At 55.2% G+C, this 130,800-nt stretch overlaps 1 protein-coding gene across 4 annotated transcripts; it reads right to left on the bottom strand.

Annotated features, from left to right (window-relative positions):
• Positions 1-2,841: 2,841 nt before the first annotated feature.
• On the bottom strand, positions 2,842-114,028 carry PRKCZ (protein kinase C zeta). Of its 4 annotated transcripts, XM_014863111.3 has the most exons (18): positions 113,674-114,028; positions 109,524-109,645; positions 108,157-108,246; positions 106,686-106,736; positions 40,295-40,380; positions 33,087-33,218; positions 31,721-31,799; positions 30,265-30,317; positions 26,904-27,092; positions 23,506-23,603; positions 14,188-14,274; positions 12,168-12,303; positions 11,814-11,901; positions 10,302-10,421; positions 9,566-9,645; positions 9,051-9,140; positions 3,451-3,566; positions 2,842-3,307 (listed from the first exon to the last, which is right to left on the bottom strand). In XM_014863111.3, the coding sequence occupies exons 1-18, from the start codon at positions 113,742-113,744 to the stop codon at positions 3,220-3,222; spliced, it is 1,776 nt and encodes a 591-aa protein (XP_014718597.1). In that variant the 5' UTR covers positions 113,745-114,028; the 3' UTR covers positions 2,842-3,219. The 4 variants fall into 4 exon arrangements, with proteins under 4 accessions (XP_014718597.1, XP_070367405.1, XP_014718598.1 ...); XM_070511304.1 differs by lacking the exons at positions 106,686-106,736; positions 108,157-108,246; positions 109,524-109,645; positions 113,674-114,028 and adding an exon at positions 92,493-92,997; XM_014863112.3 differs by lacking the exons at positions 106,686-106,736; positions 108,157-108,246; positions 109,524-109,645; positions 113,674-114,028 and adding an exon at positions 92,139-92,481.
• Between the last annotated feature and the right edge of the window lie 16,772 nt (positions 114,029-130,800).

A 130,800-nucleotide genomic window follows, 5' to 3' on the forward strand; every position in this document is an offset into this window, starting at 1 on the left:
GACACGTGGACGGGCTCAGGCAGCGCATTTTCCTAAGTACACGGGCTTGGCTCACATTTCACAGCTGTGTTTTAATTCCCCACATGAGCTGGTTCCTTAGGCAGCTGCAGGTTACAACCAGGGGCACAGATACTGTCACGGGTCTGGCCAGAGTCTGCCCCGGCACCTCATCACTGATGGGTGTGAGCGTCAGAGCAGCTTCTCCCCAAACAGGGAATTTAAGGGGAGGGAACGGCCCAGCGCCATCGGCAGCGGGCAGGCCAGTCCGCCAAAGCAGCCCGAGCCAGCCACGTTTGCTCAGGCTTCCGGTCTGCATGGAAAATGGGGGAAATGGTCAGCCCCAGATTCTGGAAGAGCTGGACTTTGGTGCCAACTCATGCCTCGTACCCAGTCTCCCTCACGGCCACGGGGGCCGCAGGGCCCTGGCGCGGAGGGAGGAGCGTGATGTGCAAACCAAGATTAACTTCCAGAGGGTGATGCTTGCCTTTTCAAAAGGGCTTCACACAAGCCCTGAAAAGACACGGAGGGACCTTCCCTGCAAATGACGAGGTGCAAGACACCAGTCGGAAAAGGCTGTGTCCTGTGTGAGTCCAGCGACGAGATGCCAGAAAAGGCAAAACCACGGAGGCAGTGAAAAGACCCCGGGGGGGGAAGGGCGAGTAGGGCAGTGGGACTGGTCTGTAGGGGCTATAATGGCAGATACGTGTCATCACACATTTCGTCCAGACCTGGAGAATGGCCAACACCAGGACGGGAACGTGGACTCGGTGACGACGGTGTCAGTGCACGTTCCCAGCTAGAATGGAAGCAGCCTCTGTGGGGTGTGGACAGCTGGGGGGCGCTGCGTGTGGGGTGCGGGGGACACATGGGAACTCCTCTTGGTTTTGCTGTGAACCAGAAACTTCTCCAAATAAGTCTATTTAAAAAAAATACCTGCAAAACCCTCTGCTTCCTGGAAGCACCTACTTTTAACGAAAATAACAACAGTAAGCGTTTTCATTCAAGTCTTTAATGTGCAAGAATACGAACGACCTTGGCCGTTGAGGGTGAGACTCATCCACAGAAGGAAAGCCGGCCGGCGACGGGCTCTGCTCGTTCATTGTACAAAACCACGCGGCTGTATTTACTGCTTTACAATCGCGGCGTCCGCAGTTTCCATGAACTATGTCAACAGGACACACACTGGATCGTGACCGGAGCCGTTTGCAAATGTTGGGGTTTCTGTTTCCAAACCCGACTTCAACACATCCTCCACCTTCTTTAATTGATAAAACAAGTGACTGGATATACGAAACTCCCCCTCGCCACCAGCACACCACACATTCACGTTTGTACACGAGCAGCCAGGACGCTGTTTGGCAACACTGAAAGAAATGCCTGAAATGTGAACAAACTGTGGCCCCATGCTGCCTGAACAGAGGCGTTCTCTCTGTGCCCAGCGCAGCAAATACTGACCCCTGTCAGGGGAAAGGGGGGCTTCTCGGAGGCCGTCTGTTCCCCCTTCCTGGGCGCCCTGGGGGTCTCTCCCTCCCCAGGCAACGTCAACTCGCCCCAGCGTGCTGCCCACCAGGCACGAGTGACCGCACACCCCTCAGACCGGGGCTCTGCTACTGGGTGTCGCCACTGGGTTGGGACATGCCTGAGACCCAGCGTGGCCCTGGACCCTGCTCTGCGGCTCTGACTCTGGTCTTTGGAGGCAAGTCTGCCAGATTACCACAGGGAGCTGGTTGGGATAGGTCTCCACATTACATAAAAGCTGCTCTGCCACCCAGGGGCCAAGCTCGGCGGGGGGAGGGGGGCGGCCCAGGGCGGGGCTGGGACTGCGTTGGGGCCTGGTGGGCGCCAACATGGCGCTGAACCCTGAGAAACCCAGCGTGAGCCCTGGGAAGCGGGGGCCACGCTTGTCCACCGACTTACAGCAAGGCGGGCCTGGCCACGGCAGCTCCTTCGTCTCCACTCCTCTTCCCATAATCTGCCCCTAACCAGCACCACACGGGGTGGGGGCAGGGGCAAGCCTGGCCCGTCACAGAGCACAGAGGGGTGGTGGCAAAGTAGCCACGCACGCACGAGGGACGCTGGGGACCCCTCCCGCGCTTGGCCTGGGCTCCTGCCACCTCTAACGTGTTAGGGACCTGAAAAGACCCAAGTGATTCTTCTCTTTCTAGAAAACCTTCAGTTTGGTTTTTCAAGCTGTCCCTTCACCTAAGAAGGAGGGTGACCGAGTGACACGTGCCACCTACACGGACTTTCGGAAGTAGGAGCCGTGCTGTGTCGGGAGGACGCAGGGCGTGTGTGGCTGTTCCAGATTTATTAACTTTAAGGCTCGGGCCCATCATATATAGAGCTTTTTAAATTTTCTAATTCTGAGCATTGTTATTCCTGATAAAAATATTTTCCAAAAATCTCATACATAACACAAGACATCATGTAGGCACTGCTTAGTGTTTTCAGAAATATATTTTGTGCAGATTTAGTTTTCAATTTTTTTTGGTCTCCTGGTGCTCTGGGTGAGCCACGTTTGAGAACCTCGGTAATCCAATTTTCCTCATCGCAGTCCAGTGCACCGGCCAGGACCCGGCTTCAGCGTTAGACTACAGCGGCTACGTACATGCTCAGTATGAAAATACTTGTTAAATATTAACAACAGGAACTTACCGGGATTTAGAAAATGTTGCGAATTTGTAAAAATTCTTCGTTGCAGTGCATCCCTGCAGGCACTTAGTCCCCCGGCCCCAGCCTAGCCTCCGCACACACAACACCGCTCGCGCCTCCTCCTCACGTGTGGGTCGTGCCTGCGACGCTGCGCAGGTGCCACACGGAAAAAAGGCATCAAAGGGAAGCTTCAACATCATCGGTACGTTTTATTCCTCGGGGCATTACAGGCTAACTCTCCTGGTGGAGCAGGTGAGTTCTGTTTCTGTGGAAAGTGTGCACCTTCGAAATCATGGGACAGTTTCTCCCTCGGACACGGTCACCGCGGGTCCTCCGCGACGCAGGCACAAGAAGCGAATTCCTCCAGCACGGAGCGGCTGCGCGGGCCCAGACGCGAGACTGTTCTGCTCCGAGAAGCACCCCGGACGCCTCCCTCCGCGGTCTCGGCAGCAAGCGCCCCTCCCTGGCGGCACCCGGAGCCTTGCGCCCAGCCTGGCATGCATACGCTGTGGTTAAGGATAGAGTTAGGGGTCATTCACAGACGTGTCCACGACAGAGACGACGGCCTCACACGGACTCCTCGGTGGAGAGCAGTAACGGGTTGATGTACTCGAAACCTTCAAACTCAGACTGGTCGATCCTCTTTATGACGTCCCTGTGCGCACAGGCAGAGAGCACAGCTGCTGGGTTGGCCCCTCATGTAAGACTCCCCCCCACCAAACCCACCACAGACGGCGGACAGATGCCCCTCTGGCAGCAGGACGGCGTCCTGACCCTCGGCCCCCCGGCAGGTCTTACTCGTCGTCCGGGGTCAGCTGCACGGGCTCGCTGGTGAACTGTGTGTCGAAGTTGTCCAGGCCGTAGTCGTCGGTGATCTGCGGCTGGAATGGCGGGAGGGCCTGCTTCTTCTCCAGCTTGGAAGACAACACGAGAAGCCAGGTCAGCAATGTGCCTCGTCTACCGGATCAAGCATTTTGCATGGACTTAAATCACAGAATGGAACAGGAAGAAACAGCATTTACGATGCCTCATCTGAATGCTGACTGTTTTTTTCCCTTGAAACACAAAGTCTAGGAGAAACTAAAGTTAGAAAAATCCTATTTGAGCTGAAAAATGCTGGCAGCGCAGGCTGTGCAGGCCTGGTACCTGGATGGGGCATGAGGCCCGAACTCCCTCACAGGAGCCCCATGTGGGCTGGGGTCTGCGGCCCCGCCCTTCAACCAAGTGAAGCCAGTTTTGAGTTTTCCTTCTTTCTTACGTCTTAGAACCCCAATCACACAGGAGCTGGGACTTGGCAGGGACACAGGTACCCCCCGCTGGCGCTCAGTGACTCCCTGTCCCCCCGGGGCCCTCCTCCCACTAAAGTCGTGATTGACCGTTCTGACTACTTCTAACCCCAGGGGATGCCCAGAGGTGATACGTGGGCTCCTCAGGATCTGGGTCCGGCTGCCGACTTGCCCTTCACACACACGTGTGGCCCAAGAGGGCGGCGAGCCAAGCGCCCGGGGTGGGCAACACTCAGCACACACAGGTGAGGACAGTGAGGGCCTGCTCGCTCAGTTACACACTCACACGCTCACACACTCAGTTCCACACACTCTCTCTCCCTCATGCCCTCACCAGGTGTGTGCTGCGCACCTGTGCCGGGCCAGGCATGTTCCTAAGAGCTGAGACGGAGCCGTAAGTGAGAGACACTGGTCCCCGCCTCCTGGAGCTGTCACGTCGGGTCCGCTCCCTCCCACGTGGCCACATGCCAGGCCTGGGAGCAGCCGGCTCTGCAGGCCAGACCCCTCAGCTCTCAGGGCCAGAGCAGCGTCGCTCACACGACAGACTGCCCAGGCCTTTCGGAATGCATCGCTGTGAGCAGGCAGGGCCCCGGGAGCGGGACGGGCCGCAGCCGGGCGGCATTGTGGGGACACAGGCATTCCCGTCCTTCATTACCTTCCTCTGCAGTTACCTGTATTCCTTCGTCAGTACAAAATATTTTCTGATAAAGAGTGGACAAAGGGCATTTCTTAAACCATTTTCCCTGCCTTAGGTCTTGGGACGCTTTAAAGAGATTTAAATAACAAGAGTCAGAACAGACCCGGAAGTGGGGCAGCTGGGTGCCCACCCGGGGTCCTAAGCCCACCTACCACCCCAGGCCTGTCCTCTGCTCTGAGGGCCCGAGGTGGCCTCAGCCTCCCTCGGAGAGTGTCCCATGTGCACGTCACCTCCTCTTTCCTCAAAGGCAGCAAACAGGGACGGTGCCACCCTGGAGTGACGTGCCCATGCAGGCCACCACTTAGCCCTGCTCCGTGTGGCCAGAGAGGATGCCGGAAGGGAGCCGAGGAGGAATTTGTCATGGCGGCCAGGGGAACCCCAGGTCTGAGGTGATGGCCTGAAGGAGGTGAGGAAGTGGAGCACAGCCGTGCAAAGGCCCTGAGGCAACAGCATGCTCGATCTGTCAGGGACCATTAAGGGGCTCAGTGAAGTCTGAGTGGAGGGGGCAGGAGGTCACTGGACAGAGGAGGCTGCCACTGGCAGAGGCCAGGCAGGAAACCGGCAACTGGCCAAGATGTGGTTGGCTTGGACCAAGATGGCAGCAGTGGGGGTGGGGAGAAGGCCCAGACCCTGGAGAGTGAGTCCCCGAGGACTGAGTGGGGTCAAGGGGGACTGCAGGGTCTGCAGGGTCTGCAGCCTGAGTGAGGGGGCTGCTGGTGCTGTGTGCTGGGGTGGGAGGGGCCATGGAGTCAGTGGGATACGGCGCACCCTGGTGTCTGATTTGGTCACACTAGATGGCCAAGTGGAAACGTCTGGGAGCTGATTCATGGCACTGATGGGGAGCAGATCACTGTCCGCACGGCCATGGTCACCTCTGCTACCACAGTGTGGAGGACGGAGGGCGGCCCCAGGTGGGGGGACATCAGAACGGCCACCACGCAGCCAGAAGACAGCACTGGCTCTCACACACAGAGACGGCCGGTTTCACCATCAGCCACAAGCTTCTCACCCCCCTCAGCTCCTGGGAACCCCGCCCCACAAACAAGCAGGGGGCCCAGAGGCGCGGGCTACATGGGTGTCGCTGTGGGGTGCTCCCGGCGGTCACCCTACACCCATGGGAGGCACGGAGCCCGGAGCCATGAACATGCACCCTGAACCCTCTGGAAGCCTGGTCAGGGGGTCTGCAGCCTGGACTTCAAGGCCCAGCGGCGCCCACGCCCTTGAGGCCTGAGGAGGCGCGTGCTTGACGGCCCCACCCACAGGCGGACACCCAAGCAACCTCCCTGGGGAGGGCAGTCTGGGTGGACTGGGGGGGAACAGGGAGGACCGGGGAGCAGGTCTGGAGTTGTGACCCCATCCAGGTCTACCCTCAGAGACCGGGGACAGGCACCCAATCCCCACGCCTCCACCCCCGCTGGTCTCCACCACCTTCCTTGCCACTCTGGAAACACCCCAGTGAAGGAAGCATCCTGAATGCACACACAAACCCCGGGGCCAAGGGCCCCCCGCTCCTGCGACACCAGCACGCCGGCCGAGGGACAGCCTGGAGCTGCGTCCCCTGCAGACGGAGGACTGGGGCTCTGGGCAGCGGAGAGCAGCCTGTGGGCCCTCAAAAGGGACTAGGCACAGCCCCCGTGGGAAACCATTGGGCAGCTGACCCGCAATTCCACTCCTCAGTGTCTGCCCGAGAGCGAGGAAAATAGCGTCTACACGGAGACCTGGACACGTGTGTGCACAGAGACCTGGACACGCGTGTGCAGAGACCTGGACACATGTGTTTAGAGATCTGGACATGCGTGTGCACACAGAGACCTGGACACGCGTGCTCAGAGACCTGGACACGCGTGTTCACTGCTCACGACAGCCAAGAGGTGGGAACAACCCAGCCTCCATCGACGATGTGTGTATGAGCAAAGTGCGGTGGGTCCTCAGCCATGAAAGGGAATGGAGTTATGACACACGCTACGACACAGGTGAAGCTTGACAACATGATGCTACGTGAAGGAAGCCGGACACGAAAGGCCACACGGTGTCTGACTCCATTTCTATGAAATGTCCGGAGTGGGCAGATCCACAGACAGAACACACATCAGTGGTTGCCAGGGGCTGGGGGAGGGGGAGTGGAGAGCAACTGCTCACAGGGACGGGGTCTCCTTTTGGGGTGATGAAAATGTTCTACGATTGACTGTGGTGACGGTTCCCAACTCTGCGAATGCACTAAAAACCTCTGAATCGTACACTTTGAATGGGGTGAGCGTCTGGCTTGTGAATCACGTCTGCATAAAGCTGCTAAAAAATAAATAAAACTTTAGAAACAATTTAAAACGAAAGCCAAGAGGAGCCTGAGGGGTGCGGAGGAGCAGAGAGGTGGGGGAGCCCTCGGGGGGAGGAGCGGCCACCCGCCTTCTGAAGCTGGAGGCAGCCCTGGGCCCACCCTGGCCCCCGCACCGCCGCCTGGGTGCCTCGCTGCTCTGCACGGCAGACCCCCCAGCGTGTGCGCAGCGTGCACTCCAAGAGCAGGGAGGGCGGTGGGCGAGCATCGTTTTGTTGCTTTGTTGTGATTTGAGGCAGCGGTAAGCCCACCACCCGTCCTGCTGAAGACAACTAGAGAAATCCGGACAGAACATGGGAACTTCTTCCTAAAGCCCCAGAGCTCACGGGGTGCTGAGCGAACCCCAGGAGCAGGGCCAGAAGGAGCTGGTAGTTGGCAGCGAGTCCTGTGCGGGCCTCGCAGACCAGGGACAAAAGTCAGACGCTAGACTTGCCAGGGACGGGACCTCCCCCAAGCGGGGCCAGGACCCCCAGGGCAGCAGCCAGGAATATGGGGAAGAGGAAGCCAGCCGGCCCCCTGCAGCCTGGCCTTGGCTCTTCTGGGGCAATTCTGGAGTGCCACGACCCAGGTTTGTGGAGGAGAACGTGGGCCTCAAATGATTTATACGCTACATCCAGCAGCCGATGAGAGGGCACCAGGCCTGTGAGGAGCTGGGATGTGCCAAGAACAGACCTACATAGACCATCTAGAGACCGATGTGAGACCCCCAGACGGGGGCTGCCCAGAGTCGCCCGTCAAGTCAATCTTATTCTCTGCACTTGCCAAGAGAAAGTGGAACATTCCAGCAAAGAGCCAGGCGCTACATAAAATGCCATTGTAAGCTGGCAAAATGACCACCTCGAAACCCGAAAACTGAGAAATGTATCACTAGATCCTAAACCTCTGATGGCTCAATGCAAAAGCTCGGGGCAAGGCCAGCTGGTGTCACATGGCCCACTGTTTATTCCGAGACGTTCCAGACCCAGGAGAAGGTCAGATAGCAGGAAAACGACAGTCTGGGAGCTGCCTCGGGGCGAGGTGTGCTGGCCAGCATACGGTGAGCGAGGGACCCGCCGGGGCCTTTGGATCGCCAGCTGTGGCTCAGCCGGAGGGCAGAGGCCCAGCTTGTCTGGACAACACGAAGTGGGCACGGCAGGAAGAACTGGGGCCAAGGAGAGGGGGTTCCAGGAGGCGGCCAGCGCAATTGTGCCGCCCTGTGGGGACCTGTCAGGGCAGAGGGCCCTGGCCCCATTTCGTCTGACTGCTGCTCCCCCTCCTCCATCTCCCCGTCCCCCTCATGGAAAACAACACCCCCTCCAGTGCCCCTCAGGCGCTGCACTGATGGCTCCCCTCGCCCCACCAGGGTCCTGGGCACCGGGGACGCCTGGCTGCCCCTGCCCCTCCTCCTGGGGCCCCACAGATGCACAGACGGAAGCCCCCGGATGCACAGTGACAGTGACTGGAGGGAGTGGCCTGCCTGCAACGCTCAGGGGTGGGGCGCCCCGGGGCCTGGAGCCTGGCTTTCCTCTGCTCTAGGGCAAGCTAAAGTTCAACCTTTACTCAATAGCTATCTAATCTTTTTTTCCTCAAAAAAGCATATTTTAAAGGTTATGCTTCAGTAATTCTGTAACAATTTATGTATTTTGAAACAAATTAGTTTCGCTTTCCTTTTACACCAGGAAACCCAGTGCTAGAGTTGAAAGTGCTTGAACACTGCACTGTTGGCTGCGCCCCGAGACGGGATGGAGAACTGCGGCTTCTGGAAAACCAACCATGAAACCAAAGAAAATGCCCTCTCTGGGCCAGCCCCCACCTGTGGATTCCGCAGTCAGCCGGGCGGCTGGCCACAGATGGAGGACGTCCCTCCCCCACGGGACCCCTGCCTCCCGCTGGGCCGGGGAACGCCCAGCAAGCCTTCTCCCAGGAGCGCCAAGAAGCACCACCCGCGGGGGCTTGTCACGGCCCCTGCTCTCCTTGTTCTCAATCAAACGTCAGTTTCCAGCTCAGCCCCGGGGCCCTGAGGGCAGTGCCTGCCACACCTCCTGCCGCGGACCGCGAGGCCCGTCTACCACGGGGAGGGGTTGCCAGGTTGTGAGATGTTTACCAGGTCCCAGTCTATGCTGCGGAAGAATGCGTGCGACTTGATGTCAGAAAATCCAGTCTGTGGCCGGCAGCCGAGCCTCTCTTTGGGGTCCTAGGGGTCAGAGTTCAAATAAGGACAGGTCAGCTCAGAGCAGAGCAGCCCCGATTCGCAGCCCTGCTCAACTGGGAATCAGCCTGCCCACCCTCGTGACTCACGGTGCTTGAACAACCACCTCTGGAGGGTCCTAGCCACCAGGGGAAGATGAGACATTCCCTTGGTTAAAAATCTCGCCCATGTTAGCGCCTCACTAAATTCCTCTTTGGTGTAACTTCTCGTCGTTCTGTCTTAAGTGTTAGTAACAACTGGTGATTCATAGGACAGAGCTCAAATAACTGAGCAGAGCCACACCCACACCAAGACGTCCTGGAGCAGACACTCAATGACCGTTGCAGTGGTCGAGCCTCGGCCCCGTGACAGAGGAGCTTGGGCCCAGGCAGCCACAGACAGCATGTCTGTCATGGCGGCCATGAGCGTACCTTGTTTAAAAATCCTTTCAAGACGTGGGAGGCTTTGACGGAGAGGAATCGGGGGATCCGGATGGGCTTCTCCAGGATCACTGCAACAATGGGGTCCCCGTGAGAAGCCGTGCTCCCTGCCACAGCCCAGGGCCGTCCGCCCGGCTCCCGGAAGCCTTTCCCAGCAGGGGCATGGGGGGTGTTCTCGGTGTCCTGGAGACCCCTTCCCACCCCAGCAGGGTGCCTGGCCTGCAGAGCGCCTCTGACCCCGCTCTGTGCCCTGGGCACACATGGTCATGTGCATTCAGGATCACACATGAACCAACAGCGGCCCCGCTGGCCCTGTGTCCCCAGGTACACAGGCACCTCTGCACACGGCTGCCAGAGGGCAGCATGGGGACAGCCCCGATCCTGGCCCAGCACCCCAGGGGCAGTTAATTCTGGCCCAGGGCAAGTGCTCCTTGCTTCTAGATGGCAAGCATCCCTAATGACAGCTGGAACGGGAGCAGCACTCTGTGAGCACGGTCCCCACCCACCCAGGCTGACAGGGCGCACACCGGCCGCGGCAGGAGGGAGTCTGGGCTAAATCAGGACGGATTCTTTCTCCCAGTGATGTCAAAGAGCGGTTTCCCCATCCCACGGCCATCGCCCCTTCCACGACCCAGTGTCTGCCTCCCGAGGGCAGGTCTGTGAGACCTAGTCTGTGGGGGACGGACGGACGGCAGAATCCTCGGTTGGTGCCATGCATCCCACGCACCTTGGAAAAGGTAGTCCTCGGTGTTCATGTCGGGGTTGTCGGTGATGATGTCGAAGGGGGAGCGGCCGGCCATCATCTCAAACATGAGGACGCCCAGCGCCCACCAGTCCACGCTGAACCCTGGAGGGAGAGCACGGGCTGGTCACGACGGCTGGTCAGCATGTGCACCGGCCTCAGGACAAGCGTGTCTCTGGGTCGTCAGGACACGTCCAGTCATGGGAGGCGGCAGAAGCGCAGGCGAGACAGTCTGCATTTCTCTGAGCAGCGCTGAGGTTGGGTGTGCCCAGCTCCGCCCAGCGGCCTGGCCTCCCCTCTGTCCAGTCCTGCGGCTGCCTGTCTTTCTCATAACTAGTTGCAAAGCTGTTTTCACATCACGGCCATTAACCTTCCACCTGGCACTGCACACGTTTTCAAGATTGTCACCTGGCATTTAATTCTGCTCATGGCACCTTCGACCACACGGACACGTAAAATTGAGCAAATCTGTTGGGCCACCGTCCTTTCTCATTTCTTCTTTTATTTACCTAAGCTTGAAAAACCCCTTTCTCTAAGATTGCAAAAACACTTTCCTACATTTTTTTTCTACGTTCGTTGTTTCGGTTTAACGTTCAAATCTAGTTATTCTGTCTGGAATGAACTCCAGAGCACAGTGGAACAGGGGACCTCACTTCGGTTTTGCCGCGGAGGCCGCTGCCCCTGAGGTCTCCACCACACACAGATCCCAGTCATGGGCTGGGTTCTAGACCCTTTCCTGGTCCTCTGACCTGCTGTCTGTCCTCCTCCTCTGGCTACTAAGCGCCTTCACCAACAGCAGCCTCCCTGGTGTCCAGTCGTCCGAGGGGCAGGCTGCCTGTCCCCCACTTTAACGGCAAATGAAATGTTTAGGAACATTTGATGGCGTGTTGGTATGCTTCACTGCATACGCTAGGACACAAAAATGCCTGGGGGTGCACACGCATGCAAACACATGCACACACGCTATTATCCCGTTTTCATTTCACACACAGAGAGAGAAGAGGGCAGGAGACACTCCAGTGTCTGCAGGGGCTGCAGAAGGTTCTGGTCGGCATGGTTTATGGCCTCGTTTCTCCACGGCCGCTGGGTGGCACCCAGACCCCCGGGTTGGTCTTTGCTGCACATATTTTCCTCTTTCCCAAGCCCTTAGGGTCATCGTTAAGAGGAGTCCCATCCACCATCCCCAACCAGGGGACACTCGAGGGGACACATGGGACAGCAGATGGGGCTGGGGGCTGAGGCCGCATGGTGACAGGGGCCTGGGGACAAAGTAAGGGGGTGTGTTTTAGGTGTAATTTGGTCAATAGCCGCCCCCCTTCTGGTGGCTGGGCCAGGGTTGGTCTGGGGTCGGCCCCAGGCAGCCCCACTTCCCTTGCTCTCTGCTCTGTGACTGTGACCCCACGGACAGAGAGTGTGCGGGGGCTGGGGTTGCCTTTGTGCATGCTGCCTCCTGTGCGCGGGCAGGTGCCCTGCCTGCCCGGCGACCGGTGTCCTCACCGTACTCCTCTCCCCGCAGGATTTCTGGTGCGATGTAGTTTGGGGTTCCGCAGAAAGTGCTTGTCGTGTCACCAGGGCCCAGGCCTTCCTGTGGGGACAAAGTCAGTTACCAGGAGGGAAGAAAACCTCCAGATAGGACCCCATCGGTACAACGAGCTGCCTCAGAGAAAACCAACTTCGGACAGATAAAGTGGGAGGCACTGGGCCTGGTCACCCCGGAGTTGTGGTGGCCAGTCAGTCAGCATCTCTGCCTGACACCAAGTGGGGTCTCGACCTTCAGAAGGTCGAGGTGCTAGGCTGACCGTGACCCAGGAAGGCAGGCAGGAGCATTGCTTGGGGACCGGGGCTGCTCGCCTTGCACATGCCGTAGTCCGTCAACTTGATGTGGCCGTCGGCATCCAGGAGGACATTGTCCAGTTTCAGGTCCCGGTAGATAATCCCTCTCTCATGTAAGAAGTTGAGAGCGATACAAATCTCAGCAGCATAGAATCTGGGGGGAGACGGACATCCTGTCATCAACAGACAGAACCCAACAAGGAGCCTGGATGAGGGGCCCATGCAAATAGCGTAAAGTGGAGGGGACCACCACTGCCCCAACTGCTCCCCAACCAGGTGACCCTGTGTCCTCTCGCTCACGAGTCCACAGGGCCAACAAGACGGTGAAAGATGCTGACATCCTGGTTGTTAGGGGAACCGCAAATCAAAACCACAATGAGATACTATCTCACAGCCAGTAGGATGGCCGCTATCCAAAAACCAAACAGAAAATAACAAGTGTTGGCAAAGATGTGGAGAAACTGGAACCCCGTGTACTGTTGTAAATGTAAATGACAATGTCAAACGCTGCGGCCACTGTGGAAGACAATGTGGAGGTCCCTCAAAAAATTACAGATAGTATCACCACGTGATCCAGCAATTTCACTTCTGGGTACACACCCAAAAGAATTGGAATCAGGGAGTCGAATAGATATTTGTACACCCATGTTCACAGCAGCATTATGCATAAAGGCTAAAAGGTGGAAATAACCCAAATATCCACCGTCAGATGAATGGATAAACAAAGTGTGGTCTATAAGTACAATGGAATATTACTCAGACTTATAAAGCAAGGAAATTCTGACGCCTGCGACAACAAGGATGGGCCTTGAGGACATTATGCTCAGTGAAATAAGCCAGTCACAAAAGGACAAACACTGTGTGATCCCAATCATAGGAGGTCCCTAAAGGAGTGAAAGCCATAGAGACAGAAAGTGGAATGCTGGGTGCCGGGGCTGGGGGCGGGGAGGAGAGTTTAATGGGGACAGAGTTTCACTTGGGGAAGACGAGAAAGTTCTGGAGACGACGGTGGTGATGGTTGCACAACAGTGTGAATGTGTTTAATGCCACTGAGCCGTGCACTTAAAGGTGGTTCAGCTGGTGAATTTTAGGTTATGTATATTTTTGACCACAGTTTAAAAGAAAAAGTGATTGTGTGGGGGAGTGCACTATTCTTTTTGTTTGTTCTGTTTTTTGCTGAGGAAGATTTGCCCTGAGCTAACATCCACTGCCAATCTTCCTCTTTTTGTATGTGGGCCACCACAGCACAGCCACTGACAGGTGAGTGGTGTAGGTCTGTGCCCAGCAACCGAGCCCAGGCTGCTGAAGCAGAGCGCGCTGAACTTAACCACTAGGCCATGGGGCTGGCCTGGGAGTGCACTATTCTTGATTTATTATCTGCCTTTCCCCAAAAAGGATCTAAGGTGACTCACAAAACTGCATGGAATTTTTTTAAGTGAGGAAATGAGGAAAAGGGAAAATGATGGGAAACAGGAAGAACGGATGGAAACAGACACCCATGCGCCCGGGCTGCAGGGGGCACTGGGCGACGGCCAGAGGAAAGGAAGGGGTGGGTGGTCCTAAGCATCATTTAAAGAGAAACGGTGATTATTTTTATCCTTGTGCCAAGCAGACCCCTGCTGTGTATCCAAGTGAAACAGAACTGGAGGTGCCGGCTGCGACATCCCCTGAGGCACATTTATCGTTGGAACTTGTCCCCCACTTTGGAAACGGGTAAAAGGGCAGACCAGGACAGTGTACACACACACCCCTCCCACAAAACACCTGCTTCCCCCAGATAAGTCCTGACTCTGCTCCTGGAGGGTCTGGATCCCCGGGCTGGGTCTGAGCCTCAGACGAGCCTCAGAGACGCAGGAGACCCTCCCAGATTCTACGACTCCTGAGCGGCTGTGGAATGTCACACCGCAGGGGAAAGCAGTGACCTCTGCCATCTCCCCGAGATTTCATCTCTTTCCCTCCAGCTCACGGCTGACCTCCCTCGGAAGGTCCCCATGCCCGCCCCCTCCTCCTGGGCCCACGCCCGCCCGCCCATGCCCACCTGGCGTGCTCCTCCGGAAGCTTCCTCTGTCTCTGCATGTGGAACATGAGGTCCCCGCCGTTGACGTACTCTATGACCAGGAACAACCTGAGCGAGAGAGAGAGGGTGATGGAGGCGGCAGTGACACGGCGGCCAGTGCGATCTCGTGCCAGACACTCAACACAAAGAAGCCCTTGGGGCTGAGAGCCTTCCAGGAGCCTCCGTCTCCTGGGAAAACCGCACCGTTCCCGCTGCCGGCCTGTCTCTTTTCACTAGCATGTCAACCTGCCTCCCGAGAGGCCAGAGAAAGGAGGCTGCCTGGGGTTGCCTGACCCGCTCCAGGGGTCAGCAGGGAAAGCAGCCCAGACTGAAAAGGGAGGCCGAGGCCACGGCAGAGCTCTGTGCCCAGGTCATCAAGGTGTCATCACAGGGGACGCCTGGAGACCGCGCCTGTCAGCAGACGCGGCTCAGTTCTGACCCCAATGTAGTCAATCTCGGAAGAGAAAAAACAAAAAACTTTCACTCATTCATTCATTTCATCCAACACAGTTATTTGCTCTCCTAACAGTGCCAGGCCTGCCTCAGGGTAAAAAAGGTAAAAAGGAGGCAGGGGCGGTGGCCAGAGGCCCACTGGGGGTGGGGAGGGTGCTGTGTGTCTAGGTGGCCAGGGAGCAGAGGCCGGGATGGCACGTGGGATCAGGGGGAGAGCAAAGAGCTGCAGGACCACCCCGAGGCCAAGGGGACCAGCTTGGCCCATCAGAGAAAAGGCCAGAAGAGCAGGTGGCAGGTGCACGGGCCAGGTAGTGGGGACGACAACATCCGGTCAATGATCGCTTCAGCCACTGAGTCTGAACAGACCCCAGGGAGGGGAGAGTGGGTGGCCTTGAGGATTGAAGGGGGTGCCCTGTTGCCAGGTGAGCACAGGTGGCTTGGGCTGGGGTCGGGCAGAAGGAAGGGGCCGAGGCAGAGCTGATGAGAGTGTGGTGGGCTGGGTGCCAGGGAAGAAAGCAGTGGGTGGGGCTCCAGGTGGGTTCCAGCGTGGGGATGAGGCGGAGCCGCAGGTGGGAGGTGGGGGATCGGGAGCGCTGATCTGGCCACAGTGAGTCTGAGATGCCAGCTGCCCCTTCATGAAGAGCAGTCGAGGGGGCTGCTGGGGCCTTGGCCAGGGCCGGCCCAGTCCTGTGATTTAAAGCACCGGATCGCGTGAAGTCATCTGGACGCACACAGGGCCTTTCCGGTCTCCAAACAACTTACCACGTGGTTTCTTTCCTGATAAGATCTTTCTTGCATTTAATAAGAGTCCATTTTCAAAATTAAATTCACATACAAAATTGCAGAAATTTGAGGGCAGCTTGTGGATTTTTAGGTCAACGGCTCCTCTGGGGCGTTTTCGGCTCAGCAGCGGCTTGTGCCAGAGGGAGTCGGGAGTAAAGGGGGAGGGGGAGCAAATCTGATGGCTTTCTGGCTTTCCCGGGCTCTCCCGGCACGCTGAGTCTGCACCGCGATGCAGGAACCATGTGCCCGTCCTCCTGCGTCCCTGGAGCACCCAGCATTAGCCCGGCGAGGACAGAGCTCAACGTGCACAGAGCAAGTGAAGGAGCCGCAAATCTTCTCAAGTTCTGATCACATATTTAGGCTAGAAACAACTCCTAAGTGTGTAAATATGCAGAAGTGGAAACAAAAGCAAACAGAACCCCAGGTGAGCAGTCACAGATCACCACTCCCCGTCCGACAGCAGGGGCGTGGTCCTGAAGAAACACCCAGCGCTATCGGGGCTGGGGCTGTTCATTCTTTTGTGTTTATTCTGTTCCCCTGCCCCCAAAGGATATGCTTGGACAGGCTCCAGTAACGCTGACCTCGCCATGGGATTCACCTGTTTTTGCAAAGTTTCCCTGGCCCACAGAACCTGAGAGCAAGGCCTGGGAGCAGACTTTCTCCTTAGCACAAGGGACTTCATCACACCACTCCCCCAAATCGTGCTCCACCCCTCAGGGAATAAAACCCCAGCACCCACACATCAGTCCAGAGGGAAAACCGATAGCATGAGACACAGTGTCCTGAGACCAGGAGGCGATACTATCAACCAGGGGCTGGCCACATCTGGCCCACCACTTGTGTTTGTAAATAAAGTTTTATCGGACCACAGCCATGTGTCTGTCTTTCTGTATTGTCTATTACTGCTTTCCACCATGATGAGTAGTTGCAACAGAGACCATGTGACCCTCCAAGGCAAAAATATTTACTACCTGGCCCTTTGAGAAAAAGTTTGCCATCCCCAGCATAAACAGTAACAATGTGAACAATAGCTTTTACAGCTCTTGCTAAATGTCAAGCGCTACTCTAAGCACATCTGTGTGTTAACATTTAAACTGATAACCATGAGGTAAGTTCTAGCATTTTCTCTGTTGTTACAAATGGGGAAATTGAGGCACAAGGAGGTTAAACGACTTTTCCAGGATCACACAGTTATTGTCTAGTAAGATCTGACATCAGACAACTTGGGTGAATCCAGAACCCACTCTTGGAAACCCCACTTTCAGTTCCTGGCCTCACATCACTGCAGGTGGCCAGCCCCCAATGGAGCTGTCCCAGGAGGAAGGAGCAGAAGAAAAGGAGTCGGCCCAGAAGACGCTCAGCAAACAGAGGAAAGGAAAAAAGGAACAAGATAAGCACCCAGACACAAGATGATGGGTGACAAGAAAGGGAGGCTGAGTCCTAAGGGCACAATTTGAGGATAGAAGCACCACTGTTACCAAGTGAAAACAGAAATCAGAAACAGCAACAGGATAGACATGGTCAAAAATCAAATTCCTGACCAAGAAGAACACTTAAGGCAACCAGTGAGCACAGATGGACCAAAGATCAAAGTTCTGAGAAAGATGCTAATAGAGAAGGAAGGTGACAAAGCTGGGCCACTAGAAGGGGTTTTCTATTGCCCAAAAAACTCTCCCACCAGAGGGGGAATGAACAGACTGGGCTCCAATTTCCCCATAGAGGATAAACGCCAGAACACACCCACAAAGGACCTGAGAGCGTTTGTGGGCAGGTGCGACCTGGCTGAGCTGGGGTTCAAGTGCAAAGGCAAGGCAGGTGTTCTCAAACATGAAAGGATGTGTGGAATGAAACCCCACCCCCTTCCTGGACTTGGAGACCCTGCCTGACAATGACACTGAGCAAAGAAGGGGAGACCAGAATAGCGAAGCAGCTACAGGATTAGGGTGAGCGTGTTGCCACTGAGAAAATGTGAAAACAATAACAAACAAAAATTGGAAGCTACCCTCCAAACAGCCCAGGCCCCGGTAGTCTCACAGGGAATCCTGCTAGGAGATGATTCCAGTGCTATTTAGAATGGTGCAGAGCATAAAAAATAAGGACAATTAAAAAATCCAATAGAGATTGTGCAAGGGGAACTATAGGTCAATCAAATATCAATATGAATATCAATGAAAAAATCCTAAATAAAATATTAGTAAATTGAATTCAAAAGCACATTAACAGAACAATACACTAAGACCAGGGACAGTTTTCCCCAGGAATTCAAGGATAGTTTGACACTAGGAAATACATTATGGTGATACCATTCATCAGTTAAGAGGCTCCAAGGAGTAAAACTCATAACAATAACCCTCATAAATCGTGAGAAGATCTTTGAAAAAGCTCAATGTTCTTTCCTGATAGTAAAGTAGAAACAGATGTAAACTTCTTTAAGATAAATGATAACTGTCTGACAGTTACTGGTCCCCCTTCTCTCAGCCTGTCTATAACCTCCTCGCACTGCTGGGTCTGGGAGCCCGCGAGCTGCGTCTCCCAGGCCGCTTCACCAGCAGAAGGCCCTGGAGGAGAACAGATGACGGGCCCAGGAACCAGGAGGGCGGTTCCTGTTCCCAACAGCTCAGGCAGGGGCAGCCCCTCCTGGGCCTCCGGCCCTGGCAGAAGGGGCACCTCTTCTGTGGAGCCGGAACCAAGTGCAGTGGCTGCAGGAGGGGGCCCTGATCTCTGCCCCCTCCCTCCCCTCTTCCTCTCCCCACGGCCCTCCAGCCTGTCGTGGTCGCAAATGCTGATGCCGTCTGTCTGAGACGCGTAGAGTGATTTGGTTCTGCTTTCCCAAGGCCCAGCTGGCCCGCAGCGGCCAGCATTGCCCCCACAGCGCAAACACCAGAAGCATTCCCATGGGGTCAGGAGGAAGTCTGCCCACCACCACCTGTCACCCCGAAGGAGGGAGTTACCGGCCAATGTCTGCAGACAGAGAAAGAAGTGAACAGAGGCGTCGGAATTGGAAAGGAGGGGTAGTGTTACTCCTCTTCGTGGATGTTATCACAGCACCTCCGAATGCGCAAGAAACCACCTGAAAATCACTAAAGAAAGAATCCATGAGGTACAAAGTTAACACGGAGAAACCACGTCGCTTGCCGCTGGACGCTACAGCAGAAGAAAAGAGCTCTTTAAATAGAAACAGAAGAGATACACACTCAGGACAAAAATTAAGCAAGGAAGTGAAAAATCTGCATGAAGAAAACTTTAAAATCTCCGGAAAGAGGCTGTGAACAGATGAAAAGGAAAACCACGCGCCTGAGCAGGAGAGCCAACAGCACAAGGATGTCCGTTTCCCTCAGGTAATTCCTGAACTTAACAAATCCCCACAAGAATGCCAGTTTCTTTTTCTTTCTGGAGCAAGACGGGTTGATTCTAGTCCATATGGAAAAGTTAACAGCGAAGAGGAGGAGGAAGCAAAACGAGGGGTGACAGGCTGGGGCGCGGCGGCTGAGCAGACGCGGTGCTTCCTTCTCTGCACTTCCCTGCGTTGTGCGCGGTCCTTTAAAAGAAGCTGTTCTTTTATGTGGTTTCTAACATCATTTAATAGTTGCCAAAAACACAATTTCAGGTCTGGTCCCAACAGTTCCTTTGAGAAAAGGAGCCCTGGGGTTCGTCGGGGTGCCCCCGCCCAGCCCGAGCGAGGCCTGTCCTGGGGAGGGACACAGCGGGACAGGCCTCCTGGGCTGGAGGGAGCGGCGGCACCACGGCCTCAGCTCCACGCAGTCACCCATGCGTCGCGCACCGAGGTCACCACGTCCTCAAGGGATGGTCCGAGGACGGTGGCCTGTGCAGAGCATGGCCGGCACCCACGTACTTCTGTTCCCGAGCACACGGCAACAACACGCCCCACCCCAGACTTGTCCTGGTCTAAAGGCAGCCAGTCGCCTCCAGATCAGGGAGAAACAACGAGTCGCCTTCACTCAGGTGTGCGTGTGGTCCCCAGTGGCAGGACTCAGCACCCAGGCTCTGGGTGGAGGCTGCACCCCGAGGGGCCCTCACCGTTCAGGACTCGGGATGGTTCACCAACGGCTGTGCACAGTGTTTCCACACAACACAGTCTGCTCACACCTGACGTAAAAATAAAACAAAACCCCTGACCCCTCCAAAATGCCCTGGGTGAGTCTCAATCAGTTCTGATGGAAGAATCCTGTCCCCCGTGTTGCCCTTGCTGCCGGCAGTCCACTGGCCTGCGTGGGCCTGCTCCGGGAGCCCGAGGGGTCGAGGTTGCATTTTCACCATTTTAGGCGATCCAGAGGAAAAGTGGGCAAAAGCCGGGGTTCTGAGCCGTCACCATTCATCAGGAGAACAAAGGCTGAAATGACTGTACCCCACGCCCTGCTCTGCCACGTGTCACTCAACGTCTGCTCTTTCTATTCTGGGTTTAAATTATGACGATAACAAATTCATTGCATTCTGAAAGCGCAGTGACTCATGTTCCCACAGAGGAAGGAACTGCCCTCTCACGGTCTCAGGATGACTCCTGCCGAGTTCACGCCCTTTCACCCCATCCTTGCACCACAGTCACGCGTGGGTCGCGTTGGGGCCCCCTCTATTGCCAGAAGCCCCTCGAGAACCTGCTTTTCCTCCGACCCGCCACGAGGCTGTTTGCTGATGACTCGACCCAGCCCCGCTCTGCCCACCTGGACTGTCAGCCGTCACCACCAGCACGTGGCCCGACCTCTCTTGCTGGCTCTGGCTCCCCTGGCCTCCATATCCACAGCTGCTCGCTGACCCCAGACCTTTACTTCCACCCCCAGGTTGTTCAGTCAGTCCTGCCACGCCCTCCCTGGCATCAGGAGACACGCACCAGCCTCATCTGCTCTGAGGCCCTGTCGCATCTCACAACTCCAGTCCTCGCGGGCGTCCTGGCGGCTCTGCTCGGCACACACCGGCCGGGTTGGGGAGGACTTCGGGGGCAGTGCCCACATGCAAGCCTGGCTGGGAGCTGCGGGTTCTTCTCCCCTCAGGGGCTCAGACAATGCTACAGGTTATCTGTTCAAAAGCACAGCGCCAACAGGAAGGAAGGCCTGCAGCTCAGGTTTATGCCCTTTACCAGGAGCGGCCTCGCTGTAAACACTGATATCTTCACTTACTAATCCCCACAGCAACCTATGGGGTGGGTATTCCTGCTGTTCCCTGTTCCCAGAAGAGGAAACCGGGGCACAGAGAGGTTACCCTGTGCAAGGTCGCACAGCCAGTAAGAGGAGGGGCCAGAATTTGAACCCAAGCCCCCGTCTCTGAGCCCCTGCAGCGCCACTGTCAGGGAAAACTGTGAAAGGCTTTGAAACAGACCAAAATGAGGACTGGTGTCTGTGGGAAACCGCGTGCTGTGGGGCACGTGCCCTCTCAGTCCTCTGTTTCTATGGGGCCTTTCATTGTCTTGGAGCAACTTTCCAACTCTGTAAATTACACACAACTGAGAGTGTGCGAACTGTGCCTGCATACAGATGTGCAAATGAGGTCTGTCTGGTGGAGGACGCCCAACTCCCCCCCCCCAACCTGAAACCGTCTGCACCCACAGGTAGCCCTCCCTTAGGTCCCTGATCACCCAAATGTGTGCAGGAATTTGCACTCTCCTTTGAACCGGTTGTAACACCTTCCCGGACCCTCGTTGATCAGTGAGTCTCATAAACTCTGACACACGTTCACTTCATATTTGTAACAAAGACAGGACTGTACCTTAAAATCCTTTAACACCACGACTGCCTACGAGGTGCCAGGTATTAACCAAACGCTCGATACCCAGCACAGCCCACTCTAAGGGGTTCACACCCAATTGGGGAGACAGGCATGTACAAAATGTGGGGTTAAAGCAGGCACCTAAAAACAGCCTGGAAAAGACACCCTATCCTGAGCAAGCAAGTTTAGGTGCTTCCAGAGGTCACGGACCGATTCTGTAAAAATCAGAGGCAAAAGAGCTAGACGTGCACAGTAATTACTCCTGACACGCAGCCTCCAGAATGTCGCGTGTTGAACACCGTCTTCTGGACGTCAGTGTGAAAAATAGGACAGTAAGTGGTCACTGTGATCAAGTGTGAGCAAGTGATCAGGTGTGAGTCATGGAGCTCACACAGGATGAGTTTTTTTTTCAAAGTTCTAACAACGCACCTGGGAACGTGTGATGTGGAAAAGATTCCCAGGGACGTGCATGCAGAAAGTGCCGTGCTTCAGGCCATGGAGATGGAAATGAAGTTGAAACAGATGAGCCTTTTGCATCCACATCCCTCTAAGTTTACATGGTAAAATTACCCAAAACAAAACAAAACTCTTTTTTGCAGTCCGTTTAGGAAGTACAGGGAGTGGGGCCGGCTGCCCTTCCCTGGGCGTGTTTCGTCATTCCACGAGGCTGTGGTCAGTGCTACACAGAGGCACAGAGAAAGCGCACTGGGACACAACAAAAAGAACCTTAGACTGCTGGGCCTTTCCGGAGGGCTCTGAGCAGGAGGAGAGGAGGCGAGGAAGGGCAGGCCCCATGAGGCAGCCCAGCAAGGACGGCGCGAGCAGAGGGACACAGGTAGAGCATGGTCACAGCGACCTCGTGCACCTGCCGAGGAGCCTGGGCTGTATCCCGGCAGCAGCTGGGAAACAGATCAGAGGAGACGTGAAGCAGGAGAAAGACACCAGATCTATGTTTTCAACCTGGCTTAGTTCCAACATGGGGGAACGGACAGCCTGGGGAGCACCAGGGGCCAGACGCCCTGGGGAGGCTGTGGCTGGGGTTCAGGTGGGACAGAAAGGGAGGAATCTGAGACGTATTTAGTAAGGCAGCTAAGCTCACCACTATCCCACCAATGCTGAGACCTGTTTAGGAGGCGGAATCAGTGAGATTCGGGGTGGGGACAACTGCAGATGTCCCAGCCTGGACGACGGAGAAGATGGGAATGCCATTAACCACATGGCACACAGCAAGCTAAGCAGCTTTGGGGAGAGGTCAGTTGATCCCAGGTGCTGTGGACACACAGGTGGCCAGCCAGCACAGGTGGGAACAGGGGACCAAAGTTCAGGAGAGGACTGAGGGTGGATGCAGACGTCTCTGAGCCGCTGGTCTATTTACAGCTAAAGCACGAAGCAGGAAGGGTTAACGTAGCAGAACCGAGGCTGCTGTCCTTGAGAAGGCCTGCTCGCAAGGTGCCCCTTAGCCAGAGGCTGGGCCCTTGAATGGTAGGCCATCCTCTATGCTGATATAAAGCTTTCCCTAATGGATAAGAGTGGCTCACTGTGCTTAAACCATTCGTGGTTTCTGCTGAACACCCGCTTATTTTCTGGGAGTCTGGAATTTTGGTATGTGCCTAGTAGAGGGTGTCTATGTGACCAGCCCCCAGTAGAAACCCTGAGTGGTCACAACTCCTTGCTTGAGGAATTAAGTGTGTCCATCTGACTCCACAGGGAGAGGATTCTCGGAAACTTGCTCCTGCTTTCCTCCTGACTTCGCCCCCTGCACCTTCTCCTTTGCCAGTTCCGCTCTATATCCTTTCACAGCAATAAATCTCAGCCATGAGCGTGACTATGTGCTGACTCCTGTAAGTCCTCCTGGTACATCATCCAACCTGGGGCCGGTCCTGAGGACCCTGACACAGAACATATTCTAAACAGAGTATACATTGAAGATCCTAGACCAGTAGTCTTCAAACTTTTTTAAAGCAGTAGAATTCCAATATATAGAAAGCTTATAAGTGAAGCTGTTAGTGTTAATTTATTCCACTCGTCAGTAAGATCCATAAGCACAGAAACACACCTCCCGTTCACAGTGGCACCCTGACACCTGGCCCCATGCCTGCACTCAGTGGGATGCTTTCAATAAAGATTTTGTAAATAGAATTAAATAATTTAGGTTCAGAAGTGTGAAATTTACTTAATATGACACCAGCCAACGAGAACAACAAAGCTAATGTGATGAACCAAAAAAACCACACCCCATACTTGCAATTGGGAGAACCCTACAGACAACAGAGAAGCCTCATGCCAGCTCCGCTTCCACGCAAATCAGAAATCAACAGAATCTCAGGAACACCCTCCTCTTCTTACCGACTCGTCGTCTGGAAGCAGGAGTGTAAGCCAACCAGGAAGGGGTTGCTGGATGCTTGCTCAAACACGTGCTTCTCTGTCTGCACCCAGTCGATGTCCTGAAACAGAAACCAGGAGTGGTAACGAGGCTGCTGAACGTCCCTCACAGGCATCCTGGAGAAGGAGAGGCAAGAGAGGAATGTCTCTCACCTCCACTTGTGGAAAGACAATGCAGAGAACAGAAAAGAAAAATGCCATTAAGAAATATATCTCCACCACCACCATCTATTATCATCCTCCATTATCATCATCATTATCAGCACATCTCACCATCATCGCCATCATCCATTATCATCATCACCACCGTCTCCGTCACCATCACCATCATCCATTACCATCATCACCACCGTCTCCGTCACCATCACCATCATCCATTATCATCATCACCACCGTCTCCGTCACCATCACCATCATCCATTATCATCATCACCACCATCTCCGTCACCATCACCATCATCCATTATCACGTGCCACCTTCACCATCATCACCACCATCTTCATCACCACCATCACCATCTTCATCACCACCATCCATTACCACCCCCAGCACCATTATCCAACATCTGTCATCATCATTTATCACCATCTGCCACCACCATCAAAGCCACCATTGCCAGCTGTGTGTGGCCTCTGGGCTACAGGCTATCCGTGCACTGCCTCATGTGTTCCCCATGGCAGCCTTGGGAGGTTGGCATTATTATCTCCACTTAAGACATGAGGAAACGGAGGATGGAGGGCTAAGCAGATTCCTCTCTGTCCCACACCCGTCTCCCAAGCACCAGCTCCTCCCACCAGCTGCCTCCGTCCAGTTCACGCGAGAGCTTGGGGAAAAGCTGCAAAGTCAAGTCAAGTTTAGGGTCATGACGATTCCCTATCTTTGGTTCCACTCCAACCCCAGAAAGCAGAGCTGGATGAGGTTCCCAAAACTTCCAAGGTTAAACCCCTCATCCTAGGGTCAGGAAGGTGGGAGGGAAAGGGCTATGTCCAAAGCAGGGCTGCCTTCCGCTGAAGGTTTGTGGAGACAAATGAGCGGACTCTCAGTGGGCTTCCCTTTAGTGGGCCAGAGACCGGCCAGTTCCTGCTCCTTGGGCTCGTCCTGAGCCCCCGCTCTTCTCTCCCCTCTCTCCCAGGAGACCCTTGAGTGGAATGGCCTCAACCCCATCTGTCCCTGCGAAGGATCCCCAGCCCCACCTCTCCCCAAGCTCCAGACCTGCTCATGCCATGGCTGCTCAGCATCTCCACTTGGGCCTTGCACACTGCAAAGCAGGCCTCCCCCAGCACTCTCGACCAGCCCCGCCATCTGCTCGCCAAAGGTACCCGGGCGTTCAGGCTGAAACCCCTGGGGGGTCGCTGAGAGTGCTCCCCCCACCCCCCGAGATCCAGGCACCAGGGCTTCCACTGGCTGCGGCTGCCTCCTTCCTACTGATAGATTCTGAGCCTGTTTTAACAAAGCGCTGCAGACGGGGGCTACAAACATCACACATTTATTCTCCCACTGTTCTGAGATCGGAAGTGTGAAATCAGGGTGTCGGCAGGGCCTCCATCCCTCCGAAGGCCCTGGGGGGGGGGTCCTTCCCGCCTCTCCCAGCTTCTGCGCCCCAGGAGCTCCTCGGCTCACCTCCCTGCCTCCATCTTCTCCTCAACTCCTCTGTGTGTTGGTCTTTTCCTCTGTCTGTCTCAGATCTTTCTCTAAAAAGACACTTGTCACTGGATTCAGGGCCCACCCAGATAACCCAGGATCTCCCCAGGATTCTTAACTACATTCTGCAAAGACCCCGTTTCCAAGTGAGTTCGTGTTCACAGGGTCCGGGGATGAGGGTGTGGACATCCTTCTGCTGGCCGCCACCAGCCCCCTGCAGTGCCCGTGGCACTATGTCCACGGCCCAGATGTGTGGCCACGGGACACCTGCATCTCTCACAGACATGCGCACAGACACCCACAGAGACCACCTAAAAGTCCCCATGCCTGCGTGTCTCGGCCCCCAGGGGACGATCTGAGGATGCAGAGAGAACAAACCTAAGCAGCGGCTCTCCTCTGAAGGCCTTTTCCCTCGAGGTTCTGCAAACTTAACCTCATACGTTCCATTAACTTTGCAGCCAAGCCAGCTGGTAGGCTGGAAAGGGGGTTTGGAACCATCTTGAGGTGCCGTGGACCAGAAGCAGAGATGCTGGCAGGGCACCACACCTCTCAGAGCCTCAACTTCCTCAGCTGTAAGGTGCGGACGCTACTACCCACTTGCAAGCTCAGCATGCAGGGCTGAGGGGCCAGTGGGTAGTCTGTGCACTGCAGAAATGCACCTTGCTGGGAGGGCAAGTGAAAGCTCAAGTTCAGCCCCAGCTCCACCCTCCAAACCATGAGCCTGGGCCGGGGGTGGGGGAGTGGAGCCAGGGGAACCCTTCCGGTCTGGCGGCTCCAAGTCACCTTATGTGCTAGCAGCTGCTTAGTAACAACATTACTGTTCTCTATATATCAGTCTTTTCTCTGCTCCTAAGAGCTATGAACCTGATCAAAAGTCCGTGAAGCCAAGGAGCCCACGAAACGATGCTGCACATCATCAGTCATTGCGGGAATGCAAATCAAACCACAGTGAGATACCACCATACCCGCTAGAACGGCGATAATCAAAAAGCAGAAAATACCAAGAGCTGGAAAGGATGCGCAGACACCGGAACGTGCGCATCGCTGGCAGGAACGTAACCGGTGCAGCTGCCATGGGAGACAGTCGTGGCTCCTCAAATAGTTAACACAGTGTTACCGATGACCCAGCAATTCCAGTCCTGGGAAAACACCCAGGAGAACCGGAAACAGAGACAAACACACACCCGCACAGGAGCGTTCACAGCAGCCGTGAGGTGTAAACAGCCCAACGGACGGATAAACCAAATGCGGAATATTCATAAAATGGAACACGATCTGGCCATAAAAAGGAAGGCCGTTCTGACACACGCCACAATGCGGATGGGCCTCGGAAACACGCTTGGTGAGAGAAGCAGACACAAAAGGCCACGTAGTGTACGATTCCGTTTCTATGAAACGTCCAGAACAGGCAAATCCACAGACACAGAAAGCAGATCGGTGGTTTCGGGGGCTGGGGGAGGGGACGAGAGCGACTGCTCAGTTGGGACGGCATTCTTTTTGGGGCCTGAACACGTCCTGGAGCTGGATGGCGTTGACGGTTGCACAACGTCGTGAATGTGTAAACGCCACTGAGCCGTGTGTTTTCAAACGGTCAAAGTGGCAAATTTTATGTGCGTTTTACTTCAATTAAAAGAAAAAAGTCCAAGAAGGCAGAATTAAGATTCAGCAAAGAAACCAGGGCCCAGCGCCATGCGCTCCCTCCGCGGGAGGCGGCCCTCACCTCATCGTCATGCACCAGCTCCTTCTTCACCACTTTCATGGCGTAAATCTGATCATTCTTCTTCAGCCGCACCAGCAGGACCTTGGCGTAGCTCCCGCGCCCGATGACCCTGATGAGGTCGAAGTCCTGCAGCCCGAGCCCCTGAGAGATTTTGATTCCATCCATCCCATCGATGACCGGCTTGAGGTCCTGCGGGAGGGGAGCACCAAGGGAGAGAAAGTGAAGGCGGAGCCCGTGCAGGATTCAGAGAATCAGGCGTCGGCAGAGGCCCCGTGTGCCCCAGAGCTCAGAGCCCAGTTCTCTCACGAGTCTTGATTCTGTGTCCTGGACCCTCCACCACACTTGAGGTAAAAACCAAGAATTAAAGATTGTACAGCTTCTGATGGAAGGAGCTAGAAATCCAAAAGCTGTTCATTTCCCCAGGCCGAGGCCCTGTCACCAGCCACAGGTGGCCCCTCTACGAGCGATCTGGGATGCACGGGGCTGGCCTCACCAGGACACGCTGAAGAGGTGATCACAGGCTCACACGCCCCAGGGCCACCTGGCACTCCCTGGTATATAATATATAATGAAGTATACCTAGCTAATTCCTGCAAAGACCCGTCAACGCGCCGAGCAGGCACTACGGGAAACACACAATGAAAGAGAAAGGCCATCCGATTGAGAACACGGCCTCCCTCCTGTGAAGTACTTCTGGCAAGGATATTTGTGGTGAAGAAGAGAAGGAACTAAGTGTTCCTGGCTCATTCCAGACACAGAATGATCAGACAGAAAATATAGAAGCCGGGTGTGTGTGTGTGTGTGTGCGTGTGCGTGTGTGTGTGTGTGACATTTACTATGGGAAAGGTGTGGGCTTCGCAAGGTGGAGCTGTTCCCTGAGGTTTGACAGACAGAGGCTGAGAACACTAGCTGGGTAACCATTTCCTCGCTCAGGAGCATAATCTGTTGTGTCTCATTTATCACCCAGAGCCCATGAAGGACCAAAGAAGACAAATTGTGATATTGTGACCTATAATAAATACAGGGGCCAGCCCGGTGGTTCGCACATTCCGCTTCTCGGTGGCCCAGGATTCACTGGTTCGGATTCCGGGTGTGGACATGGCACCGCTCAGAAAGCCATGCTGTGGTAGGCATCCCACATATAAAGTAGAGGAAGATGGGCATGGATATTAGCTCAGGGTCAGTCTTCCTCAGCAAAAAGAGGATTGGCAGCAAATGTTAGCTCAGGGCTAATGTTCCTCAAAAAAAAAAAAATACATAGCTGCTCTATGAGCCCATTCCTGTCACATTTAGCTCCCAAAACCCTAGGAATTTCTTAAGTGACAAGAGCCATAAAGGTGTCTTTTGTCATGTTAATGAGGTGACTTTTGGAAAGCATCGAAGGATGGGGCCCGTTGCCAGGGGAACCAACTGTGGGATTGGAGGGTTGGAAATTCAGTCCCTCCCATCCTACCTCTGGGAGAGAAAAGGGGCTGGAGGTAGAATCTATCACCAAAAGCCAATGATTTAATCAACGATGCCTGTGTGATGCCTCCATGAAATCCCCCCAAATTTTGGATGGGGTTCAGAGAGCTCCCTGGTTGGTGAACTCGGGGCGATTCAGGGAGACTGGGCCTGAAGCTCTGCATGCCCCCCGCAGACCCTGCCCTGCGCATCTGTTCCATCAGGTGGTCCCTGAGTTGCCCCAGTCCGTAAACTGGCGCCTCAGTGAGTCAAATGTTTCTCTGAGTTCCGTGAGCCACTTTAGCAAATGAAACGAAGCTTTAGGGGATGTCGTGGGAACACCCAATTTGCAGCTGGCCAGTGAGAAGCATAGATGAAGACCCAGACTCGTGACTGGTGTCTGCACTTGTGGGGCGTCTCGTGGGGCTGAGCCCTTAACCTGTGGGATCTGATGCCATCACAGGTGGATGGTGTTAGAATTGGGTTAAACTGTAGGACACCTGGTCAGGGACCACTGAGAACTGAAGAAGTGCTTGGTGGTGGTGGAAAACACACAATGGGAAAATAAAGTAAGGCTTTTGTGCAAATAAAATTTAGCAAAAATTGCAGCTCAAAAGCCAGTCCTGGACCCACTCTGCTGTCTGGGCAGAGAGGGTGCTGGGGAGACGGCACACACAGCAGAAGACAATGCCAGGGTCTGGACCCCAAAGAGCCTTTGGGACAGCAGCCTCTGGGACATTCGTGAAGGACGTGCCCCAAGCAAGACCCAGCTAAGGCGCGCAGCAGCCTGCGCTTCCAGAGCCAGGTCCTGGGCTGGTGCGCCCCACTCTCCTCGCTGCCCCCTCTCCTCATGGCCCCCTGACAGACCGACTTCATCATACCACAGGCTCCATCCCCCAAAGTCAGAGGGCCCTGGGCCCTGTGTGAGGGGTGCCGGTGGGTGCCAACATCTAGTTGCTTCACGAAGCTCCAATTTCCCAGCAATGGGACACCTGTCAGGGGATGGAAAACAGTCTAGAAAATGAAAAAAATGCAAACACTGGGAGCGAGAGGAAAATCAAGTTCCTAGTGAATCCGGTAAGCACCGACCAGTGTACTCCTGACCCTGGGCCGCCAGCCACAGACACGCCTGAAATGGGGCGAAGGACGAAACCACTCCAGGGCAAGTCACACGTGGCGATCCCCGTAGGCAATGCCAGCCATTGGGAGGACCGAGAAGATGCAAAAGGCTAGTATCGCATCTCCTGGGGACCAGCCTCCCACACTGCTAAAAGCATAGGAGCATGGCGTTTCCTTTGTGGAGGTTGCGTGTGTTCCCTGTGGCCTGCTGTGACGGCCTCAGCCACCCTGTGCTGATGTGGAAACAGCCACACAAACGGTCAGTGCTGCGGCAAGCTTCCCATGTGCCAGGCCTGGTGCTAAGTGTTCATACAAACGCTCTTGGTTTACCCTCATGAAAAGGGGTAATCATTACCCAAACTCGACAGAACAGGATCCTAAGGTCAGAGAAGTCCCCTGATCCAGGCTCAGACCAGGCCTGCCACGGGCTCACACAGACTCAGCCAACAACACCCCACCCTCCAGCTCTGCATCAGCGTAAGAATCGTACAGTAAGCACCACAGCCTCAGCTCTGAGATCCAGAAAAGGCTCATGTTTTGCCATATTCACATACCCTCTGCCCATCTAGCTATTCAAGGTTACCTCTGTAAATATTTGAAAGACTCCATAGGATTTCAGCCCTAATGCTTCAGTGAGCAACATCCTGGATGTCCACAAGATCACGCCCTCGTTTAAGATGAGCGACAAGACTTAAACATGCCTAGTTCATATTTAAATTTCCATAAATGCCCCAGAAACGAGCTAATGAACTTCTAAAAAGGATGTTGGAAATACCAATGAGTCATTTTAGACACTCACCTCAGAATCATCTTTAATGCTGTCATGTTTCCGGGTTGAAGAAATGTAAGCAACTAGTGCAGAGAGGAGGAAAAATGGATGTTACGGGTACTGTCAGCGGCTGGCCCAAGACACAGGGACCCCACAGACCCTGGTGCCTCTGCAGACACAGTGGCCCAGGCCAAGCCAGTGGTGCTCAGGGCACATGCATGGAGCAGCCACATCTGACTCAACTAGAGTCTTAAGAAAATGCAGCTTCCTGGGCCATACCCAGACCTGCTGACTCTGAACATCTGGGGGTGGGGCTTGGGAATCTGCATTTGTGACAAGTTTCCCCAGTGATTCATCTGAAGTAACTAGTCATAAGATTTTGGTGTCTAGTCTTCCATACCTCATTTTTTAGAGTATGCAGATGGACAGATGGATGGATAGGTGGGTGGGTGGATGGATGGGTAGATGAGTGGACAGATGGATGGATGGTGATGGATAGATGGATGGATGGTGATTGATTGATGGATGGATGGATGGATGGTTGGTTGGGTGGATGATTGGGTGGATAATTGGGTGGATGGGTGGGTAGATGGATGTTTGGGTGGACAGATGGATGGATAGATGGATGGTTGGGTGGGTGACTGGGTGGAGGGGCGGGTGGATGTTTGGGTGGATGGATGGATGGTTGGACAGTTGGATGGGTGGATGGATGGTTAGATGGTTGGATGGGTGGATGGGTGGTTGGATGGAGGGGAGGATGGTTGGGTGTGGGGGGGTTGTTTGTTAGGAGTCTCCTTTGTGTGAGGTCCTGTGCTAACTGCTTTATGTTCTGTGGTCTCATTTCACCCTTCAAGGGCTCCTAGGGGACGGAACTCACATTTATCAAGTGAGGGCCAGGGGTCTTACACACCCTTGTAATAGTCCACAGAACTGTGGGAGCTCAGAGCTGGGCCATCAGTCCAACTGGTATTCAAAATCTCCCTCTGAATGCTTCTTAGCACTGAAAAAAGTCTCCTACACACACGCGCGTGTGTCCACACACACTAATCCCACTAAAGCCCGAGAACCACACAACAGCACACCATGTGCACAGCAGCTACCCAGGAGGCCTTCCCACAGACATCAGCTCTGTGCAGCAGCCAACTTGTGGGAGGGAGCTGGCCATGGTGGCCACTGCAATAAGTGCCTTCTAGAGCTCCTGAAGTTGGCAAGAAAAATCCTTACCCCTGGACTCCCAAGGCAGCAACTCACAGAGACGTGGGTGTCCAGCAAAAGCCACCCCGTCCCGCCCACCTCTGCCTGGGGATGAGGGGAGGCCCTGGAGAGCACGTCCCCGGCCCGCGGCAAGGCGGCCATGCTAGCCAATATTGACCCCCGGAGAGTGGCTGGGATCTAGAAAGGATTCCTGGTCAGAAAGGGGAAGCGAGGAGGCATTCCAGGGTGAGGAGAGCCGGTGCTCCGCCAATGGGAAGGAAGCAGCCCCTACTTCCATGGGTCTCCTCCGAGGGAAGGTCCACGTCGTCCTTGTCATCTACTGCAGGTTCCTGGGAAGGCATGACAGGATCCTGCAGAGAGACGGGCGTTACAAAGTGACCACGTAAGCTTCTACAGACGCTAGTGACTTTTCAAATCGCCTATTATAATACACTGTAACATGTATCAGAACACCCTGACACAAATACAGCTGTTACATTACTGCACTGAAGCTGGAAAGACAAACAACGAAATTACCTGTCATTCCACAGGCAGAGACACCTCAGGCTGTGACCTTTCCAGCAGGTGCTTTATAAAATGAGTGTTTTTATATAATTCTTGGTTGCCTCCCCCCAGACTCCCACCGCCACGTCATGCGCATCTGTCAGCGGTCAGGCACGGAGCCCCGTCTCTGGCTCTCGGGGTTCCACAGGGCTGACGTCATAATTGAGACAGCTGCCTACTGGTGGACATCTAGGCTCCAGGCATTGGCATCCCTCAGCCCCTAACTGACTGCATCTTTGGGGCTCACCTCATTTCTTAGGCTAACGTGGACCTAGGGGGTCAAAGGATATGTGTGCTCTTATGGTTTTTAGCAGCCACAGCTGAAAGGACCCCTAGAAAGACTGTGCCAATTCACCCAGCACCAGTCTGCATGGGGACACCCATGTCCCAGTGCTCTGCCAGCATCGGAGTGAGACCCGGCTTCAGACTCTGCTCCTGTCCTGTGAGAGGTGACAGCCCATCAGCCCCCAGAGGTGTCTTTCCCGCTCCTGCTCTGGCAGGACGCAGATGAGTCCACCCTCCTGCCCTGTGCCCGCCGCACCCAGAGGGATTAATCGTTCAGTCTAGGCTCCCACTCATGTGCACAGCCAGGCCTGCATGCTCAGTAAGGAAAAGTCCATCAACAACCAGTAAAGGGCCTGGACGCTTCGGGTCCATGATCACCAGCTGGTGGTGAGGGCACAGCCCACCGCCCGGGTGCTCTGACTCTCAGAGCAGCATGGGGCTTCCACCTCTGCCGCTCCACAAGAACTGCCTCACGACCAGGGTACAGACGAGCCACTGCTTACCCCCCCGCTCCCAGCCCAGAGCCACAGAGGAGCCTGCAGGCCCCCCAAGAGTGCTGGGGGCTGTCAGGGCTCGGGAAGAAGGGTCCTGTCCCAGACCGCTGGCCTGGGCCATCACTCCGCAGCCCACAAGTGTGCCTTCCTCTTGTCTCATCAGTGTCAGGGACAGTGTCAGGACCCCACTGGGTCAAGAGGACCAAGGGTCACAGGGTCAGCATGGACAATGGGCTCAAGGCTGCACTCCCCGCCTCCCCCATGCTATCCGAAGCGCCCCATATCCCCCCAGGGCCTTACCTGGCCCACACTCACCATATGCCTGTTGCAGGTCAGCGGGACGAGGACGTGGCAGCGTTTATGGACCAGCAGTTTGCAGTTGATGCACCTGTAGCCCTGCCTCGCGAGACCCCATATCCTTTCGCTGCACTGGCCACAGTAAGCTCTCTGTGGGCAAGAACAGGAGCCATCAGGCTGGGGGCCCAGTGTCCCCTGAGGCCCACGCTACACTGAGGGGACTCAGGCAAGCACTGGGGCATAGCGCACCTTCACGGATTTTCTCAAAAGATGACAGGGAGCTGCAGGAAGAGGTGACCCTGTCACCTTGTCATATCTGGGCACCAGGCCCTGCTCAGGCTCAGTAGCCCCAACTGGGGTCCAGCCCAAGGTTGGAGGGACCTGTAGCCCCAAGGGGGGCGCTGGGGCCCTGCTCTGAGTGAGGGGCAAAGGGCAGGCCGTGTGGGGCAGGGTGACGAGACCCCTCCATGGGCAAGGCCCCTTGCTCACAGGGGCCAGAGGCGGCCTCACAGCTCATGCTGGGCTGTGTGTGGAACAGCCAGGGGGGTCCCGCCTGGGTGGAGTGACCCCGGCTGAGAGGGTGGGGAAGGCCCTTGCCTGACCCTCATCCAAACGTGTCAGCCAAATGACCGGGAGAAAGCAACCCGGCCTGGCCTTCTGCCTCGTTATACTTTTGAATGGCTATAGGGCTGTATGCAATTATCTTGGCTTTTTTCCCCAGTATTTTTAAAGATTTTAAATGGTCGATGTTGTTTTTCATGATTCTAAACAATTTGAAATTAATGACACATCAGCTTGTTTGGGGATCATGATTTTGGAATGTTTCAAAATGCACGAGGATGGACGTGCTCAGAAACCCGGTGACATTTGCTACGTGAGGCCAAAGTCACCTTCACAGTCATGTGATGTGTGCATGTCGACAGGTGCTTGTTTCCCATTTAGAATTTTCCCCAGCCATAACTGATTTACAGGTTTTAGCCCTCTTCTGCCATTTTTAACAAATTTCTCTCTTTTGAGAGAGTCTCAAATTACTCCTGAAGAGGAATAAAAAGGAATACAAGGGCGCTAGCCATCTGAACTGAGTTCACGCAAGAAAACAGATCCAGTCCTGAGAACGCGAGGGCAGGCAGTGCAGCCAAGCGAACCAACTAAGGCGCCAGCCCCCCTGGGACGTGCCTGCTCGCGGGCCAGTGGGCACTGAGAAGCCACTTTCTCAGCAGAGAGGAGTTGTGCTTGGAAACCGGGGCTGAGGGAGCCCCCTCCCCACACACACAGCCTGTACGTCCTGGTCAAGGTCGTGGGGCCAGCACCTGGGACAGTGCCCAGCACACAGTGGACACCAACAAATGTTTGCTTCAGACAAGTACACACACACACACACACACACACACACACAGAGCCTTTAACTTTGGAAAAAAAAGGAAAAAGAAAAGAATTTATTCCAAGTCCTCCCTGTTGCCTAAATCGTCCGCCCCACAAGAAGCCAAACACGGATCGTGGGCTCCATCCGGGAATGGCCTGAATGCAACGGACAGCGGTGAGGGCCACGCAGGGGCCAGCCACAGGGGGCCTCCCACCCAAGACCTCCGACTCTGGCCAATCCAGTTTAACACCAACATTGGCGTCTTTGCCCCAGTAGGGCAACTGCTGAGCACACATGCACAATTCAAGGAAGGAGCTTCAACATGAAGACTGGCTTTCATTCTCTTCTGAGTCTGCTGTCCTGTCCGACACCGTTTATGAAACCATTAAAAAAATTCACGTTTTTAGTGTAACGTGCTAAATGTGTGCAGCTTCCTCTAAGTCACCATTTAACACTTAATCTGCAATGCTTGGGTCATATTTAGAGGCAAATTCACAGGCTTTGCAAATTAACAAAGATTCCTTCTCCTAAGAGTTCCCCCCAAGAGGGGCCGGGCCGGGACAACTGCTGACCGATGGCAGCGTGAATGTGCCACGTGTCAGCACTGACTACACAGAGACCCCATGCATGAACTCCTCAGGAGAGGCTGCCACAGACTAATGGGGTAAAAATATTTTTAAGTCTCTCTTACATGCTGTCACATTGGTTCCGTGCTCCTATTTTCAATCACTGGTTTCAATTTTCCAATCGTACTCAACACGTTTCAAACGCAGTCGGTCTACACCTCCGGTCTGGGTTTCTGCTGGTTCTTGCTTGTTGATCCTCTGCTCCCTGTCCACTCACAGTGTTTCCCGCTGCAAGTTGTGGCTTTTGACTGTGAGCTCAGACGTCCTGTTCGTGTATCTGTGGAAATCCTTGAGGCTGGGTTCTTTTTCCAGCCTCCTGGGGGTGCTGCCCGGCTGGGCCTGCCCAGCTGTGTGGATTTGGGCTACAAGCCTGTGTGAGGTCCAGTTTGAGGCTTCGGAGTCTCAGGAAGAGTGTTCTCTCTTCTCTTCAGAAGAGGTACAAGGAGCCATTCTGCTGCCCTGGGGAGGAAGCCTCATTTCCCCTCCATCCTCTGCATCCCTGATGCACGGCGTCGGGGGTCTCATACTAGGCCCCAAACCTGCTCCTCTCACGGCCTTGATCATTTAGCCAGTGGTGACTCCAACTTTCTGGTCTAGTCTAGTGATGGGCAAGCTACAGCTGTGGGCCAAATGCGGCCCATCACCTGTGTTTATAAATAAAGTTTTGTTGGAACACAGTTGCGCTCATTTAACTACTGTCCATGGCTGCTTTTGCATTCTATGGGCGGAGTTGAGTAGTTGCAACAGAGACCTCATGGCCCACAAAGTCTAAAGTATTTGCTCTCTGCCCTTTACAGGAAACCCTTGCTAAGTGCTGTTCTATCAGTTGTTCAGACCAAGAAGCTCAGGAGAAATCCTTGACTGACGTTGCCGCTCCTGGGTAGCATCTTCAGAACGGGTCTCTCTGCCCCGTCCTCGCTCCCAAGTCTCTTCCCCACGAGGGGCCCAAGTGAGCAAGTTGACCCTCTGCTTCCTGTCCACTCACATTGAAGGCCAAAGTCCTCGGACCGTCCACCCAGCCGGCCCTGCAGCACGAGGGCCCACAGGACCGGCAGAAGCTCCTCCAGAGCTCCAGGCTGGGGGGTGGAGGGGAATATAAAGTGGGGTGGTTTAGGCCCCTGAGTGGGGTCGCTTGTTACACAGCAAAGGGAGTAAGAGTAGGTTAGATACTGTCCCCACTTGTGAGAACAACACTGAGCTGCTCTTCCGTATACGCAAACCTTTGAACCACGGATTTCTTTCAGACAGATGTGCTGCAGACAACCACAGGACAGGAGCACCCTAAAGCCACTGACGCCTATTTCCCACTCGGTTTCCAGAAAGCAGGGGTCCACGTCCGCAACCTCCAGGAGGAGTGGACCCCACTGCCGCACACACAGCAACACTGAGCTCTAACGACTTTTTTTTTTCTTTTTTGAGGAAGATTAGCCCTGAGCTAACTACTGCCAGTCCTCCTCTTTTTGCTGAGGAAGACTGGCCCTGAGCTAACATCATGCCCATCTTCCTCTACTTTATATGTGGGACGCCTACCACAGCATGTCGTGCCAAGTGGTGCCATGTCCGCACCGGGATCCGAACCGGCGAACCCCAGGCTGCCAAAGCGGAACATGCGCACTTAACCGCTGCACCACCGGGCCGGCCCTCTAATGACTTTTAATGTCTTTGACTCTGACAGGAAAATGTCTTGTAAGTCATTGATTACCAATGAGGGTTAAGCCACCTACATTTATGAACAGTTTCAGTACTTATTTAATTAACCATTTACATCCTTATCCGCCTTTAGACTTTTAGCATTTACCAAAAAGCCAATTTCTAGGAGCTCTTTTATACAATAAACACATATATTGTTCTGATCTCTTATTCTAAGCTTTATTTGCTACAAACACTTTTCCTGTACGTTTTTACATCTAATTTGTTTGGAAACTGCAGAAACCTGAACAAATACGTGGCCGAGTCTAGAGACCCATGTCCCCTCTGGTCTCCCCGTCCAGTCTCTTCCCTGACCCTGCATCGCTTCCAGGTTTTTATGTTTATCTTAAATTAATCCACTTGTGACTGACTTTGATGCGAACAAATGCCCTGGACTCCTCCCCCTCTGGAACCACAATTAACCAATTGTCTCATTAGTATTTATTGGTCGGTCCCTCTCTCCTTTATGGGGAACGCTCATGCCCCAGAGTTCCCAGGGCCAGGCTCTGACCATTAGTTCTGTTCTACAGGCTGGGCCTCCCGTTGTCCCATCCATGTCACCAGGGCCCCTCTCCTGGGACAGAGGCTCCCTTCTCAGCTCCTGCCCAGAAACCCTCCCTCTGGTTCACCAGCTGGACTTCTCTCGTTGTTCTAGAAGAGAAGTCGTGTCACGCGTGACTAAAGATCTAGGCAGGAAGTCTCGGGATGGTGTGACTGACGCCCACTCACTTTCCGTCCTGGGTCGCCAGTAAGCAACGTGAGAAATGATCTCCTCTTGTTGGCTTTTGCCCCTAAGTCTTGCTGATTCTGGCAGAACCCAACTTGCACTTCCAGGGGACAAGTGGAGGTGCAGCAAGCAGCCCTGTAATTAACCCGGAGTGAGCGGCGCCGAGCCGGCCTCCAGGGGCTGCAGGACATGGGCCCAGAACCCGAAGACAGCAGGGGTGCAGGCACGCCTGCCTCCCCATCTGTGAACAACTGAAGGACCGAAGAGTCAGGGGTCTTTGGGTCGGCTCGCTTCTCAGCCTCTCTGTGTTTGTGACAACCCGCTCACTGGCACTTGGGGGGCAGCTGAGCATCTGTACTGGGGTGGGGGTGGGGCTGTAGTGGGAACTGCGCCAAGCACCTGCTCCTCCACGGGGAGGAACAGCCTGTGCCCACTGATTTTGGGGAGGGGGCACAGGAGGAGCAGGCAGGGGGCGAGAGTGTCAGGGTCTGCGCCCTGCCATCAGAAAACTGGGTTTTTCTTCCAAAACTCTGCAGGGTGGGAAGGGCCAGGCCCCTCCGTGCTGCCCGGGCCCTGGCCCACCTTGCTGAGTGGGTGGGCTTCTTCTTGGACTAGTGAGTCAGCCAGTAATGAAGGAAACAAGCGTTTCACTGAAAGCTGACATGGGTGCAGGGCTTCCAGAATTCTCTCTCTGATATCCTGAGGGTGGCTTGTCCCATCTGCCAAGGACCCCTCTCTGGCCAGAACGGAGCCGGCGCCCAGAGGCACAGAAAGAAGCCAGCTGGCTGCAGAGCGAGGAGGGGCAGCGGGCAGCCTCGCCTCCTGGGGGCTGGAGGTTTCTATCGCTCCACACTTGCAGCAGCCAGGCTTTATCCTGTCCGTCCGGTTGGCTCACTGCAAAACCTCATGTCCACACCCAGTCAGTCGGCCCAGAAACGTGACAAGAGCCCATCAGTCATGTATCCTTCGCCCTCTCTCCCCAGCCCATGGCAGCACTTGGCACTCGCTGTCCTCCCACAGCTTCTTGCTCCATGATGTCTGACCTCCCCAAGGCATCCGATCGATATGCCACAGACCCTGCGCTCTCCTGCCTCCCAGCTGGCTTCCCAGGGTCCCTCTCATTGCTGATGGGCACACCCCATTCCTTCCTGGTCCCCAGTGCAGCGCCCCCACGTCTCGCCCAGTTGACTCTCCTCCTCTCATTAATTACAATAAACAAGTAGTGTGTACCCATTATGTGCCAGGTGTGGGGACACAGCCTGAACAAGGCAGAGTCCCTGTGCACGCCCAGTGGGGAGATGGCACACACTGTGAGGAACGTCAGGAGCATACGTGAGTGGAGGGGACAGAGAAGGGGCCACTGGGATGGACATTTGAGCCAAGATAGAAAATAAGGAAGAGCATCAGCTCTGAGGATGTAGGGGAAGGAGGGTGGGCCAGGCACGGCACTCAGCACGTGCAAAGGCCCCCAGGAGAGAACATTCAAAGGTACCCAGGTGAGCACGTGCAAAGGCCCCCAGGAGAGCACGTTCAAAGGTACCCAGGTGAGCACGTGCAAAGGCCCCCAGGAGAGCACGTTCAAAGGTACCCAGGTGAGCACGTGCAAAGGCCCCCAGGAGAGCACGTTCAAAGGTACCCAGGTGAGCATGTGCAAAGGCGCCCAGAAGAGTACCTGCAAAGGTCCCTAGGTGAGCATGTGCAAAGGCATCCAGCTGAGCATGTGCAAAGGCCCCCAGGAGAGTACGTGCAAAGGTCCCTAGGTGAGCATGTGCAAAGGCCCCCAGGTGAGCATGTGCTTGGCTGCTGTTGTGGGTGGAGAGATGTCCCTCAAATTCATGTCCGCCCAGAACCTCAGAATGTGGCCTTATTTGGAAACAGTGTCTTTGCAGGTGTAGCTAGTTAAGTTAAAATGAGGTCCTACTGGAGTGGGTGGACCCTGATCACAACTGGTGTCCTTATGAGAACAGAGACACGGAGAGGAGAAGGCCAAGTGAAGACAGGCAGAGGCTAGAGTGCTGCAGCTATAGGCCAAGGGACGGACGCCGCAGCACCAGGAGCTGGGAGAGGTAGGAAGCAGCCTCCTCTAGAGACGTCAAGGGGCGTGGCCCTGCGACACCTTGGCTTTGGACTTCCAGCCTCCAGACCGTGAGAATGAACCTGTTTTCAGCCCCGAGTCTGGGTGCTTGTTCTGGTAGCCCCTGGACACTGATGGTCCTTAGCCAAAGGCACCTCCCCTTCCATCGTCAAATGGAACAACTACAAAGCCACGTGAATCACGTCGTTTCTAGAGAACGGAAAGATATCATGAAGAGCAACAATGGAAACTAAGCTAAAACCCTGGGGAACGGGTGGGCAGTGCGGTCAGGCGGGTGGCAGAGACTGGGGGGCTGTCTGGAGCTTCCGGGGTTCCCAGGAGACCCTTGCAGCCAACAGGAAACACCGGGTGCAGTACAACATGCAGCCTGGTGTTCTCTGATAAATGCGCAGGCCCGCTTCTGGACGCCAGCAAGCCGGGACCTCAGAGCCAGGGGCCCTGAGGGAGGATTACACACCCAGGGACGGCCCAGGGTCCCCGAGACACTCAGACCACCTTCGTCGAGCAGCCACCATCTGCAAAAAGACCCGAACTGGAACCTTCACGGGCCCAGGAAGCCTTGTCAAAGGCTCATCCATGATGGAGAGAGGTGTTTCTGTGACCCGCTCTGGACAGCCTGTGCGCTGACTGAGCCCAGCCTGCTGGCTGCAGGAAGCACTCCCCCGCTCTCTGCACAAGGCACGCGGATGGCCCTCGACTAGCGCATCCCCAGGCGGCGACACTCACCCTGTTAAAGCGCTTGGCTTGGAAGAGATGGCCGTTGGCACGGTACAGCTTCCTCCATCTTCTGGCTCCACGGCGGTAGATGGATTCTAGAAAGGATATGAGAAAAGTGTGAGCAGCAGCATAGCGGCCCGCTAGCCCCACTCCACCACGCAAGGTGTAGGCGGGAACAGGCCACTCCCGTCCAGGTGGCCAGAGCCGTGGGAAGCCAGGGCTGAGATGACAGCATCCCTGGCGGCCGCCCCGCCTTGCCTCTCCTCACATGATGCTCATGTCACAGCCATGGCTGCTGGAGATGGCAGCCCAGGTGGGAAGAACAGAGACGGGGGTGCCTTGGACCACAGCTGAGCAGCCGGGATTTGCCACGAGGACGCCGCCCAAGGAGGGTCAGGCAGTAAAATCATCCGAGGCCCGGCATGCCCACCGCTCCTTTTCCTTTCCACCTTCTTCCCTCCAGGTGTGAAATCCAGGCCCCTTTTCCACACAGGGACACAGTTCAGACAGCCACGAGCTCGCGTGATATTTACAGTAAACGTCACGGAGGGGCAGGGGCTGCGGCGCCAGATCCACGGCCAGCCTGGAACGCAGCGCTCAGCCTGCACCACTCCACCCCCCAGCCGGACACGAGGGAGCGCCCGCCGAGCCTCCCTCCGCCTGAGGAACCTGGGAGCAGAAGGAAAGCAAAGCAAATGGCACACTTATGCTGAATCGCAAGTTACCAAAAATGTCGCTTTCACAACACGCATTCAATAATTCAAACTTCTGAGGAAGAACACCGCTCATTAAAAATGCCAGAGCTAAAAGTATAACGAGAACGGTTGGTTTTATTCTCCCTTAAAATGCTTCTAACACTGCGCCTTCAAAACCCTTTGAAACGAATGTATGTGAAACAAAATATCCAGGATACAACGGGAAGCTTTGTGCTTTTATAAAGTTCTGCAGTAAAAGCGACTTTCATGAGAGTCACGGAAGCGCCACGGACATACTAATGTGGAAATTGTAACGGAATGTTTTTAAAATAAGCAAATTACTAGCTCTGGCTGGAACCTGCCGAAATCAGGTCATGGTGACCGCAAACCCTGCTTCTCCCCTTCAGTGGGAGACGGAGTGAGAAACGAAGTCCGGGCTCCTCCGGGAGCAGGAGCCCCGAAGCTGGGGGGCGGCTGGGGTTTCGTAGAGGCCCAGGTGTTGCCTGGTGGGCCCTCAAAATTCCCTGCCGCAGGCTCTCGGCCGACACCCAGAGAGAACAGGGCCAGGCTGGAGACGGCACGAGCCTGCAACCCGCCCGCCCCACCCGCCTCGGAGTCCACACCTGGGCCTTCAGGCCTGCTGGCCACGGAGGGCAAATACCACTGGGAGCCACAGCACCCTCAGCGCATCCGCCTCTCAGCTCCAGAGTCCCTGGTGACGCCTCAGGGCCTCTGCCCAGATGGCAGGGTGCATCCTGACACACCTGGTCCTTCTAGCCACCTGGCTTGATTTGGGGGAAGCTTGGCCCATGGCAGGGCCTGCTAACGTCCACAGGACTGACCCTCCCTGTGTGGCATTCACAGCCCCTGGCTGTCCCCGCAGAGAGTAACAAGGCGCCGAGTGACAGAGATGGACACCGAGACACAGGGAGAGCTGAGCTGGTCAGACAGCAACACACCAGCACCAACACTGCTCCTTCTTGAGCCTAGCGCACACGCCACGTGGAAGTCTAAAACTATGCCCAACTGGACATCCTTTATTTTGATTGAAACCACTGAAAATAAGAAACTCAAAGACGTCCTAGCCCAGGCCAAAGGGTATGAGGGGGCCCACAGCAGGCTGGACACACTCATCAAGGGGGCAGGACAGAAAGCCCTGTATGACCCTCACTGGTGTGGAGCATGAAGGCAATAAACCGGACCCCTGCTGTTATGGACTGAATGTTTGCCACCCCCCAGATTCCTGTGCTGGAGCCTAAGCCCCAAGGCGGCTGCACCTGGAGACGGGGTCTCTAAGGAAGAAAGCAAGGTTAGATGACGTCATGAGGGTGAGGCCCCCATGATGGGACCAGTGTCCTTAGAAGAGGAGGAAGAAGCCAGAGCTCCCTCATCACCAGTGAGGACACAGCAGGAAGGCAGCGTCTGTGAGCCGGGAAGAGAGGCCCCCCCAGGACCCAACCCCGCGGCCCTTTGATCTCAGTCCTCCAGCCTCAGAGCCACAAGAACCCGCCCCCAGTCTAGGGTACCGTTACGGCGGTCGAGCAGACTAAGGCACCGTCTCACTCCATACACACATTTGTCCCCTCACAAAATAAGGACTCAAACATGAGAAGCAAACAACAGCAAATTTTAGATGGAAATATAGGAGAAGATCTTAATAATCTGAGAGGGAGAAAAATTCTGAAAACATAAAAAGCACTAGCAAAAAGGAGGAGGGGACACTTGTGAGTCCACTGCAGTGAGGACGGGTGTCCGTCCAGAGGCCGCTGCGCAGTCTGTCAGCGTACAGGCACATGACGGCGCCTCCTAATTCAGGCTGCGGAAAGAACTTGTACAAATCCACGAGGAAAAAGCAACAGAAACATGAACAAGAGATAAGAACAGGTGTGCTGCTGAAGACAGATGGTAAACGAGATGACCAGAAGCTCCACCTTGTGAGTGATCAGAGGAGCTCACCAATCGCCTCGGTGCCTTTCACATCTGAGGACTGGCCCAAGTTTGTCTCCCCAAACCCCAAACACTATCAAGGATGTAGAACAACCAGAAGCTGCTTATTCTCCTAGAGATGGGCTAGATCGGCACCAAAAATATCCGCAGAGAGGAACACTGGCAACCAGTGGACCCAGCAACTGCACCGCTCCTAGATCAAAGCCCGAGAGGAACGGGCACACGGGCTCGGGACATTCAGGAACGTCTGAAGATGGCCAGGCGCATCGACAGGTGCAAGTGTGGCTGACAACGGAATCGCGATTGGCTGTAAAGCCCAACCTCAGGCCTCAGCACAGCAGCATCTTCGAAAAGCAAATCACACACACAAAACGACACAAAATGATACATCAATATATACAAAATGGGCTACGTGAAACGATGCCATTGCTATAAAACTGAAAAAACAAGCAAAATCAACAACGTATCGTTTCAGGATACAGAGTCAGGCGATGAAACAGTTCCAGTAAGTGAATGACCAATGCCAAGTTCAGGACAGTGGCAGCCTCAGGGGACAGTGTGCGGGGCGCGTGGTGTGGGCTAGGCCTCTCCCTGGACTGGCTGCTAAGGGCACGCGTGTCCACCACCTTGTCTGCTTTGTAACGCACATGAGTTACCTGTTCTCAGGGGGCCTCAAATACTACATTAAAGGACAAACAATTCAGACTGCAACAACACAGAGGGAGGGACCAGAGGCTATAAGAATGAGATGGTTATAAACTAATTTCAAACATTTCCCTCAGACTCATCGGCAAACAATTCCACCTCATTTTTTTAACTTTAGGGAATCATTTTTAAACTTTTTGGGAAGGGGACAGGTGCTGAATTTTATTTCAAATAAAGCATATCAGATTTTTGTTTTTTGTGGGTGAGGAAGATTCGCCCTGAGCTGACATCTGTGCCAGTCTTCCTCTGTTTTGTAGGTGGGACACCACCACAGCACAGCTGATGAGCGATCTGTAGGTCCACGCCCGGGATCCAAAACCGCCAAGCCCAGGCTGCTGAATCGGAGCACGCAAAGTTAACCACTACGCCACTGTGCCAGCCCCGGAGCAGATCAGATTTTAAAAAAGAAACACAGAGCTCTAAGTCTGCAAAGAAAGGCCCTGTTCCCCGCGGCTGGCGTGGCCCGAGGCGGCCCATCCTCCCGCCCTGCTGGCTCACACCCTGACTGACGGGACGCAGCGTCTGGGAACACACGCTCTGCACCGAGCCAGGACGTGGGTCAGGGTGGTCGGTCAGGGGGCTGTGGGACAGACAGGACGCTGCTCCCGGGCCACAGAAAAGTGACAAGTGTGAAAGGAAAAGGAGGGAGGGGTAGGGACTAAAGCGGACGCAGAGCAGGGAGGAGAGGCCCCGTCCTGCACAACCGGCCACAGCCCTGCCAGGCCCACCTCACGATTACCAGCCCCGGGAGGGTTAGTGCATTTCTGGTCGTACGTGGGACTGCCGTATCACATCAGCCATGAGTGTGACCCTGGTGCTTTAAGTGGAGACTATGTGTGGTTTCAGGGAACATGCATGGGCGCCTCTTGGCAAGGGGTGGAATGGGATGGTTAATTTTATGTGTCAACTGTGCTGGGCCACAGTACCCAGACGTGGTCAAACATTATTCTGGATGTTTCTGTGAGGGTGATTCCAGATGAGGTTAACATTTAAATCAGCAGAATTTGGGTGAAACAGATTGCCCTCCATAATGTGGTGGGCCTCACCCAATCAGTTGAAGGCATGAATTGAACAAAAGCCTGACTTTCCCCAAGCAAGAGAGAACTCTGCAGCAGACGCCTTCAGACTTGAACTGCAGCGTCAGCTCATCCTGGGTCTGTAGCTTACTGGCCCACCCTGCAGATTTGGGGCTTGCAGCCTCCATAACTACGTGAGCCAATTCCTTATAGTAAATCTTTCTCTCTATACACACACAACCTACTGGTTCCGTTTCTCTGGAGAACCCTGACTCACACTGGTATTTTCCATCACCCCCCCCCCCCCCCCGCCCCATGCAGAGATGGACCCCGGCAGCACTGGACGTCCTTGCATCATCTCAGGCAAAGGTGGGGGAAACCCCCCAGGGTGTCCCACCCACGCCCACATCACAACCTGGAAAGTGGGGGCCAGGTGAGTTACAAGGAGCCACAAAGGACAGCAGAGCCTTCCCCACTTTATACAACACAGGTGGTTTTATTTTGATGTACTTTCCAATTTACAGACAGCTGCAAACACAGTACCGAGCGTTCCCATACAAGCTGCCGCAGCTGCCCTCGTGCTAACATCTGGCCCCCAACACATTGTCAGGACCGAGATAGACGCCGGGGCACACACAAACTCCAGCTTGAGCTGGCGCCCTCCTCAACTTCCTTTTTAAATAAACTTTATGCTTCAGAACAGTTTTAGATTCATGGACAAACTGCAGAGAGAGTATCGAGTTGCCACAGACCCCAAACCTGGTCCCCCCGACTGTTAACATCCCACAAGCATGCAGCGCGTTTGTTACAATCAATGAACCGACATTGATCCGTTATCATCAACTAAGGCGCATCCGTACTCTGATTCCTCAGCTGACCCCTGACACCCCTCTGTACTGGGACGCCACCCTGGACCCACACGCTTCGGTCCTCACGTCTCCCTGGGCTCCTCTGGCTGTGGTGGTTTCTCAGACGTCCCTGGCTTGACGACGGTGGCGGTTTTGAGCTGTGCGGGTCAGGCGCTGTGTCGAGCGTCCCTCTCCTGGGGTCGCCTGGTGTTGTTCTCCTGACTGGACTGGGGTTACCGCCTCCTGAGCCCCAAATCCCCTGAGCACCTGCCTTGAAATCCACATTCCCACAGTGGCGACCCCCAAAACCCCCAAAACTTCAACTTCAGGCTCTACCGGAAGGTTCCCCCAGGGCAGGGCTGGGCTGGACGCAGTCGGATGGTGCCCGCCTGGCTTTCTGCAGCCCTGAGCTCAGAGGCAACTGTGGGGCCAGGGGGTCCAGCAGTCTGCACCCCCCCGCAGCCAGGGCCATCAGCCTCCTGGGCCATTGCATCAGACAACAGTCAGTTTCAGAATTCCAGTTTCTGCCCAGAAAGCCACAGTCCCTACTCCAGACCTGAAGTGACAGCCACTGAATAAAAGAGAAAAAAGGACACATGTCCCAGGGAACACGTGTGTGCAGGCGCTTCCGAGGGGCGGGGGCTCTGGGGGAGCCGGGCCCCCGCACACCCTGGCCGGGCCGTGTGCCTCGCACTGTGGCGCCACCTCCTCATTTCCACTGACCTCAGTGGAGGAGATGCCCATGGAAAAACGGTCCCAAAGCCAAGCCGGCGAGTGGGAGGGGACTCTGCAGGGAAGCCCGGGCCCGGCCCTCCACCGCAGCCCCGGTGGTTTGGATGGCTCCCCCAGACCACTCGTATCAAGGCCGGGCTCTGGAGCAGGAGCTGCTCGGAGCCACGTGCCCACTGGGGACCTCGAGCACATTTCGTCACCTCCCTGGGTGCCCGTGTTGCACGGGAAGGACAGCGGGATGGTGGAGAAGCCGTTGGCCGGCTCCTAGCGGCTCTGGTGCATCTCAGCCTCAGCTCCAACGCCCTCAGAGCAGCTCTTCGCTCCTCTGTGCGACTCTATAATTAGGAGGCAGGAATTTTAACGAGCTTGGTTTCTATGGCAATCCAGCATCTTGAGGGCTCTGACAAGGCAAAGAAGACACACTTAAAAAAACCGAGCCGAGAGCAACAGGCTGTGCAACAAACCACACACCCCCGACTTGGGGACGAGCGTGGGGTGTGCCGAATTTCCAGAGCAGGTCGGGGTGGCGTTCGAGGCCAAGCCTGCTGTTTCCTGGAAACAGAGCCCCCAGCCAGGTGACCAGCACAGCACAACGCCCCACACCGGGGCGCATGGCATGGGGACAGCCAAATGCCTTCTCTGGTGGTCCCAGGTCGGCGACTGGGCCCCAAGCAAGGCCCAGGAGCCAGTGAGGTGCCCTGGGGAGGTGGGAGGTGGGAGTTGGGGTACGGCCGACAGGGGATTTGGGGCGGAGTTGGTGCTGCTGCCTCCAGGCCAAGATTCCTCCCGGGTAGCGACTTCCACTGGGTTCTGCGTCCCGGAGGGCAGGGCCGCCTATCTGTCTCCCTAGGACAAGGGTCAACCCCGGCTCATTCTAGGCGAACATGACACAAAAGTGGCCGTGAGGAAGAACAGCGTGCTTGCAGGGCTCAGTGCCAGCCATGTGGTCACCCAGGACTGTGTGCATGGGCGGGGGTGTCAGGGGAGGTGGGTGGCCAAAGCCCCCAGCACAGCCCTTTTCGGCATCACATCGCCCACGGTGTCCAGTTCACGGTGCACTTACTCCAGGTCCCCTGTTCTTACCAACCCACGTCCACCAAAAGGCTCCTACCACGGGCTGCCGTGAGACCTTCTAGAAATGGGGTTTGGGGTTTTGAGTGGGACGTTAGCCTGGCTCCAGGGAATGTACCTGGTGCAGCTGGGAAGCCTGGTGGCCACACTGACTGGGGATCCTGAGGGACAACAGAGTGTGGACAAACGCATGGTCACAGGAAGCCCGCTGGGAGTTGCACGGCTCACCCGCGTTCATCTAGCGGCTGGTGCGCCCCTGACAGTCCATATGGCCTCATGGCAACTGCCCCTTGCTCCATGCACCGGGGCCAGCTGCTGTGTGCTTCAGGGGGTCCCGGGCACTCATTCCCCACAGGGGCCGTTCCAACAAGCACTCGATTACTCCTTCAGCCCCATGGGTCAGATCGGCCATGCGGGAGGCATTCTAGGGGCTGGGGCTGCCACAAGCAGGACTCGAGGTGGGATGGACACCTTGGCTAGACCTGAGGGCAGGAAGGGATGGGCAGGACCCTGCCGTGGACCTGAGGTCAGCCGCCGTCCTGGGCGCACAGGCAGCAGTCCCCCCGAGGGACTGTCTCTGATCCCAAGGCTATGCTCCGGCTTCTTGTTTCCCTGCCTCCCTGGCAACAACGTGGCTGAAAGTGGGCTGAGCGCTGAGTGGTGAGGGACAGAGCAGCCTGGCAAGGGCTTGGAGCCGCTGTGCAGGAAGCCAGCTGCTGGGGGACGTGGTAGCTGTCTCAGGCCACGTCGGCCATGGCCCCGGCTCCCACGGAAGCAGCAGGTGCCCACTTCTCCCCACACTGTAGGGCCTCCCCTCCCCACGGGAAACGGCCTTTTGCAACCATAGCACCACGAAATGTAGGCAAGAACAGGCAGCAACCCAGGCCCTCGACTGGCCGGACCGGAGGGAGCTCTGCGCACTGCGTCCAAACGTCACATGCATCTGTACAGACCATCGGCACCCGACAGGCACTCGAGACACGACAGAAGGGATGTGGCCCCCTTGGAGCTGACAAAGTGGTAAACACGATAAATATTTAAACTGTCAAGCGCCAGCAAAAAGGACAAGTCAGGTGGCCAAGAGACTTTGGAAGGGACAGGAGGGGCAGTGAGGCGCTGGGGGCTAGCCCACTCAGGGGTGGTGCTGTGGGGCAAGGCTTCACCGCCCCGGGGTGCGGGAGTCACTGTCACTCTGAGCCCGGCTTTCCTCTCTGGGAGAAAGTGGGAGTGTCACTTCCCGCCTGTGGGATGCTGCCTCAGCATCCGCCTGCCCTCCGCATGTGGTCCTGATGCAGCCCTGAAGCAGGGGCACTGCCGTGGGGGGAGCTGACCTCATCTGCGTCCAAAGCCATCAGAGAAGGGGGACCTCCAGTGATGCCATTGGTCCAGGGCAGTCATGTGACTGAAATGGCCCACTCAGGCTGCAGAGAGGGGCTTCCCTCTCAGGCCGGGGCGCCCCCTCCCCTGGGACGGGGGAGCAAGGACACACGGCCCAGTCGCTGCAGGCGGGGTGGACATGGCGGGGGCCAGCCCAGGGCAGTCTCCACACATGAGGATGCCAACGGAAGACAGTGAGTGAGCCAGTGCCCGGTTCGTCCACCTCTGGACACATTCCATGGGGCCATCACTTGGGGCAAGCTGCCCGTCAGCTGTAGCCACTGGGGTCTGCCGGAGGACCTGCCAACGCTGCCACCCAGCAGCACCATCACCGAGTGCCAGGTTCCAGGCTACACCATGAGGCGCATCTGTGGCAGACTCTGGTTCGGAAGCTGAAATTGTCCAAAGGCCATGAAATGGAGCCTCTCCACCGAAGGGAAGCTGAGGAACAGGGTGGCACTCAGCGCCCGTCTCCCTGGGCCTGGCTGTGCGGGAGGGCGCCGGCCCCCGGCTGCTGAGGCTCTCCCCAGGACAACCTGCGGATCCAGACACCCCACGCGCACAGCAGCGGGACAAACAGCCAGTCTCACGGAGCTGACCTGCCAGGCACCCTCCCCAGTGCCTAAAATGGACATTAGAACATGCTCTGCGAGGTCACGAGAGCAAAAGACTGGGGAAAACTCGGTGGCCATCAACCGGAGAGCAGCTCACGGGACAGCCGGTCAGTGGCCAAGCACAGAGGAATGAGAAGTGCCTGCCGTGGTGGGAAAGGACTCAAGTTCCCTACAGAGAGAAGGGCCGTGACAGAGGAGGCCGCGTGGGCCCTCTGCTGGACAGACGCGTCCTCACGGCCTGCTGGAGGCCTGAGCAAGCCGGCGCAAAGCCTCTTCCAAGGAATGCGGCTCACTCACAAAGGACACAAGGGAAGATGAGCAGGACGCGCCAAGGATGCATCCAGGGATCAGACTTCTGATTTTTAAAATGAGAAATGCTTAAGAAAGGTCTTCCCCTTCCTGGGACGGGTGTCGGGAGCTGCAGGGACCCCACGGCCAGCTCCATGCACGGCCCAGGGCCCAGCGAGCAGCACACAGCAGGGTTCAGGTCTACCAGGGCCACCCAGACCTAAGACGTTCCCGGTCAGCGCAGGCTGTCCTGACAGCAGAGCACAGACGGGGCTCACAGAACAGACACCTGCAGCCCAGGCTCTCGTTCCACCCTCCTCGAGGAAGAAGACGGGGTGGGAGATGAGGGTCGCAGCCTCGAGGAAGCACAAGCCTGGGGCTCCTCAGAGCCGTCCCTCCGTCACCAAACATGGTCAGCAAACATCAAGAAAACCAACCCTAAGAGGAGCTTTGAGAAGGAGGGGTTATAACAGTTCGACTTTCTAATAATCTTTATCTCAAAGATACCAATTTGTCATGATACGAATTGTTTCAGTGAAACGGCTGGTCAATATTTTCCCAAAGAGTCTGGAAAAATGAACCAACTTCCAAATAACTTATCAGAAATAACTTCACACAGGAAGCAGCTCATCTCTGTAGATTCTCCCTTGTGGACGCATCCCAGCTGCCCAGTCCCGCTGTGCTGTGATAGGACCGGGCTCCCCTCCCAGGCAGACCTGGGCACTGGCGGAGTCCACGCGTTCGCGTCCAGCACAGAGGGAGGCTAGCACCTGTGGCACAAGGACAAAGCCACACCAACAGGGGCCCCAGAAAGTGCTGCTGAAGGAAGATACAGCTCAGCCTTGGAAAACACGCCACAAACGTGGACTGGCACCGGGAACCATGGGGGGACCGAGGACGCGGCCACCCTCAGACTAACCTGCTTCCAAGAACAATCAGTGAAAGCTGGAAGACAGCAACAGAAACAGCGTCGGGGCTCACGGACCAGATGGGAGGGCCAGAGCACGAGAAGGGGCCGGAGAGGAGGGACATGTCACCAAGGCCAGCTCGTGTCCTCGGGCACTTGCTGATTCTTCGAAAGCCAAATGGAAAGCAAGGCCCAGAGCTCGTGGGTACCCAAGTGGAGACAGGAACCGGGGCTCAGAGTGACCAAGACAATGCAGACCTAAGAAAGCGTCTCATCAGCTCGAGCTGCTGCACAGAACACTGCAGACCGGGGGCGCAAACAACAGAGAGCTACTTCCCAGTCTGGAGGCGGGAGGTTTGGGATCAGGGAGCTGGCAGCGCTGGGATCTGGTGAGGGTCTTTTCCTGGCTCACAGATGGCCATCTTCTTGCTGTGTCCTCACATGGCAGACAGAGAGTCCCGGTGTCTCTTTTTATGAGGCACAAATCCCACCATGAGGGCTCATGACTTAATCTATCACTGTTCAAAGGCCCCATCTCCAAATACCACCACATTGGGGGTTAGGGCTTCAAGACAGGAACTTGGGGGACACGCATTCACTCCATAACACTCTGCCCTAGTCCCCCCCAAAATCACGTCCTTCTTGCATGCAAAGCACATTCATTCCATCCATCAGCCCCTAAGCCTGAACTCTTGTCAGCATCATCTCTAGTTTCATCTTGGGGCCGGCCCCAGGGCTGAGTGGTTAAGTTCATGCACTCCGCTTCAGCGGCCCAGGGTTTCGCTGGTTTGGATCCTGGCCACAGATGGCTCATCAAGCCATGCTGAGGTGGTGTCCCACATAGCAGAGCCAGAAGGGCCCACAACTAGAATATACAACTATGTACTAGGGGGCTTTGGGGTGAAGAAGAGAAAAAAAAATAAAGGTTCATCTTAGTATCATCTAAATCAGAGAGGGGTGAGACTCGTGGTGCAATTCATCCTCAGGCAAAATCTCCTCCAGCCTGAACCTGTAAAGCCAGACAAGGTATGTGTTGTGCAAAACACAACATTGGGCCAGGCGCAGGAAGGCCATTCCCAAACCAGAAAGGAGAAAGAGGGAAGAAGGAAAAGTGACAGGTCCCAAGCAAGTCCTGGACCTAGCAGGCAAATTCACTAGATCTAAGGCTCGAGGATGACCCCTCTGTTCTGATGCCCTGTGCTCCAGGCCCGCTGGGAGGGCAGTGTCACCCCCGCCCAGGAGGCTCTCAAGATCCCAGGGAAAAGGAAACTGGAGAAATGAACCTGAAATCAGCGTGTGTTCCCCAACCCCCCCCCCCACCCCCCCCCCCGCCCCCCGGCCCCGTGAGGCATTTGCTGAGTCCTAAGCTGCATAAGTTTGGGGCAACAGGCAAGGAAACCAAGCAGAAAGCAGTTGCTAAAACAAAAAACAAAACAACAACAACAAAAAAAAGGCTAGGTAGAGACTGTGGCCAGCGCTGGGGAGACAAAAGGTGGAGATTGGGGTCCTGGTAACCCCCAGACTCTCTCTGCTGAGCTTACTGGAAGAGATTAAAGGAAAGTGAGAAACAGATCAGCCTTAACTGAATCAAGGTGATTTGTCCACACTCCATCTGCCAGAATAAAATTAAACCCTTTCATGAGGAAAATAACATCATTCAGAGCTCCTACAGTTTTTCAAACACAGTATCTGATATTCAATCAAAAATAACCAGGGAGGCCAAGAAATAGAGGCATCCAACTGAATAGTCAATAGAAATAGACTCACAAGTGATTCAGATATTCAAATATATTTAAAAAGACAGATGGGATGAGAATTTCACCTGTGAACTAGATCGAAGAAAAAAAATCAAATTCTAAAAATCCTAGGATTTTAGAAATCCTGTAAGTGAAAACCATAGCAATTGAAACTAATAATTCAGAGATGGAATTAAGAGCCAATGAGACAAAACAAGAGATTTCAGTAGAAAAGATACAGATTGAAGCACAGAGGAGAAAGAAAACCAGAATGGAAAGAACACAGAAAAGAGCAAAAGGACAAATGGGAGGTGGTTAAGATATGGGTGTGGGATCCTGGGGGAAGAATATGGTGAAGGGGGCAATACTCGAAAAGATACCAGCTGACATTTTCCAAAAGAGACAGAAGACATTACGCCCCAGATCCAAAAAGCTCTACAAACCTCACTTAGGATAAATTCAGCATTTCCCCCTCTTTTTGCAAGGCTGATGAAACAGACGGACAAGGGCCGTTTTTAAAGCAGCCAGAGAAAAAGAGAAGCATTTCCTTGAAGGGGACAATGACAAGATTGACAGATGACTTTCCGACAGGAAGAACAAAGAACAGAAGAGAATGTACTAAAAAGGCTGAGAGAACTTCACTGCCTCCCTAGCCTTCTAACCCCAGTGGAAAATAAGCCTCAAAATGAAGGCAAAAGAAACACATTCTAACACAAACTAAAACCAATTAGTTGCCAGCAAATCTGTGCTAAACGAAATACTAAAGGGAATATTTCAGGCAGAAGGAAAATGGTCTCAGATGTCAGAATATCAGAAGAGTAAATAAGTGGGTGAATCTGAATGAATACTATCTAAAACAACACTCACAATGGCTATTGTGGGGTTTAAAACATATGTAGAATTTAAACACATGATAACAACAGCATAAAAATTGATAGGGGGATAACAGAATTGAAGTGTTGTAAGGTTCTTGCCTTATCTGGGAAATAATAAAAGTATTAATTTAAGGTCCATTCCCAAAATGTGTCTTATAATTTCAAAGGCAGCCAGAATATATTTTTTAATATCTTAAGAAAAGTATTACTTAATAGAGCTAATAAAAAAAGGGAGGAAATGTAATAAGGTTTGATTAAACAGAAGGCAAGAAAATGGGGACTGAAAGAAAGATGGGTCAATTACAGAACAAACAGTAAGACGGCAGATTTAAACTGTAACACATCAGTGTGACACTAAATGTAAATGGACTAAATGATTCAGTGAAAGACATTCATTGTCAGAGTAGATCAAAAACAACAACTGACTTCTGCTTATAAGAGCCATTTCCAAAAGAGGATATAGAAAAGTTGAAAGTAAAAGGATGGAAAAAAATATACCATATAAACACTAAGTTCCCCTCCTGCCCACCACACACACACACACACACACACACACACACACACACACGCAGGTGTAGTTATATTAAGATCAGACAAGGAGGCTTAAATGCTAACAATATTTTTATCTTAAAGAGCAACATTTCATGATAATAAAAGTGTCAATTCAAAAGGAAGATAGAATGACCCTAAATTTGTATGCACATACTATAGCACAAAATAAATGAAGAAAAACAAAATTAAAAGGAGAAAGACAAATCCTCAATAATTTAATATCTACAGATATTAAAGATACTTAAAAGATAATAAAGATATGAACTATGTCAATAAATGTAATTTGGACTTTAAAATATCTTTAAAAACACAATTTACTACAGATGACAAAAGAAGAAACAGAAAATCTGAATAGCTGATTTGTATCTTAAAAATTAAACTTAGTATTTAAAACATTCCCACAAAGAAAACTCCAGGCTCACAGGGCTTTACTGGTGAATTCTTCCAAATAATTGTTAGAAATAATATCAATCTTGTGTAAATCCTCCCAAGCATTTTTTTAAAAACTCAACGTTGGAGAGGTTGTGGAGAAAAAGGAACCCTCATACACTGTTGGTGGGACTGCAAACTAGTGCAGCCACTATGGAAAACAGCATGGAGATTTCTCAAAAAATTAAAAATAGAACTACCATATGACCCAGCCATCCCACTACTGGGTATCTCTCCAAAGAACTTGAAGTCAGCAATCCCAAAAGTCCCACGCACCCCTATGTTCATCGCAGCATTATTTACAATAGCCAAGACGTGGAACCAACATAAGTGCCCGTCAACTGATGAGTGGATAAAGAAGATATAGTACATATGTACAATGGAATACTACTCAGCCATAAAAAAAGATAAAATCATCCCATTCACAACAACATGGACGGACTTGAAGGTATTATGTTAAGTGAAATAAGCCAGAAAGAGAAAGACGAACTCTGTATGACTCCACTCATAGGTGGAAGTTAAGCACAGAGACAAAGAGAACTGATCGGTGGTTACCAGGGGAAAGGGGAGGTGGGGGGAGGGCACAAAGGGTGAAGTGGTGCACCTACAACATGACTAACAATAATGTACAACTGAAATTTCACAAGGTTGTAAATTATCATAATCTTAATAAAAAGTTAAAAAAACTCAATTAATTTTATAAGGCCAACATATCTCCATGTTAAACTCCGACAAAAACATTACAAAAAAGGAAAATTATAGGTTAATCTCTCTCATAAACATGGTTTCAAAAACACCAAACGAAATATTAACAAACCGAATCCAGCCAAATCTAAAAGGATAGCGCATCACAACCAAATGGTGTGTAGTTAGGGAACACAGGGTTGGGTTATCCTCAAAGTCAATCAATAGGGTTCACCTGATTAATAGAATAAAAGAGAAAAGTTTCAGCATGTCAACAGATGAAGGAAAAAAGGCATTTGATAAAATTCTATACCTTTGAAGACAAAAACTCTCAACTAGGAATAAAATAGAATCTCTTTAATTTGATGGTGGGGATTTACCAAAGAAAGGTCATTCTGCAAACAACATCATCCTTAACGGTGAATTTGTTCCGGAAATCAGGAACGAGAGGATGCCGGTTGTCACTACTTCTGTTCCACATTGTTTGGGAAAGGTAAACAGTGTCAGTGCTACAAGGCAACAGACAAGGGGTTGGAAAGGTAGAAATGAAACCCGCTCATTGGTGAAATGAAAGTGTGTGTAGGAATTCCCAAGGAACCTGCAGATAGAGCACTAGGACTAATATGAGAATTTAACAAGGTTGCCGGACAAGAGGTCAATACAGAACAATTAGTTGCCCTTCTCTACACATTTCTATAAACAAACAAATAGAAAAGAAAATTATAAAAGTAACACTACTTAATATAGCATAAAAAATTAAATACAAGTGGTGCACTCTAAAAAAAATGTGCAGGAGTGCCACACAGAAGATATTCTCCTACGGTGATCTATAAATTCAAACGCAATCCAAATAAAACATCTCACTGGGTTTTGGAAATTTATAAGCCAATTGTAAGATTTGTACAGAAATGGAAAAGGCAAAGAACCACCGAGATAACCTTGAAGAAAAATAAACTTGGAGGACTTGTAACACAAGACGTTAGCAGTTATTGTAAAGCTGAGTTAAACAGTGTGATACGGGTGCAAAAGAGGAATGGGACAGAAGCAGCCCAGAAACAGGTCCCCACACACGGCCACCTAATCTATGACAAGGATGCACTGAAATGTGGTGGAAAAAGGATGAGCTTCCCAGGAAAATGGTCCTGGATGAACTGGCTACCACCATGCGGGCAAGTGACCTTGACCTTGACCCCTACCTCACACCATACACAAAGTTTGTACCCAGGTGTTGTGGGACTAGTCCAAGCTTGCAGTTCTGGCAAGAGAGAGTATGCTCAGGACCTTGAGTTACAGGGCAATTTCTCAAACAAGATACAAAAAGCACTAAATGTGAAGTAAGATTTCATGTTCTGTTCATCAAAAGACACTAGCACAAGAGTGAAATAGCAAGCCGTGGAGTGAGGGAAGATATTTGTAAGACATAATCGAAGAACTCATATCCCAAGTATGTGAAGACTTCCTCCAAATCAATAAAAAAGAGGAACAGCCCAATTAAATTGTCTTTAAACAACCTGATTTTGAAACTGGGCAAAAGACTTGGATGGGCGCTTCACAGGAGTGGGTCCTAAACAGCCCGTAAGAGAGAAGAGGCTCACCCTCACAGGTAACGGGGACGTGCAAATCAAGGCTGCAATTCAACACCGTTTTATATCTGCCCTGTTGGCATGAGTGAAGAGCTTCTGAGGAGCCGAGTCCCGGGAGGGATGCAGGAGAGAAGTCCCCACAACCCGGAGGAAGGGTGTGATGGGCTCACATTTGGTTCCCGGCACACAGCTCCTAAAACCCCGGTAATCTCCAGCAGGATAGAGTGTCTTTGGGATGCAAATGAGATGACTGGTGCCTGGGGGCCCCTGATGGCGTGAGGACAGGGCTGCTGGTGGCCAGAGGGACCAAGGCAAGACTGAGGGGTTAACTTTCAGCCCCAGGCCCAACCTCTGCAGACGGGAGAGCGGCCGGAAGTTCAGTTGATCACCAATGGCCAGCGATTTCATCAGTCAGGGCCTGTAGCAGAACCCCCTAAATGACGGGGTTCAGAGGGCTTCCGGGTTGGTGAACGTGTGGCATGCCGGGGGACGGCGTGCCCAGAGTCGGGATGGAAGCTCCACAACCCCCAGTCCATACTCTGCTCTGCACCTTTCCATCCAGCTGCTCCTGAATCATCTGCTTTATAAGAAGCTGGTAAGTGTCAGTCAAGTGTTTCCCTGAGCTCTGTGAGTTGTTCTAGAAAATTATAGAACCTGAGGAGGGGGTCTTGGGAACCCCTGATTTAGAGCTGCCTGGTCAGAAGTACAGGTGGCAACCTGAGACTTGCAACTGATGTCTGATGGGGGGGGAGGGGCGTCTCATGGGACTGAGCCCTTGAGAAACCCCTACAGAATCGATGTCAGAAAACAGTGCAGAGTGTAAACTGCACAACCACTTTAGAAAACATTTGGCAGAATCAAATAAAGCTGAACAGGCATGCGCCCTGACCTGGGTGTATACCTAAATGAGGCGCACACCTGGGTACGCCTGCACCAAAGGCATGTACCATGAGGATGTTCACAGCAGCATAACGTGCAGTGGCCACAATCTGGAATCTTCAAGAAGAAAGAGGATCGAGTCGTAGTGAATTCGCACAATGGAGCACCCCACAGCAAAGGGAACGATAAACCAGAACTGTACCCCACACTGGGCAAAGTCTCATGGACAGGACGCGGACTGAGGTCCTGTGGGATTCCACGACAGAAAGCTCAAAAACAGGCCATACTGTCTGTGGGGGCAGAGGCCAGAAGAGTGGTTTCCTCTGGGGTGAGGGAAGGGCGGGTGAAGCCTCGGGTGAAGGCGATTCTGGGCTTGAGGAGGCCGTCTGCCTAGGTTGGCTACAAGGTGGCGCAGGGTGTCTCCTCTGTGAAACCCCATGGAGCCGACGCTCTCGGTTACATGTTATGGAATGCTCTATTTCAACAACAAAAAGAAAGAAAGAAAAGGGACCAGAGAATGGAGGCAGCCAGGCCATAACATCACCTCCACAAAGAAAGCTGAAACCCCGTCTCCAGGGTGCCCCTGAGAGGCGTCTCACCTGTTCTTTGGCTTATTTTCGTTATTTGCTCCATAAGATTAACTTTTGGGGCCCATGCTCAAAAGTTAACCTGCTATTTGATTACCCTTGTAAATTATTTCAATAAAACCACTTCTAAAAAGAATTAATGTCCACTATATTCTTTTCTTGTCCAAAGAAATAAGGCAGTTCTTCTGTTCCAGATGCTTCCTCTCTCACAAACACGGGACTCTTGTCACTTCTATTAACACAGATGCCGGTGAAGCACACGCACGCCACACACTCACAACGGGTCCCCGCCCTCCAGGCTCAGAGGCTCCTGCGTCAGGAGGTCTGGGGCAGCCCCGACTGTGTCCTCCCACACCACCCCCAGGAGCAATGTCCTCATCGCAAAAGGTGGGGGGGGACAGTTCTCTGCCATTTCTGTCCACCTCTTGACATCTCAAACTCCCGCACAAACATGCCCACACCCCACGAGGCCCTCGCTCACGTGCCTCACGGCACACCATCCACAAGCCACTTAGGCAACATGGCCACCGTGCCGCTTCCCCCAAAGCCAGCCCGGTAGGGCCCGTCACTAGTGGTCCCCAACTTCCAGGCCACGGATGGTCAGTGGGCTGCCTCTCGGCCACACCACCGCCCTCTCTCCACACTTCAACACCGTCATCTCCCCCTGCCCTCAAAGATTTGGGCACTGGGTCCCCTTCTCTCTCCATCTCAACACCAATGCACTTGAGCTTCCTCCTCGGCCACACCACAGACCCACCATCCCTGGGAATCACCCCGCCTCCAAGGCTGGACCACAACCACTTCCGTGTCTGCACACAATCCTTCCTTCTGCCCCCGATGCCAGCCCACCTCCTCGACATTCTTCATCGAATCTAAAAGGCCCTCAACTGTTAGAAACACCACTATTTTATGCAAAGAAAAAAATTTTCCAAGAAAGAAAGAAAAAAGTTTTGTCAACTAAACTGGGGCACACAGACCTGCAAGGCGCACCCTGATTTCAGGGATGTCAGGAAGCGAGAGGTTCGTCCTAGAACTAACGGAACAGGGGTGGGGCGGGTGCTACTCTCTGGCTCTTCTGGAAGGAAACTGTGCTGCCCATCTGTCCTTTGCACTGCAGTGGTCTTTTCCACCAGGTGGAATTTGAGAACCTCCAGCTGTACAGATGGTTGGACAGGAGGCTGGACAAACACATGTGCCAGATTTTTGTAAATCCTGAGGTTAAGGATCAAATCATAAGAAACAAGGTCTGGGGGAAAGATCTGGACCCTCCTGGATCAGAAGCTCGGAGAGGGTCTGGCAAGGGTGAGGTCCAAACGGTGAGTCAGGGGGCATCAGGGCTGAAGGATGAGTGTCCCCAGAATTCAGGTCCCACCTGGAGTGACAGCAGCAGGGGGCGTGGAGGGCAGTTCTCCTGGACAAGCCAGCTCTTGCGAGCAGATCTGAGCCTGGATGATACAGGTCGTCAGGGGAAGGTGGGCTCCAGATGCACGTGGACCCAGCAGGGGTCCTGCCTCTTTCTGCTCCCCTCTCCCTTCCTTCCAGCCCTGGACTCAGTGCTGGCCACACCCCATCTTCTCCAAATTCCAGCCCCTGCTCATCACCTCCCCTGCCCCCAGACCCCAGCTTCTCCACAGACCCCTGGGGTCACCTGAAACTACCCCACCTCCCCCACCGCCACATCCCCATCACTTTCCCCAGACCCCCACATAGCCCTGCCTCGCATGTCCTCGCTCCCTGGCCTCATCCCCACCCCTGGCTTCTTGGCCGACATGTCATCCTCTCCTGGTCCCCCCAGGTGGTCCTCAAAACACCTTCTGGAACCTTCCTGAATGACTTGTCCATGCTAACACGCTGGCTCCCTCACTCGATGCGTATTTACTGACACCCGGGCACTGGGATTAAAACAGTCCCCACCCCATAACTGGGGGTGCCGTGAGGACAGGGGGGGTCCCGCCCTTGGGGGAGTCCAGGGGTAGGTGGAAGCACGTCATCTCACAAACTATGCTGGGGTGACAGGCATGGCACCCTAAGGGGAGGGCCCAGGTGGCCACGTCCGAGCTTCTGAGCCACCAGCACCTGCGCCGGGTGTTTCAAGGCCCTCTCCTTGCATCCCCGGCCTGCAGGGCTCCACTTCCCACCAGCCCAGACAGTCCAGCCCCGGTCTCCTGACAGCTGCTCCCCAGTTCCCATCTGGCCCAGCCCGCCCCACACCCAAGCAGGGGTTTCTGCCGGGGATGGTTTGAGGGTGGGTGAGTGGCCATGGGGATCGAGGGACTGGTGGGACCTTGGGCCCAGGCCAGAGGCTCCATTAGCTCCCGGTAGGTGTGACCCAGCAGCCATGAGACCCCAAGGAGACACGTGACCAAGGGTGGACCCCTCCAAGGAAGCCAGCAGTGCAAAGAGAGAACCAGGTCCTCCCGTCTCGAGGACAAGCCGGGGTCAGCGCTGGCCGTTCACTACCTCAGTAGATCTCTGTGTTTGGGCCTACCTGTTCTTGGTTCTTGGTCCTCAACAGAATCCTGATGAAACGCCCCTGTCCGATCTGGCTCCTCCCCCTCCCTGGGCCACCCTGGCAGAAACCCGCACTCCCTCAATGGCCCAGCCAGTGACCATGTCCACTCACTCTGCCTCTGGACATTTCAGGACTCACCCGGCATCCCTGCGTGCCTGTGCCTGGTCACCTGCCCCCTCCCAGCCCCAGACCCGGGTTGACCATCATCTTCCCTTGTGTGGCCCCCAGCACTGACACCATCAAATCTCAGTGATGCCCACGGCCCACAGGCCGGTGATCTGGACCTGCCCCTGCCTCCGCGGGCAGGGCTGCACAACGGGGATGACAGAGCAGGAACTTGTGAACAGGGCTGTCGGGAAGGCAGGCCCAGCACCTGCTCCCTGAATGTGGCAGCAACCCTGAGCCCAGATCAACCATCGCAGTCACTGCTGTCACTCACATTCCAGGGCTTTGGCTCCATGACTCCTGTCGCTCAGCCCTGTCCAGCTGGCTGTCCGATGAAGCTCAGTCCAGGGCTCATAACTGACATCCTTCAGTATCCGTTACTACGTTTCATCGTCAGAACAATTCAAAGGAAGGGGCAGGCATCATGGACTCCACTCTGCAGATGAGCAAACTGAGGCCATTCAAGGCTAAGGGTCCCCCAGGGAGAGCTGGAGGTGGCTCCCAGGCTCCCCCATTGCGCCCCCAGCACTCCCTCCAACATCCTTCATCTGGGTCTCACTTTCACTCCAGGAATCCCATCAGCAGGGTCCAGAAACTTCCAACACGAGTGCCTGAGGTCGGCTGAACATCAGCTTCCAGAGATGTCCCGGTCCTAATCCCCAGAGCCTGTGAATGTGTTACCTTAAAAGGCAAAAGGGACTTTGCTGGTCTGAGTAAATTAAGGACCCTGAGATGGGGCTGATCCTGAATCATCCAGGTGGCCCAGTGTCTTCACTTATAAGAAGGAGGCAGGAGGGTCAGAGTCAGAGGAGCAGATGTGACGGTGGAAGCACAGGAGTGCCCCTCACTCACCCCAGCCCTCAGCATCTCGTCTGCGCCAACCACGGATGCTCCAGAGAGCCCGGAAAGGGCCACGTCCTGGGGGCCTCAACTCTGTGCACCCCCCGCATCTTGCCACAGTCATGAAAGCCACCACGAAGTCCCTCACTGCCTCCTGGCTCCTCCCAGCAAGAGCATCAGCTCATCCATTCAAAATGTTAGGAATGCCAGTGGCACTGCCACACACTCTGCCAGGGCCGGGGACCCAGAGGTGATGAGGACAGGGCCCCAGGACTGGGGACCCAGAGGTGACAAGAGCACAGGGGGCTCCGTGCAGCCACAGGAAGGACTGGGGAGCTCGTCTGTGGAGCGTCCACAGGACGTGTCAGCGGGTGGTCAGAGGGGCATCTGCGGAGTGACTTGAATCCAAGAAGGGGAGGGCGGGGTGCAACCTGCCTCCGATGTCGCTCCACCAGTGAATGGTTGAACTCGCGGTGTTGCAGCCACACCACGGAGCACTACGCAGCGAGAAAAAGGAACCAACAACAGCATGAGGGAGATGCTTGTGCGGACGGAATATTCTGCGTCTTGACGTCGCACATGTGATAAAATGACAGAGCCACGCACACAACAGCAACCTGCTGGTTTTGATTCTGGTCTACGGCCACAGACATAACCAGTGTGGAAACCGAGGGAGGTATACAAGACTGTACTATTCTTGCAACTTCCAATTGCAGGGTATGTGTCTCATTTTAACAGATTCAAAAGCAAATCTTTTTCTAAAAAGTTGAGATAGTTGGGGAAATTGAAATACTCACTTTATTTACTGACATTAAAAAAGGACAACAAATGATTTCTTTTCTTTCTTGTTTTGGTGAGATAGTGCTATTATGGGATGCCTGTCTTTTAGAGATCTTTGCTGAAATATTTATGGAGGATATGACGTCTAGGATTTGGGGTCGGGGAAAGAGCAGGGTATGGGCTGGCCAGAAATTAGTGATGGAGCTAGGTGAGGGGCATGAGGCTGCATTACACAACTCTTTCTACTTTTGTAGAGGTTTGGAATTCTTCATAATAAAAAATTTCTTAAAAAAACCAAGAAGCTCATTTCTACCTTTTGGCTTTCACACCCACCCTGAGCTGGGGCCCCGCTCCCTCTCACCAGCTCTCGGAGGAGCGGGCTCTGCCTTCATGAGCTGTGTGGTCGGCGAGGCCAGTCAGTTGGCTGGGGGTGGGGGGCCCTCTCCAACCTCAGGGACAAGCCCAGTGCAAATGAGACCAATGAGGAGCAGAGGAACAAGCACCATGCCTCCCGGGAGAGACGACCACGCACACGTGAGGCTGGTCTCCTTATCCTGCTGGGACTACGCTGGGGACCACGGAGGGCCCCCCTCTCAGACTCGCCAAGTCCTCGAAGACAGCCCAGTCCATGCTGGAGGAAGCATTCTCTTCCCACGGCTACCAAACACCTCACAGAAATCCTCCCAATGTCACCTGATTGTGGCCCCCTGAGCAGCGCCAGACGAAGCCGGGGCCCCCAGCCCCGCTCCTCGCAGCTTGCAGCCATGGGACTATCTCCCCCCAAATCCATTGTTCTTGGACATTACTTAACAAGACAGACCTCATGTGACAGGAGAGCCACTGACCACCGACCTCTCTCAGTCCCAGACGGTCCGAGGGGCAGGCCCGGCACGCCCGTGACTTCTCCCCCACACCCCCAGCTCCTTTCAGGGCTCGTGGCTGCAAACACCCTGCAGGCCCCTTGTCCCTGGTGACCTGTGGGCTGAAGCGCGGGCACAGGACAAGAGCACCGTCTCCTTCTGATGCAGACTCGGTGCCGGAGCCAGCGAGATGGGGCGGCCAGGCCTCGACGTGCGACTGCAGGAGCCTTGAAGGCCGTCTGACAGGAGCCTGCTCATCCCCTAAGCCTGGCGTGGTGACAAAATCGCTGTTCCCACGAACTCTGTGTATTCAGCCTCATCGCCAAAACAGCGCCGTGAAGTACGAGTGCGCCTGCGGCGGCGCAGATGAACTCTGATGAGCCAGAGCCCACGGAGCGGCTGTCATGGGTGTGGCCGCCACTCTGGACGGAATAGAACAGCTGGATGCCGTCTGACCATAGAGACTGCGTAAGAGCAAACACTTCGAATCCTGACGGCTGCTCTCCTCACTCGGAAGTCCGCACCTGTTCACGTGTGCATGCCCACTTATCCACACCCCCCTGCCCACGCTCACTCATTCATGGGGAGCCATCCTCCAGCCCTCCCTTTTCTTGCCCTCCCAGTCTTCTCCCTGACCCTCTGCCACCATCATCTTTGGCTTAGCGGGCAGCAGTGGGCCCCTGCCCATTCAGCACCGAGTGGGCTCCTGTACCCCATGTCCAGTCTCGTGGCTGCCACCTCACAATGGTCCAGGATGGGCCCGGCTTTCCCCTCCTCCCCCACCTCCAGCCACACCAGGTCCCTCAGCATCCGAGTTCCTTCCATGCCAGCGCCCCAGTCATGGCCTGTCCCCTCCCCAGATGGGACAGTCCTCTCCCACGCAGGCAGAGCCGGCTTCCTTCACTCCTTGGTCTCCATGTAGAGGGCACCTCCCCGTGGAGGGAGCTGCCCTCCCACGGCCCTTCCAGCTATCCACACGGCCTGAGGCATCCGCAGGCTCACTGTCTCTTCTTCCTCTCCCCTCTAGAACACAGACTCTGTGGGCACAGGTGGCACTTTCCCAGCCCCTGAGCCACACACGGCCACTGCGGGGCCTGCACACAAGAGGCCTGAGGTGCAGACAATTGCAATCAATAAAGCCCACTGATTTCCCCCACCGCTCTGGGGTGAGTGCCCAGTGTCCACCAGGCCACCGTCCCCAGCCTACAGCTCAACAGGGCTGTGAGTCTGGGTTTTAGCCAAAGAGAATGTAAGAGAGTCTGACCCCATTTTTGATGTTCAGCTGCTGCAGCCTTTAAGCCCCACCTTCCCTACCCTTCCCTTCTCCCCACATCCAGGCAAGCTGATGAGAAAGCCCAGACGCCACCTTCTTTGTCACCAGGTGAAGTACAAGCCCCACAAACCCAAGCCCAGGTCACTGGCCTCACCCCCTGACCACCACTGACACCCTGCAGCAGTCTCTGTCCACGCTCTCGAGCCATTTTTGGACCAGCTCGGAGGCCCACCTGCTCTCCCCAGAAAGCCTTATTACATGAACAAGAAACCTACGGCTGGCACACAGTCCAGGTTAAAGAGGGGTTTGCCTTCCTCCTCCTGCCTCCCACTGCTGCCTGGAACACAGACACGAGGGCACACAGGTGCACACACGCAGGGCATACAGGTGCACACACGGCAGGGAGCACAGGTGCATACGTGCAGGGAAGACAGGTGCATACGTGCAGGGAAGACAGGTTCACACGGGCAGGGCACACAGGTGCACACACGCAGGAAACACAGGTGCACACGCAGCAGGGAGCGCAGCTGGCACTCGCCCCAGGGCACATCCCCCACAGCCTGTAACGTATGCTGTTATTCCAGTTTCTCCTTCCAGACTGTGAGTGTCCTGAGGGCAGGAATCGTATTCACATCTCTAGTTTCACAGTGGGTCTTGATAAACGTGTGCTACATGGACAAACAGTAGCTGACTTTCAACATTTACACTTCACCTTGTTCTAAAAGGGACTCGAGAAAGCAAATTGCAGCTCCGTCCACTGGGAAAGGCTTCCCAGAGAAAAGAACTCAGACAAGGGCCACAATGTTAAAGATCTATTTATCACATTGACATGATTCATCTAAGAGAGGGTTAGATGGAGTGGTGGGGGCAACGGGCCTGCCCTAGGGAGGCAGCCGTGTCCACAAACAGCCCTTGTACACGCAGCGGGGGAGGTGGGGCCCTCAGAAAAGCGATGCTGGGAGGGAGGCTTCTCGCCTCAGGTCTGAGGAGCGTCTCCCAGTTCCCAGAGCACACGTGCTTCTCCTTTATGTCTTCTCGTCAGCATGTGCCCCCTTCCTTTAAGAGAAGTGCTGCCCCTCCCCTAGAGGAAGAGACCCCAGTATGAGAAGAAAAAAGGAAAAGAAAAGTGGGAGAGTGTTCCATGGCTCCGGGGTGTGGCTGTTTCTGGGCCATTTGCCCCCCGCCATCGCCGTGCACATTTGCTTCTGGACTCTTTAACAAGGCGGGGGGGGGGGGGCTGCATTTTTAGACTTCCTTTCTGAAAAGTTGAAATAAAAAGAGAAAAAAGTACATGAAGTTTCTAGGAACCTATGATTGCTCCAGACAGACAAAAACAGAACAAAAAACTTGTATAGGCCTCAAAAAACTCACACTAGACCCTGAGGAAAAGACATAAATTGAAAAACACCCTGGAACCAAGCAAAGGGATAGGCCCCAAGGAAGGAGTCGGGGCCACAGCAAGGACTGGCTCTGGGGGCCACCCGCCTACTCTGGCCTGTCGTCCCCTGACACTAGGGCCAAAGACAGAAGTGACGCTCTTGCATCCACAGGACAGGAAAGTGGCTCTTCCGTGGTAAAAAGGAAAAGGGGGAGAGGGAAAGGAAATGGGCTGTTTTTCCAAACCCCATCCACAGTCCTCCCTCAGGGAAGGACCCACAGAGAGTGAGGCGGTCCCCGCGGAGGCCGTCGGGGGGGGGTTCCTCATGAGCGTGTGAGGATCCTGTTACATATCGGCAAAGTGTCTGCTCTGTATCTATTATACATCTACTATGTATTTGTTATATAACTACTATGTATCTATCATATAACTACTATGTATCTATATGTGTCTATTACGTATTTATTATATAACTACTATGTATCTATATGTGTCTATTACGTATTTATTATATAACTACTATGTATCTATATGTGTCTATTACATATTTATTATATAACTACTATGTATCTATATGTGTCTATTACGTATTTATTATATAACTACTATCTACCTATTATAGACCTATTATGTGTACATCTCTGCTATGTATCTATTATCTATTATCCCTCTCTGCTGTGCATCCATTATGTATCTGATATGCATCTTTTATGTATCTACTGTGTCTACTATGTATCTGCTATGTATCAGGTGCTGTTCAGATGGCCCATACTTGGAACCCTTTCATTCTCACACGCCCCCTAGGAGGCAGGCACTGCCATCTCCATTTTACAGGCAGAGCTGCAGGTCTGGTAAACAGTAGCAATGTCTGGCCTCCATGTCAGTTCTGTATTTCCAAACCCTGCTGATCCTTAATCTCCAAGTAACAGAGCAACAGACAAGAGGGTAACACGGTGGACAGGAACACACCCCTACTGCAGATCCCGTGGGCCCGGCGGAGGCTCAGGCTGCTGTTCCTACAGTTTTCCCTTCTTCGGGCCCCATTCTAGTGGGGTGAGGGACGAACAATGAGGGAGTTGTGACCACTGCTGGGGACAGAAGAGAACTGAGCGGGGAAAGGGACTCGCGGATATGGGCCCTGGACCGTCACACCGGCCCTACAAGGAGGCGCTCCTAACCACCTCGTTTTAATAGAAGGGAAAGCAGCACGGGGACCTGAAGCCTTTGCCCTGGGTCCAGCAGCTGGCAGCCACCACAGGCCAAGCTCAGCCCAAGCTGCCCGACTCACGGTCTCAACAGCTGAGCTAGAATGAATGAATGAAAGAATGAACGAAACACACAAACGACAGAGAGAACTAGTAAATCAGCCTCAGAGCGCCCCCACCGGAGGTTGTCCTTGGGAATTCAAAACAAAGTCAGAGGAGAGAAAGGTGGGAGGGGGCATCAGCAAGCACACAGGGTCCAGGGTCGACATGGAAGTGGGAGGAGCGAGGATGCCCACCGGCCTCCCCCGCTTAGAGAACTCAGCCAGCGCCTTTTTTCAGATTTCTTAAATCATGTTTCAGATTCAAAACAGCTTTCATCATTAAGCATACAAAAGAGGCCTGTTTCTCCGTGAAATTCACCCTTTTGAAAGGTTTTAAGAATTTCTGGGGGGGGGAGGGAAGCCCCACGTTGTCACACCTAAATTCAGACGTGGGGACTCCCACTTCTAGAGGGACTCCAAGGCTGTGGACAAGGGTGGCCCACTCTGCTGGGGGGAAGGGCCAGGCCAGAGGAGCCCCTGCAGGGTCGCTCTACAAAGACGAATAGTTTTAAGGTCTTCTTATAAAATAAAGTCACCATGTCCTCACTGTCCTGCTCATTTTAGAAAGTCAGAGCCCTGGGCTCCAGGAGGTAGGATGGCATCCTGAGGGCCCAGCCTTCCACCTGCCCCAGGAAAGCATGTTGCAAAGATTACGTTTCAATGTTCATAAAATTGAAATGTGATCCTTTATTTAATGGAACTTCTGGCAAGACCAAAATCTCCCTCCAAATAAGTCTTCTCACCCCAGAGGGTCCCACCTCCAGAGGGCTGGCCCGGCCTCCATGGCCCACGAGAGCCACCACCCAGCTGCTGTGCGTGGCACAGTCCTGGGCAGCATGGGTGACACAGAAATGAAGGACGGAGACAGCTCTGTGGCATGTCCACGTCAGCTTGTCCAGACTGGTGAGGTTCCAGCCCCCATGCAGCCCACACCACAGAGTGGGAAACTGAGGCACAGAAACGCCACATAACGCCCACCAGTCAGTGAGAGACGGAGAAGGTTCCCAAAGGAACGCTGTCCACTGCCCACCCCTGCCCACCAGGCCAAGTTATTCGACCTCTGACCCGAGGCAAGGCCCCACCTGGGACCCCCCACTTCTCTGGAGGGAACTTGCTAAGAGCAGCTGCCTCAAGGGTGCTGCCCCAGTTTCCACTGGGATGACTGGAGGTGGTGGAGGGATGGGGGCGTGAGAGGAAGTCACCTGGAGTGCACCCTGGACACTGGTCAGCCAGTCCACAGGTCAGAGGAAAGGGAGGTGCTGAGGGCAGAGCACCTGGCACACCCAGCCCCCGTTCCCCTAGAGGCCCCACTTTTCAGCCTGAGCAGTTCTCTGGGCTCCTGAGCTGGGAGAAGGCCTGTCTGCAGCGCGTCCTCCAGGCGATGGCCTCGCCTTCTCTGCTTCCCTCTCCTGGAGGCAGCCCGACCTGCAAACCACCCAGGAGCAGCCCTGTCACCGACATCCTCGTCCACAAGGAGCTGACTCATGAGAGCCAGCGTCGGGACGAGGCTGTCCCCGGAGAGGACAGGACGTGGTGTTCAGGTCCACAGGCAGAGTGTTCGGGAGAGAAGGGTCAGCCTGGGGGCGAGGGTGCAAGAGACTAATTATTGTCAGGAAGACACGGAGATATTTAATATTTGGCAGGGGCTGGAGATTCTTGCAGAAGATGAGAAATAACTCATGGTTTTAATAAGATGGGTGCTCGTGTCACACCCAGTGGACGCAGCTCATTGCTACCAGGGTGCAGAATCCTGAGTTTCGTCTTTTCCCACAAAAAGGCATCTGGATCTCCCTTTCACTTTGAAAATGTTTCAAGATTTTTCTGCTGCTTGCAAGTAACCTGATTTAGCTACACATCGACAAGTGACGTTCAACTAAATTGGAACAGGAAATTGGTCAAACCCAGGTTTCAGTTTCGGTGAATGAACGCCTGCCTTAAAAGCTTACAAAATGCTCACAACAGATGACTAGAGACTCACGTGCCCACCTCATGCCTCACCCTCACCTCTGGTGGAGTTCTCCCCATTCCTCTAATAGTCTCCTACCCCCAACCCCAGGGCCTTTGCACGTGCTGTGTCCCCACACCTGAATAACCCCCAGCTTGCTTCTTCCATGGTGAGGGTGTCGTGTCCTCTGAGCTCCACCTCAGGAGTCAGGCCTCTCAAGCCTTCCTGGGCCCATGTACCAGCCATGTCCACCCCACCCAGTGTTTCTGTCTGGTTCTGCCATGGTGGCCATGACATTAACTACAACTTGGAACTTTGAAGCCTCTGTCTGTTTCACACATCTGCTCAGTGATAAGGAGGGATTAGGAGCACATCCTCCAGTTTGCTGTTCTCCCAGCACCTGCCGGGCCCAGCACCCAGGGGCCGCTGTTGACGTGCGTGGAATGAACAAACTAACGAATAAACGAATGACAGGGCTGCAGGAAGCAACACTCCTCAGAATGCGACATAGAGGATAAGCTTAGAAAGTGAGAAAACAGCCCCTTCGCTAGCTGCTCGCACTTCAATTTTACATTGACTTCCTAATTTTCTATCCCGGCAACTCGGGGTAGGGGGGCGTGTCACTGCCTGTTCCGTGACGGGGGATGAGGAAGCCTGTGGGCCCCCAGGGCTGTGCTTCTCCAGCAGAACCTGAACCACAACACAGACGAAGGCAGTGTGTTATCAGGTTCCGAGCAGCAAAGCCTTGTTGGTCCACCAGCGAGAGCAGGAAGCTGTCTGCACGCGGAGTTCTCCTGGAGGCCGGCGGGCGCGGCTGCGGCTCTGTCACCAGCGTCGCTCCTTCCACTTCTGCTTGGACGGCGTTGAAACACCCGACTCAGCAGTAACCTACCAGAGGCTTCAAGGGCAGGAGTGGGGGTGGATCCGGGATGGAAGCTGAATCGCTGGCCGTCCCTCAGCCACAGCCCACTCCATCCTCTCAGAAAGGCTCGGTCTGCGGGGCTCCTGCTGTCCCGATGGCTGCCTCCAGCAGCGACACGCCTGCCCCGCGGGGCCTGACCCAGCTTGAGGTCACTTCGCCCTCTCACCAGGGACCCCCACTCCTGAGGGCAGAGAGGGGAACCTGCCACACCTCCCGCATCCTCCACCAGCCCAGTTTGTTTTAGGATTCTCCAAAGTCCCCCAGAGAGGCGAGGGGACCCTCGGTCACAGCAGAACGTAAGATGACCTGGCCCTTACTGCGCGGCCATGTGCCCACACACAGATTCACACACAGGCTGCCAGTGAGTTCTCACAACCTGAGAAGCAGAAATCTCAGCCTGTCCCTGAATGAATGGGAGCTCAGGCCAAGGAGCGAGTGCTTCCCCCAAGACCACCAGCTCCTGCGGGGGGGCCCTGTGCCAGCCGGCTCTGCCCACTCCCCACGGTGTCCAACCGGCTCTGCCCCCTCCCCACAGTGTCCACCTGACAACGTCCCCTGACCCCACTCCCCGACAGCAGCAGCACTGGGGGGACTGGGGTGGGTCTGGGTCCACTCCAGGGCCAGGGGCCAAGGCCAGTCAGGGCACCATGCCCCCTCCACAGCAAATGGTTAAGGCAGACCTGGACCCAGGAGGAGGAACAGGAGTCAGGGCAGAGCCCCGCCCCACCAGCCCTCCGAGGGTGGGGAACCCGTTCCTCTGGTAGGTCTGCAGCATTCTTTTTTTTGGTGAGGAAGATTTGCCCTGAGCTAACATCTGTGCCAGTCTTCCTCTGTTTAGTATGTGGGCCACCACCACAGCATGGCTGATGAGCAGTGTAGGTCCACACCTGGGATCCAAACCCACAAACCTGGGCCACTGAAGCAGAATGCATGGAACCTTAACCACTCAGCCACAGGGCTGCTTGTTGGCTGGGCCCTAAAGCCACCCTTTTCCACCCATGCTGGCGACATGCGGAGTCACTTCCCCCACTGGTACCCTGTCTGTCAGTCAGGATGTGGCTGGGTGATGTTGAAGGACATGCAGGGTGATAAGCGCTGTCAGGACCTACCTTTGCAGTGATGATTTACACAACCAGCTCTGCATGCGTATTAGCTAACCACCCTTTCTGATTCTTCTTTTCCCCAAAAACACTGAAAAATGCAACACAAGTGTGAGTAATGGCTTCCAGAGTTAAAGGCTCGCCATGCTGCCGGCAAACGAGCCTGTGCATGTGAGCATCCCAGCTCCTGGATGTGAAAGTGTGAGTGTGTGAGTGTGAGCGTGTGTGTGTGTGTTTGGTGACAGGCTGAGTATTCCACAGAGACTGAGGTCAGAGTGGACCCCTTGCCACAGCAGCCCCTGGGTCTCTGCTAGAGGCAGAACCAGGAGTCCAGTAAGCAAGCCCGGCCCTGAGCGGGAGACGCTCAGATCCACAGTCCCCAGCTCACAACCTGCAGCCCAGGACCATCTCCAGGTCTCACAGCAACCGCCACGGAGCAGCAGCGCCACAGCCACCGTGCCTCCAGGAGAATTCTGAGCCCCTTTCAAAAATACGTTAATGGCATTAACTCACACTGGCCGCCACTTCTGAGCGCCTACGGACGACAAGCTTGGCACTGAGTATGTCTACACACTTGCACTTAATCCTCACGAAATCCATGCGATTAAGGTCTTTGTGTCCACGTCTGCCTTCTGAGGAAACTGAGGCCTGGAGAAGAGAGGTGACTCGTCAAGGTCACAGAGTGGGACGTGGGGGTCTGTCAGTCGCTGATCCCTGTGCTCGGAGCCTCCTGGCAGCCAGGCTCCAGGTGGTGGCTGCTCTGGATGCTGAACGCAGCCTCTGCCGCTGCCCGAACACTCATGCCCTCCGACCTTGGCGTGAGTCCCTCAGTACACCCGCCTGCCCTGATCAGAGGGACGACGCCACGCGGCTCGGGAGGAAGGATGGGAGCAGCTCCTTCACTAGCACGACCGGAAACCCCATGGGGAGCGAGGCTCAGGTGGGACCCACACCCGTGCCGCTCAGTCCACCTCTGGGCCGGCACCATCCTCCATCTGCTTGACCACCGCATGCCTCCCGGGGAGGAAGGGCCTGGGCAGCCAGAGGGCCTGGAAGACTGAGCTCGCTCCTGTGGGAGCCCCTGCCCAGCCTCCCCGGCCCCCACACATCCATCCACCCAGCAGGCATGAGGGCCAGGCCCTGTCCAGACCCCGGGGCCCATGCAGACCAGGCCGCGTTTACCGTGTGGGTGCAACGTAAAACACGGAGCCTGGACTGACCGTGAGGGAGGGACGGGCGGCGGTCATGGCCCGGGAGAGACGGCGTGCCATCACGGGTCAGCCTCTTCCTCCTTAGTGTTTCTTGAACAACTTGAAAACACAGTCATTTCTAGGAGGAGCGCGTTGTTCCTTGTGCCTCCTCAAGTGGGTCTCACTCCCCCAGACCTGGGTGGGGCATCGAATACTCAACCACTGGGCACCAGGCACCCACCAGTACACAGCTTTCATGAGCAGCACGTCCTCCCCGAAAGATGGCCCACCACCTAGGCCACCAAAGCACGGAAAGGCTGGCCACCCCCAGTGACCTCACAGCTCGCACATGGGAGCTCCTGCCAGGAGGGCGGGAGCTCCTTACAGAAGGAGGAGTCCAAGAGGGCAGCCCGAGGCTGAGGTGTTCCAACTCAGGGCTGGACCATCACAGGAACCAGAAAGGATCTGGAGAGCAAATGGTGCAGTGCCCTCCACCTGAGACGTCACACGCTGTGTGAAGCAAGAATGCAGGCACACAGGTGCACCCCAGGAGATGGTGTGGCCGGGGGTCAGGCCGTAGTGACCTGGGACCCAGGGGTGACATGCCTCAGACCCTGGGTGACTGACAAACCCAGCAGCCCAAGGCCATGGGGTCTCGGAGGTGGCAAGGAGAAGTCCCTGCCCACCAGGCTCCTGGGGCAGCGGGAGAGTGGCTGAAGGGTGGGGCTGATGACCAGTGTCCATGTCTCTGCTCAGGCGGGGACACGGGGAGACCACCCCAACAGGTGGGGAGCGTGAGGAAATTGAAGGTGGCGTTTTCATGGCAGGAGAGTGAAAGAGATCAAAACTGAGCTTTAAGAAAAATGACTGCAGAGCAAGAAATTAACTCAAGGCTGAGAACCGCCAAGATGGGAGATGGGGTCACAGGATGGAAAGGAGGCCACGGCAGAAGGCTTGGAAAAGACGACACCCCAGGATTCTGCCTGTGGTGACGGCTGCGTCCACCATCATGGGTGGGTAGTCAGTGCACACTTTCACATGTGAGAACGAGGCAACGTGAAGAGGTCACGGGCCCCGGGCCACGCAGCTCAGACTGGAACCAGGTCCCTTCCAGTGCTCTCCAGAGATGAGGTTCAGAGAGAGAGAGGCGGCTGCTCCCGGGGGTGCAGGGAGGTGACAATGAAGGAGAATGCCAACACTGTGCATCGAGATAGAAAGTTCCAGAGGATGAGGTACCCATGAGAGGTGGCTACACAGGACGTGACCAACTGAGAGGGTCACTCAAGACGGGTGGGGGACAAGGGGATGTCCAGAAAGAGACATAGCCCCAAACTCAGACTGGGAGATACACACGTGGACCGGGGCGCCCCCTTTTCCCACGCCCTGGACCCAGCTCGGAGCCCCTCGAACTCGGCACCTTCACGCAGGGCTGCTGCTGCTCATCCGCAGGCCTGCCCACACGCGAACGTTTGCGTCTCTGCCTGTGACCATCTGGCGCACGCCCCCTCCCCACCAAGGCAGGCTGTGCCTGGCACAGCTCGGAGTGTGGGTGGGTCACGGGGACGGGAGTCCAAGCGCTGCAGGTCCCTCTGTGAGACACCGGGCTCCCTGGGGCTCCTCCCAGCAGCCCCTCTTTTCTGCCCACGGTGCTTCGGGCCTGCAGGGACCAAAGCCCTGGGCCCTCAGAGGGCACGGGTTCCAGATGCTCTGCACCGGTGCCCATGTGGCTGGTCTCACTTCTGAGGACAGAGGAGCGTGGGATCCCAGGGCCAGCTCGCATCCCACCAACACCAGGGCCGTTTCCAGGGAAACTGGCTAGGGGTAGCCCCCAAATCTCCCCCTCCCAGGGAATTGGGACCTGGAGGCGCTGGCTGGGCCACACAGCCCCGTGATGGACAGGAGTCTGGAGTCACTAAGAACTTGCTTGCCAAAGCTCCAGCCCATGGAGTCCCCACACGGAGCAGGGCAGCGTCCCACGCCACACACATGTGGTCTGACCTGCCCAAAGGCACCAGAGGATCTGGAGGACGCCAGGCTCTGCCATCTGAGAGCAAGGCTGGTGTGAACGAGCACCCAGGGGGCGGCAAGGTGGCCTTCGGAAGGCCAGAAAGTGGCTGTGGTCGGCCCGTCCACACCTGTCTACACAGCATCCACACCCCCATCCACATGGTGTCCACACCCACCTGCACTTGTTCACATCTGTCTACACAGCACCCACACTTGTCCACACCTGTCTACCCCTGTCCACCCCGTCCACACCACATCCACACCTGTCCACACCCACCCACGCCATCTGTACCAGGAGGAAGCACTTTTTAAGGGAACAGGAGCTGCCTGCCTCCTCCCCCAGCCAGGGGTCTGGGATCAAGCTACAGCCTCTCTCACGGCGGGAGACCTCGCAGGTGACGCATTTTCCCTCGCTCATCTCTGGGTCTGCAGTTGGAGCAGCAGGGCAGAGCTGGGAAGCGGGCAGCAGGCAGTCCCCACCCGCACTGCACTCTGGAAGCGAGTGCCTCGGGGCGGAGGGCGGAGGGCAGAGGGCCAGGGCCATTAGGCTTAAGATACCAGATCTGATTCTTGGCTGGAACTCAGTCAGCTGCCTCCCAGCTGCCACCCACCCGGCAGCTCCTTTCTAGGCACCAGGGGCCTAGACACACCTGCTCTCCCCTCTCCTCACGGCCCTCACAGCTCACCTTGCAAACCGGGGCCGCCACGTTCTCTGGCCACATGGGGCCTCCAGCTTCTTCAGATAAACCACCCTTTAATGCTTAAAAATAATTAAATTTAAAGGTCCCTTTGTACAAAAACAGACCAGCTAAAATCCACGAATAAATTATGCTTGTTTTGTTCACTTCCAAGAGCATCCACGTGAAGCTCAACGAAGTTTACGTCCTAAATAAACCGCTGGAGCTTCAAGTCCGCCTGATCCCACGGTTTTCTTAAAATTCAAAAGCTAAGAAAACAAAGGTGGTTTTCATTTACCGGTGGCCCACGCTTGTCTAGAAAGGATGAGGGCAAAGCAAAGAAACGCCATTCAGAGCATGGACCACTCCGCTGGGGTGTCCAGGGCCCCCCCGGGCAGGCAGGGCATGCTGAGGCAGGACCCCGGCTGCCTCCCCTTCTTCGTGAACTGGGTCTTCTCCTGTGTGGAGTTCCCTCGAAGCACCACGGCACCGGGGGCTGTCCTTGCTGCCCTCCTGCGGGGAGAGGTCAGAATCCTCGCTCCTTCCATCTCATTCTGTTCTCATGGAGACTCACCTCACGTAGGAAAACACGCTGGGCGAGGGGGTTGTGCTGAAGTGACTAAGCATATTGGGGAGGGTGGATACACACAGAGCGAGAAGACACCGGGGCAGCCACTACCGGCCAGACCCTGCAGAAGACAAGTGTCTGAGGGAAGAAATGACACACCTGCCAATTCCTGCCAGCTCGCCTGCACTGCGGCCTCATCACTGGCAGCAAGGACCGGATTAATCCACCACCTCCTGGGGACAGAGCAATGCTCACAGGCTGTCAAGTTCCTTCTGATACAACACTTTCCACTCTACATAAGTCCTTTTCCTTCCTAATGAATTTTTATGCTATAAAAATATTCTAATTAAAGACTTGGAAAACACCAAAAGAAAGTACAGAAGAAGGGAAACCATCACCCACACTCCATGCCAACATAGTGGACCCTCCTCTGTTCTCTACCCTTGAAGACAATGCCTTCTGCTTCTTTAATGTGATAATCAATGGGTTCAAATGGAAAAGGCAAAGATCAATACGCACGGTGTGAGGTCTGTCATTAAAGACCAACCAGGACAACTCACAAAAATAAAGCAAATAACCCGGTTCAAAAGTGGGCAAAGGACTTGAACAGCCATTTAGGAATGAACCCAAGAAAAGATGCTCGACGTCACCAATCATTAGGGAAATGGAAATCAAAACCACAACGCAACACTGCCTCACGCCCACGAGGTTGGCTACTGTCAAAAAACCAACAACAAAAACAGGAAACAAGTGTTGTGAGGACATGAAGAAATCAGAGCCCTGCGCACTGTTGGTGGGAACGGAAAATGGTGCAGCTGCTGTGGAAAACAGTATGGAGGATCCTCCGAAAATTAAACACAGAAATACCATATGATCCACCAATTCCAACTCTGGGTACATCTCAAAAGAACCGAAACCAGGGACTCAAACACATACTGGCACACACATGTTAGTGTCATTATTCATGGAGCCAAAATGTCCATTTGGGAAATAACCCAAGTGTCCATTGTCAGATGAACAGATAAACAAAATGTGGTCCATCCACACAATGGGATACGATTCAGCCCTAAAAGGAAAGAAATTCTGACACCTGCTACAATGTGGATAAAGCTTGAGGACATTATGCTCAGTGAAATAAGCCAGTCACAAATGACAAACACCGTGTGATCCCAATCATAGGAGGTCCCTAAAGGAGTCAAATCCATAGAGACAGAAAGTGGAACAGAGGGTGCCGGGGCTGGGGGCGGGGAGTGAGTGTTAATGGGGACAGAATTTCAATTGGGGAAGATAACAAAGTTCTGGAGATGGATGGTGGTGATGGTTGCACAACAATGTGAATGTGCTTAATGCCACTGAGCTGTGCACTTAAAAAGGGTTAGGATGGTAAGTTTTACATTATGTGTATTTTACCACAACTAAAAACAAAAGAAAACAAAAAACCACGGTGGGCTGGATTTGGCCCATGGACCATCGTTCTCTGACTCTATTATTAAAATATATCACACGGTGGTATACTCGGCCGTCTTTAAAAGGGGATTCACAAAGCATATTCAATAACATGCTTAGATAGTAATGCCAAGAAAAACGATGTTCTGCAAATTGTGCAGAGTTAAATTAATATCATTAAAATATTTGTATGGAAAAATGTCTGAAAACTAAATATTAAAAGCAAAAACGACAATCTGACACTGCTGGCACCTGATCGGGACTCCAGCCTCCACCACTGTGGAGATAAGTTCTTGTTGTCTGAGCCCCAGGCAGCGGCGTCTGTTACAGCTGCTGAGCTGACCGACACAGGCCCAACCCCCAGACCTGGCCTCGGCACCCTGGCTCCCCCGCCCCAGCCTACTCCCGCCACTCCCCCAACAAAGTCAGAACCAGGGTATCAAGTGACACACTCATTAACGTCCAGTTCTCTTCCCACCACCTGCCCAGGCGCTCCTCCCAGGCACACACACTCCTGATTCCCAGGGTCCACATGCAGTTTACACACCAAGAAACCATGTCCCAGAAAGGTCGAGACCTTCCCCTGGCTGAGGCAGGGCCGGGAGCAGAAGGCAAGCGCTGACCTCACTCAGCCAGTCTGCGACTCGAAGGTCCTTCAACAGGACGGTCAAATGGTCAAACAGGGGGTCTGGTCAGACAATGGACCACCCTGAGGAGGTGTCATTGCACAGCCCCAGCCCCCACCCATGGGTGGAGCCCAGTGTGATGCTGGAGGGAAAAAGCCATCCTTCAACATCCCACTGTGAAAAAGCTCAAACGAAGGGCGGAAAAGACGGAGATGGTAACGTGGGCGAGGGGGGCACCCAGGGACCGCTGTCGGCTCGAGCCTGTGCTCCTAAGGTGAGTGGCGAGTTCAGGGGCTCGTGTGACAGCCTGCGTGCCAGCAGACAAGTGCACGCCACGCGCCACGACAGGTTTCACTACTCCACAAGTTTTCAAGTCATAAAAATGTATTTATGTTCTTTGACACAGTAATCGCTCTTCTGGGGTTCTGTACCGAGGAAACGGAACGTGGTCCAGGATTTCCACACCAGAAGCCTGACGGCAGTGGGGAGGCCAGCGAGGCCGCACGCTGCCCACAGGAGCCGCCTCCACCCACGGCAGGAAGTACAGTGAATTCTAGTGCCAACCGCCCATGACGGAATCTCGAACCATCAGCTCATAACTGGGAAGGATTTTTAACTAAGCTGATGTCATTAATATTTCCTTAATATTAACAAGCAAATAAGACTAGGATAAAATTTAAAACGGCGTGCTCTCCAGGGAGCACCATAAAAGGCAGTTTCAATTTTGTTCCTAGCATTTTACTGCATGTTTCAAATTTTCTGTAGTCAACCTGTGCTGCTTTTCCAACCAGAAACAGTTTTAAATACGACGCGGAAAGTCCTCGCCTTCTGTTGCTGCCCTCACTGCACTCACGGTCACTACCGTTCCTCCCCAGACACCGAGTGAAGACGCAGCCTCGAAGCTTCCAGGTGGCCGAGCCACGCACATGACAAGCTGCGGGCTGGCTCGAGGCTCCACAGCCTGACCCAGATAGCAGAGGCGACATCCCACCAGGCAGTGGACAGCGCTGCTGCAGCCCCTCCCTGACCAGCCCCGGGATCTGGGGACCTTTGGAGCACCCCGGCTGAGTCATGAGGTCCATCGTTTGTCACCAGGCACGTCTTCCCTGAAGGACGTCCAGTAAATGGCCAGGGAGGACACACCCGAGATCAGAGCAGACGGGCCGCACCCTTGCAGAGGCCACACTGGTGGGGGGGGGGCACCAAAGCCTCTGTGTGGGGAGAGAATAAATGGGGGGACTGCAGGGGAGCGAGGGGGAGGCGTGCAGACCTCCTGGCACGAGCTGTCCAGGCAGAGGGAGGCGGGGCTCGGGCAGTGAGGGGCCCTGCTGACCACAGAGAAGTGGGGGTCAGAGTCGGGGAGGAGGTGGTGGGGGAGGCCCAGGGGTCCATGGCTGAGGGGGACCCCTGTTCACAGGCTCCTTCAGCCTGCAGGGAGCGGGGCCCAGCAGGTGAGGGAGGCGGAGCTGGGCCAGGTGGATGAGGAAGTGCTAAGTGACCTTCCTGAGGTCGCACACGGGGAAGCAGCAGAACGGAAATTCGAACTCGGGCGCATCTAAGGCAGCCCCGTCTGCACCACACGGGGTTAGAGAAAGCCGCTATTTAGAACCGGCTCTGCGCTCATCAGAACAAAGGACGCCTTCAAACCCTGCGTCCAGGCAGCCAACACGCGCCAGTCACCACGCGGCCTGTCCCGGCGGCCCCACCTCGAGGCCAGACCTCCGGGGCCACGGGCACCCAGACGCTGCCTCCCGGCTCCTTAGCGGCCTGGGTGGCAGGGGCTCCCCGCCCTGTGCTCACGAGTCAGACGTTTTTCCTTAGCAGGTCATTCCCGCCAACTCGCAGCTCCCCACAGACAGGAGCGGAAAGGCGGTGAACGCCTCCCCTCAGCAAAAGGCGGGTTCAGGAGAAAACGACCTCTGCGTGACTCGTTTGTCTTCTCACAGTGAGGCTTCTTGACGACATAATACAGACGTTGCTCAGATTATCGGGTCATATTCCTCTGGTAATACGACACCAACATTTTCTGGATGATGGGATAAGACCAAAATCACCGCCGTGCAAACAAGGCGTTGCTAGAACCCATCAAGCAAAGGTCTGGTCAGCGGCACAGGAGCCGGGAACCACCGGGCAGCTCAGGACGCTGCCCACAGCGGCCGCCGTTCTCCTCCCTGGGCGAGGTGGGCCTTCCCCGCTGTTGGCACAGCCAGCCCGGGACACAGCCTCAGCCCCACAGGCCAGGAAGCCACATTTCACTTCCTGCACCTTATAGAACTCTTCTGTTTAGAAGCCGAGGAGAGGACGAAAGAGCTCTAGAGATCTGTCGCACAACAACGTGAACGTTGACACGGTTAAGATGCACCTGTTGGAACGACCACCGTCCGGAACACGGACAACACGGCATGCCGGTGAGGACGTGGCGCGCAGGAGCTCGCCGGGGGGAACGCAGAATGGCACAGACACTTTGTAAGACAGTTTGGTGTTTTCTTACAAAACTAAACATACTTTGACCATACGATCCAGCAGTCATGCTCATCAGTATTTACGCAAAGGAGTTGAGAACTTCCGTCCACACAAAACCTGCACGTGGATGTTGATAGCAGCTTATTGACAGCTGCCCAAACTTGGAAGTAACCAAGATGTCCTTCAGTAGACGAATGGACAAATAAACCGTGGTCCATCCAGACAACGGAATATCACTCAGCACTAAAAAGAAATGAGCTATCAAGCCATGAAAAGACAGACATCAAAGAGTCTTAAATGCCTATGACCAAGTGAAAGAAGCCAGTCTGAAAAGGCCACATGCTGTGTGATTGAAACTATGTGGCATCCTGGAAAAGGCAACACTATGGAGACAGTGAAAAGGATCAGTGGTTGCCAGGGGTTAGGGGCAAGGAAGAGATGAACAGGGGGTGCACAGAAGATTTTGGGGGCAATGAAATTACTCTGAATGATACTATAAGGGTGAATACATGTCATTATACATTTGTCCAAACCCACAGAATGTGCAACAGAAAGAGTGACCCCAATGTAAACCATGGACTCTGGGTGACGATGACGTGTCATTATAGGTTCATCCATTTAACAAACGTACCATCTGGTGGGGATGTCGATAGTGGGAGAGGCTGTTGGAGGGGGCAGGGGCCGTATGGGAATCGCTGTACCTTCTTTTCAATTTTGCTGCGCGTCTAAAACTGCTCTAAAAAGTAAAATCTTAAAAAGAATCATAAAAAAAGGTTAAGATGGTAAATTTTATATCTGTGTTTTTTTTGTTTTTTTTTTTTTGCCACAATTGACAAAAGAAGCTGTCTTAGGAATGCGGTGGACGTGGGTGTCATATCTGCTCAGCGGTCTTACTGGTCTAAGCTGCTTGTACGACAACAGTTATCACTTCCCTACCGCCCAGGATTGAAGCAGTAGTTATTCTGAATAAAAATTACAGCTAATAAAAAAAGGGATTGCATGATTTAGAATATGTAAGAATCATCGTGTTTGTGGGCACAAATGTTTAGCAGGACTACAAGCAGCTGGTACTTTCGTGTGACAAATTGTGTTTTAAGTATTTCCACAAAAATATTGAATCAAGTCATACACTTCACACATCTCTATAAAACTACAACATGAATGAAGACAACCCAGAATTCATATAACGTGTGCCTATAACGAGGACCTTGACAACAAAATTGTTGATGCACGATTATCATCTCCATCAGTCATTGACCGAGAAAACGTGAAATGTTCTCAAGTCTTACAGATCTTAAATGAAAGAAACTGAGATTTTTCCCAAATTTAAAAACAATCCTAAAAACATGTGTGACATTATCAACAATAATTTGTGAGGCTGAAAAAAAAGATTTTCTAAATGGCCATAAAGTAAAATTTTGTCACCTATTTTACAGAAAAGACTGAGGAGATTATCTTTAAGGTTTCTCTACAGAAAATATTGTAAAATTTTTATTTGAGAAGGCAATCAAAGTGTTTGCAGTTAGAAAATATTGGGGGAAAAGCATGATAGAATCACGCCAAGCAGACAAAATGATGAGTCTAATTAATGATTTTTCTAGATTTTGCGATGCTGTTGGTATTTAAACATTTATCACTTATTTTGACTTCTATTCTCATTCTAAATACATATACACATTCACAGCTTAAAATAAAAAAGGAGATGAGCATAAGAGAGTAGAGCAGAGAAGGGTATACATACCAGGCTATGCTTTATGCAACAAAAAAAGAGTAATTAATACACACACATATTCCCATTTTTACAAAAAGAAACACAGGAAGGATAAGCCAAAAAATGAACTAAATTGGGCGTACAAGGGATCGAAGGCATATGAGCAGGAATCTTTGCATTCATTTATTTATTTTGGTTAGGAAGACTGGCCCTGAGCTAACACCTGTGCCAATCTTCCTCTATTTGTTATACGTGGGACGCCACCACCGTGCAGCTTGATGAGCGGCGAGTAGGTCCATGCCGAGGATCCAAACCCACAAACCCCAGGCTGCTAAACTGGAGCATGTGAACCTAAGCACTATGCCTGTGGGCCAGCCTCTAGTTTTTATTTTTGAATCATGTTAATGTTTTACACAACCCATAAACAAAATAAAATAAAATAAACAAAGATGGGAAAATATCCCCAAACTGGATGCAAATAGAAATAAACAACCCACTGACTGCTCCATCGACAGCATAACCATGACAATGACGACAGAGAATCCGACTGAACTCCTGAAGCCACACTCCAGCTGAACCAGCACAGAACACGGTCCAGGGACAAGGACTCAAGGAGACCCGAGCCGTGGGCACGCAGCGGGTTCAGTTCCTACAGCAGCAGCTCTCAAACTCTCGTCTGCATCTTACAGCTCAGGAGTGACAAGCCAGTGGCCCCGGGACCAGACGTGCAGTGCAGAGAAAGGGGCAGAGGAGCCCTGTGCTCTCCAGCTGGATCTTGGGCATGGAGCATGAGCACGAACTCCAGAGGAAAAAGGACACGCACAGCTCCTCACGCCCAGAACGATGCACACCCAGCCTCGGACCTTGTTTTCAAACACTGTCTCCTTCAGAAGGAAGCCGGGCTCCCTGGAGGGATGGCCAGTTCCAGGCTGGAACCGGGAGCGTGCCTGCTGATCCTGGGAGCTACTGTGCCAGGAGATGCTCAAAAACTGATGGGAAAATGTCAAAAGCCCATGAGGCTCTCGCCAGCCAAACGTGGGCGAATGTAGTCTCAAAATGAATACTGTCAGAAATGGATGTTAATAAACTCAAGTTTTAGGGGCTGGCCTGGTGGCATAGTGGTTAAATTCGTGTGCTCCACTTTGGCTGCCTGAGGTTCAAGGGTTCGGATCCTGGGTACGGACCTACACACGCTCATCAAACCACGCTGTGACGACATCCCACATAAGCAGAGGAAGATTGACAAAGATGTTAGCTCAAGGCCAATCTTCCTCACATACACATACAAAAAAGTAAAAAAAAAAGTCATAAAATAAAATAAATAAAATCCAGTTTTAGAAAATCCCCCACTCCATGTTGGTAGCACGTTCTTTTCACAGGGAGCAGACCAGGAACAGCCCCTCCTACCGCATAAAATGCCAATAACACTGGTGAAAGGAAGGATAGAAACAGAGAACTGCCTCTGTAGCCCCATACAGCAATGCTCAAGTCCCAGAAACCATCCGTGCAGGAGGGAGGGCATGCGACCGCAGCGCCACCAACGCCCTGACCCGCAATGCCCAGATCTGCCAAACGCCCCGAGGTGGAGGCGAAGCCATTGGATGGCACTGGCATGGAGCAGGTGTCTTCAGATAATGGGATTTTGAAAAAATACTATAAACAAGAGCGTGGTTTGGCAAAGGGGAGGTTGTGGGCGCCTTGGCGGAGAGTTCAGGCTTTGGCGCCGTCTCTGGCCAGCCGCGGGCCAGGTGAGACCTGAGCGGGCCACACCCTGGGAGCCCGGTTCTGAAGGTCCGAGAATAGCCGTGTCAGATGCTGGCACAAAGCTGCCTCGATTCCTGCCCCCGGGCTCTCTCTGTGTGCTGGGCTCCAGGTGTTGCTAACTGTGCGGAGCGGCTAATAGAAACCTTGGGAGTTGCGAGAGGGCATACGACTCCCCGTCCTCATCTTCCTTCAAATAAGTACAAAACTTGGAAAACGCTACTGATAAATTTTTGTTAGAACAAAACACCATCCAACGAAGTGCAAATACAAAAACTGAGGGTCGGGGGCTGAAACTGGGCAGATCCCAAGGTGCCTCTCCCGAGGCCCCCCCAACCCTTCGAGCCGCTCTGATGACTACGAGCTCAGCGCTCCCTGTGAGTCTGTTCCTGCCCCCCCACACTGTTCCCCACCCTGAGCTGATTCAGACACATCGAGACAAACCTTCTGTACACGCAACACCCCCCACCCTCCACCCCTGACTCCACTGACAGAAGAATCTCGCCCCACGCAGAATCACGAGGGCGGGAGAGAGCCAAGAGCAGACTCACATCAGTCACTCTGGGGAGCAAACCGCCGCATGTGAAACTCGTCCTGCCTTCAGAGCCGGGCCCCACATCTGACCTCCACTTGGTGATGGAGTGTAGCTGTGCAGGCCCAGCTCTGGGCAGCCTGGGTGGCGTGGTGCGCAGGGACGGTGAACTCAGTGTCCTCAGTAGCTCACTCCTCCCCATCCACACCCCTAGCTCAGAGAGCAGGGCAGGGGTCACAGGCAGGGCGGCCAGCAGGCTGCCCATCACACGAGGGCCCATCCATGGCTGGCCGGCCACACGTGTTCTGCCATACAACAAGGCGGAGGCAACTGGCAAAGCCCAGTGAGATCTGGAGACCCCAGGGATCCCAGGGACCCTTACAGGGAGCCCGAGAGCAAACCATGTCCCAGATACTGATCAGATGGCATTCGCCCGCTCACTTGCACGAGGGTAGAGGGGCTGTCCACCACACTTAGGAAGATCTGCATAACTCAGCGAGCCGACGTTTCCCTGGTCACCGCCGTGCGATGTTCCAAAGCAGGCATGAGTAACAAACGCAGTCAGCGCAAGACAGACAGACAGACTTTAATCCAGGAGCAGGAAACCGCATGACGCGGTGTCAGAACCCACGTTGCAACCAACCTTTGAGAAACAACCCTGTCGAGTTTTAGAGAAGCACCAAAGAACATCACCCCCATTTGTCTGAAAATGCTGGTAAAATACCCCAAGCTTTTCTGAATGCTGGATTTTCCTCGTAAACTTCAACAAAAACGTGCTACAGCGGACTGATGCCGAGCGGAGAGGGGAATTCGGTCGTCCTCCCCAAGCCAGACACTCACAAGGTGTGCAAAAATGCTGCCATCTCCCACTCAATTTTTAAATTTTATTTTGGAGAATAGTCATTTTTCATCACAGAGGCACTATTTATGTACATGTAATGGGTTGATAATTTTTGAATGAATTAATAAATATTTCTCATTTTAAATTTCAAATATAGCAAATGCTGGTAGACAAAGCCCACAAGTTCCGAAGCCCTTTGGGGTCCTCAGTGACCTTTATGAAGGTGAGGGGATCCTGAGACGGCTGGCTGAGCCGCCAGACGGGGCGCACAGGGCTCGGCAGCAGGAGTCAAGCAGGGAGAGGACAGAGGTCTGTAGAGATGCGCATTGAGGGCCCGGGTCTGGTCTGCGCCATTGATGCTCAGCCTCCCCTCGTACCAGCACCTCCTCCCTAATTTCTCTGCACTTCCAGGGAGCCCAACGTGGGGTCCATTCTAGGACCCAAACGCTTTCAGGTGAGTTACAGGTGCAAAACTGGCCTCCACGGTAATGACAGCGTGAAACGCAACTTTGTATCCAGACCTATTAAGACACAAGGAGAAGAAGCCAGGAAAGTAAAGGAGATGGAGGAGGAGGAAGGGCCTTGCAGGAGCAAAAGGAGCCGGTGGAGAGAGGAGGTGTCCTGAGTGGACACGCGGCCCTCCACTGCCGTCGTCAGGGTGTGCTGCCCAAGGCTGCTCAGTATTTGGCTCCCTGCTGACAACCCGATGTGTGGACGCCACTCTGAAGGGGACAGCCCAGAGCCCAGCGGGAAGGTGCCATTTTCTGAGCTGCAGTGACCAACCACACGGGACCTGGTGTCCGAGTCACTTCCTTTTCCAACGGAGGGACCCCTCTCCCGAGGACGGCGGGAGGGGCAGGTACCAGCTCTCGAGAGGCCACCGTGAGCCTCTCTGCCCAACGCTGCCTCCAGTGGCGTCGTGCAGCAGCCTGTGATCAGCCAGCTGGGAGGATCCACACGAGGGAAATCAGCCACAGACCAAGGTTTGGTCTTTTTCCAGACGGCAGGATGTTGAACACTTCCAGCACACACCGCTCACATCACAAAACCAGTCACTCGGAATCCTTAATTAATGTCATAGTCACAAAATGATGGGTTACAGTCTCCATACGACTTCATCCTCCTTACTGGCCAGGGTCAGTGAAGCAGCCTCAGATGTCCTGCCTTCTGTTTAGAGCACATAGTCAGACGGCAGCTTGAAAGATGCAATTTACTACGCCCATCCCGCATAGCCGCTGGGGCAGCCCCGAGCCCCTGTGCACGACCACGCCTCGTGATGACCCGCACAGGGTCCCTCTCCCCAGACAGCACCAGAGCGGGAAAGAGGCACCAGGACAGATGGAGCAAGTGGGAGCCGCTGCTGAGGTTGTAAAATGGAATTGAGCCGTTCCCAGCAGGTCTGGGGCGTGTCTGTTGCGAGCGGCAGTGCAAACAGATGCTTGGGCCCCTTCCTGGGCAGCCGCGCCGTCCAACTGAGAAATTCACTTGGAACCATCGGGGCTGTTTTAACATCCCTGCTTAACAGAGTCGTGAAGCGCAAGGGAGCCAAACAGGCTGACAAAGAAAGCCGCCCCGTCCCATGGTGGGGGGGACACCAGCCAGAACTGAGCCGCTGCCGGTGCCCGTCCTGGCACCACACTGAGCTCGCTCCTGCCTTGGTCACCTCTCCTCAAAGCAAGGAAAAAGCTCCGTGTGTCTCACAGAGCTCTGAGGACGAGGGGACAGGCGGGAGAGCCTGTGTCCTGGGGCCGGGCGGTGGGCATTTCTGGGCCTGTGAGCACGGAGCTGCCTGCCCCCCGACTACTCCCCATCCAGGTCTGGTGAGGCTTTGGGGGCATTTTTGAGAAAAGGACAAAATGGGAATGCATGCTGGACACCCCCATCTGGCCATAAAGCCGAGGACGGCAGAGGAGCCCGCCCTGTGGTCCCCTCCCCTCCAGCGCCCCCGACCCTGCCCTCATCCGTCAGAGGCCAGGCTACAGCACCACCCATCTCCTGACACCCTCTTGTCCCCCGCAGGGCCACCAGGAGCAGGTCCACACCCACAGCCCAGACTGCACAGGACCCACCTCAAGGGACCCACCTCACCAGGGAACCGCTCGCCTCCTGTTCGGCTGCAGGGGGAGCGGGTCAGGGCAGAGGCCCCTGCCTTACCCTCCCACGGGCTCCAGGCCCGCTTCCCACCTCTGACCCTCCGGCACCTCCCCTGCCGGGCTGGGGTCTCCACCTCATCACTCCCTAGGACCAGCCTGAAAGAGCTCCTGGTGGCCAAAGCTGGACGGATGTGAGCAACAGAATAAATACAGTCCTCCTGGATTATACGAAATTACCATCCACGGGTCCATACTGATACGAATAAATGAATCAACGGGAGAAGAGTCAAGGCCCCGGGCACAGGAATTCTAGATACTTCATGCAGACACCCCCTCAGCAGGTGCACACCTCCTACCCCTGTGTGGGCTGTGCACTGACGTCCTTCCTGAGAGCGCAGGATGGAGGGGAGAGAGCCGCTGGTGGAATGAGGGCTCAGGTGGGCAGGGGGGTTTGGGGGGCGGCGGCTGGCCTCCTCCACGTAGCGAGACCCCCAGCGCCCAAGGCAGGATGCTCCCAGGGCACCTGGACCAGCCACCACGAGGGAACCCACGACACGTCCACCAGCTCTGAGGTGCCTACAGGCCAGGGTGGGCAGACCACCAGGCGTCACTCGGGGGCCGAGGAACGCCTCCTGGGGCAGACAAACCCAGAAAAAGTGCCTCAGTGCAAACAGCCGCGGGAGGCCAAAGACAACACTGACAAGGAGATTCTGTGTGGAACGACCCCCGCGTGACCTCGTTCCGGGTCTATCCCACTCCCAGCTCTGACTGCAGGACAAGCAGCTGCTTCATTTACCTAGTCCTCGCAGTGACGGGGAGCCACATCCGTGGGCACCACTCCGTTTATGAGGGGACAGTGCTGTGACTGAGGTCACACGGCTGGCAAGGGGCAGAGTGGGGACCTTGCATCGTGGCAGAGAGCCCCACTCTACCACGCACGAGCTGTGTGATTTGGGGAAATTACTTGACCTCTCTGTGCCTCAGGTGCCGTTGTGTCCACAGAATGAGACAACAGAGCATCCTCCATAGGGCATCGTGAGGATTAAACACCTTCACACACAGGAAGCCTTGGAGCCCTAAAAGTGCGTGATAACGTGGGTAATTACTCATATCACGGGGCCTCTCGCCACAATCAATAACCTCAAGAAACGGGGTGATTTTCTATGTTGGAAACAAGAGCAGGACATTGTTCTGAAAAACAACCTTCAGGGCCCAAAAAAGAGCTCTTGGAAATTTAAAGACAGGGCAACAAACTTAATGGGCGGTTTGGAGAAGAAAATGGAAGGCGTCTCCAGAAAACAAAAGGGGAGAGGAGGAGAGTCCAGTCCAGGGTCCCAACGAACGGTCAGTGGAGCTCTAGAAAGGTACCAGAGGGAATAATCCACCCAGAAATAATGGAATACAGGGCCCCCTGCCCCCCGAAGGTCACGGCTCCACTGAAGTTCCAGCAGAGCAGACGAGAGGCCCCACACCAAGCCACGTCGGCACGAAACCCGAAAACACAGAGAGATGAAGAGAAGACCCTAAACACGTCCAGGAGGAAAGAACGCACATGGAGATCGCAGCGGCTCCGGCTTCTTGATCAGCCTGGAAGCCGGAAGACAGCGGCGCCCTCTCTCGAAATGCTCACGGAGAAATGTGCTAACGCAGGATTTGAGCCCCAGCTAAACTGTCATCAAATGCAGAGCTGGAGGAAAAGCACTTTCAGACCAGATCTCAAAACCCTGACCGCCCACGGCCCCTTCTCAGAGCGTCTCTGGAGGATGAACCAGGTGGAGATCACGTTCAGAAGGGGGGTGGTGAAGGCAGGGGGAGAAGCGAAGTGGGGGTTCCCGGGCTGCCTGCATCGAGGGAGGGCTGCCCCCCAGCAGAAAGATGTGGGCAAATTTGAGACAGGAGTTCCAGAAAACTCAACAAAGACAAGTACTAACTACAAGAAACACGGAAAGTCATACAAGAAAGGAAATGCAATGCTAGTGGCCAGTGAATATTCACGTGGTCCACCAACATGTAAACAGCCAACGACTGAGCAATAACGGGACACAAGCTGATGGGGGCAGAGGTAGGGAAGGCTGAACTGACACAGCTCAGAGACAGAGGGGAGCAAGTAACACGCCAAAAGGAAAGTCTAGAGACAGCAGCATAAATGCGTTATCGAGAAATCTGGAAACAAATGGCAAGAAGAACCCGCTAAGAGTTGAAAGTGAGCTCCTCTGGGGCGGGGAGGGGGGACACACCTAATTCTCTTTTTAAACCACACGGGACTATTTGATACCTTAAAATGCAAATATGTAAAACCCTACATTAAATTCAAAATAAGAAAATGATGTACCATGCCAACTGTACACACAAGCATTTTGCAATAACACTGTGGTCTCCTGAGCAGGACAGGACACCAGGCCTAGACTTTCCACGCTCGACACGACCTCATTCGATTCTTTCAACAGTCACGTTTCACAGAAGAGTAAACAGAGGGACGGAGTCACGGGGCTGTCCGGGGCCAGGTGACCGGGGCAGCCCTGGGGGCGCTGACCACCTGCTGTCCATCCTGGGCCATTCCTCATGTGCACATGCGGCCACTCCATCTCGTGGCAAATCGAATCTTTTAAAACTTCCCACAGAAGAGACATTAAAAAGCAAACTTCAGAAAGACCAGACAGATTCACGCCACCAAATTACACAAAATAGAAAGTCAGGGCCTCCGCAGCCGCCGGCACCGCTGTGCAGTCTCTCGTTCACCCAGTAACTTATCACGGCCCAAGACGAAGCTGAAACAGCCCCGTCTGTCAGACCGCCGTCACAGCACCACCGACACAACGGCCGAGAAAGCACTTGTTACTCATCAGCCTGACGCTCTCGCCTCTGCGGATTTTGAACCTCGCTCGGGAAACCGCAGACCCACTGGCTCGCGGATTGGCTGCCTGGGCTGGGTCGGCCTGGAGGCCTCAGAGACAGGGAAGGGAAGAGAAGCCAGTCATAAATGAGGTGCCCTACTCTACGTATTTAGGATAATCCTAAAAATAAACCGCCATATCCAAACACACCGGCAGGGGCTTTGCGCTGCTGTCTCCTGTATGAATAATGACTTACTACCAAGAACACTCTGAATGTTGGATGAGCAGTTGGCTCAGATGGCTTATTTTGGACAAAAGTTTTCCTACCTCTCCCAAAAGGCACAAACATTTATGGAGGGCCTGTTTTGTGCCAGGACCCTGGGGTTGGGGCTGGGGACCCCCTGGGAGCATGAGACGCCCACCCAAACTTTATGGGGTGGTGGCTGTGAGAGTAGTGGCCTTAAGTGCTGTTCACCCTACAAGAGCAGAGGGAACAGCACATGCAAAGGGCCAGTGGCAGCAGGAATTAAGCAAGAAGGGGCCAGCCCCGCCCAGCCCACAGCCCCCAAACTTCGTCTTTCCCCAAGAGCAAGGACGGTAAGCACAGAAAGGAAACTCTCCGTTCCTTGGATGTAAACACTAAAGAGACATCACACCTGGAACGAAGGCTTCTCCTCGATGGACTGGGCAGCGGCCATTCAGGGGCGTCCCCCTTGCCCCAGGAGAGGCCCCCGCTCAGTGTGTCCTCACAACAGCTCTAAGCCAGTAAAGGAAGCAGGTGCTACCCATGTCCGCGCATCCTCAGAGAGCGCGGAGCCGGACCCCATGGCACCCGCCGACTGGAGCTTCAGGAAGGACGTGCCCCCGCAGGTTAGACCTCATGGGCTCTGCTCTGTTCTGGGTGATCAGAAATACCCGGCGGGGGAGACGCAGCCCTCGTCCCAACAGCGTTAGAAGGAACAAGACGGGGTCGGGGGACGGGACGGGGAGCTTCTGAAACGTGGAGTCTCTGCTGGGCTCATAGACAACCCTGATGGGTCCCCGCCACGTCAACAGCCAGCGGAAGTGGCATCCACCGGGAGCGTCTGTCTGCATGGCCTGGGGCTCTCGGCTGCTCCGTGTGACTGATTAACGCAGTCGGCCGATGGAAAACGGAGACAGAGCGGGCAGCCCTGGAGGTGACGTCTGGAAGCTTAGTTTGGAACCTGGAGTTGGGCAGACGGCACACAACTCCTTACGTAACTGTCAGCAGCTCTGAACTTTGTGAAGGCGCCTGGTCGGCGGCTGATGCAGCGAAGACAGGAATGTGGTGAATCCACATGGACTTGACCAGGACACGGACGGAGGTGAAACACAGCCACAGCCCCGCCTGGCGGCACCAACACAGAAGGAGGTTGTTTTTTGGGGGGGGGTCACTCCTCCAACCTGCTCCCGTTCATGGCTCTGCCTAAATCCAGCTGAGGCCCGGAGGCCCGGAAGCCACTGGCAGAGCGGTCAGGGGCCCACAGACTAGAGCTCCCTGGCCGCATTCTGCACTCTGAGGGTTCACATCAGAGATGCACCAGCTGCGCGTGACCACACAAGAGAAAGAGGCCGAGATGTCCCAGGCACCCCGAAGAAGCATGACACAGCTGGTTTCTGCTCACGGGCAGGCACACGCACGAGCCGACACCCCACTCCCTTCCCTTCCCACGCGCCCATCAGCACATCCGCGATTTTATAATTCAAGATCTAAGAAAAGCACGTCACCCCCGTGACCCGGGCTGGCTGCACGGAGCGGCCCGTATGCAACGGTTCCTTCTGCTCTGGGGGGAGGGACGCGCTCTGCACGGAAGGGCCTCCCCGCCACCCCAGCACTGTCCACGCGAGGGGGAACCAGCCGCCCAGCTCCCGCCAGCCTGTGGGGGGGCTGTCTGCTGTTGTTTCTGTTTTTTACAAAAACACCTTGCAAAATGGACGTCAGAAAAGCACCCATATTCCCACATCCCCGCCAACGCCATGCAGCCCCGGGAGCATTCAAGTCTACCTCCAACCATCTCAGAGCGGAAAACCGGGCGCCGCGCAGGGCCACGCTCATCACCAACATCTGAGGAGCCGGATGGAGCGGCCGGCACGTCAACCCTGGCTGTGCCACCCGGACTCCGACATGACGCTGTCGTCAATGCGAAAACGAAGCCCAGACTGGCAGAGGCTCGCAGAAACGGGGCAGCTCTGCGGGGCTCAGCGCAGGAGACAGGTGCTGGCCGCCGCCGGCCTCAGGGCCCGAGTCTCCAGACGTCCCCATTGTGGTCCCATCCATCCCCCACTTGCAGCAATGCAGAATGAAAAGCAAGCAACGCGCACACACACATTTGTGCCGGCAACGGCAGACTCACAGCTTCCCCACGCAAGGGCACCCGCTGAGGACGATTCCCCACGCACAGCCCCCGAGGACAGGGTCAGATGCAAACGGGATTATTTCCCTGAGCCCACCGCCCGCGCAGGCCTCGGTCACATACCGTCCGTTCTTGGGGCATACATTTCCTTCCTGCACCCCCTGCGTCAGCCGCATCGCTCGCCGGGCATGTTCCTCTACAGCTTGTTTTTCTAAAAATCTGTCACCCCTCGGAAATGAGAGCCTGTCACTGCCCTTCCCAGGGCACGGCTCGGAGCTGTGGCAGCCGCATCTCTGCCGGCGGCCGGCGGCAACGGCACATCTGTGCTGGGAACATCTGTGCAGCGCGGAGGCTGGGGCCAGGCCGCTACACGAGACCCGAGACACGGCCGCACAGCACTGGCCGCTGGAGCACCCGGCTTGCAGGCCACCGCCAGCCCCTCGCACAGACCCGCACGGAGCGATGCGCATTACTCACCGGGCTTTCTTCTCCTGCCTCCTCAGCACAGAATTCTTTCTGCTCTATGGAGCAGTGGGCGTGAAAGGAGGCATTTTCCTCCCCTTTAATGCGCCGATGCTGCCCTCTGCTCCCCTGGACCCCCGACAATAGGCAGGGTGGGCTCAGCCGCGAGGAGCAGATATTTAAAGGACGGCTGGCCGGCCCGACCCCCGCCTCTCACATCCCTGCCTCCTCATGTCTCCAGGCCCGGGTGGTACCCGGCTCCCCTGGGAAGCTGGAGCCGGCAGCTGAGGCACCGACTAAAACCCGGCCTGGATATCAGGGAGCTGACGTCACGTGAAGACAAACATCTCTGCATCCAGACGGTCCTGGGAGGACGCGGTCCTGGGAGGACGCGGGGCAACAGCCAAAACAAGGGTGGCTCAGCCTCGTGGCCTTTCAAATGTAGCGGCCATGGGAGCCAGGCCCACTGGGTGGAATGTAGAGATGCAGCAGCTGCCGGAGCTCAAGGGACCTCCAACCTGCGTCCATGGAGGCCGAGAATGGGCCAAACACAAAAGCTCAAGGATGCCCAAGCCCTGGTTCCGTGGCCGGGAGAGGAGGGGAGGAGAGAAGCCATGGGCCAAAAGCTGGCCAAACCAAACTTGGGGCAGCCCAGTGGCATAGCGTTTAGTTTGTATGCTCTGCTTTGGCGGCCCAGGGTTCAGAGGTTCGGATCCCTGGTGCAGACCTACACATCGCTCATGAAGCACGCTGTGGTGGCATCCCACAAACAAAATAGAGGAGGATTGGCACAGATGTTAGTTCAGGGCTAATCTTCCTTTAAAAAAAAAAAAAAAGCTGGCCAAACCCTAGGTCAGGTGGCCTGTGATGCTGTGGCTACTCTAGGGGGTAGTGGGCACCGGGAGGGGCAGAAACAGGGAAGGCTCCACACACGAGAGGCGAGAATCAGGGGCTTGGAATCGCACATGCTCCAGCTAAAGGCAGGAGGTGCCCCTGCTGATCTGATGCAGGACTTCACGCACCACCTGTGTGATGCCCGGCTGCGGCCAGAGCAGACCTAGAGCTGCCAACGGACAGTTTGACCCTCCTGCTCCCACCCTGTGCCTCCCCAAACCCAGGCACCCAGTCCTCATCAGCTGACTGAGTGTCCCACCCCATTTCCCTCCAGTTCCAAAAAGCACGGGAAGGATGGCTCAGCCCCAGCCAGGGAGCTCGGCCAACTTACCTGGAATTGCCGGGCACACTGACCCCACACGGCCAGGCTTCACGCTGGGGCACAGGAAGGTCGGGAAGCTTCTACCCCCACCCTCCAACAAACACTTCTGCTGCGATCAATACGCCAGTCAACGTGCCACGGGGGCAGAGGTCTGAGAGAGGCGAGAGCCCCCTGGCTCCACCCACCCCCCTGACTCTTATGGGCCATAAGCAGGCATCAGCCATAAATCTATGCTTATCCGTGTTCACGGCAGACTCTGGGCCGAGGTCGTGGGTTTGAATTCCGGCTCCTTCAGTAGCTTGCCGTGTGGCCTAAAGCCGCTTTGGAGCTTCCACCACCTGGCAGCTGACGGCATGTGAGAGCATTTCATAAAATGTGAAACTCGTAAATATGACACTTAGAGGGGCCGTTGGAGGAGAGGGCCCCCAAGTCTCCTTTACTGGAAATGAAGATTGGTGACTGGATGGTTTGGTGCTCGCAGCCAACAAGCTAAGGACGCTTTACGTTTCTGATTAGCCGAGCAAAATCAAAATCGTAGTATTTCAAGACATGTGAAAAACACGTCAAATGTAAATTTCGGTGTCCATAAACAACGTTTCATTGCCGTAGCTCATTGGTTTACATCCCGTCTGCGGCCGCCTGCACACCACAATGGCAGCGGAGCAAGAGACCAAATGGCCCACAGAGCCCGAAATATTTACTATCTGGGCCTTTACAGGAAAAGTTTGCAGACCCCCGAGTAAGACCATAAAATCACAAAATAACTGAACCACCACATCGACACTGGGCTTCAACGGGGAATGCAAATTGCCCCAAGTCCAATGTAAAAATTCCTGTATGATTGGCTCTTAGCACAACCGCTGTCCTTCAGCCAGTTTCTCTCTTCCAATCCATTCCAAAACACCCAGGTTTGCAGAATTCTAGAAAACCCAGGCGGAACTGGCAGATTGCTAATTTTATTGGAAGCCTATTTTAGGTAGAAAACTAGCTTTTCTGGTTTGTTGCAAATAATCTGAGACAAAGCTGAATGAACTGAATTTTTAATAAAACAACAGGCATACCTATAAATACCGGGAAATAACGAGTGTCAAGATGTTCGGAAGGATTCCGTGGTAACCGGCCCAGCGCACCCGGAGGATGCTCCTGACGGCCTCGGCTTCCCAAGCCCAGACTCCCTGCTCCACCTGTCAGTCAACCAAGATCCCGCGTGCCCCGCACTGCGTTTGAACACCTACTGGGGGCATTTTCTTCCCCACCTGATTCACCAGCTGGGCGGGCGCGGGCGAGCTGGCCTTACTGTGCACTTAGCAGGTTCCAGGAGCCCTTCCAAACCCTGTCAGCGCACACACGGCCCCCACGAGGTGACTATTACCACAGATCCCCAACTACAGAGGGGGAAACTGAGGCACGGGTAGCTGCACCCACCTGTCCCACAGCGGGCTCATCACTGAGCCAAGGTTTGGACCCAGCAGCATGACGGCACCCACTTGAACCTTCTGCCCGCCACCTCCTATGGTCTTACGAACACACATGCCCTGTTGCCACCACAGCCGCATGGAGCCAACACCTGGCTTCCCTGTGTGGGTCCCACCCACCGAGATGCGCCCCAGCTAAGGCCCCCTCCCTGCCCAGCTCTGCATCTGGGCTGTCGTCCAGTGTGTCTAGGGAGTACACAAAGCTTCAGAGTCAGAGGACAGGCAGCCCCAGGCCCAGCAGGTGGGGCGTGGGCGAGGCGGGCACGGGGGGCAATAGGGCAGGGGCTGGGCCTCCTGCTGTGGCCCACATGGGCCCCTTTCTGCCCCCACAGCCCCTGAGAGGGGTGTCCCTTCCTCTCCCACGTACTTTGGTCCCTGTGACCCATGGCTGTCCCCTCCAGCCCTGACCCAACCCCCCAACCCCCACTTTAGGGTCCCCGCTCCTCTGACTTCTGGACAAGGGGCCCAGGAGAGGCCAGCTGCCCCTCAGCCCTCCCTGCCCCCCAGGCTGGCACGCGTCTGGTCACCATGAGTCCAGGCACCTGCCTGTAACTTCTCAGGCTGTGAAAACTTTCTTTCCCCGGAGATGGGGTAGAAGCGGTCTGGGGCCCGGCTTCAGGGATGAGAGCAGACGGCCTGTTGCCCCTCCACCAGCAACGACTGGTAGGAAGGGGGCTTCAAAAGCCCCAAAGGCCCAGGGCTCCTGACAGGCAAGGAAGCCCGTCCCAGCCCACAGGGCTGCACAAGGGACGCAGCTTCAGACAAGGGCGGTGGTCAAGTCATCCTCCCGGCCAACCCCAGGCCCCATCAGACCTGCGGGTAAGGCTGGAGAGGGTCCCATTTCTTGGGTCTTGACCCCGGTGCAATCTACCCCCGACCCCAGAGGGTCCTGCCTGGGTGTGGGGCTCGGCCCGAGAACCCACCACTAGGGCCACCCTGGGTGACAAGGGTGACAAGAAGGCAGCATGCAGGGTGTGCATGGGACGTCTCTCCCAAGGTAGCAGGCTGGAGTGGGGGGCCAGTCCCACAGCCCACCAGCCCAGCGACCTCAAGGGACACCGCCGTCTTTTAAGGCAGGTCCACTGCCTCTAGGACCCCCAGGTTTGCATTTTCTCCGCAGACGCTAAGGACCGAGAGGGTTCGGACATCAGGATGGACCAGGCTCTGCCCCCAGCTCAATCCTGGTGCCGATACTACAGCCCTCCTCCAGCACCCCTTTCCCAGGCGGTCACCCCAAGTCTCCACCACAGGCCACAGGGAGGCCGACGGGGCCTGACCCAGGGCGAGAGTCAGCTGGTGGGGGCACTCTGTCTCATTGAGTTCCCCTGCCCAGGCCAGTGGCCATCCCCCAAGGGTCCCTGAAGAGCATGTGGGCTGGAACAGCAGAAACACCTCATCCAATTCCACGTGACCAGTCCTGCCATCCAGCAAGACTCCTCCTCCTCCTCCAGGAAGCCCTCTAGGGGCCAACACAGAGGGGCCGGGTGTCATAGTCCTGCTCTCATGGCCAGGGGTTGGGGGTCGCTCACCACCCACCAGCAGGGGCCACCCCGAGTGACAGAAATGTCTTCCGCCCTGTAAGTGCCACCAACTGTCCTTGAAGACAGTAGATAACAGGTTGCTCTGTGGGAAATCTGGTCCTCAGCATTTTCACAAACACTATTTTATTTATAATCCTATTATTCCCTTTCTATAGGTAAAAGGCAGTCACCAAATGGGTCAGTCATTTGCTTAAGGATGATGAAGATGCTGTTCTGGGGGCAGAGCCGTGACCGCTGCCTGGACACCTGCCTGACTTCCACCCACTCACACGCAGGTGGCCACCCCACCCCTCCCAGGCAGCCCTGCAGGGGGCTCGCTCCAGCTGTCAGTCACCTCCCAGCCCATGGCCCCCAAGGCTGAGCGCTGAGGCCGAAGTCAGGTCTCTGGGAAGGGCCCCGGCGGAGGAGGGGGCCTGCAGGAATGGCTCTTCCCAGCGTGGCCAATGGAGGTCTGGTCACATGGGCGGGCGTGTGGCTGGACGTAAAGGACAAGTGGCCATCAGAGGGGACTCACAGGGCAGTGGACGTCAGGAATTGGGCAGCAGGACACCAGCGTCCTTGGGAGAAGGTGCCTGACCTAGGGGGTCCACCGGCGGGGCGAAGGGCTCAGCTACGGTTAGCTCACTGCAGGAGGGTGACAGAAGCGCCACCCAGACCTGCAACCTGTCCCATGAGGGGCTGGCCAAGGGGGTGCCCCTGACACCAGCACCTGCCACAGCACAAACTACAGCCCACAGGCCGCCTCACCCCCTGCCCCCAAACCTCTCATGGGGCCTGGGATGAATCTACACCCTGTCCGATCCAGGACACCTCCCCTCAGAGCTCCTCAGGGGATCTCGCCCCAGACAGGGCTCTGAGGCTGCCAGGCTCCCAATAATCCTGCACGGCCTCCACCACAAAGTGTCACACGAGGGCCTGTAGAGACCCTGCCCAGAGAGCATCTCCCGGGGACAGACCCCATCCCAGGACCACCCCCACCTCTCCCACAAAGAGAGCAGGCAGTCGGACCCGAACATAGCCAGGTGCAGTGGGTTCAATGGTGGCCCCAGAGACATCCTCGCCCTAAACCCCAGAACCTGCAGATGCGACCTTATTTGGAAAAGGGGCTTTAGAGATGTTACGGATCTGGAGATCGTCTTGGATTACCTGAGTGGCCCTAAATCCAAAGACGGGAATCCTTACAAGAAGAGGAGAGGCACGCAGATGCAGAGGGAAGTTGCCACATGACGATGGAGGCAGAGACTGGGACAAAGTGTCTACAAGCCAGGGATAGCCGTGCACCACGGAAGCCGAAGGAGGGCCATTGCGCACCCTCCATCAGAGCCTTCCAGGGCACCGACCCTCCGTCTCCATCTTGGACTTCGGGCCTCCGGATGGAGGGGTCAGTGTTGTTCTGAGCTCGTGGCACTTCATGGCGGGAGCCCCAGGAAACTGACACACCCATCAACACACACACCGAGGCGTCTGGAGGGGCTGCAGACTCCCGCCTACTTCCAAGTCCTCCCTGCTCGTCCCTAGGCCTCCGCCTCATCTGGTTCAGGGGGCTGCGAGGACAAGGTGGCCCCAATAGAGCCCCAGAACAGGCCGTCCTGTGGGGCACGCTCAATGCCCCTAGCCCAGAAGGGGCTCAGCCACCCGCTGGCCCTGTGCCTTCCACAGCCTCCTGTCTGGGGTCCGGGACGGTGACAGGGAAGGAGAGGAGAGGGGTGCTGAAAGGGATCCTCCCACAGCGCCCAGGTGGGCCCATTACTCTCACTAGAGTGACCATGTGGGGGCTGGCAGGGGACTGGCCTCGTCCCCTCACCAGGTGGCACCTGAATTAAAGGGACTGAGACGCTGTTTGTCACATAATTATCTGCTTTCCAGGAGCTGTGGCACAGACCTGTGTGCCGTGCATTATTGACATCCCTGCCACCCCGAAGTGAGGCTTTTGCTGCATCTTACAGGTAAAGTGGCCCACCTGTAAGTCCCCGGCCTGAGGGACACAGCACAGAGACCCGGGTTTGCTGCATCTTGGGCCCAAAAGCTTTGGCCACTCAAGCACTCAAGACCAAGACAGGAGACATGTCCAGCCAGACACTCAGGCCAACACCATCCTGGACACAGATGTACATTCCAGATGGATCAAACAACAAAATTCAAGAAATGAAATACTCCTACCATTTAGGGTAGCCAGAAAGGAAAATATTAACTGATTTGAATGGACAAAAATCAAATATTAACATTTCCATGTGACCAGAGGCAAGACAAGGCCCGTGACAGAGGAAGAGCCTGGGGGAAAATAGCTGCATCGCGCGCTGGTGCTGAACGAAGAACCGGTCCAGCGTGAGAATGGGCGCAGCCATGAATGGACAATGCACAGAGGCAGAAACACAAGTGGCAGTAAGACCGAGGCGCTCACCGCCGGCGGGGACCCATGAGGTCAGCGCCCCGTCACAAAGCCCCTCTGTGCTGCCGCCTGCCTTCCTCCCGGCCCCGGGCTGCCCGGCACACCCTGCCCGGAGCCAGCAGGTGGACCTTCCCCAGACACCCGCCTGCCGCGTTCTTCCTCCGCTTCGACAAACCTCCCACAGCCACCGCGGATTCAGTACACCGCGGAGCCCACCCTGCCCAGGGATGTGGCCAGCCAGCCTGCCTTTCCCCGTGGCACCCTGGCCCACCGAACCACCAGGGTTCTCGATTCCTTATCATGCCAGACACTCAGCCTCACACCCTCCTCCCTGCCCAGCCCCGGAATGCCCTGGAAATTTGCTTCCACTTGGTGGGAGGAACCCTCCCCCTCTTGACTCCCATCAGGCCCTTGTTGCTGACAGCGGGGAGCATGGTCCCCTGTTGAACCTCAGTGACACAGTCACCTCCATCACTTGCACCTGACAGGCAACATGGGGCCAACTGAGGTCTGCTCACACGGGACCCAGACTGAACTGAAGTCAGACCCCTTTAAGAGAGGAAGCTCACAGGGCCCTGCTGACAGTTTATTCTGATGACACGTCAATATACACAGGCTGGAGTAACCCTTCATGTTGTAGCCAAAACAGAGCTACCAATTCAGTATTTTAAGGACCTATAACCTGTACATGAATGTTCACAGCAGCACTAGTCACAAAGGCCAAAAGCAGAACCAGCCCAAATGTCCACCAGTGGACAAATGGATAAACACACTGTGGTAAATCCATACAACGGAATATTATTCAGCCATAGAAAGGAATGGAGAAACCACCAGACAGAAGGTCAGTAAGGAAACAGAGAACTTGAACAACACAATAAACCAACCAGATCTGACACACGCACAGAACACGCCACCCAACAGTAACACACGCATTCTTCTCAAGTGCACATGGGACATTCTCCAGGGTAGAGCATATGTTAGACCACAAATTAAGTCTCAATATATTTCAAAAGACAGATATGATGCAAAATATCTTCTCTGACACAGTAGGATGAAGTTAGAAATCAATAACAGAAGAAAAACTGGAAAATTCACAAATGTGTAGAAATTGAACAACACTCTCTTAACCAACCAATGGATCAAAGAATAAATCACAACAGAAATAACAAAATACTTAGAGACAAAGGAAAACAAAAGCACAACATACCAAAATTTATGGGATGCAGAAAAAGCTGTGCTCATGGGGAAACTTATAGCTATAAATGCGGACATTAGAAAACAAGACAGATCTCAAGTCAACAACCAGAGTTTACAGCTTAAGGAACTAGAAAAAGAACAAACCAAACCCAAAGGCAGCAGAAGGAAGGAAATACTAAAGCTTAAAGCAGAGATAAACAAAATAGGAAAAAAAAATAGAGAAAATCAATGAAAACAAAAATTAGTTCTTTGAGAAGATCAGTAAAGTTGACAAACTTTTAGCTGGATGGACTAAGAAAAAAAAGAAAGACTCAAATTACCAAAATCAGATATGAAAGTGGGGGCATCTCTATCAATTCTACAGAAATAAAAAGGGCTACAAGAGCATAATATGAACAATTGTACACCAGCAAACTAAATAACCTAGACGAAATGGACAAATTCCTAGAAACACAAAACCTACCAAGACCAAATGCAAAGAAACAGACAATCCCACCAGACCTATAGCCAGGAAGGAGATGGAATCAGGAATGAAAAATCTCCAACAAACAAAATCTCTGGACCTGATGGTTTCACTGGTGAATTCCACCAAACATTTAAAGAAGAAATAAAACCAATCATTCTCAAACTTTTCCAAAAAATTGAAGACGATGGAACTCTCCCTAACTCATTATAGGAGGGCAACATTACCCTGATACCAAAGCCAGACAGAGACACCTCAAGAAAAGAAAACTACAGACCAATATTCCCCAAGAATATGGATGCAAAATACTAGCAAACCAAATTCAGCAGCACTTTAAAAGCATTATACACAAGTGGAATTTATTCCACGAATGAAAGGACGGCTCAACATATGAACAATCAATCAATGTAATACATCACATTAACAGAACAAAGGAAAAACTACATGATGATTTCAATTGATGGAGAAAAGGCATTTGATAAACCTGAACATGCTTTCATGATAAAAACCTCAACAAACTAGGAACAGAAGTTACCTCGTGTGTCTTTCCCCCACACTACCCAGCAATTAACTCAATTCTGACACTGTCTGCCTGGAGATAGCGTCGTACACCACAGGTTAAGGGCTCAGTCCTCCAAGATGCCCCCTCCCCATCTTCAGATGCCAATCGCCAGTCCAGGTGTCACCTGTGCCACTGACCCACTGGCTACAGGTCAGAGGTTCCCACCACACTCCCCTCAGGGTGTGGATTAATTTGCTAGAGCTGCTCACAGACCTCGGAGAGACATTCCACTGACTAGATTAACTCAGGAAGAGCCAGATGGAAGAGACCCACAGGGCAAGGCATGGGGACAGGTCATGGAGCGTCCAGCTCCTCCCTAGTGCGCCACTCTCCCGGAATCTCCATGTGTTCACCACTCCAGAAGCTCCCCTAACCCTGACCTCTTGGGTTGTTATGGAGGCTCCATTACGTGGGCACGATTGGTTAAATCACTGGCCACTGGAGACTGATGCTGCCTCCAGGCCCCTGCCCCTCCCCTGAGGTCAGAGGGACGGGACTGAAAGTTTCAACACTCCAATCACTTGGCCTTTCTGGTGACCACCTGCATCCTGAGGCTATCTAGGAGCTCCACCGGAAGCGACCTTATTAGCTAAAACTTAAATGTGCTCAAAAGGGACTCCTAGTGAATGACAAAAGACACTTCCATCACTCAGGAAATTCCAAGCATTTGAGGAGCTCTGTGCCAGGAAACAGGAACAAAGACCACACATATTTATTACACCATACAAGGAAACTACCTCAACACAATAAAAGCCATATATGAAAACCCACAGCACACATCACCTCTCTGGTGAAAGAATGAAAGCTTTTCCTCCAAGATCAGGAACAAGACAAGGATGCCCACTGTCACCACTTCTATTCAACACAGAACTGGAAGTTCTAGCCAGAGCAATTAGGCAAGAAAAAGAAATAAAAGACATATAAATGGGAGAGGAAAAGTAAAATTATCTCTGTTCACAGATGATACAGACAACTGTAACAATTCCACAAAAAAGTCGTTAGAACTAATACACAAATTCAGCAAAATAGCAGAATAAAAAGTCAACACACAAAAGCCAGCTGCATTTCTATACACTAGCAATGAACAAGCCAAAAAGGAAATTAAGAACAGTTCCACTTCTAATAGCATCAAGAATAAAATCCTTAAGAATAAACCTAACAAGGAGGTGAAAGACTTGTACACTGAAAACCATAAAACAGTGTTGAAAGAACTTAAAGAAGAAAAATAAGTGGAAAGACATCCCATGTCCATGGATTAGAAGACTTAACATCGTTAAGCTGTCAATATTACCCAAAGCTCTCTACAGTCAATGCAATCCCTAACAAGATCCCAACGACGCCTTCTTCGGAAACAGAAAAACACACCCCAAAATTCACATGGGATCTCAAAGGACCTCAAAGAACCAAAACAATCTTGAAAAAGAAGAACGAAGCTAGAGGACTCGTACTTCCTGATTTCAAAGCCTACTACAACGCTGCATTGATGAAATCGGTGTGGTATTGGCGTGACGACAGACACACAAACGAATGGAATAGAACAGAGAGCCCAGAAATAAACCCTCACATATGTGGCTAAATGGTTTTTGACAAGGGTGCCAAGACCACTCGATGGGGAAAGGCCAGTCTTTTCAACAAATGGTGCTGGGAAAACTGGACAGTCATGTGCAACAGAATGAAGTTGGACCCTTATCTTACACCACATACAAAAACAAACTCAAAATCCATCGAGGACCTAAATCTAAGACCTAAAGCAATAAAACCCTTAGGAGAAAACATAGAACAAAAGCTTCTTGATGCTCGACTTGGCAATGATTTCATGGATGGGACCAAAGGGACCGGCGACGAAAGAAAAACATAGATAAATTGGACTTTATGAAAATTGAAAAATTTTATGCATCAAAAGATACTATCAACAAAGTAAGAAAAAAAACTCACAGAATGGGAGAAAATATTTGCAAATCAAAAATCTGATAAGGATATATAGAGAAGTCCTAAAACTGTACGACAGAAAAACAAACAACCAGATTCAAAATGTGCAAAGCACTTGAACAGACATTTCTCCAAAGAAGATATAAGAATGGCCAATAAGTATGTGAAAAGACGCTCAATATCACTAACCATTAGGGAAACGCAAATCAAAACTACAATGAGATATCACCTCACACCCATTACGATGGCTTTCACCAAAAAAACAGAAAACAACAGGTGTTGGCAAGGATGTGGAGAAACTGGAACCCTGGGGCACGGTTGGTGGGAATATAAAATGGTGCAGGCGTTGTGGTAGACATTATAGAGATTACCCAAAAAATTAAAAATAGAATTACCATATGTCCCAGCAATTCCACTTCTGGCTATATACCCAAAAGAAGTGAAAGCAGGGTCTCAGACAGATACTTGTACATCCATGCTCATAGCAGCATTAGTCACAATCCAGTCATGCACCTCACAACGATGTTTTGGTCAACAACAGACCACATATGCAACGGTGGTCCCATCAGATTAGTATCACACAGCCTAGGTGAGTAGTAGGTTATACCATCTAGGTTTGTGTAAGTGCATTCTATCATGTTCACACATCAATGACATCACCTAACGACACATTTCTCAGAATGCATCCTCGTTAAGCGAAGCATGACTGTAGCTACAACAGGGAAGTAACCCAAAGGTCCATCAACAGATACACGGATAAACAAACGCGGTCCGTCCATATAACGGAATATTATTCAGCCTTAAAAAAGGAAATCCTGGGGTCAGCCCCGTGGCCGAGTGGTTAAGTTCACACACACTGCTTTGGCGGCCCAGGGTTTGCTGGTTCAGATCCTGGGCACGAGCCTATGCACCGCTCATCAAGCCATGCTGAGGCAGCATCCCACATAGAGGAATTAGAATGACCTGCAACTAGGATATACAACTATGTACTGGGGCTTTGGGGAGAAGGAAAAAAAAAAAGAGGAAGATTTGCAAGAGATGTCAGCTCAGGGCCAATCTTCCTCACCAAGAAAAAGAAGAAAAAGGAAATCCTGTCATGTGCTACAACATGGATGAACTTTCAAAACATCACCCTAAGTGAAAGAAGCTGGTTACAAAAGACCACATAGCATATGAGTCCATTTACCATATATGAAATGTCCAAAACAGGTAAATCCACAGAGACAGGGCGAAGAGAGGTGGTGGCCAGGTTTTCTTTCTAAACACACTTTAGAAGTAGGTAGAGGTGGTGGTTGCACAATAATGTGAATGCACAAAATGCCACTAAATTGCTCACTCTAAAGTGGTTAAAACAGTAAATTCTATGGTATGTGTACATTACACAATTTTTTAAAACGCCTGTAAAACTGATTAACCTCCTATCGACGACTGAACAGAACGCGTAGGAAGGTGTTTTGCTAAATGCGAGCACAGGCCCGGCTGGTGCCACATGGCCCTTCCAGCTGCACGTGCGCAGGGGCCACCACGCAGCCACATTCCCGCTGCCGTCCACGTCTGGCTGTGGTGTGCCAGCCCATCCAGCCCTCTGTGGTCCTGCCTCGTCTCGAGGCGCCGTGCACACCCTCTGGTCTGAGCCTTCCTCCTTGCTCTCCGCGGTGGGCAGGGCTGCCTGAGGCCAGGAGATGGTGAGCACAAACGTCCACACAGGCGCCAGAATCACACGGCACACCCTGTCCACCGCGGCCATCGGGTGACCAGAACAGAGTTGTCCTAACTGTCCGAGATTGGTGTTAAAATCGAACCAAGAGTAAACTACTGGAGAGACGCCAATGCTTGAAGAGCCCCCGGGCCTGGGAGGCAGCATCCTGCCCACACTCCTGACCAGCGAGGTGACCGCCGTCCCCCCAAAGCGGACGTCAGCGCATGGGGCAGGCATCCGTGAGCAGGGGAGGGACACGGCCCTGTCACCACCCTTGGCCCCCCTGGGACCCAGCTGCCTCAGGCGCTGGTGGAATGCTCTCCAACAACGCTGAGTGGTCCCCGCAGCCTCGAAGCCAGCCCTGGTGAGCCTCTCAAGCACCCGCTCGCGTGCCCGAGATGGTACTTCACAAAGCTCACACATTCTCCGAATTCCCCCACGGTGACGCGCCACCACCCGCATGTCACCCCCACTTCAACCTGTGGCAGAGACCCCCGCCCCCACTCCTGTGAGTGGAGGCTGAGCAAGGACCCACCACCACTCCCTACACGAGGCCGGGCCGGAGCGCAAGCCAGGGTCAGCGTCCACCCAGGGAAAAGCAAGGAGGCGCAGAGGTAGTGGACAAAGAACCCGAGACCGCGGGGCGGCTCTGCCAGGGCCCCGCTGAGCTGAGGGCGGAGCTGAGACGCAGGAACGCTGGCCTCTGTGCCCTGCCACAGCACTGGCGGCTGGCAACATCTCTGGGCAGACAAACAGACAGCCTGTGACCATCGTCAAAAGCCACCCAGGTGACAAACAAACCCCACTCGAAGAGCCGCTTCCCTAGGGCGCAGGGGAGGGGGCAGTGCCCACCTTCCTAGTGGGAATGTCCATCTTCTCTTATGTTTTTGTGCCCAAAAAGACAAGTAAACTGTCCAACATGCAACGTTGCCCTTTCAGGGTGCATGCCCTCTCCACAGGACGTGGGCACCCCAGCAGGAGGGTCACCGGCAGGGGCAGCCCTTTGGGGGACAAGGACCCTCAAGTCCCTGTGCCACCAGCCTCTGAGGCCCCCTGACGGGCTCCTTTCCGGCTGCCTGGGGCTCCTACAGCCAGGTTTCTGCATCACAGGGTCTGAAGCAGGGCCGAGCAGGGTCTGGGTGGTCGGTGTGGAATTTCCACGTACTCTGGAAATGCTCTGCCCTGAAGGACGCACAGGGCAAAGCTGCTCCAACGTGCTCGGGGTCCAGCAGCCTCCAGAATGGGGTCAGAAGCTCTCCTCTGGACCCATGTGCCTGGGCCTTCATCTCCTAACAACAGGCCCACTGTGAAAATGAAGACGACCCTCCTCACCTCTGGGGCCAGTGTGGACTGGGGAGGGCAGTGACAGGTCTGAGCGTGGCCACGAGCCGCAGGAGATGCACGAGAGCAGCATCCAGCCATGCCAGCCTGGGCCCTCCCCTCCTGGGGAGACCAGGGCATTTCCTGGACTTTTCCTTACGGCACAAACTGGCTACGCTGAGTCCTCCCTGCTGGCAGTTAGCCAGCACACTCACACACAGTCCTCGGGCGAAGGCAAGGACTCCAGGAAACCCCCACGAGGTCACAGCGGCTGCTCACTCTGCCTTTAGACTTCACGACGATAAAGGTTTCTAACCCACGCACCGCGAGGAGCACGCATCTTCACCTCCTGGCACAATGGACCAAGAGTTCACCCCTCACCCACGATACGAGTCACAGGAAAATTGAAGGACTCACTGTCTTCTCCGGGACAAGGCATGCCTGGCTGCTCGGGGATGCTCGGGAAAACTGGACAGAAAGAAAGAAAGAGCGTCAGTGCCCGTGCAGCCTGCCATTTAACGCAGAAGCTCTCACAAGAAGTCCTGCTCCGAGCGAGGCGGGCCGATGTACTTTTGCACGAAGCCCACACCGCTGACCAGAAGCCGCCCTGGGGAGATGCTCGTTAAGGTGAAACTTTGGAGACCAAACTCCCCTTATGAGACTCAAAATGCACTGAGAAGGCAACGGGGGGGTCAAGATAACACAGCTGCCCCAGGAGACCCCTGATCTTTATCGATAGGTTAACACGGAGGTGGGACAGAACCGCCATCTCTTTGAAAATTGACTTTTGAAAGCACATTAGATTCCATTTCTTTATCCTCAAGATGGAGTTCAAAACTAAATATTTAAAAATATACCCTGGGCTTCCACAATAAATTATTATAATAGGAGCTTAAAAAGTATTCAAACTAAGCTAAAACAACCTTTTTCTTAATCTAGAAAATAAAGTGAATTTTTAAAGCACCACAGCCCTCGACGTTGAGGGGTAACATGAACATGCTGACCACCACAACAAATAAAGTGGGCTGGGCTAGGTTCTAAATTTAAAACCTCATTCACATAAAGAGCTACAAAAATTGGATATTGTAACCAACTAGCCCAGTGTTAGGGGGCAAGACAATCCGAGAGACGCTGTGGGTAGTTTCGAGCGTCGTCCCAGGCTCTTGGCTCAGCTGCCCACACGCCTGGCAAAGAGTCTAAGCTGCACGAGCAATGGATGCAGATATGGCCGGCCGGCCACAGCTGCTGCAACCACGCTCTCTGGGGCCCCAAGAGACCCTGCAGAACCAGGGAGTGCTACAGAGCACAGCCTGAAAACCCCTAATTTAAAGATTCGACTGAAATGAAAACAATTAGGATTTCCCAAGACTCCCCTTTTAACCCAGCTCGGAGCTTAACAAGCTGAGGAGACGCGGAGCCTGGGGAAGCCACAGGGAGGGTGTGGTCCGTCTCACCCGCCCACTGTGGCCCTGACCCGCTGAGCTCCAGAAGAGGTGGAGGCAGGTGAGCGGGCTTCTGATGGGCCAGAGAGGGCAACCCCCAGGAAAGGAGGGTGAAGCAGGTCAACAACCAGAACCCAGGCTGCTGTGCCCAGTGAGCAGACCCTTATGACACTTTACCAGGAAGAGCAATTTTCATCTGGGTTGATAGGATGTAAGAGAGAAAAAACCAACCCAAATTGCATCACATTCAACATCCTTAAATTCTCTGGCATCCTAAGATCTTAAACCGTGGTCCTCCGTGTGGCTTTCAGTCCCTCAGGTGGTCTGGCAAAGATGCCCACAGCCAAGGAGCCCCTCCACCCACTGGGCACCCCCTCCCTAGACCGCAGGGGGCAGACGTGGAGGGCCCCACCTCCCCCCACCCCCGCCTGCCGGCCACCACTGACCGTGAATGACGAGCCCCTCGTCCCTGCGCTGACAGGCCAGGCGGAAGGCCTCCTCCAGCTCCATCTGGGAGGACACGGTGCAGGGGTCACCTGGGCAAGGTGGAGCGAGAGACATGGCTGAGGCCACTGCAGGCCTGAGCTAAAGGGTACTCAGCGCGTCAGACCCGAGTTCAAGAGGGCAGAGTATCTGCTCGTGACCAGCCACCCAAAGCAGCGTTGGGAGGTCCCAGAATGGCTAGCCCAACCAGCGGTCACCCCACTCAGGACCCACATCAGAACCAGCCAATCCCCAGAAAGGACAAGTTCGTCCACAGCCGGAGAAGACCACCCGAGAGCTAAGCAGCACTAACTTTCCTGGCTGGGGCAAGATCAAGGACATTCTTCTTAGGGAGAGAAGGACGGAAAGGCTCCTTGCCCTCCATTACTGGACAGGAACAGAGAAACTCGTGGAACCAGAGCCCCATGTGCGCATTCCAGCAGGAAGGGGCAGCTGTGAGTCTCCCTCGCACCCCTGCGTCCTGGTCCTCGGCTGACAGTCAGAGACACGTGCGACAAGGGGGTCTCTCCTGGACTGTCTCCCAACCCCTTAGCTTTCTCGAATATGTTTCTGACAATGAGAGAGAAGGAGGGAGGGAGAGAGAGAGGAGGGAAGAGAGAGGGAGGGAGAAAAGGAAGAAGAAAGAGGGAGGAAGAGAGATGGGGGAGAGAGGGAGGGAGGAAAAGAGAGGGACGGAGGGAGGAAGGGAGAGAGGGAAGATGGGGGGAGAGGGAGGGAGGGAGGAAAAGAGAGGGAGGGAGGGAGGGAGGGAGGGAGGGAAGGAGTGACGGAGGGAGGGAGGGAGAGAGGGAAGAAGAGAGAGAGAGAGAAAGACAGAGAGAGAGAGAGAGGGAGGGAGGGAGTGGGGAGGGAGGGAGGGAGGGAGGGAGGGAGGTGGGAGAGATGGACACTATGGGCCCAGCGCAGGCACCCTCCCCACTTCCTCTGGGAAAATGCAGAGCTGGCTCTTCCCAGTCACCCAGCAAAGCCCAGCACGTGAGCCAGGAAGGCCAGGGCAGGAGGTAAGTACCCACCCAAGGTGCGACCAGGAGAGCCCCACAGCCTCTCGCTGCCAGGACCAGTGTGCCATATGGTGGGCCGTCCATCTCCCGAGGGGCATCTCACCTCCCGGCTCCCATGGCCTGCTTCCCTTCACAATCTCTCAGCCAACCTCTTTCCAGGAAAGGATTTCCCACGTCCCCACTGGGGAAGTTGGCTGTTAACGAGTTTAATTCATGGTTTTACATCTCCCCGAGGAAGGGGCCGAGCAAACTTCACAGGCACAGAAGATTTAGGGATTTACGATCTGATCCACACAAGCGCAGGCTACCTTCACTGTCCACCCACTTGAGGGTGAGGGGGTGGCCCTGGTGCAGACTGCACATCTCTCGCACTTCCTCACAGAGCTCCTCGAAGGTCATCGCGGGGTCCAAGCTGGTGATCAGGATGTCTCTGCACAAAGAGGATGTGGACACGTTTCACCAAGGAGCACATTTAAATCAAATTAAAAACTGATCACTGATTAGCCAAGTTACTGATTAATTAAAAGAAATGAAATTTTCCCCAAAGAAAATATTACAGCCCACTCCCCAATGGAACCATTGGCCACAGTTTCTTACAAATACCACCACGAATGCCCTTGCACAGAAAGGAAAGACCCAGGTGCCTGGAGGCACCTGAACGAGGGGGAAAGAACGAGGTGAGGGCAAGCAACTGCTCAGGCACCAGGTTCAGATTCTGCCCAGAAGGTCACCCAGGAGGGGTGGGGGCGGGGGGGACACAAGTCTGTCCAGTCTAGCCCGGCGGCTTCACTAACCCGTTCCCCCAGCCTCGATAGGGCCAACTACGGGAGCAGGTGGAAGTGGGGCTGAGGGAGGAGCAGAATGAATAACTTGTGAACCCAAGGCTCCTCTTCCAGACCCGGGGGACCATCCCACTGCCTTCAGTGTAGCTGTGACACAATTCCACGCACACCTTTTTGAAAGCACTTCACAGAATGTTACTGTCTTTTATCTTTTCATCCAAAACTGGAATGTTGAATCTGGATGGTCACCCTTTGAGGGCTGGGCCTTCAGGAGTGAGGCAAGTTAGCACAGGGGAAGCCCATGAGACCCGACAAGGAGAGTGAGGGGCGGGGCACTATTCCCCTCCTGTGCACGGCTCCCCCTACTCACTGAAACAAGACGTGGCCCTGTCCCCCCCAACAGACAGAAGGGACGGCAAGGATGGCCCCAACAGAGCGATCCGGCCCTTGCCCTCTGCAGCACGACTTCAGCACACGTAGGAAGGGGCCATCCCACCTCCACAGCCAGACCCTGACCACCATCCCTAACGGCAGCCCACTCCTGAATCAAGCAGCGGCTCTGAGCAAACACGGGCTCCTGAGGCTGCCAGCCAGCACTCTCAGACAGAGCCCTGGACAAGGGCCACCAGGAGTCTGCACTCAGCAGCCTGGTGGAAAGCCCTCTCTGGACTCCTGGGAGTCCCCAGGCCACAGCACCCAGCCCTGGGCTTTGCACACAGCAGGTCCTCGGTAAGAGAAGTCCTGGAACACAAGCCTGAGCTGGAGAGAGGGAAGGTCCAGCACAGTTGTCTCTGTGATCTTAGAAAAGCGAGCAGAGCAGGGTCTCCCATGGCCCAGCTGGGGGAGGCAGACCCTGGTCTCAAGCCTTCCGAGGGCCTCGGGGGACAGGCAAGGGTGAAGCTACGGCGGTGGGGTGGCTGAAAGCCCCTCCATTTTTAAGAATAGTTTCCACTGTGTCTGCCCCTCAGCTCCTGGCCCTGCTGCCCAAAGATAACCTCCCTTCCATGGCAGCAGCGACAGAATTTCACCTGGACCCACGGGGTTTGGACAAGTGAGCCCTGGTCTTGGTGGGCGCCTTCCAGGCCCAGTATCACTGCTGCGCTCTAAGTCTCCCAACTCAGACAGCAGGGTTCCTAACCCCATGGGAGGGGCCCTGGTGCGGGCAGACGTCAGGAAAGCAGGCACCAAAGGGAGTGAGAAGCTGGAAAAGGGAAGGAAACTTCCGTCCAGCCCAGGGCTGAAAGGAGGAGGGGTGTGGGAGGGAGAGGAGAGGAGGAGAGGGGAAAATGAGAAGGGGAGGAAGATGAAGCAGGGAGAGGAAGGAGGGGAAGAGGGGAGGAGGAGAGGAAGGAGGGGAAGAGGGGAGGAGGAGAGGAAGGAGGGGAAGAGGGGAGGAAGGAGGGGAAGAGGGGAGGGGGGAGGAAGGAGGGGAAGAGGGGAGGAGGAGAGGAAGGAGGGGAAGAGGGGAGGAGGAGAGGAAGGAGGGGAAGAGGGGAGGAAGGAGGGGAAGAGGGGAGGAGGAGAGGAAGGAGGGGAAGAGGAGAGGAGGAGAGGAAGGAGGGGAAGAGGAGAGGAGGAGAGGAAGGAGGGGAAGAGGGGAGGGGGGAGGAAGGAGGGGAAGAGGGGAGGGGGAGGAAGGAGGGGAAGAGGAGAGGAGGAGAGGAAGGAGGGGAAGAGGGGAGGAGGAGAGGAAGGAGGGGAAGAGGAGAGGAGGAGAGGAAGGAGGGGAAGAGGCGAGGAGGAGAGGAAGGAGGGGAGGAGGAGAGGAAGGAGGGGAAGAGGGGTGGGGGGAGAAGGTGGGAATGGAAGGAAGAGGAAAGATCGTAGGGGTGTGGCCTCACTCCCCGGGAAAGCCTACTCAACAGGTCACACTACCCCGTGGTAACCAGAGCACTCTCCAGGGGCCAAAGCAGGGAGGGCGGGATGGGTGGGCCGGCGGCTCAGCCCAGAGCTCCCAGGGGCTGCGCTGAACTTGCCTGTGACCCCTCAGTCACTTCCACTCCCTGGCTCAGTGCCTGGAGACCGGCTGCTTAAACTGCCCTGGGGGAAGGCTGGGGGTCGAGTCCCCACCCTCCCTGCGCTGGGGTGTGGACCTCCTCTCATTAAGGATCCGCTCTGATTTTTACAGAGTGGCTTGCTGCTCAGTTCCAGGTTCCCAGCGGGAGAGGACCGCGTCTCTGATATATTGACAGGTGTTGCGCACAAGATGCTCTGGCCCTTGTACCAGTCCCAGAGCCAAGACGGAGCGGACATCTCACCAGTTTTAGCAGCAGCTCACCCTTCAGGCCAGAAGACAGGACTCCCCATCTCTTCAGCGGGGTTGGCCGACCTGTCCCTCAGCGCCCCTTCCCTCCGGCTCCGCCACCAGTAGCCCCTTCCCCAGCGTGCACCCAGGAGACCCGGCTGAGGACGGCAGAGGGGGCAGGAGACCCGACCTGAGACTCCAGATGGGTGCGCTCCGGAGGTCAAAACCCGAAGTCCCTCCCTCCTCAGGTCGAGGACGCGCGGGCGCTGCGGCCCCAGCTAGAGCCCCGGGAACGCCGCCAGAGCCAAGACGCCCAGCTCACCCGCAGGGCCGGCGTTGCGCTCCCCTCCAGCCAGCCGGGCAGCGGCGGCCTCGGAGCAGCCAGGTCCGACGTCGGGGCTCCCGGGGACCAACCCCCGTGGAAAGAAGCATCAGCACATGTGCCCAGCTCTCCCTCAGCGCCGTCTACTGCGCAAGGCGCGGCGGCGGGACCCCGGCCCCTGGGCGCAGCCCCCTAAACCCTCACCAGGGCGGTCCGGCGGCGGCCAAGCGTCGGGCGTTCCCTGGGCCGGGCCAGACGCTCCCGGACATGGACCCTGGGAGGCGCCCGCTCGCCCATTTCACAGCGAGACAGGTCGAGTTCAGGGCGCCGTGTGCGGCCCCAGGGCCGAATCGGAAAGGTCCGGCCCCCGACGGAACCGCGCCGGAGCCTTTCCAGGCGCCCTCCATTCGCGCAACCCCGGCGGCTCACCGCACCCGGCCTTCACCTGGTTCGTTGAACTTTTCTTAAACTGAGATCTCAGGCTGGGTAAATTAGGGAAAATTTAGAAACTCCGACTTTATAAAGTCTGCCAGCAGTTTCCACAATTTGATAAAAACTTTAGTCCTTACAAGTTTGTGGCCTTAACGTCCCGGCCAACTTTCCAGGGAAAATGTCAACATTGTGCCCAGAGCTGCGGAGCGCTCGACGACGCCCGCCTCCCGCGCCGCGGCGACCTCCGGGCAAGTCTGAGCCCAGGAAAACCTCGCCGGGGCGGGCAGAGACCCGCGTGGCCTCCTGTGCCCAGTGCGCTCCGGGCAGGGCCCGTCGACCCCGAGCCTCGGGCGCCGGGGGCCAGGCCCACCCCGTCCTGCCCATGAGGTTTCCCGCGGGTGACGTTCCAGGGTGCCCGCAGCGCCCGCCTCGCCCAGAGCTGCCTCTCGGCGCTGGCGCGTCCGGACCTCCCGGGACGCCCCTGGGCCCAGCGGCGCCTCGCTGTCCCCTCCTTCCCGCGACACGGCTGGGAGCCCCCGGGCGCCTGCAGCTGCGGCGACATGGGCCCCGACGGCCGGCGCTGCTCCCCGCGCCCCGCTTTGCCCTCGGCCCCGCCGGCCTCGGTGCACACGCCCCCGGCCCCGGCAACGCCCCGCCGTCGGGCGCTGCGCGCTCACCCGTTGTAGTGCGCCTTCAGGCGGACACGGCCGCCGCTCCCGTCCATCTTGGGGCCCGTCCTGCTGGGCATGGCGCGCTCCGCCGGCCGCCGTCAGTGTGGCGCCCCGGGCGCTCAGGCCATGGCGCGGGGCCCCCAGCGGCCGGGCCGGGACGCCAGGTGGGGCCGGCGGCGGAACGCGGAAGGGAGCGCGCGGCGCGGGGACCGAGGGGCGCCGGTCCGGGCAACTCCGCGGAACTTGGGTAGCGGGCGGGGCGGGGCGGGGGCGCGGCCGGCGAGGGCGCGCGCGGGGGACGCGCACGGAGTCCCGGCGTCAGTCTCCGCGGGGGGGTGGGGGGTCCGAACATGGCCGACCCGGGGCCCAGCCGGCTGCCAATCGGCTGGGCGGGCGGTCCCCGGGCGGGGGCGGTGGCACCTGCGGCCAATGAGGGCGAGGCGGGGCCGCCACCTGGGCCAATCCCCGGGGGACCCCTCGGCCGCGGCCCAATGGCTCGGCGCTGGGCGGACTACCTGTCGGGCGGGGCGCGCCCCACCTGCGGCCAATGGGAGTGCGCGTGGCCCGGCTCTGCCCGGCAACCGAAGTCGGCGCGGGCGGCCGGGGGACACCGGGACTGCCCGCGGGGCGCCCCCTGCCCGCCCTGCGCGCCGGTCCCTCCGTGAGGTGGGCTCGGGGGCCGCGGTTCCTGGGTAGGGCCCCTGCGCTGCCGCGCCCCGGGAACTTGGTGGCAATGCCAGCTCTCGGCCCCAGTCCGACTCGCTGAATCAAACTCCAGCTGTCTGCGAACAAGCCCGGGTGATTCTGGGCCGAGCGCAAGTCTCAGAGCAGCAGGTCTAGGGGACAGCGGGGAGGGGTCGCCGGTGACGTGAGGAGCGGGGCGTGGCCAGAGGGCGCTCCGCCTCCTAGGAGCAAGAGTACAGTCGGCAGCTCAGACCCCCGACCGCGGAGGGCGCTTGGACAGTGTCCCCAGCGTCCGGCCAGCTTCCAGATGTGGAGACCGAGGCTGCGAGGAGCAGAGAACCCGGCCGACGTCACGATCCGGACTCAGCTGGTTCTCCCGACCCACCCGCCCTCCACCCCCTGAGGAATCCAAGATCCCATTGCAGGAAAGGCTTGTCTACACTCGCTGGCCGGCTCCCTCTGCTCCAGTTCACCCTTCCGCCCGGGACAAGGAGACTGCATTTGCGCAGGCCGCCCATGACCTTCATTTCTGAGTCCACAGCCTTTCTGGGTCTTACTGATTCCGTGGCATTTGATCTGGTCAGTCGCCTTTAACGCCATCCGCGCCCCACGCCACCCCTCAGGTGCCCGCGTCCTGGGCCCCTTCCCCTTAAATGTGGGATAGGCTTCTCTGAGGAACCCATCCCTTACTGGATGCATCCACAGGGGCCCCAATCTGCTGTTCGCAGGACCTCAGCTGGGCACCAGTCGGGCACCACAGACTCAGAGGTCTGCAGCCCCTCATCCCTAGCACTCCTGCCAAACACAGTCGTCCCATCGGCCACTCCCCACTGCCTCCCTGTTTTTCCCCACCCCACCCAGTTGGCAACCTCTGACCCGGACTCCAGTCCCAGCCAAGCCTTTACCGCTCACTCCTCAGCTCCACTCCACTCCTCCCATTCACACACTTTCATTCCACAGATGCTTCCTGGCGTCTCCTCGGTGCCCGGCGCTGGAGTGACGCTGGGGAACCCAATGGACACATCCCTGTGGTCATAGAACCATATTCTCCCCAGAGGTGGGCACACAGAATCCTGTTGACAGCCTACCTCTCACCTCCTTAAAGTGCTGTGAACTCTCCCCTTAAAAAAACCTCTGCACCCTTCACCTCCCCTCCCCCTCCATTTCTCCACTCCTCTACAAGGAAACTCCTGCCAGGAGCTGTGCGCAGCCCCCGCTCCCCCTACTGTCACCATCAACTCCTATGTTTTAAATACAATGGCCAGTTTTCGGGCTTTGTCTTAATTCACCTTGACAGTGGGTCTCCTGGAAACACCTTAAGACGCTATTACTCTCTCCCGTCTCCTCCTCCATCTCCCTCTGCAGCTTCCTCCTGGGCTCCCAGCCTTTCAATGCGCCCCTCGCCCCTCCTCAGTCTTTAGAGATTCTCAGGACCTTGAGCTTCTCATTTCCTCTTAGGGCTCCGAATACCAGGCCAAGCTGAGATCGCTCCCCTGAGCTCTGGAGCCTGATTCCCCCACACACACGCCTGTGCTCCTAACAGACTCCCCTCGGCCTTGCTCTTCTCCGTCCCGTCGGTGCGGACCCCTCTCTCCAGGTGCTCAGCTTGAAACCTCAGAGTTGACTTTGCCTCCTCTCCCTCTCGTACCCCACACCCCTCCATCTGCAAATCCTGGCAGCTCCACTTTCAACACGTTTCCAGATTCCAACCCCATCCCCCCACCTCCATTGCGATTGCCTGGTTCAAGCCACACCCGCGGTGCTGGGGTTGTTGCAGCAGCCTCCAGTTTCCTTAAAACAGAAGTCAGTCCCTGTCCATCTGTCTGGTGTTCAAAATCCCCGGTGATTCCCATCATTCTCTGGAAAAGCCCACAGGCCCTACAGGATCTGGGACCCTGTGCTTCTCTGCCCTCATCTCCACCATTCTTGTCCTGGCTGTACTCCACTCCAGCTGCCTGGCTGCTGCCTGCCTCAGGGACTTTGCACATGCTATTCCCTCTCCGAGGAGCACCTTCCCCCAGACCCACCCTTCCTTCTAATCTCTACTTAAGTCCCTGACGTCTGTATTAGCATCTGCTCCCCCGCCCCTACCTCTTGGGGTGACTCCACACCCCAGCACGGACACACAGAGCTCCATGGCTGTCAGTTGGGCATGAAGGGAATGGGACTGAGGGTTTGCGCTGGGAAGGGAGCAGCATGGTGCTCCCAGGGAAGAGCAGGAAGCTGCCATGTGAGCAGAAGCCCTGGGTGGCAGGTGAGTGTGTGGGGCACAGCTCCCCCATGCCAGGCCCCTCAGCCTAGGGGTGGGGCCCCTGTTCTCCATGGGGGAGGGGAGGGGCCTATTCCAGGAAAGGGGATTCCACCCTGGGTCTCCACCACATCCAGTCCCAGGCCAGGTTGAGGGCATATGGTCGCCTGCTGTGCCCAGAAAACGTCCCAAGGCCTCCCCAGCAGGCTGGGGCCCCCCTTTTGCATCCTCAACAAGCTCTGCAAAACAAGTGCCCCCATCCCATAGCCCAGGCCACGGACAGCCCTGGCGGGGGCGGGGGTAGGCACATCCCAGCCACCGGAGCTGAGCCACCCCATGGAGCAGAGGGCAGAGGGCGCGGTCCTGAGGGACAGGCAGCCACACCCAGCCTGGTGTCACTGTGTCCACTGCACCCTGACAACCAGAGCAGCGTGTTTATTCCCAAGTTTGCTGACCACTTGCCCCTCCGGACACGGCTGGTGTTGGGACCCCATCAGCCTGGGTCACCGCTGTGTCCCCACTGCGTCTCCAGGCATCTAGCACCCCGAGGAGAGAATGAATAGATGAGGACCTCTTGGAGGTGCTGGGACCATGTGGGCCCCCTAGGACCTTGGGCCTTGTTTTGGGGGCCTCTGGGCAGGGTTACTGCCTCTCCCTGTCTGCAGTCCGTGGAGGCATAATGGCTGATGGGAGGACCCGCCCCAGGCCCTGGCGGGCAGCAGAGCGGGAAGGTGACCCTTGGACCCAGGCGCAGGCTGTGCCAGGCCTGTGAAGGGCCCTGGGGACTGAGGGCGCGGCTTCTCACCTCTTGGCAGTTTCTGTGTTGCAGATTTTCCGAAAAGTCCACACATGCTTTCACAATCACCAATACCTATTCTGTCCATAATGAAAAAGCACAGCGGTGGGTGGTGGTTGCTGTTTTAACTGATTATAACAGTGACACAGGCATACTGTAAAACTTCAACGGCAGGGAGCTGTGCGGAGCGAGGAGCCCTCCTGCCTGCTTCCCTCCTCTCCCGGCAAACCAAGTCCGGCTGCGGGGGAGACACCATCCCTCTCTGGCCACCTGGGACCCGAGGGCAGACTGAGGTGCAAGGTGGCCGCCTGGCTGCGCTTCCCACCAGGTGTGGGGCTGGTGGGGGGAGGAGGGTAGCTGGGCCGGCAGAGGGCAGAGTGGGGCTGCCTGGCCTCCAGCCGAGGTCCCCCCGACCCTCCAGACAGCACCTGGCTCACCCCCCTAATTTTCTTTGATAAAAGTTCTTTTATGGAAAAAAATAAACAAATGGGACTTCCACAGACTAAAGAGCTTCTACAGGGCAAAGGAAACCAGGATCAAAACAAAAAGACAGCCCACCAACTAGGAGAAAATATTTGCAAATCATATATCCGACAAGGGGTTAATCTCCAAAATATATAAAGAACTCACACAACTGAACAACAAAAAAACAAACCACCTGATCAAAAATTAGCAGAGGAGATGAACATTTTCCACTGAAGATTTACAGGTGGCCAATAGGCACATGAAAACATGTTCAACATCACTAATCATCAGGGAAATGCAAATCAAAACTACACTAAGATACCACCTTACACCTGTTAAAATGGCTATAATCACTAAGACTAAAAATAACAAATGTTGGAGAGGTTGCGGAGAAAAAGGAACCCTCATACACTGTTGGTGGGAATGCAAACTGGTGCAGCCACTATGGAAAACAGTATGGAGATTCCTCAAAAAACTAAAAATAGAACTACCATACGATCCAGCCATCCCACTACTGGGTATTTATCCAAAGAGCTTGAAGTCAGCAATTCAAAGAGACCTATGCAACCCCATGTTCATTGCAGCATTATTCACTATAACCAGGAAGTGGAAGCAACCCAAGTGCCCATCCACACATGAGTAGATAAAGAAGATGGGGTATATATACACAATGGAATACTACTCAGCCATAAAAAAGACATAATCGTCCCATATGCAACAACATGGCTGGACCTGAAGGATATTATGTTAAGTGAAATAAGGCAGACAGAGAAAGACAACACTGTGTGATTTTACTCATATGTGGAAGATGAACTAACACATGGACAAAGAGAACGGTTCAGTGGTCACCAGAGGGAAAGGGGATTAGGGCACAAGGGGTGAAGGGGCACGTTTGTATGGTGACTGACCAATAATGATGTGCAACTGAAATTTCACAATGTTATAAACTATTATGACCTCAATAAAAAAACAAAAAAAATAAATAAACTTTGTCGTCATAAAAAAAAAAGAAAAAACTAACATGATGGTACATACAGTATGATCTCATTTTTTAAAAATAAACAATATGCGCTATAAGGGTAGATAATATACTCAAATATTAATAATTATAGGCGGCTTTACTTTTCTTTTTCCTGCTTTATCTCCCCCAACCCCCCAGTACATAGTTGTATATCTTAGTTGCAGGTCCTTCTAGTTGTGGCATGTGGGACGCAGCCTCAACGTGGCCTGATGAGCGGCGCCATGTCCGCGCCCAGGATCCGAACCCCGGGCCACCGCAGCGGAGCGTGAGAACCTAACCACTCAGCCACAGAGCTGGCCCCTGTTTTTCTTTTTTTTTAAAGATTGGCACCTGAGCTAACATCTGTTGCCAATCTCCTTTTTTCCTTCTTGTCTCCAAAGCCGCCAGTACACAGTTGTATATTCTAGTTGTACATTCTCGTTGTGGCATGTGAGACGCCGCCCCAGCGTGACTTGACAAGCGGTGCCATGTCTGCACCTGGGATCCAAACCGGTGAAACCCTGGGCTGCCGAAGCAGAGCGCTCGAACTTATACTCTCGGCCACGGGGCTGGCCCTATTTTTTCTTTTTGCTTGTTTATATTTCCTGAATTTTCCATGAGAATCATAAATCTCTTTGTAACAAGAAAAAAAAATCAATAAAAGCCATAAAAAACCAATTCTTTCTACCAAACCCCTTTAGTAACTAACATGGACCTTCAGAGTTCAGGCAGGATTTTTCCACATCTGATTTAAAGTAGAGAGATTGTGGGGCCGGCCCGGTGACACAGCAGTTAAGTGCACACGTTCCACTTCGGTGGCCCGGGGTTCACTGGTTTGGATCCTGGGTGTGGACATGGCACCGCTTGGCAAGCCATGCTGTGGTAGGTGTCCCACGTATAAAGTAGAGGAAGATGGGCATGGATGTTAGCTCAGGGCCAGTCTTCCTCAGCAAAGAGAGGAGGATTGGCAGCAGTTAGCTCAGGGCTAATCTTTCTCATAATAAATACATAAATAAAAATACGGTAGAGAGATTGAGCATAACGTTAAGAGGGAACATGCAGCCCAAACATAGCTTAAAAGAACCTGGATCAGTCAAACCTCAGGATCTGTAGCTGGGCTTGAACCCCCCCACCCTCTGGTTAACAGGTGAATAAGCTCACTGCTGCCCCAGAAAGGTGGGTCTGGTCCTCTACGCGGGGCCTCCAGCCCCAGGCTGCCGCAGCCTGGCTCCCCTGCCTGAGGGACTCCACCCGCTCCAGAGAAAGGGCCCGAGAATCCTTGGAGATGATGCCAGTAGCTACTGTAATGTGATTTCATAAGAATCAGAATTTCCCGGCGGCGATGAAGTTACAGGGCTCTCATGTGCCTGCGTTCAAAAGGAAATGATTTCACTCATATGTGGGGGATAAACTAACACACCCACAGATACAGAGAACAGATTGGTGGTTACCAGAGGGGAAGGGGGTGGGGGGGGCGAGAGGGGTGAAGGGGCATGAGTGTGTGGGGACGGACAGCAACTAGACTTCGGGCGTGAACACGATGTGGTCCACACAGAAGTCAAAACGTAATGATGTACACCTGCAATTTACATAGTGATGCAAACCAATGTCACTTCAAGAAAAATAGTTAATTTTTTAAAAAAGTTTTTTATGGCCATACTTTCAAAATCCTTTAGGTGAAAGAGGAAAGCCAGGCAGAGTTTACGCTCAGTGAGACACATCGGGCAGAAGCGAGGCCCCCCAGGGGCCGGCTGTCCCTCCCCAACCCAGGGCACGCCTTCCTCCTCGGGGGCTCACAGACTGCGTTTGTGCCGGCTCAGGGCTGGGGACCGCCCAGAGAGGGGCGGCTGTCGGGAGCTGGCATCTCAGGGGGCCTGTGGGGTCGGGGGCATTGGTCATCCTGCCAGCTGTGAGACTGACCCGGGTGGGGCTGGCGGGGACTGCAGTGGTCACAGGAAGAGCCGGGACGTTTGCTGACAGGCGCTTGGCACACACAGCCGTGGGAGGGGCAGGCAGCAGGTGTTTCCTTTCTGGGCCACAGCACGGGATTTGGAGAAACCGGTTCAAGTGACAACCTTCATTTCACTCCCTCATTTGTTCATTCAACAAATGTTGACAGCGGGCCCACCGGGCGCCAAGAGTTGTGCCGGGATTCAGTGCTGAGTCAGTCAGATATGGCTGCTTCCTCGTGGAACCTGCAAACTGCTGGGGTGGGCCACTGCCATTGGATCACCAGACATGGCAGCTTTGTCGGACAGAGCAGGGTCTGACTAGGCCCCCGGAATACAGTCCGGCTATGGGATCTGAGGATGGGTGGAGTGAAGTGGGAGAACAGGGGAGGCAGATGGGCTGGCCTGTGCAAAGGTCCTGTGGCCCTAGGGAATAGGGTGGTGTGGAGGTGGGGAACAGGCCAGGCTGCAGAAGCTGCCAGAGCAGATCCCAAGGGGCCTCGTGGGCCACATTACAGAGGGTGGGGGAGCCAGTGACACGGCCCTCGAAAGCTTTCAGAAAAGGTTGTCCCCATCGCATCATGGGAGGTCCTGCCCAGAGGGAGAGGGAGAGGATGTCTGCACCTCTGTGGCTTCTGAGCCTGGATGTGTGTCTATGTGTTTCTGTGTGTGTGTCTGTGCATTGTGTGAGGACCTGTGTGCTTGTGTGAGTGTCTCTGTAGAGACGTGTCCGTGTACATCCATGTGCCACTTACCCATCCATTGCCTCTTGGATCCAAATTCACCATTTACTACCTGTGATTCTCAGTGGCGTTCCTTCGAGGCGAGGTGGGGGTTCCTCGCCTCAGCACCGCTGACATTTGGGCCGGTTCGTTCATCGTGGCGGGACGGCCACGGTTGCAGCATCCTTGACCCCTATCTGCCGGAGGCTGGTGGCCAGAGCATCTCTCCTGTGCGGTGAGCGCAGCGCTGCGCATTCCCAGTAGAGGGCGCGGGAGGGACACGGCAGGAGGAAGGGGCTCTGCTTGCGGAGTCTGGGGGATGCCAGCTAAGGACATGTGGGGGCTCTGCCCAGCCACACAGTTGGAACTCGGGGCCCAACTCCAGCCTGGGGACGTGGCCCCTCCGAGTTTATCGCCCCAGGGGTGGCTCCCTCAGCCCCAGGGCACATGTCTTCTGCCTTGTGGTCACTCTGTTCACAGCTTAATCAACCTTTCTCTTAAATGGACCCTGCTTAGAAGCACTGTGAGGCCCGTGTCTACTGATCGGACCCCAGTGGACACAGTCTGTGTGTGTGTGTCTGTGCAGAGTTCTCCGCGTGTCCCTGTGCGTTGTGTGCGGGTGTCTGTTGAGAACACCTCTGTGTGTTCTCTGTGTGTGCGCTGGAGGAGGGGCTGGGAGAGGCGCCGTCCAGCAGAGTAGGACAGCAAGGAGCAGTAGGGTTGCTGTGTCTCGGGGCTGGAGAGGAGGGGAGGCTGGACTGGGGGATGGAGGGGCTGGGAGGACACCAGCTGCCCTGCTGGGAAGGGCTGGCTGCTGCTGTGCCACGTGCTCCCCACACACTCTCCTACTGAGTCTCACAGCAGAGGCCTGCAGGTGTCGTTGCCCCATTGTGCAGGTGAGGACCACGAGACACAGGCACCACCCAGGGGCTGCACTCTGCACTGAGCACAACTCTACCTCCCCTGATGTCACCTCCTGGACACTCACCACCTCCCTAAGACATGGGTGTCATAGCCCCATTCTCTGGATGAGGACACCAAGGGTCAGGGTGGCCCAGCGCTTTTTCCAGGGACACAGGGCTGGCAAGACGCAGGGCTGGGCTGCAGCATCGTGGCCAGCCAGTCCAGGCCAGTGGGGACAGGCTGCATATATCTCTTTGGGTTGGACGTGCCCACAGAATGGAGCGCCTCTGTTCGGGTCTAAGGCAAGCTGGGTCAGAGCACCTCGGAGGGCGAGGCACTTTCTGTCCTGTGCTCCCACTTTCCCAACCCCTCGGCTGCCTGGGACTATATTTAAAACCCAAAGCAAGGCTGACATGCGTCTGAGGAGGCAGCACCCAAAACTACGGTCACCATGGCAATGCCGTAGCTGCTCCGTGGGGGCCGTGTGCCAGTGCTATTTTAGCCCCGTGAAGACAGAGTCACGGTTAACTCCGAGCGTTACAGGGAGACACGGTGGCAGAGGCAGGACAGGTGTCCAACGGCTCCGCCAAGCCCCTCGTCCATCCTAATGGAGTGAGCTGTGCTCAGCCGGGTGGGGGCCTGTCCACGCCCCTGCACACGTGTCAGGGAACCCAAGGGGCTGTGGTGCCACCACCTTGCTGAGCCCACCCACCCAAGATTCCTTTGCTTTTTACTGAAAGACTGAGATGGTGGCCCCCCGGGCGGGTGGCCCAGAGCCTGGTATTGCTTATAAACTGCTCCTGGGTCAGGTTTCCAGGCCTCCGGGAGAGGAAGAGCTGAGCCATCGTCCTTAAGGCCCATCCTGGGAGGGGTGTGAGAGGAGGCCCTCAAGCCACTCACCAGGGGAGGTGCAGCTGGGACTGCCTTCCAGAAAACAAAGTGACAAAACACATCCAGAGCCTTAATCTGGTCTAATCGTTCACTTCTGGGAAATGCAAACAGCTGTAGGTGCAGGTGTCTGCCATGTTAGTTGCAGGGTCGAAGGTAGGAGGTGGCCATGGCCGGCTGCAGAACGGGGGCAAAGTCCACCACAAGCCCCGCGTGACCTTTGAGATCTAACGTTGCACACCCACAGATGCACTTGCATGTGCATACGCATGCTCACACTCCAGCTAGAGCTCACTCAGGCCAAGCTGGAGAGGCTCTGCCGGGACAGAAGGAGGCAGGACCCCCACCAAGTGGTCCAGCAAACAGCAGGCGGGATGAGCAGGGCCCTGCCCACCAGGAGGCTCTAGGCCTGGAGGCCTGGAGGCCCGTCTGTGTCCAGGTGTCTCTCTTAGGAAAGCGCCCTGGTGACCCCATGAGGGAGAAGGTCCCCCAGGCCCTTGTCACTCAGGGTGAAGAGCCTCCTGTGGGCATGGCCCCTGCTGCCACCCCTGAGGGACAGCCAGCAGCACCCAGAGGCTGCACTTGGCCCTCACTGACCCCATTGAGCAGACCCCCGAGCAGGGCAGCTGGAGCTGACAAATTGCTTTCAGGACACGACCTCATTCAACCTCTACAACCTCACCTGGGGGAGGTGCCACCTCGAAGGACGCGGCACCTTCCAGGGGTCCAAGCAGGTACCCAGGGCAGGCGCCTCCGCGCACCTGTCTGCTTCCTTGCCACGGCACCTCAGGGGAGCCCAAGGGCTGTGCCTTCAAGGTTGACCTGAGGGGACCAGCCTCCAGGTGAAGCCACTCAGCCCAGCCTGATGGTTCCTGGGACCCTTCCAGACCTGCAACTGCTCAAGGGCTGTGCCTGGGGGTGTGGAGTCCTTGGTACCCAGGGAAACGGGGGCTGTGGGGCACCCCAGGCTGAGGACATACAGCCCACGGCCACCCTGCCCAGGTGTTGTGCACGTGGGCCCACCCAGGGGGGCCCATCATGAGGGAGATGACCCAGGTAGGCAGCGCACACGCAGTGGGTTACATTACAGGAAACGAACCCTGAGCTCAGGGGACCCACGTATTTCACAACAGGCAGAAAACAAAGCCGCCCTCTGCTCCTGAGGGAGACAACGCCACGCTGTTGGCTCAGCAAACCTCCTTGAAGCGTAGTCCAGAACAAAGGTGGGTAGCATCTTGCTCACGAGATGCACAGGGACACCGAGACCCGTGCGGGACTGTCTCTCAGTGGGAGATTGGGATGCTGCTTCCTGATGTTCCAGAAGGGATGCCCTCCCCATGGTGTCCTGGTTGGCGACCTCTCCAAGACTTCTGCCTGGTTGTCCATCAGCTCCTTGGTCCAGGTGGAGCCCCAGCCTCTCTCCTGGGGTCATCTCACTTGGCCTCAGTGGACAGAGGGCTGGCACCCCAGAGGATGGCAGGACAACCCCTGCAAGTCTGACCCCACTGTCCTGCCCCACCGTCCAACACTGCTGTCGGGTCTCACTGTCCGGCCCCACCCCTCCCCCCTCTTAACCGTGTTGAGTCCAGAACGAGAGCAGGTGTGTCCTTGATGTGTCCCTTCCTGCACAGCACACACTGCGGGCCATTCTGGTAAGCCAGCTGTCTGAAAACTGCAGCCCCGATTGCAGTGTTTGCCGAATTCCACGGCAGGAAGTCCTTGAGCTTGGAGTTGGGAAGAGACGCACGTGCTCAGTTCCAGGGAGCCTGGAGGAGCCCCCTTCCTCCGCTGGCCCTCTCTGTGCCTCCTCCTCCTCACCAGCCTTCTCCTTCCTGCAGCCCCTGGGCCGGGAGAGGTGGGCCTTCCCATTTCTCAAAGATTGATCCCCTTTCTCCCCAGGGCAGCAAACTCGGGGCCTGCACTGCCCCACACTGAGGAGTAAATCTGTCCCCTAGAATTGCCCTTGCTGCGTTCAATGGGAGCTAAAACGGTTTGGGGAATTTTCAGACGCAGTCGGCTTGCAAGGCTAATATCTTGCTGCAGATCCTGTTTCAAATGTCTAAACCCAAATACTAACTGTGCTCTTCTTTCCACACTTTTTCTCTAACAAGACTATTTGCCCCCTGACCCAGGCAGGCAGGTGTCTTGGCCAACCAATAAAAATAAACAGCCCTTACTGAGTGGGATGATGTTCCAGGACTGTTCTAAGTGCTTTTATTAATTATGACACCAGTTAGGGCTCAAGAACCCTGCGCCATGATGACCCCATTTTATAGACGAGGCTGTCGAGGCCCAGGGAGGTGAAGAAGGTGACGCAGACAGGAAGTGGGGGCACTGAGGCTCGCTCCAGAGCGCACTGTAGCGTGGCCACCGGGCTTCTCAGCCAAGAAGCCATACTCAGAGAGGCAAAAAGAGAAAATCCCTTTCATTTCCCTCCAAAGCGTTGGCTCTGTTATACCAGAACCGCTGAGCCTCTTGGTTGTAGATGCTTTGGTGCCCATGCTGTGTCCCTCAGCTCACCTCTTGTTTCAGAGCAGCGGGGTAGACGGTCCCCCAGCACACCAGCTGACGACAGGGCTGCCAACAACTGGGCTGAAGAACCCTCACCTTTGCTGAGTCTGGAGCTCCCAGGGCTCAGGGCCTGCTGTGAAAGCCAGAAAGTTCTCCAGGCCGAGAACTTTGTCTTCTGCATCCAGAGGGCAGATGGTGCTGATGATCAGGCTCAAGATCTGACCACAAAGGCCGTAGACCCCAGAGAAAACTGAGCGCATGGGCTTGCCAGGTGTCCTATTCTAGGGTCAGGGCCCTGAAGGGAGGCAAAGGACCTGAGGCCTGGTTTGGGGTCATTATGAGGGAATTCATCTGAGAATCCTGTACTCCTGTACTATATCCCACTGTTCACAGGTCCCAGGCATGACGACTTAACATATTTTTGGGGACACAACTCTACCCAAGCCACTGTCCTATTCAGAGTCTGCCCCTGTCTCGCCTCATTGCATCCAGACCAACAACCGGGACCAAGTCTCAGCTTGGCCTGGGTGCGGATGCAGAGTCGCTGCCACCAGAGGGAATAGCTCACCCCAAAGGAACTGCAGCTCCTGGCTAATCTGTACTGGTAGGGCGCCGGGGTCGGGTGTGGAGGTGAGCCTGGAGGACGTGGATAGGGGTGCTGGTGGGGGTGCTGGGGTCAGGCGTGGAGGTGAGCCTGGAGGACGTGGATGGGGTGCTGGTGGGGCACCGGGACCCGGCATGGGGGTGAGCCTGGAAGACATGGATGGGGTGCTGATGGGGGTGCTGGGGCCAGGCGTGGGGGTGAGCCTGGAGGACGTGGATGGGGTGCTGATGGGGGTGCTGGGGCCAGGCGTGGGGGTGAGCCTGGAGGACGTGGATGGGATGCTGGTGGGGCACCGGGACCCGGCATGGGCGTGAACCTGGAAGACATGGATGGGGTGCTGATGGGGGTGCTGGGGCCGGGCGTGGGGGTGAGCCTGGAGGACGTGGATGGGGTGGTGATGGGGGTGCTGGGGCCAGGCGTGGGGGTGAGCCTGGAGGACGTGGATGGGATGCTGGTGGGGCACCGGGACCCGGCATGGGGGTGAGCCTGGAAGACATGGATGGGGTGCTGATGGGGGGCTGGGGCCGGGCGTGGGGGTGAGCCTGGAGGACGTGGATGGGGTGCTGGTGGGGCACCGGGACCCAGCATGGGGGTGAGCCTGGAAGACATGGATGGGGGGCTGGGGCCGGGCGTGGGGGTGAGCCTGGAGGACGTGGATGGGGGTGGAATATAAGGCATACAGGGGAGAGTTTGCTCATCCGGGAGACTCACCTGTGAGGAAGGGGTTAACATCCCAGCGGGGTGGGACCAGCCCTAATGCTCTTGGGGCGGCTCTCTGAAGCTGGGACACGATGGTGGCCAACAGACCCCAGGCGGAGACACTGGAACATCTTTGGCAGAGTCTGAGGAAGGGGTCTGAGGCTCAGCGGGGCGCTCCCATTGGAACGAGTCCACGGAAATCACCCGCCGCCTGTGCCCGCAGGAGCGCCCAGAAGACACGCTTTCACCAAAGGGAGGAGCGCGTGAGGGGACCAGCGTCACCGAGAAGCGCAGTGACGCCTGACCTGTATGGCCACTGTTGGCGGGAGGAAATGCCACCATGGGTTCTGAAGCGCGGCAGGCGTGGCCACAGGTGACCATCACAGGCAAGGCGGGTGCAGCTATGGTGACAGGAAACCAGGTGCCCTGACCGGCAGGAATCGGAAGCCCAGGCTCACAGGCCATCGTGTTCCCGGGCGGGTGTGTGAACCACAGGCTGGGCGGAGCTTGACCTGCCCGACAGGGAACGACAAGGTGCTGAGGAGCAGAGGCTGACGTCAACAGCCACAGCAGAAATTGTGACTCCTGGTCTGGTCTCCAGATCCCGGCCAGTTCTCCAGTCCAGAGCCCCACGGTTGAAGGGGCTGGGTCTCCTCGCAGGGAGCCCCTACAATGCCACAGGCGCACGTACGGTGAGGATCCCCATGCCTTCCCCAGCGCCACTCATCAGAATGACTCTGCTCTGGAGCAGGGACGCCCATAATTTTGAAGGACTTTTGGATGCAGGGTCCTAGTTGACAGCGATACTAAGGGATCCAAAATGTCAAAACTGGGCCCAGCTAGCTTGGTGGCTTACGGACACCAAACAATAGATGGAGTCCTGGCCCACGTCCCTCTGGCCATTGATTCAGCAGGTTTGTGGACTCGTCCTGTGGTCATTCCTGGGTCTCCAGGTTCACCATGGGATGGATTTACTTGGCAACCACCAGAATCCCCTCATTGTTTCCCTGACCTGTGGAGTAAGAGCCGCTGTAGCAGAAAAGGCCAGAGTCGGAAACTGCCCTCATCTCCCGGCAGAGAGCAACTCAGACGTGTGCCTCATTCCGGGTGGAACCACAGACATTAATGCCACCCTCAGGGACATAAGGATGCAGGAGCAGTGGCCCCGTCACGTTGCCATTCCATTCACCTGTGTGGCCTGAACAGACCATGCGGATGGCGGCAGGTGGTGGGTGGTGGCATGGGTGGTGGTGTGGGTGGCGGTGGGTGGCAGTAGGTGGCAGTGCACTGCAATAGCTTAACCAAGCGTCAGCTCTCATTGCTGCCTAGCCGGGTGTGGTATCTCTGCTGAAACCATGCACACACCCTCGGTCGCCAGCGTGCAGATTGAGCCAGTGAACGGTTATTTTCTATCTCCACCGGGAAGAAGGATGGAACAGAGCTGGCACTTGTAGGGGACACACAGCAGCCTGCGCCCCTGTGCTGCCTCCAGCCATGCCGCCTCTCCTGTCCTGTTACCACACCGCCCCCAGGGGCCTGGTCCCCTGGACGTATGAAGACCATCTCGCTGATCCGTCTCTTTGAGGATTTCACGCTAACTGGACCCGGCGAACAGGAAGGAGCGAGCACTCTGTGTGTCCTGCTGAGATACCTGCTTTCCAGAGGGTAGACAATCCGGCAAGGATTTCAGGTGCTGCCACGTTAGGGTGGCTCGCCGCACATCACGGTTCTTGCTCGGCTTCTTTGAATTCTGGGGGCAACAAACCCCTACGCGGTGCCAGCTGTGCGGGGCCGGAGCAGAGGGCGCTGTGCAGCAGGTCCAGGTTGGGGCAAGCTTCCCTGCCTCTCGGGCTTTCTGACTTGGAGATCCAGTGGCGCTCAGGAGACCTGGGGGGATGCAGGAGCCCCAGTTGGAGAGTGTCGTGGAAGGGCGCTCGGATTCTGGAGCAAGGCTGTGCTGCCTGCGCAGAGAACCATCCACCATTTGAGATGTAGCTCCCAGAATGCGACTGAGCCCGCAGAGACCGGGCGCCTGACCATGGGACACGAAGTGATGATCACCCAGAGCTGCCCCACGAGCTGGCTGTTGTTAAGTGGGTGTGGCAGCTGTCCAGCAGACGGCGGAAATGGTTGATCTGGGCTTAGGACGAGGTGAGTCTCGAGGGTCAAGAAGTTACCTAACAGGTGGCCCAGATGCTGAGGTCATCTATCCCGTTGCATGGACACCTCCCCTCCACTCAAATAAATCTGTGGTGTCATGTGGGGGTCAGATCCTTACAATCAAGTGACAGAGGAGAAGCCACCTCCAGCCTGGTCCATGGATGTGCCAGCTCAATATGTCAGTTGAAGGTGACAGTGGACCATGGGCCACACAGCCCACTCCAGGGTGACATTGAAGGACAGTGTGACAGCGGCAAGTGGAAAACCTCCCAAGGCTGAAATGTGAGCAGAACACTTGGTTTCCAACTTCATAGGATTCACCTCTGGGTGCTTCGACACCCAGTGGGCACTGAGTGGGCCACTGCAGCCTGGTGAGGACAAGGGTATGCAGCCTCGGCCCTCAGGACCAGGATCTGGGTCACCACGTCAGGCAGTTACTTAAGGAGCAGAAGTGCTGGCCAAGGGCAGGTGGGAGAGGACAGAGAGGATGACCCTCAATTACGGCCTCAGGCTTGGGGCAGCCGAGGGGATGGACTGCGGCCTGTCCCACTGGCCCTAGGTTGTCTTTTATGGCTACTGCTGCTGTGACAGCCACCACCTTGAAGAACCAGTGACATGCGGAGCCAACGTGAGTGCTGTGGGTGGCTCCCAGCTGCCGTGGTGCGGGTGCCGCGGCCCCTGCGCTGCCTCTGCTGTAAGCAGCTGCCACCTCTAGCTCCCTCCATCGCAGAGCAGGAGGGGGTGCAGTTGGTGATAAAGGACAATTCAGGGCTGCATCCACGTGCTCTGTGGAGCCCCGCAGGATCGGGTCTGGCTGCCCCAGGCCAGTAAAGGGCCTCATTGGCTTTTCTTCCTTCCTCCTCCCTCCCAACCCCCTGCCCCTGCTTCAGGCATATCACCCCTGGGACTGGGTTGAATAGTGTCCCCTGAAATGCATGTCCACCCAGAACCTCACAATGTGATCCTATTTGGAAATAGGGTCTTTGCAGCTCTAACTAGTTAAGATGAAGTCATATTGGATTTGAAGGTCCTAAATCTGATGGCAGGTGTCTTGATAAGAAGAGGAGAGGCGCACAGAGAAAAACACCACGTGACAATGTAGGCAGGGATCAGGGTGATGTGTCTACAAGCCAAGCAATGCCCAGGGTCGCGGCAGCACCAGGTGCCGGAGAGAGGCCTGGCATGATTCTCCCTCAGAGCTCCGGGAGGAGCCCGTTGTGCCAGCGCATGGACCGTGGACCTCTGGCCTCCAGACGGGGAGAGGATGGGTCTCTGCTGTTTCAGGCCCCCCAGCATGCGCACTTTGTTACGGCCACCCCAGGGCACTGACACTCCCCCAAAAAAGCTTCCTGCACCCAAGTCCTTGTCTCAGCCTGTGCCTTCGAGGGAGCCCAACAATGTCCCCAGGCGTGAACTCCACTTGGCGAGTGTGCCCTCCACCCCACTTAGAGGACAGGGCCAGCGCTCGTCTCGCCCCTGCTACAGGCAAGGGAGGGAAGCCAGG

The sequence above is a fragment of the Equus asinus genome, chromosome 5, assembly GCF_041296235.1.
Source record: "Equus asinus isolate D_3611 breed Donkey chromosome 5, EquAss-T2T_v2, whole genome shotgun sequence".
Lineage (NCBI taxonomy): Eukaryota > Metazoa > Chordata > Mammalia > Perissodactyla > Equidae > Equus > Equus asinus.

Excerpts from the sequence above, each read along its gene's own strand:
- PRKCZ (XM_014863111.3), bottom strand. The coding sequence starts at position 113,744 with ATGCCCAGCAGGACGGGCCCCAAGATGGACGGGAGCGGCGGCCGTGTC. Across the intron at positions 108,247-109,523 it reads CAAGTGGGTGGACAGTGAAG|GTGACCCCTGCACCGTGTCC; the intron begins GTAGCCTGCGCT and ends CACCTTGCCCAG. Across the intron at positions 3,308-3,450 it reads CAGCTGACCCCGGACGACGA|GGACGTCATAAAGAGGATCG; the intron begins GTAAGACCTGCC and ends CTGTGCGCACAG.